At 43.3% G+C, this 131,658-nt stretch overlaps 7 protein-coding genes across 14 annotated transcripts; 5 read left to right on the plus strand and 2 right to left on the minus strand.

Annotated features, from left to right (window-relative positions):
• The first annotated feature begins 11,444 nt into the window (after positions 1–11,444).
• Mtp (microsomal triacylglycerol transfer protein) lies at positions 11,445–18,654 on the plus strand. Its single transcript, XM_071790150.1, has 6 exons — positions 11,445–11,834; positions 12,564–12,743; positions 13,365–13,388; positions 13,918–14,111; positions 15,459–16,112; positions 16,522–18,654. The coding sequence occupies exons 2-6, from the start codon at positions 12,674–12,676 to the stop codon at positions 18,265–18,267; spliced, it is 2,688 nt and encodes an 895-aa protein (XP_071646251.1). The 5' UTR covers positions 11,445–11,834; positions 12,564–12,673; the 3' UTR covers positions 18,268–18,654.
• A 19,532-nt stretch (positions 18,655–38,186) lies between these two features.
• LOC139821042 (uncharacterized) lies at positions 38,187–41,297 on the minus strand. Its single transcript, XM_071791754.1, has one exon. The coding sequence runs from the start codon at positions 39,676–39,678 to the stop codon at positions 38,620–38,622; it is 1,059 nt and encodes a 352-aa protein (XP_071647855.1). The 5' UTR covers positions 39,679–41,297; the 3' UTR covers positions 38,187–38,619.
• Positions 41,298–41,563: 266 nt separating this feature from the next.
• Positions 41,564–59,573, plus strand: LOC139821040 (long-chain-fatty-acid--CoA ligase 1). 3 transcript variants are annotated; one of them, XM_071791751.1, is made up of 10 exons: positions 41,564–41,877; positions 42,131–42,487; positions 42,583–42,720; positions 49,621–49,744; positions 51,283–51,619; positions 52,574–53,042; positions 55,814–56,104; positions 58,216–58,437; positions 58,665–58,982; positions 59,166–59,573. In XM_071791751.1, the coding sequence occupies exons 2-10, from the start codon at positions 42,482–42,484 to the stop codon at positions 59,301–59,303; spliced, it is 2,043 nt and encodes a 680-aa protein (XP_071647852.1). In that variant the 5' UTR covers positions 41,564–41,877; positions 42,131–42,481; the 3' UTR covers positions 59,304–59,573. The 3 variants fall into 3 exon arrangements, with proteins under 3 accessions (XP_071647852.1, XP_071647851.1, XP_071647853.1); XM_071791750.1 differs by lacking the exon at positions 42,131–42,487 and having other exon boundaries at positions 42,575–42,720; XM_071791752.1 differs by lacking the exons at positions 41,564–41,877; positions 42,131–42,487; positions 42,583–42,720 and adding an exon at positions 47,768–47,982.
• On the minus strand, positions 59,439–63,375 carry Vti1a (Vesicle transport through interaction with t-SNAREs 1a). The gene is made up of 4 exons (XM_071791758.1): positions 62,080–63,375; positions 61,885–61,943; positions 60,783–61,130; positions 59,439–60,694 (listed from the first exon to the last, which is right to left on the minus strand). Exons 1-4 carry the CDS (start codon positions 62,171–62,173, stop codon positions 60,542–60,544), a joined length of 654 nt encoding a protein of 217 aa, XP_071647859.1. The 5' UTR covers positions 62,174–63,375; the 3' UTR covers positions 59,439–60,541.
• Positions 63,373–67,760, plus strand: Ergic53 (protein ERGIC-53). The gene is made up of 10 exons (XM_071791753.1): positions 63,373–63,608; positions 64,514–64,570; positions 64,722–64,992; positions 65,078–65,177; positions 65,249–65,360; positions 65,555–65,726; positions 65,801–65,994; positions 66,078–66,271; positions 66,356–66,537; positions 66,613–67,760. The coding sequence occupies exons 1-10, from the start codon at positions 63,440–63,442 to the stop codon at positions 66,647–66,649; spliced, it is 1,488 nt and encodes a 495-aa protein (XP_071647854.1). The 5' UTR covers positions 63,373–63,439; the 3' UTR covers positions 66,650–67,760.
• A 232-nt stretch (positions 67,761–67,992) lies between these two features.
• On the plus strand, positions 67,993–69,816 carry Rpl6 (ribosomal protein L6). 2 transcript variants are annotated; one of them, XM_071791756.1, is made up of 4 exons: positions 67,993–68,126; positions 68,604–68,861; positions 69,042–69,315; positions 69,416–69,816. In XM_071791756.1, exons 1-4 carry the CDS (start codon positions 68,004–68,006, stop codon positions 69,760–69,762), a joined length of 1,002 nt encoding a protein of 333 aa, XP_071647857.1. In that variant the 5' UTR covers positions 67,993–68,003; the 3' UTR covers positions 69,763–69,816. The 2 variants fall into 2 exon arrangements, with proteins under 2 accessions (XP_071647857.1, XP_071647858.1); XM_071791757.1 differs by lacking the exon at positions 67,993–68,126 and adding an exon at positions 68,236–68,260.
• An 18,710-nt stretch (positions 69,817–88,526) lies between these two features.
• On the plus strand, positions 88,527–130,974 carry Rhea (Talin_middle and talin-RS domain-containing protein rhea). Of its 5 annotated transcripts, XM_071789792.1 has the most exons (15): positions 88,527–88,674; positions 97,524–97,639; positions 114,239–114,431; positions 115,303–115,704; positions 115,828–116,098; positions 116,185–116,688; positions 117,025–117,122; positions 117,666–117,754; positions 118,508–118,966; positions 119,076–119,111; positions 119,456–121,269; positions 121,462–123,364; positions 123,493–124,239; positions 126,148–126,786; positions 127,248–130,974. In XM_071789792.1, exons 3-15 carry the CDS (start codon positions 114,293–114,295, stop codon positions 128,811–128,813), a joined length of 8,667 nt encoding a protein of 2,888 aa, XP_071645893.1. In that variant the 5' UTR covers positions 88,527–88,674; positions 97,524–97,639; positions 114,239–114,292; the 3' UTR covers positions 128,814–130,974. The 5 variants fall into 5 exon arrangements, with proteins under 5 accessions (XP_071645893.1, XP_071645895.1, XP_071645891.1 ...); XM_071789794.1 differs by lacking the exons at positions 88,527–88,674; positions 97,524–97,639 and adding an exon at positions 102,263–103,836; XM_071789790.1 differs by lacking the exons at positions 88,527–88,674; positions 97,524–97,639 and adding an exon at positions 106,826–107,717.
• Positions 130,975–131,658: the final 684 nt, after the last annotated feature.

Genomic DNA, 131,658 nt, shown 5'->3' on the forward strand with positions numbered 1-131,658 from the left:
GCCGAAGGCCGCTCCAGATTCCAGGACAGCGAACCTGAACGCCGCTCCGGAATCCGTGATTCTTTTCAACCCTTTTAGTTTCTCGAGACCTACGACGTGTTATTCGATTTCGGAGACTCAGAATTAATGACGATTGACGCGAATTAACGACAAATCGAGCGCTTAGTGCAATCGTCAGCAATTTCCGAGCGCGGTTGAAATCTATTGAAACTACATTATAACTCGTATTAATTAATAATCTATTATTTATTATTGTTTGTGACATTTCGATATAGTGATTCATGATGAATAGATTATCTGTTTATTGTTTTATCTGTTTTATAGAGTTATAATGGCGTACACGGCACACGGCTCTCGTATGCAAATGAATAGGATGGATTCTACGCCGAGTATTGTATTACCCCGAGCGCAACGGATCGTCAACGGCAACCGGAAATATTTACGGGACACCCTTCGGAGCACGGACGCCGCCCTATCATTATCGGCCGCTTTGCCGGATTTATCGAAAGCGATCCGGCACGTGCCAAATGATCATTACGCCCCGGTCGTTAAGAGCCAGCACATGCTCATGTTTGTATCGCGGCGCATTTCCGCACTCGTCTCTCCCGTAAGTAACTGCGAAAGACAATTGTGTGTCTACAATCCTCAACATATCGAGTTCCAAAATTTTCTTTTTTGAAATCGCGTTCTTTGAGACTTCAAGCAACTGTACTATTATGACGTTTATCATAAAATTACAATGAGCAACATTAAATTTTTATACTACATAATAATTTCCGTTTACAAAGCTATGAAATTCCGTAGCCTAAATAAGTCGAAATTGAAAAGTAATATTCAGAAATTGTGAAAATAAAATTAATTTCTATTCTAAAGTGTGGCAGAAGTTAATACTCATTCTTAGTCATTCTTAATCTCTTTATGTGCAAATCGTCGGATCGAGCGACTCGAGTAACAGAAAGCCGTTGTAGCGCATCGTTCATTTGTAATTAGTTTAAGACGCAAACTATAGAAGATACATATATTTTATAACGTTTTAAATGTTTCGTAACAGGCAACGGTATCGATACACGTCGCCTGTTTCTCGTGATTGATTCTTACAATAAAAACGATCACCTGCAGGACTGATCATTCTCTCACAATTGGAGACTCGAGTAAGCGTATTAAAACGACAGCTATTTATTGAAGCAAGTATCTCGCGCAGTTTATCAATTCGAAGGAAAAAATGTATAGATTCTTTTTTCATCGTGATTTTTACGGACGACGACGCGATAATCATTTCTCTAAACTATTAAAAAAAAATATTAAAATGTAACAATATTAACAATAAAATATATTATATAATTCCTAAAATATAATTTTTCGGGGCTCAAAATATAGATATGAATTATTCTTCAAAATAATTATGAAATTTAATAAATCTTTTTGTAAAGAAAAAGTTAATTAATTATTCTCATTGAGTATAAATTTAAATAATTACAATTATATACATTTCCCGTTCGGTCGGCTAAGTGATTTTGATTTTAGACAGATCTGTCCGAGACTCGGCACGAGAGCAACCCAAAATTTCCTCTATCGACTGGCGCGAGTCCACGTATGCCGTGCCGACGAATGGCCTGTGCCAGCTGATGAGGCGGAAGGCACGTAAAGAGATAAAACGGCGAAACGGAGGGACGAGACACAGAGGGATGCCTGTGATGGGTGGAGGAAGGCGAGCGGGAGGATGGTAAGAAACGCGGAGTGGGAGAGGAACGGCGAGCGGGTACGGGGAGAAAGAGAGAGAGAGAGAGAGAGAGAGAGAGAGAGAGAGAGAGAGAGAGAGAAATCAACTTTTATTTGCCCGGAACGTCGTTAGGGGTAAGTGGAGGACCGAAGGGTGGCCGGACGTAATGGCGCCCCTCAACCCAACCTCGGCTCTTGCCTTCCGGTATCCGTAGCGTGTCTATCGTGCTTCTTCATCCCGCTCTCCCGGTCCACCTCGCTCCCCATCTTCCTACTTTCCCCCTTTTTATCTCTTGATCTGAGAAGCACCCGCGTGTCTCTGTCCGCCTATCTATTGGCGAGTGTTCGGCCGTTATCAAATTGGCGATGTCTCGGCCGGGAGTTTCACCGGAAGTGAAGCGTCGGACTTCGACGTGAACGAAATTGTAGAATTAAAAAAGATTTGTCGTAAATTTGGAATCTCTTGCTAAATATCTAATATCTGATATCGCGAAATATACCTCCTCCGGGTAATTCGATCTGACTAAGTCTGACATTATCCACTTGTAGCGATTAAAAGTGTTTTTATTTGGACCTGGGATCGAGTGCCTGATTTTTACATTGAAAAGTCATTGTTCTGAGGGCAGTATGTATATATAGATTTACTCAATATTTTCTGGAAAAAGTAAGGAAAAACCAAAAAGTATTTAAAAACGAAACAAGCACATTAAAATTACTGAGGTTTATTTTTTCGATACTGGGGTGTAAAAATTACCCTAGGTGCCCGTTCTCAGGTTAAATAGTAAATCATTAATTATGGTCACATATCAGCGACGTTCATTGCTACAAAGAGTATATTTTTAACGTAAGTTTCGCTGAAGAAGCGACCGGCGCGCTTGCGGTCGCAATTTAATAGACCGTGGAAGAAGCGATTAATTCTCGAATGACATAGCTCCCGACCCTGATTCCCGACCAGACGTATTACCATCACAATGGCGCACGTCGAGTGGCACGGAAAAGAAGGGTGGGCGGGACGACGAGATTGCGACGTCCGGCGTCCCGACGCCCCGAAATGCCACCACTCTCTTCCGCTTCTCTCGTCCGCGACGCCCAGTCGATTACGCGTATCCCAAATACGTTTGACTTAACCGTATCTACTGGCGAAATGGATTTTGTGCGTTTGTCTGCGTCGTATACAATTCCACGAAAACATACGGACATAGTCCGCGTGTGATCTTCTCAAATTTTAAATTATTAATAAAATTATCGCAATTTGACAATAAAAACAGAGAAATTTGTCACTATTTTAGTAGCTTCATTCAATTACCTCGGACCAATAAAAAAAAAACCAAATCAGAAACTTTTACTTCGCCAGTAAATAATTAACACAGTAAATTAAAAAAAAAATTTTACCCATATCATAGAATAAAGTTAAACGTAATATATATTTATGTATAATTTATATATGCGTTGTTTTTTTTTAGCAAAATATGACTGCGACGTTTCCTTCGCAAGCGATAATCAATTGATCGCTCTTCTCGATGTTCTCCACGATCTTACGACCCGTAAGCTTGACACGGTAAATTTGGCGCGTTAGATACACTCGGTAAAAGCTACCGGGTGACCGCTCGGCAGCGTCTTTTACCCGTCACGCGTATGGTCACGTGCCGTCTGCTTCGCGTGCGTATACACATTTAATAGCTGTCGGGACATTATGTCGAAAACCCTGCGACGCCCCGCGCCATCACGGGGGCCTTTGTGTATAAAATAAGACGTTCTCCCATCCACGGCTGAAGAGCGTGGAGGGGCACGGAGGAGGAAGGACGGAACTCGTTCAGGGGGACGAGAGAAGGATGGCTCGGCAGATATTACGACGAGTAGTTCCAACCCCAGACTTCCGTCGTGATAAATTAACAGGAGCTTACGACGCTCTTCTCTCTTTCTCCCTGCCCTTCTCTCTTCCTCTCTTGTCTCTTTGTCGAAGAGCGAGGCGTCGCAAAGACGCTCAATCGGCACTGATAACAATCAGCTATTGTTCTTCTTTCAAAGTATCGCGGATCTTCTTTAGCGAGTTCGTAGTAATTAATCGTTTATTTCCCAATAAATATTTCCCAATTAACCGGTTTTCTTTTCTTTTTTCTTCAGTTTAGCCTTAATTTACCGTATTCTATTTTATCATATCAAAAAATGCGATACTCGAGATGTGTGTAGACTGTGCGAGAAGTGCGTGAATAAATTTTGAAAGTAAGAGAAAACTTAGAGAGAAGGGTAGTAATGCCATTTTTACGTAGCTATAAAAGTACACTTGGAAAGAATGGTACAAAAATATTTTCTATAACGACTCTCTTTCTTTTTCAGCTGAAGGGATTAGTCTCTGGTCTGACCGCGCGGAAGCGGCGCAAAGTAAACGAGATTTCACCCGAGGGATGCGGGAAAAACACAGCGAGCCGAGTCCCGCAGCGAGTATAGCGTAAGTAAGCGGCGTGATAGCTTCAGTATGTAACAAGCGATTACTTATTTAACGAGGGGTAAGACGCGCGGCGCGGGGAGGCCCGTACGCGCGGCGCCCGCGTGCGATACGAAATTTCAATAAACCACACGTGAGAATTCGCGGTAATATAACCTCATCAGAAAATGTAACGGGGGCGAGCCAGCCGCGCGAATAGATAATAATAAACGAGCGTTAATAATAAACGGGGTTAGGGGAACGAGGGACCCAGCCTGAATATACGTGCTCGAGCGTACGTGCACATAGTTCCCCCCTTCCTTCCACCTTCTCATTAACAAGATTCTAATTCCGGCCACTATCAACGACGTCGAATTTCTTACAGGGAGCGTATTAGGTTTTATGGTGTCCCACGGAAACGGAAATTGTCAATAATAACATCGCGTCAGTTGGCGCCAATTAATACGTTAATATTTCAGCGCCAAATTCGTTCTTCGAGTTACATCTGAAACATTCCTCGCGACTAAAGACAATTAAATGTTCCGTTATCTTTTATACGATATCTTTTACAAAGATTAATCCCACTAACTGTAACTGAGAAAAAAATAGAAAATACGATAAAATGATTTTTCCATTGTGCAAATATTAATTCTATATAAGAGAAGAATTACTTTCCCTAAAACAAACAATATCTTCCTATATACCGCGTCTTTATTTTCCCGTATCTTAATGGTATATCTATGTTTACTCACGCATATATAATAATCCGTTTCAAAAAGCTCCTCCGCGCGGCTAAAAGAGACGAAAGGAAAAGGAAGGGGAATAAACGACTGTACTGCGCTTCTTCTGTAAGAGTATCTACCACCAGCGACCACCATCAACGATCAGCGGTGTACGGCCGCGTGTCGTGTAGAGTAACAGCATAGTAGCGCCAGCAACGAGGGTAACGAAGAGAGTGAGAGAGAGAGACGAGGAGGGGAGGCGAACTAGCGCACCCCCGGAGGTCGGGCTATCATAATATAGATTAGCTCATATGGCTCCTCCCTTGTGTTAGCTCGGATCTGGCTCATAGCCACGAGTGCTCCGGGATTCACTATTCATACACGCGACAATTAGATAGGCATTACTCCGTATACACAGCTCCCCGGCGCGCGCGTACGCGTGTATGTACATACGTGTGTGTGTATGTGTGTAGGGTGGCAACCACGAAGCCCCGAGTTGGCTGAAACCAAGGACCGCGGGGGGAGAGGGGGGTGAGGGGGTGCGCGCGGCCTGAGTCAACCCCTAAGCCAGTGTAAACACGTTTTAATAGAGATTCGCTCGAGCGGTTATAATAGCTTCGCGGATGTAGCGGCCCGGCCGCCTCTTTCGTTCTCCCTCCGTCGCCCCGTTCCCTATCCCTACAAGGTGTCCCCCGCCGGGCCCCCGTCGTCCTGGCTCTTTTCCTCAAGCGCCCAGCGTCTCTCGCCGATTGTGCTTCCTTAGCCGTGGCGTTTCTCCATTGGTTACGCGCGGTCTGCTCCCTCTTCGATTACGCACTTTCCGTTTCGAGGGAAAGAGGGATGTCAAGGTTTCCTGTCGTATCCTGAAACGGGGCAATCCCATGTTACTCTTTGGACTGGAAATTACGTGTATAATATTGCATAATTATAATAATTAAAGAAAATAACAGGTTTTATGATAACGTACGTGCGATTTTAACTTTAGCAATGGGTTTTTCGAAAAATTTGGAGTTGAATTTCTTTATCTTTCAAAATTGTTTAATATTTTTATACGTGCACGTCCGACCATGTATTATCCATCACAATTTTAAAGCTCTTTGCAAGAATTTATATAGTGATAGTGAGATAAAAACAGAAATAAAATTAAGAGTATTATTTATGTTCAAGAGACGTTATGATATTTTAAAAATATAAATTCTTATTAAGTCGATTTGAATTTGTACCAAGGATAATTGACTGCTGTGCTACAATAAAATAACTTCTTTAAATTTAAGTTAAAAAAACGCGATCTTCCCTCAAACGGTAAAACGACCCGTAAAAACGATTTCTTTCCCCCCTGTTTCCCGGTCGATCGAGGATGTCGATGTACCTTTTCATCCGGTTGTGCGCGGCGTAAGAGGCGTATGCGAAAATCTCGAAGGTGAGTTGGCGGAAGCTTTATCGACTTAGAAAGTTTCCGAGGGACGTCTCGCGGCGGTAAACGTAAAGGTAAGGGTGAGCCCATCAGCGTGTAAAGAAGCGCAATAAAAGCCGCCGCCGTCGTCCTGGGAACGACGAGCTGCTTCCGCAAGGACGTAAAAAAAAAAGAAGAAGAAGGAAGGATGAGCCGCGCGATATCACAGTGCAATTATCTCGGTGGGGAAATGAGCTTTGCGAAATAGAAGCGCCGTGAATGCGGGGGGGGGGGGGGCGTCGGGGCGTGCGCGACGCCGCCGGGCGTCGTCGCGCGAAGGAGGTCGGCCGGTAAAAGCTCGTATTTAGACGTTCCCTTCCGAGGACCAAAACGACGTCCCGGGCGTGTTCAAGCGGGTGTAATATACGCTCCACTTTTGAAAACAACTACGGAAGTAGTTAATCACGAAAGTTTAGCTGGGGCTGTAAAATTCTTAAGAAATTGGTCGACAGCGCGCTCTTCGCCGGCAGCCGTTGCTCGGAAGTGGCCCTTAAATGGGTGGTTGCCGCCGGAATTCCAGCCCCGGCCGCGTCCTGATTCGCACGATCGCGCGTCAGTTATTAATACCGTTATATTGCGAAAAGGGAACTTTGAGATTGGACGATACTGGAGTTGCGAGATACGCGAAAGCATATCGTTTTAAAATTCACTCGTGTCTCGAAAAGTGATCTCTCCCTCTCGTCAATTATAAAAAAATTATATATTTGAGAGTCTCATGAAATTACAATAAAAAGGAACTCTGAAAATGGCGGTTCACTATACGAGAAGACACGCGCATGATTTCGTTCAACGTCCATCAAGCTGTTTTAGTTGCTTAGACCGAAATATAATACCTTGGCGGCATTTATGTGATTATTAACGCTTATTAATGCACTTCACGGAGAAATTCCATCACGTTATTTTGATATCACATTTTCATTTGATTGCGTTTAATGTTTTGCCACCGAACCGCGCCGGTACAAACGTACGAAATATTCGCCATTAAAAACGATATTTGTATATACATTTCAGCGTATAACGGGTAAATTCAAATGGAATGAAGGAGAGTGAGAGCCGCGTAAAAGTTATGCATATGAATATTATGCCACCAGATCGGTAACACTACCCCGCGTTTGAGAGTTAAAAATATTCTGATAGATTTCGCGCGCGCGCGAATTCATGTATATGTTAATTGTAATTAAAGCGCTGCCTTCCATGAAAAATTCAATATTATGACAACGAGACAGGCAGAATAATTTTAAAAGAGACGCAGATTATCGATAGTGTTATAAAAATATCATTTTCGATCTTGCGATCACATTTAACGTTACAGTTTATTATCTTTATACGTTACCGCGCATTATAATTATAATTAAACGACCCCACCTGCCGGGATTATCGTATTTACATAACGATACGTGCCGTTTAGACATCGCTTAGACTCGAATTGATTTTCCCTCGGGCGCAGCGGCCGTTCTCGCTAAGTTTGTCGCTAACCGGAAGAAGAGGCGCATTAACGGTCGCGTATATGCACGTAAAGGAATGAAGGACTTGCGAGCTAGCGCGAGCGGGCCTTATGCGAGCGTCGCGGACGAGCGGCCGTCTCGGCGCGGAAGAAGGGAATCGACGTTAGGGGTAACCGGGGCAGGACGGGAGACGAGAGTCTCCAGGTTGAATAATTCAAGCTCTCATTAGGGCGACAAAAGCAGCCTGATGGATAGCTACTCGGCTACGCTGGCTGTCGCGAGTCCGCACGGACTTTCCTCTCTCTCTCTCTCCCCCCCTCTCTCTCTCTCTCTTCTCGCAGATAGCGTGTGGATGCCCTAGGATCGTGACTCATCCCCGTATCCTCTCGACCGCGCAAATATTGCGATTTAGAAACATGCGGATTATTTTTTGAACATTAGAAAGAACTCGACAGTTATTTAATATTGCAAGTTAATTCCAGAGGAAACTCATCAGGGAACTGTACACTGGAGTTTTATCTCCGCGCGAGAGATCTTCCTTCCTCCCTTTGTAATTCTTGGAATAACAAACGGCTTAGTTCACCTTTCTACAGTGAAAGAGATTTTGTAACGATTATTATTACAATTCGCGGTTGAAAGTGGAAATCTAATTTTCTATATAGGTTTTTCGATATATCGTAGATAGGAATATTAAGAATTAATTTTATGAGGTATAAACGCGACAATAAAATCTTACTTTTAAATAAATTTTACGAGTAGAATCTATGTCGGCAGAAATTCTCATTGGGATGAATTGAAATATTGAATGACAAACATTTCTCCTATTATATATATTTCAGATTTTTAACAGAATTTATGATTAAAATCTCTCTCTCTCTCTCTCTCTCTCTCTCTCTCTCTCTCTCTCTCTCTCTCGACAGTACCAAGTCACCCTGTACAAACACGCGTGTTGTCGCGGAGAGCTCTCTCCTCATTCCTCCTCCTTTCTTTTCGGTCCGTTTTCTTCCACCCTCACACTCTCCTTCTGGTCTTCTTCGCCGCTACCGACGTATCTACCCCCTCGCCTTCCCCCTTACCGTCCTCGCCCTGTTTTATTTCGAATGTTCTTTCATTTCTTAAAAGGTTCTCTCGCTGATAATTAGCACAATGCGCGGCCGCATTAATTATTACCCGTGCTAATTACCCAAGGATAAATCGCTCGGCAAGGGGTGGCCGGCGAGGCGAGAGAGCGCGCGAGACCGGGTCGGGGCGGAGGTGGAGGCGCAGGGAGGGGAGTGCGAGAGGCCGGAGGCGGGGGAGGCCCATTACCGTTATTGCTGCAACAAACCGTCCAACAACAGCGATAAATACGAGCGAGAGGCTGGCGTTACAAATGTCTCTCTGAGTTATGATTATTTAGCGCGCTCGCGCTCGCTCATTCGCCCGTTCGTTGGTTCGTTCGTTCGTTTGTTCGTTGGTTGCGGCTTCCGAACGGTTACTTCCGCAGGTTTGTACAGGATGTTTCAGGAGGAAAGCTCGCGACGCTTGCTCGAAAAATTACGGTATCGTTAATACCTCAAATTGCGAAATTACCACCGTATTATTCATGCCGCAATCGCAAAAATATACTTTCACGCATGTGTTTTTAATAGAAAAAAACGCATGTTTAATAGAAAACAAGTTTCTTATATTTATTGAATATGATTTTTACACTCTTGAGAAGATTTCATTTGATTTCAATGATCGTATAATACTGTAACTTAAGTCTGTTAATGCTATACGACAAAGTTTCGGGAATAATTTTAATTTTAATGCGATTTATATTATAGAATGAAAGAACTTGTCAAGTACAACATAATATATGTTTAAAGAAAGAAATAATTACGTTGGTACGTTTATTTAAATAATACGTTTTGCAACCAGTTTTTCAATCTTTGCAATCAGCAATTAATAAAGCCATTTCGCTTTTGGCTCTTGCTGTTTTTGACAGCTGACACACACATTTCTTACAATAAATATTTTTTAAATAATATTATTCAGCCTAAATTATCGGCCATCGCTTCTGAAGCAGCTTATATAAACGCGCAAATGTCACGCAAGATTTCACTTTTCTTCTCGCACTTGGCGTTTTCTTGCAAGAATACTTGTCGTTCGCTGATCCGAAGAAATAATGCACGAAAAGAGCCGATTATCCGACGCTATCGATATATTTCCGCTCTTTCCGCTCGTTTATGTATATTTGAGCAGCTAATTAATACATTTATTTATTCATATGCGTATTATAACATGCAATAACAAATGGAATAATGGCATACATTGGATTCGCAAAATTACTTATGACAAAATTGCAATGTATAACCGAAATGTAAAGCTTCGTATATTTCCGATGGAATCATGTAAAACGATTATTACAAATAGATGCGGCTGGAAAAGCATGATTTTATGCCACCGAATTTTAGTAAAATTTACATAATTATGTAGTTTTAAAAGTTATCAATGTGTTCCACATTAAATTTTTATGTTAGCAACAATTTCTACAAATTTTTTGTTTTAATCGGCAATTTAAATAAGACTACGCGAGTTATCTATTAATTTATAATTTTATTAAAATTCGCAATAATTGGGATGTATATATATATGTAATTATATAATTGACCAGAAAAATATTTACTAAATCGATTGTTGGCAAAGAGATTTCAAGCAATAATTGCTTCCTCTTTAAATTTTAATTAATACTAAGCATGTGACTACCTATTTAAATTCTTTTGAAAACGTAAATTAACATAAATGCAATGGTTAATTCTAGTTGCCGACAAATGTTATTTTATCGATTCGAAGAAGTGGCTCGCAGCTTTGACGCTAGTTAGCGTCTTTTTCCAGCCTGTTCTACAGTTATATTTCTCTTAAAATAATATCTTACTTTAATTAAATTTTCAAGCGGATAATTAGATTAATTTTTAGACTCGATTATAAAAAAATATTTTTAAGAAACGTTATATCTTTATCAAAATAAGATATTGCGTTTCTTCAGGAAATGGATTGCTGTGCCATCTTAAGGAATATGCTCCAAACTGGACACCCTATATATCGACATATCAAGTTCTTTAACTTTCAAATCGATCGCATGAGTTAAAGATATGCGTAGAAAATCTAACGCATGCATAAGGAAAATAAAGAAAAAAACAAGTATTAAATATCTAATTAATAAATATGCTTGAGATATATGGATTTAATATTAAAAATAAGAAATTCAAGTCGTTTTTAAATCACTCTATATCAATCTTTTTCCTGTTTTTATACCATTTGTACGAGAAATTAATAACAAATTGTTAGAGAACACGATTTCACGTTACAGCTTACAGCCTGCGATTAAACTTTACATTGAAATCTGCATTTATTAGCTCAATTTATTATACGTTGTTCGCCTCCGTCGATTCAAAGGCCATTTATTATGCATAAACGGAAGTTAATCGGCACATTAGGCGCGCGACTGTCTAACGTCGCGAACGAGTCGACGAGCGGCCGGGTATCGATGAACGACGACGTCGGTGAGGTCATCGAAATCGTCGAGTTCAAAGGCCACGGTTAATTGATAAGAACGCTATACCCAGGAACGTTCGTTACTATTCGCCTCGGACGGAACGGCGACATCTCGTTCGACGTGGTCGCTCACCGACCTTCGCAGACAGTTGCCTCGTAGATCCATGACGCGTATTATCTCGCTCTCGCGCGTTCTCCATTTCGTCCGGCGGCGGTCGCGCGTCGAGCCTCGAGTCCGCTCCGGTCGGTCCGCGTTCCGTCGTCCTCGCCGTTCCGATTGGACTGCGCCTTATCGAAATGTTATTTAGTTATTTACTCGCGCCAGTTGCACTTTGGAATCCGCTCGCTCTGCTTAGCCGCCGAGTACAGGCCACGCGAACGCTCGCTGCGAGTGTCATCGGATTGTCATTCTAATCCGCTCGCTCTGTGAGCTTGATAACGTCTCTCTACGCTCGTCGACCCGAAATAAGCTTGTTATCAAAAGGATTTTGTTTTTTTTCGTCAAACTAACCAGTCTTGGTGATAGAACGTATTAAAATATTGCTAAGAGAGTGAGTAAATTTTCCTTTTCTGTTTTTTTATTCTTTCATATCGTAGGTAAGACCATAGTGTCTAGAAAAAGAGACGGCGCCAAGCCGAGCGTTTTAATCGGTGCATCCGTGACATATCCGCGGATAGATTTAAATGGAAAGGTGGAAATAATCTGGACAAAAACTAGGATCGGAGGAAATTTTCGTCGAGAGAAAAATAAATTATAGTTTCCGGTATGTCGACCACGGGAAGCACCGAGAAGCCGGGACACTCGGTATAGCGCGCACTCGTCAGTCCGGATCGGACAAATTGGCCACGGCTTCCGCACTCGTAATGGGCTCTTTTCTCCACGCACATCTCGCGTTTTTACGCGACGGTCATTGATTCCACGATGTGTCATCAAGCGATCTCGCGATATTACACGTTCCGCGCGCGCGGCGCGTATGTGATTTACAGCCCGCAGTAGCAGGCGCTCCGGAGGAGTCCGAGGTCTGGAGTATCAGGGGGGGCACCGATATACTCGTTCTCCTCCAGCGTTCGTTACGGATGCGTGCGTACATGTGTGCGGCCCGCGTGGCGAGGAGGGGACCGCACAGGCAAAGGACCCTGTCAAGTCCCCCGGAGTGGACTCGCGGTCGGCGGCGACGGCGGCCGCGGCGGGGGGCAGGGGGGGGGCCAGGGGTTTCTGAACCGGGGGGGACCACGATAACGCAGGCCTGCCCCGTCTAATTATTCGTGTTTACCCGCAGAGGTTGCGAAGAAGCGCGGTCAGAAGCGGAGCGGAGCGGAACGGAGCGGAGCGGACGTCGCGGCACGGCACGGCGCATCAGCGCAGGACGACAGCGGGAGCGAGGATAGGATGGCCGGTTGTCTTCGGGGCACGGCCAGGATGCTCGCCGTCTGCCTGGTCTACCTTTTGACGCTCCTCGGTGAGTTACCGGCGGTTCCTAATACCGTCGTTCCCCCTGCCTTTTCTGCTTCCACTCCCACCCTGTCCGCGCGAGCCTACCCCTCCCCTCGCACCGCATTCCCGGGCCTGGTCATTCCCCACGGTGGCCCCTCGTCTCCCCCCGTCTCCCCAAAGTAGTTCATTGAAAAATGCGCCGTACGAGCCGGCCGGAACATGGCGGTCCATTGAAGTACGATGCTGTTGCTTCAGTAAATTCTAGTACAACCGGCTGACCGGCACCTTCCCTCGCGAAGAGACACGCAAGAAATATAGAATAATTTTTTATTGCTTGTATAATTTAAAAAAAGAATCTATTTGGTCTGTACGTTTTGAATCTGTTGGACAGAATTTTTAAAAAATTAAACGGACCTCGTAACATAAAAAGATATATTTATGATGAACTATGCTACCGCATCTATATTAGAGACACGATAAGTGAAACTGATAACAACCTCAGTAATCACTGCATAAACATACGTAAAAAAATGTTAAGACTGGCACGTGTCTTGATAGGCAAATGAATAGTATCATATTTTATTGAACACCCTGTCCTTCATTTCTCGATGAAAAGTACAAAAAAATTCTTTTTTTTTTTTTACAGGTTCGTACTGTCGAATGGCACCAGGTAATTATTCTCATCGTCGAAACGTAATTAAAAAAGGAAACGTTTCAAGCGATTTTGAAAAACTCGTCGAATCGTTTCACGCAACAATCTCTCAAGGCGTTAAAGAAAGAAAAGGGGGAAAAAATAAAAAAAAGATCACACGCGACGCCCATTCTCGCCCGTCGTGTAACACGGACTCCGCGCGAATTAACGGTATTCCGTTTACATACACGCATGCACGCACAGAGGCACTCGCTCACGTACACAGACACGTGCACACACACGCGTAGTGCGTATCGTGCGTCTCTTCTCAAACTGTCTCGAGAGAGAGGAGCGATCCTCGTCGCCTGCCTGGAGTGCCTGGCGTCGTCATTGTCAGTCGACGCGCGACTCGCGATCGGTGACGGTGTCGAACGTACGGTCCATATACGCATACATCCACACACGTGCACGCACACACACACACACACAACACATCTACCTCAAAGACCCACGATGATTTGTCGCGCGATAACGAGTAACTACTGGAAATTATGCGTAATACTTGCAGCCGTAGCTGGCGGCACCAGGGGCTGGGAGTTAGGAAGCGGCCACAAATACACGCTGACGAACACGCTTATCTTCAGAGAGGCCGAACCGCCGAAATCCGGGGGTGACGTCGGCTACCGACTCACCGGCGAGCTGGACATCACCGCCCTATGGCAGGATTCCAACGATCCCAATATCTTTTTACTGAAATTCGAGGTATGGCACTCTGTCCGTTATTTTCAAATCAAGCATCGCGAGCCGGAACGTCTTCGTTAAGGTTCTTTGTCACGATATCGAAAATATCGAATAATTTTAATGGTTTGAGTCATCCTTTGTTTTATTTCAGTTTTTATTTTAGAGACAGATAAAGAGAGAGAATTAGTTTCTGTTTTCTATGCAACATCTATATTAATTATATAAATAACTTTCGAAAAACAAGTAATAAATTTCTCAAAGAAATAAATGTAATAGTTAAATCGTAAAAGTGTCTTAATATATCAATGCGTCAAGTGTTTGTTGTTAAGAAGATACATACTCTAGTGAGTTTGCGTTATGCAAATTTTGCTTAACATTATTTACACACGTGCACGTCCACTTCAAACTTATGAAATAAAAAAAAATGTAAATGTTAAATGAAGAAGAAACTAGTTATCTATTTTTTATTAAAATGCAAATTTAATTATTTAAACGCATATACAAATTCACTTACAACATTATATTAATTGTAAAGATCTATTCAAACACTTGATATATCAAAATATATTTTATATCACGCTTATTTCATTGCAGCTAATGTATTGATAAATAAGACAATTTTACGTAATAAATTATTATATTTATTTCTTTCGAAAAATTACTCGTATCTTAGCACAGAAAAGAAGAATTATTAAAATAAAATTAATTATTACATACCATGAACATATTTTTGTTCCGCACGTGCTGTTATCGCGAAATGTCACAATCAGTTAATAATGGAATTCAAAACCAGATAAGTTGTTTCGACCTATGTGCATATTCATTCTCTCATGTCTGAGCCACCTTTAAAGAAATTTCATGCAAGAGACAAAAAACACCTATCATCTAACTTCCGAGAAGATTTCAATGCGATGAAAAACACGTTCGTTGATATTATTAAGAGAGGACGTGCCGGATATTGATAATCCTTTCACTGGATATTGATAACCCTCTATCCGAGAGCGATAAAATGTTTCTCGAGTTACAAAATCATAAAAAAAGCCTTGAAAATAATTTGTTGATAAGTCAGTTATTAGCAAATTTTTGACGTTATAATATTTCTATGCGTCGAAAGATTAAACTATTTAAGTCTATTTATCAATTTATCGAAAAAAATTTTAAATGTATTAGTGATTGATGCAAAACATACTTATTAGCAAAATATATTACAGTTGAAATAATATGCAAGGTAATTATTTTAATGAAATAGATTTTAATATATACAATTTGTAAGTACATACTCCAGGAAATTTGAGTTCACGATTCTCGAATATATAACAAATCTCAATATTTTTTTCTTTTAATAAATATTCTGATATTCTCTTTCAGTTACTTTCACCGCAGTTATGGATCAAGTCCCGACGAGCCCCGGAACCGGAGGGCTTCGTGGAGCACTCGTCCAAGGTAGAACAGGTCGCCGAGAAGCCCTTCTTCATTCTCTGGCGGCACGGCGACGTCGAGGCCGTGTACATGGACCCGGCCGAGAGCGCGTCGTCCGCGAACCTGAAGCGCGGTCTAGCTAGTCTCTTCCAGTACCGAACGCTCGACGAGGAGGTGCGCCAACGGGACGCCTCCGGCCTCTGCAACGTGGCCTACGTGACGTCCGGAGATAACGTTATCGAGAAACGAAAGACTGCCTGCGCGCACGGCACATTGCCGCCGCCGAGGAAACATCCGAACCCGGTGTTCGCCGTCAGACTCGAGAGCTATCGCAATTCCACGTACGTGCTGACACAGTCGCTGCTGCCGGAGCACGTGTTCGATTACGAGACGCACAAGATGACCTTGGTGGCCAAGTCCGACGTCGGGACAAGCGTCGTGTCGGAGAGAACGCTGAAACAGGCAGCTGGGATCCCGAGCGCAACTGCGGTTCAGGCGAATTCCGCGAAGCACGCGGTGATGCTCCTCAAGCCTGAATACAAAAAGACCGGCATCGAGCTCCAACCGATGCCCGCCACATGTCCTGACGCCGGATGTCCCACGGTAAATCCCTTTGCCTAGTCCAAGGTCTGTTCTATTGTTCCCGGACGATAGAAACAGATAACTCTGATGCATTATAAAAAACGTTCTGACGCATATAATTAGAAAAAACAGATAAATAGTAAAAAAATATGCATGCATTATGTCGTACGCCTCCAAGGGCATCGAGTATTATCGCTGTTGAGGAAAAAAATTACATATATAAATACGCTTTTAAAAAAAAATTATTTTAAAAATTAAACGTTCTTTTTTATCAACATTCTTTTGTAAACATCTATATGAGACATTGAATATTACATTAATGACTATTGACAAGATGCGATAAAAATCGTAATTCAGTCTTTGTAATAAGTACCTTAATATCTATATTTTGCATTGACTTATTAAGGCTTAAATATACATCTCATTGCAGATCGACCGGGCGATCGAAGAATATCACAAAACGCTCACCGCTTCCGCGCTGGGCACGGCGAAATCCGCATCGGCCTTTCTCAAGCTTCTACCTCTAGTCAGGAACGCCTCGCCCGAGGAGTTGCACAAGGTCCTAAAGACTCCGCGTAATCAAAAGATAAAGATGCAGCTGCTGGACGTGTTTGGCGCCGCGTCTACATTGCCCGCTCATCAAACTGCCATGAAAATACTTCGACAGGACGAGACCGGCGACGAGACCGAGAGGTATCTGTGGGCACTGTCCCTCTCGCCGACGCCTCACGTCGACGTTGCCAAGGATATCCTCAGACGTTCCGAGGAGACGATGCAGAGTGACAAAGTGTCCGAGACCTACGCGCTCGCGGCGGGCGCGATGGCACGGCATTACGGATCCGCCGAGGTAATAGAGAAAGCCCGAGTTAGCCTAGAACTGGGCCTAGAGACCTGCACCGGAGAGGAGTGCAAGCTCAAGTTCCTGCGAGCTCTGCGAAACTTGAGGAGCGCGGCGGCGATACCCACGTTGCTGGTGCACGCGTTAAGCGACAGCAAAGCCATCAGCGTCGCCGCCTGGCGCGCTTTGAAGGCTCTGCCGCGCGAAGCTGTGACTGATGAAGTGAAGAGCGCGGCCATCAGGGTCTTCTATCAGATTGGAGGACCGCGAAGGGACAGCAGCGCGCGGACGATCGCGCTGGACATTATCCTCGAAAGCGAACCTTCCAAAGAGACCCTGTACGACTTCGTGAGATATTTGAATAGCAACGATTCGGCCTACGAAGTCCGTAAGTACCTAAGTCAACGTTTGACGCAAATTGCCGAGAGAGATGCGCGATTTGCCGAGTACCTGAGGAGTATATACACAAGTGGCAACGTGACGCTCAACAATTATCATGTGAAAGCGCAGCGAGGCCTCAGCACTGCCTTCGACAGGAGCTTCCTGCGATCGCCCGACAGCAACGGTTCTCTGGTTACCGTCCAAGAAGTGAATTCCGGCCTCCTGAAGCGTGGCATCGTGGATGTCGTGCTGGAGAGTAACAAGGAACGGCAAGTAATGTTCTCGCTGGGACTGTTCGCCGGCGGTCTCGGCAGCTTCGTCTCGAGCCAGGATGAAGTGCAAGCCGACGACGAGGTGGCCACCGCTGGAATGGAGATCGACTTTCTCGACGTCGGGATACGGCCGTTCGTCTTCTTCTCCGGACAGGGCGAGCTGATGGGCCACGTCTGGTCCGGCACGGCGGACCAGAGGACCCCCGCCTTCCAAGCCCTCGCTTCCTTGTACAGTCATAACGAATACGTGCCATTGGGATCCGGTTTTGTCGCCGAGATCGATATTCAGGGCGCCGTGAGCTTCGAGCTGGCCGGTGAAATCCAGCTGAGCCTGTGGTCGAGGAACGCGCGCTCTCTCGTTGAGATGGATGCCGGCGTGATGGTCCACGGCGGCACCAGAGTGCACACGAGTTTTGTACAGAGCAAGACGGAATTCACGATGGCGATGGAGCCGAAGCTCCAGCTGTCCACGAACGTGGACTTTAGCGGGCCTGTGGCGTTGTGCATGAGATTGAGCCAGCCGGCCACCACGGTGAGGCATCAGGTCTACAAAATCGAGAGAATACCCGGTAGCCGGCACAAACTGAGGAAAACGCGCCGTTCGAAGATCCACTCGTCGGGCAGATCCTACAGACTCAATCAAAAGAACAACGAGATGTGCGCGAAGTTTTCGAATTTAAGTTAACGCATACCGAAGACTGCTCAGTGACTTTTTTGATAATGCATAATCGGTAAAGGACCACGAAACTATTTTTATTATTATTATTGTCATTATTGTGAGGTGGAATCAGAGTACGGCAGGGTCTGTGTTCAAATCACCTCTTCTAAGCTAGCAGGACCAAATCGGCAGAATCAAACCGGACCTATCAGAATATTTAGTACCCATTTTGTACTATTTTGTACCACTAATAACAATTTTGTATCCTGTGCCATTTCGGAGAAAATCGTGGCGGTGCTACCTTAGCATTAAGCTAGAAAGACCACAAGAAAAAAAAAGAAAATTAAATACAGAAATTTGAAGGACTGAATTTGTACTAATTTGTACCATACAAATAAACTTAATATATTCATCCCTTCTGCTTCAAACAGCTCCTAATAGAACTCAGTCCTATTAGTCTCAAGAGTAAAGTACTCGTTCTCATCAGCAGAATCAATTGCTACTTGTAGACTCGATTCAGGATAATTTGTATCACAAAAATATGAAGTTTCAGATTTTGTACCCTAGCCGTTTGATGGAAAACTACCCCCTAACAGTCTCAAGAGTGAAGTACTCTTTCTTTTTATTTTAGTGTTCAGAATTTAGTAAACAATATTTAGTCGTAAAATAATTTTATTCATTTTAAGTACAGTTCTCTCTTAAGCCAGGAAGATGGGATGGTTTTCTTGCGAAGGGGTTGTAGCTCAATAATCAAAATGCGCGTATTTTAAGAATTTATTCTTAGAGTTTATACGCTATACGAATTATATCCGCGATACGATATATTTAAATTTTTCTCAATATTTTTCTCTTGAGTTGAATCAATTAAAAAGTTGTTTCGGGGTTAAGAGGATGAGATCAAAAATCGAAACTATATCATTTTGAAAACTCATAAATAGCTCCTAATTCTGCCGTAAAAATCAATTCAATATCTATTTTTAAACGTTGACTCAGCCCCCCATAAAAAATATTAAATTCTTGTTCAGTGTGACAAGCTCAAAAATTTTAATCTGCAGGATATAAAAACTCACAAAGAACTTGTAATTTTGCGCTTTTTTTTTTAATTTCTGCAAGGTGGGGGGGGCCAGCTCAACATGGGTTTTACCAGTATTTGGGGCGAACACGAAGCAGTTCAGATTTACTGTGCTTTCATCTGAATCTGACCGATCGGAACCGATCGCTTGCAATTATTTCATTTTATTTTTCCTGTCGTTGACATAGCTCTAAAAATTCGCGAAAGGATATAATCTGACGGGTGTGTGAAGCTGGCACTCCTACTTTAAAATTCGATAGTTCTGATTAGAGAGTTTCAGCTTCTTTTCGAAGAGTATCTACACGATTTATGTTGACGAGTTCTAATGCTTTTCGCTTGACTAACGCTCAATTCCTGATATTACGAGATCGCAAGGTCACGCTATGCTACAGGTAATAAGGGAAATATACACGGAAAAAAAATGATGTATCAACAGCATCATTTTTTGCCAGCCATTCTATTAGCCATCTTATGCCGGGTACTCACTAAGACCGTGCGACGTGCAACGCAACGATTGCTGCAACTAGTGAGTACGTCTTATTTCGGAACACATTGTGAAAAAATTGTAGCAACCGTTGCGTTGCACGTTGCACGGTCCTAGTGAGTACCCGGCCTTAGGTTTTGCGGCGAAACGCAACAGGCAGAGTATACTAATGTCCAGCGGCCATAAGTCAACCGCGAATTTCTAACACACGTATTTGCGTTGAGAGTACACTAAGCTCATTTTAAATCGGAGATATAATCACGGAGGGAGTTTTTTATGCCGGATACTCACTAGAACCGTACAACGTGCAACGCAACGGTTGCTGCAACTAGTGAATACGTCTTATTCCGGAACAAACACATTGTGAAAAAATTGTAGCAACCGTTGCGTTGCACGTTGCACGGTCCTAGTGAGTACCCGGCTTTATACGAGTAATATTTATATAAATCTCACAGCATCGATATATACGCGTATTAAAGATGCAATGATAAAATTATCGTTGCATTTTTAATAAGCAACGATAAGATTATTGTTAAACAATATCAATGAGTAAAACACATAATTTAATGCATTAAGTACAAATAATCATGACAAATTAAAAAGTTAAAAATTACGTGCAACGTGCGTCGGACCTACTACCGGTAATCACGCTGGCCACGGCGGCCTCGCTCCCGTCCACATTGTTAACAGTGGCAAGGCTACTACCTTTTGTGAATCGTGGCAAAAAGGAGCGCGAAAAAAGTGGCGGATCCGTGTTAGGATCCGGCGATCCGAGTGGCTCGAAAACTGCGCTGGTGCGAGCACTGTCGTATTGTATCGACCGAGTTAGGCTGTCTTAGGCCTTTGATTCTCTGCACGAGTTCCTTTGGGCCTAGGGTTAAAGTCAATTAATCTGGTGATGCGAATATATAGCCTCTCCCAGTCAAGTCATGCGCCCACCTCCCAGTGGTCTCGCTGGAACGTTGCAATGGGGCTGTTCTGATTCAGTACGGATCGGTCGCAAGATCTGATGTCGGCTGGTCGGCGCGCTCTGCAGTAACCAAGCGACGTCAATGGCGATCTGAATGCGCCACTAAAAGCCTGTAGTGATACAGGCCCAAGTACCGCTGTCCATGGTGAGTTGTGGGGCCAAGAAAGAGCACGGTTATCTAGGGAGCTCTCGGCTGTCAATCCGTTTGCTCTCCAACACGTAGTAAATATGAAAAAGTCAAGAATGAATCTTCATGCCCGGGTTCTCGAATGGTCACGTGCAAGCGATGCGAGAGTGGTGACTCGGTTAGTACGGAGACACCCAGTGAGTGCATAGCTGGTCCCTTGAGAGTAGGAGCCAGTTATCGGGTATAGAAACGATTACGCCTCTTGATGCACGAGACTCGTGCCGTGGCCCCCAGTAGCCTTCTTCTTCTTCTTCTTTGATTTTATGGCACCTAATCCTCCTCGGGATCACATAACGGCCAAGAACAAGTCGAAGATAATAAATACAGACTCGTCCGAATATGTCCACGGTCTCCACGAGATTTTCCCCCAGTAGCCGTGTCAAATTAAAATAGAAACAAATAGTAATAAGTTATTTCGTGAATGGATATCCATGTGTGTCAAACGTAGTGCACTGGCATTGCGTTTCAAGCATACCCGGCGCCGGGGCTCGACTCACAGCGGTGGCGGGAATCGCGTCCGCTTCTCCCACGTTGCAAGGCCAGCCAACTTCGACACCCCGGTTAAAGTAAAAAATAATCGCATGCTTAAATTGGTCTGGTGACGCGAATATATAGCCTCTCCCAGTCAGGTCATGCGCCCACCTCCCAGTGGTCTTGCTGGAACGTTGCAATGGGGCTGTTCTGATTCAGTACGGCTCGATCACAAAATCTGATGTCGACTAGTCGGCGCGCTCTGCAGTAACTAAGCGACGTCAATGGCGATCTGAATGCGCCACTAAGGTCCTGTAGTGATACGGGCCCAAGTACCACTGTCCATGGTGAGTTGTGGGGCCAAGAAAGGGCACAGTTATCTAGGGAGCTCTCGGTTGTCAATCCGTTTGCTCTCCAACACGTAGTAAATATGAAAAAGTCAAGAATGAATCTTCATGCCCGGGTTCTCGGATGGTGCACGCACGATGCGAGAGTGGTGACTCGATTAGTACGGAAACACCCAGTGAGTGCATAGCTGGTCCCTCGAGAGTAGGAGCCAGTTATCGGGTATAGAAACCATTACGCCTCTTGACGCATGAGACTCGTGCCGTAGCCCCCAGTAGCCTTTTTCTTCTTCTTTAATTTTATGGCACCTAATCCTCCTCGGGATCACATAACGGCCAAGAACAAGTCAAAGATAATAAATACAGACTCGAAAGATTCAATCTAATCTCGGCGCTGATTACATTAGCAATCTTCAAAAATTATTCAGGAAAAAAACACGTCCGAATATGTCCACGGTCTCCACGAGATTTGCCCCCAGTAGCCGTGTCAAATTAAAATAGAAATAAATAGTAATAAGTTATTTCGTGAATGGATATCCATGTGTGTTAAACGTAGTGCACTGGCATTGCGTTTCAAGCATACCCGGCGCCGGGGCTCGATTCGCAGCGGTGGCGGGAATCGCGTCCGCTTCTCCCACGTTGCAAGGCCGGCCAACTTCGACACCCCGGCTAAAGTGATAGATAATCGCATGCTTCAATGAGCTTGGAACTCTTAAGAAGGGTCGTTCAGCGCCAACACGTGAGATTCGTGAAATAACTATAATATGTCTATAAACCTTTTATCCTTTCTGCCATAATTCACAAAAGGTAATAAGCGATTCACAAAGTGTAACAAATAATGTTCACATGATAATTTTAAATGCCATAATCTACTTTACACTAATCTACTTTAAAATAAATATTAACTCATTACGCGTCATTAATCCATTTATCATAACTTTCTCTTTTCCCTCATGTGTAAAATATATTATTCTTAAAATAGTTACTGTTGGTGACGTACAACAAATCTTTTGATATAACATACTGTTCTTCTCCATAAATTTCACTGATTTCTCATCCTTAGACTCAAATTCAACGGTCGAGTCTTCAAAACGTTTTACCCCTTTAAATACTACTGTGGATGATTGTAAATTCATACGTACAGTTTTATTTATTAGATCGTGAAAAATTTAAACTCAAGATTTTATAATTCTCTAATGATTCGATAATATTCCAACAACTTTCGCAGATAAAAAAATTATTTTATATACATTTTACATTAGTGATATATATTAACAATATTTAGACCTTGATAAAAATATGTACACGGAAAGAACGATTTTGCTGAAGTAGGTATCTAAAAACAAAACAAGTAACTTCCGTCGCCAGTAAATAATTCAAAACAACAGTCGTTTTGGTTCGACCCAACTGGCCAAATTATTATTATATGTAAAAATATTAATTTAGCCAGTTGGGTCGAACCAAAACGACTGTAGGTATCTAAAAATTTAGCTAGATACAGATCTAAAAATAATTTTGTTGCACCATCAAAATAATTATAGTAAGTCGCTAAAATATGATAATGCTGTAAAAAATTTTGACATTTTAGCAATCAGTTTAGGTGTTCTACATAATTATTTTGATGATCCAACAAAATTACTTTTAGATCTGTATTCAGCTAAATTTTTAGACACTTCAGCAAAACCATTCTTTCCGTGTGCTGCATATATACGGTTTTTTAAATAAAAATATGAATTATATCAATTTCTTCCTTGTTATGCAGCATCAAGAACGCAGCAGCGCAGTGCTGCTTGTTAACCCTAGGTATACACAGTGAAGTCTCCAAGACCCCAGCTCAACTTCCTTTTTTCGCGTTTCTGCACTTTTGTCCCCTATATTCTTTTCTTTTTACTCGTATATCTTGAAACTCTTAGGAGTGCGTTCGGTGAACAACAAGGATAAATTATGCATTATGCGCATCATGCGTAAAACGGAACGCATCGATTTAATTCTATCAACTTTTATACATTATGGGCCTATTCATGGATCGATTCTCAATCGATTAAAAAAATAAATAAATAAATTGAATTTTTGCTGAAGTTACGATGACAAATGTGGATGGGATCTCAGAGACCTCACAGAATTACACTCTTAAGCATGTACCGCGTAGTATCTCCAAATTCGAGGCACTAATTTCTAAATGGAAATGACATTTCGAGTTACATACTGCTAGGAGATACTTTTCCCGGTAGAGTAGCACAAGGTACGGAATACACACGAGGTACTGATAAAGGAGGAGGTACCGATTGGAGGCACCGCACTTATAAATTCACGGTACAATTTTTTAGAAGGTACAGTTTTTTAGGGGGCTTCCCGTATGTAAAGGATTCTTAGACCGTTTTATACGACTGTTATATTATTTACGCACCTAACATAAATATGAATATATTCACAAGCAGTGACATTCGCGGAGTATTTCGCGGTGCGTGCCGGGAGTCACAGTGCGAATGCATGGAATACATTCGCAAATTAGACAGTGATACAGCAGCAGCAGCAGCAGCAGCAGCAGCAGAATCGTTTATTTTGTGTATATAATGTAGTCATCCACCGACAAAACATGTATCCATATTTGATAAAAAACTGGAAGAAACAAGTAATGCAGGTATGTAAACTCTTAAGCATGTGTCGCCAAAAATTGTAGGTACGTAATGTACTTCCTGACTTCGAGGTACCATCTTCTCTTCTATTTTTGATGGTACTTATGTCCCTCGTAATTACGTAGGATTTTTAATTCAACGTGTACCTCCAATTTTTGGCGACACATGCTTAAGAGTGTATTAGAATAATTTAGATAAATGATATTATTGTAGATTTCTATTTTTTAAGGTATCATTTGAGCTTTTGAAAACCACTTTTGCCATTGGTCATAAACTTGGGTCAAATTATATTATTTCGAAAAAATAAAATGTAATGATCGCAAGCTATCAGTCAGATTTAGATGAAACCACAGAAAATCTGAACTGCTTCGTGTTCGCCAAATACTGGGAAGACGAGAAGAGAAGACTGTGCAAGAAATCAAAACCAGCGCCGTAAAACGCGACGTCGTTTTCTCTCGAGAAAATATGCGGCGTCCCGTCGAACCAACGTCGAATTTTTTCGACAAAACCGTCTCGTAAAATTTTATTTCGCGCTCGTCACGATCAGAATCATTCGATCGGAATAATCGTACTTTGCACTTGTGAAAGTATAACGTGTTTGTGAAATTTAAAAGTGCCATGTGAGATCGATGTACTGTCGTAAGTGATAACATCACGAATATGGTTAGCCGTGTGGTGTTGAAGCAGTGGCGGAACCAACCGACTGCGACGAAACAACGGCTGGTGAGTAAATTTTTTTTATTACATTATATAATTAATTGTTTGCATATTTAATATTTTGATACCATTACATCATAATAATCGGAATTGATTGGTAAACAACTACAATTATTAAATAAATAATTTTATAAAATATTTTATTTGTGTTGCATCGTGTAAATCAAGTTATAAAAATAATTAAAAATAATTAAAATAATGAAAACGCATTGTCTGAAACAAAAACCGTATGGAAATTTTGTAAAGCCAATAGGACTGGAATCGAAACCGGTACCGTTAAAAATCAGTGGTCAGAACTGTACGGAACTATCGTCAGGGGGTTCAGAACTATTGTTTAAAATTTCGAATGAGCCGAGAACTTGTCGTAGAAGCATAGCATATCACTCTAGTACGAGTGATATGCTGATAATAATTGTTAATAATTATTTAATGGTAGCCAGTGGTCAGAACTGTATGGAACTATCGTCAAGGGGTTCAGAACTATATGTCTGTGAAGTTGGCCCCCCTTTTTCAAAATTCGGAAATTTTTATTAGAGTTCTGGATTCCCCAGAAAGAGTTCTAGAGTTCTCTGTAGTTCTTAAAGAGAGTTCCGTCATTTAAAGTGGTGAAAACACCATTTTAAAAATAAGGGGGCTAACTTCACGGCGCCCCCCATTTTTGAAAAAATAAATTTTTTATGGTAGTCCCGGATGGATTTCGATGAGTTCTAGAGTTCCCTATAGATTTTAAAAAGAGTTCCGTTCAAATAAGCCCAAAAATCAATGTCAAAGTTAAACAAAAAATTTCCACTTCTTTTTTTAAATCAATTTTTTAGGGTAGATTCAGAAAGATTTCGACGAGTACTAGAGTTCCCTATAGGTTTTATAACGCTCCGACCAATATTTCAAAAGTTACAGGCCCTCAAAGTACCGCACCTCGAAAATATTCTAAGTCCCGAGAGGTAATTTTTTTTTTCGGAAATTGGCAGTTCTCGCTAGAGTTCTGGTGGCCCCCCGAGGAGTTCTATTGAAAACTATTAGGGTCCGAAGCGCTCCGACCAATATATCAAAAGTTACAGCCCTTCAAAGTACCGCGCCTAAAATTAAAAAATTATTTTACCGGAGTTCTCGCGAGAGTTCTGGTGGCCCCCCAAGGAGTTCTATCGAAAACTATAAGGGTCCAAAACGCTCCGACCAATATTTCAAAAGTTACAGCCACTCAAAGTACCGCAACTCGAAAATATTCTAAGTCCCGAGGGGTAATTTTATTTTTCGGAAATCGGCAGTTCTCGCTGGAGTTCTGGTGGCCCCCCGAAGAGTTCTATCGAAAACTATCAGGGTCCGAAACGCTCCGACAAATATTTTAAAATTTACCCTCGGGACTTAGAATATTTTTGAGTTGCGGTACTTTGAGAGGCTGTAACTTTTGAAATATTGGTCGGAACGTTTCGGACCCTTATAGTTTTCGATAGAACTCTTCGGGGGGCCACCAGAACTCCAGCGAGAACTGCCAATTTCCGAAAAAAAAAATTACCCCTCGGGACTTAGAATATTTTCGAGTTGCGGTACTTTGAGGGGCTGTAAATTTTAAAATATTGGTCGGAGCGTTTCGGACCTTTATAATTTTCGATAGAACTCCTCGGGGGGCCACCAGAACTCTCGCGAGAACTCCGGTAAAACAATTTTTTATTTTAAGCGCGGTACTTTGAAGGGCTGTAACTTTTGATATATTGGTCGGAGCGCTTCGGACCCTAATAGTTTACGATAGAACTCTTCGGGGGGCCACCAGAACTCCAGCGAAAACTGCCGATATCCGAAAAAAAAAATTACCCTTCGAGACTTAGAATATTTTCGAGTTGCGGTACTTTGAGGGGCTGTAAATTTTAAAATATTGGTCGGAGCGTTTCGGACCCTTATAGTTTTCGATAGAACTCCTCGGGGGGCCACCAGAACTCCCGCGAGAACTCCGGTAAAACAATTTTTTATTTTAAGCGCGGTACTTTGAAGGGCTGTAACTTTTGATATATTGGTCGGAGCGCTTCGGACCCTAATAGTTTTCGATAGAACTCTTCGGGGGGCCACCAGAACTCCAGCGAGAACTGCCGATTTCCGAAAAAAAAAATTACCCCTCGGGACTTAGAATATTTTCGAGTTGCGGTACTTTGAGGGGCTGTAAATTTTAAAATATTGGTCGGAGCGTTTCGGACCTTTATAATTTTCGATAGAACTCCTCGGGGGGCCACCAGAACTCCCGCGAGAACTCCGGTAAAACAATTTTTTATTTTAAGCGCGGTACTTTGAAGGGCTGTAACTTTTGATATATTGGTCGGAGCGCTTCGGACCCTAATAGTTTACGATAGAACTCCTCGGGGGGCCACCAGAACTCCAGCGAGAACTGCCGATTTCCGAAAAAAAATTACCTCTCGGGACTTAGAATATTTTCGAGGTGCGGTACTTTGAGGGCCTGTAACTTTTGAAATATTGGTCAGAGCGTTATAAAACCTATAGGGAACTCTAGTACTCGTCGAAATGTTTCTGACTCTACCATAAAAAATTGATTTTTAAAAAAAGTGGAAATTTTTTGTTTAACTTTGACATTGATTTTTGGGCTTATTTGAACGGAACTCTTTTTAAAACCTATAGGGAACTCTAGAACTCATCGAAATCTATCTGGAACTACCATAAAAAATTTATTTTTTCAAAAATAGGGGGCGCCGTAAAGTTAGCCCCCCATTTTTAAAATGGTGTTTTCACCACTTTAAATGACGGAACTCTCTTTAAAAACTACAGAGAACTCTAGAACTCTTTCTGGGGAATCCAGAACTCTAATAAAAATTTCCGAATTTTGAAAAAGGGGGGCCAACTTCACAGACATCAGAACTATAGTTTAAAATTTCGAACGAGCCGAGAACTTGTTGTAGAAGCATAGCATATTACTCTAGTACGAGTGATATGCTGATAATAATTGTTAATAATTATTTAAAGGTAGCCAGTGGTCAGAACTGTACGGAACTATCGTCAGGGGGTTCAGAACTATTGTTTAAAATTTCGAACAAGCCGAGAACTTGTCGCAGAAGCATAGCATATCACTGTAGTACGAGTGATATGCTGATATCAATTGTTAATAATTATTTAAAGATTGCCAGTGGTCAGAACTGTACGGAACTATCGTCAGAGAGTTCAGAACTATTGTTTAAAATTTCGAACGAGCCGAGAACTTGTCGTAGAAGCATAGCATATTACTCTAGTACGAGTGATATGCTGATAATAATTGTTAATAATTATTTAAAGGTAGCCAGTGGTCAGAACTGTACGGAACTATCGTCAGGGGGTTCAGAACTATTGTTTAAAATTTCGAACGAGCCGAGAACTTGTCGCAGAAGCATAGCATATCACTGTAGTACGAGTGATATGCTGATATCAATTGTTAATAATTATTTAAAGGTTGCCAGTGGTCAGAACTGTACGGAACTATCGTCAGGGGGTTCAGAACTATTGTTTAAAATCTCGAACGAGCCGAGAACTAGTCGCAGAAGCATAGCATATCACTCTAGTACGAGTGATATGCTGATAATAATTGTTAATAATTATTTAAAGGTTGCCAGTGGTCAGAACTGTACGGAACTATCGTCAGGGGGTTCAGAACTATTGTTTAAAATTTCGAACGAGCCGAGAACTTGTCGCAGAAGCATAGCATATCACTCTAGTACGAGTGACATGCTGATAACAATTGTTAATAATTATTTAAAGATAGCCGTGGTCAATGTACAGATTACGTCAGGGAGTTCAGAACTGTTGTTAAAATAACTAGTCGAAGCATTATCAAGATACGAGGAATGCCTGATATAATGTAATATTATTTAAAGGTTGCCAGTGGTCAGAACTGTAACTATCGTAGGGGGTCAGAACTATTGTTTAAATTTCGAGAACTTGCGCAGCATAGCATATCACTCTAGTACGAGTGACATCTGATAACATTGTTAATAATTATGTTGATAGCCAGTGGTCAGAACTGTAAATCGTCGTTCAGAACTGTGTTTAAAACTCGAACGAGCGAGAACTAGTCGCAGAAGCATAGCATATCACTCTAGTACGAGTGATATGCTGATAATAATTGTTAATAATTATTTAAAGGTTGCCAGTGGTCAGAACTGTACGGAACTATCGTCAGGGGGTTCAGAACTATTGTTTAAAATTTCGAACGAGCCGAGAACTTGTCGCAGAAGCATAGCATATCACTCAGTACGAGTGATATGCTGATATCAATTGTTAATAATTATTTAAAGGTTGCCAGTAGTCAGAACTGTACGGAACTATCGTCAGGGGGTTCAGAACTATTGTTTAAAGTTTCGAACGAGCCGAGAACTTGTCGCAGAAGCATAGCATATCACTCTAGTACGAGTGACATGCTGATAACAATTGTTAATAATTATTTAAAGATAGCCAGTGGTCAGAACTGTACAGAATTATCGTCAGGGAGTTCAGATCTGTTGTTTAAAATCTCGAACGAGCCAAGAACTAGTCGCAGAAGCATAGCATATCACTCTAGTACGAGTGATATGCTGATAATAATTGTTAATAATTATTTGAAGGTTGCCAGTGGTCAGAACTGTACGGAACTATCGTCAGGGGGTTCAGAACTATTGTTTAAAATTTCGAACGAGCCGAGAACTTGTCGCAGAAGCATAGCATATCACTCTAGTACGAGTGATATGCTGATAACAATTGTTAATAATTATTTAAAGGTTGCCAGTGGTCAGAACTGTACGGAACTATCGTCAGAGGGTTCAGAACTATTGTTTAAAATTTCGAACGAACCGAGAAGTTGTCGTAGAAGCATAGCATATCACTCTAGTACGAGTGATATGCTGATAATAATTGTTAATAATTATTTAGAGATAATTAATGGTCAGAACTATGTTACAGAACTATAGAACTCGTCAAGAACTATAAAATTCATTCTGAAAAAATTATATGATATGCTAACTTCGCGGGAAGTTAGCATATCATTTCTCAACTTCCGTTTATTTATATTTAATGACCAGAACTATTGTTAAAAATTATCAGGAACTATAGAACTCGGTTGTATGCAAAGAGAACTCTACTTTTTTTTTGATATGCTGACAATTGATATGCTAACTTCATACACATCATAATTACGTATTAAAAGTAAATCATTAAATAAAAAGCTGATAATATGTAAATAATTTAATTTAATACAAATTTCAAATAAAAAAATTTTAATAAACCGGAACCGAAAAAACTGTAATTTGCGCAATATCGATACTTGTGTTAGCTAGAAAACCGAAACAGAAACCGAAACCTTTATTAAGTATTTTAATGTACCGAAACCGAAATCGAACCGATATTTTCATCCGGTCCGGGTTTCTGCTTGAAAGTGTTGAGAACAATTTTATAATCGCACAACGACGCGTGTAGATGAATCACGCGCTCGTCGCGTCTCAGAAACACCTGATTAAAATAAAGCAATAAAGAGCGAGCAATCGATGCTTGCTTCGTTGTCACCATTAAGTTATAACATATAAATCCGCGACTCAGTCATTCGATCGGACGAAAATCCCTGTCGTCGATCCGGAATTTTATGCGACACCCGAGAGCTCGCTACGTGACGCTATTTTTCTCCTGCCGCGTTATACGCGGATATGATTGGGTTTTTGCGTATAAGCTTTGCGTAAGTTATTTCGTGCAGGGAGTCACAAATGTTAAATGCAATATTCCAATTTGGTATCATTAATGCTAAAAAAAAAAAACACATATAATGGAGAGCATTGCAGAGAGTCACTGCAAGTACTGAAAATCAGAACGCAGCCAGAGTAAAAGTAAGTCATGAAAGAGCCCATGCACAAAGATTGTCGTAAACGGTTATGACAATCCTTGTGCTTTAGCCCAAAGGCTATTGTACAATAAGCTGCGATAATTTCGTCAAGCTGCGATAATTTCAACTTCATAAAATGTCGAGAAATTAACACAAGTGTGTAATCAGTGTGAAAAATGTCTGCTGGACCGTCGGTCACCCGCAGTATCGGCGCGTCGAACGCTACAAGAAGCCGCACGAAATCCCAAATACGAAAACCGTCGCATGAACGGACAATCGAAAACCCCAAGCTGCGAATCAAATACAAAATCAAAGCCTCCACCCCTCTCAGAAGGCGCCAACCAAAAAGTAAGGTGGCGCCCAGAACCGCACACCAGGGCACAGAAGAAACCAAAAACTACCCGTCGCCACCTCTCACTCCCACCTCGTGCAGGGAGTCACAAATGCCAAATGCAACACTCCAATCCGGTATCACCAATGCCAAAAAGGAAAAATCATATAATGGAGAGCACTAATACAGAAACACCCTCAAAAATAAGAATTGGGGATGTCGAAATTTCGCCAGGAGAGACCTTTCTCCGGACCAGGTCAACGACCCGCCGCCAGACGAACTCACGATACGATACTCTGCGAAGTCAAAGTCACACTGAACAATGCAACATCCAAGACACCACGTCGACACGAAGCACCGGAATGTAAACCCGCTGATGTCCCTAAACGGTCCTTAAAAAATTCGAAATTTTCCGACGTGACGACCTCCGTTGATGGAAGGGAGACTCAGGCGCACAAGCGCACTCCCGCCGAACAAAACCGCGCCTTCCCGGCAATGCTCGAGACAAACATGACGGAAAAACGAACAAGCCACGTAAACATAAAAGACATGAATCACGAAACTATAGTACTATAGAACCGCGGATAAAAAAAGCTGGCAATGTTCTGTACGGAACACATTGAGTCAAAAATTCATTTAAAGAATTATTCATTCATTCAAATAAAGAAAAAAAGCTGGGGAAAGGTTTCTTCTGGAAAAGATACATCCAGACGATTTTTGAAAATGCGGTGCCAACTTTACAGTGGCACACGCAGTATGCATATGTAAATAATTTAATTTAATAAAAATTTCAAGAAAATTATAACAAAACGGAACCGGAAAAAAACTAAGTTGCGCATATATTATAATCTATTGCCTTGAAAAGAATAGGCTCGGAAATGGATAGATTCTAGAGCCTAATAGAAAATATTTTTGTAATTTATGTAAATGAAAGTGGTCAGCGACTTCCCTCCCCTCCTCATTTCTCAGGACTACTAATTGTCAAAATACAAAACATATATGTGAAAAATAGATCTATAATTTTAAATTAAAGTCCATTAATGCTTTGCACATAATTATTGATACAATTATTATCCTAATTACGTATTAAAAGTAAATCATTAAATAAAAAACTGATAATATGTAAATAATTTAATTTAATACAAATTTCAAATAAAAAAATTTTGATAAACCGGAACCGAAAAAACTAATTTGCGCAATACCGATACTTTTGTTAGCTAGAAAACCGAAACAGAGAAACCGAAACTTTTATTAAATATTTTAATGTACCGAAACCGGAACCGAACCGATATTTTACTGGCTGCATGGATTGGTAAAAATTTAAACCAAGAGCACTAAATATAAACAAAAAGGTATATTTCCGAGCGTTTACTAACAATAGCTACACATAGTTGTCCAAAAAGTTCGCGCACGAGAAGTTTAGGCGAATGTTACCGATTCAAAGCTACTGAATTTCGGCAGTTCTTATTTCACCTACAGTACTTTTTTCGGAAGTTATGAATGAAATATGTGAATGGCAACTACGTAAAATGGAATCACAGTAGTCTTTCCAATGTGTATTCCATATTACCAATTTTTAATTCTTTACCTAAAAAATTTAGACCACGTTTTTTCTAACAGTTTGATATCTCTAGGAAACTATATCTGCTTGTGCACTTAAACTGGAGCTAACGTATTACAAAAGAAATGTTAGACAGTATTTAAATATTAATTAAATATTACGTAAAAATGTTTAGAGAAATCTGTATTAGGTATTTCTTTTAAATTATATTTTTGATAAGTCTCAGCTGCAAGTTCCAAAAAAAATAACGAAAATGTCTTAAACAAGAAGAGGCACGAGAATTGCGCTTGTTTGTATATTTTTATGCGTTTAAGTTTAGGTAAAGGTAAAGGCAACCAAGCGGCCGGCCCCGACTCAAAGAATGCAAAGAATATATTAACCGCATTTTAATCGAAATCGTCGAGATTATATCTTGATCGCGAATATCTGAATTTAAATAGCATAATGTACACGAAACAACGAAATTAAAAAATCAAACGGAGGGTAAAGGGGTTGATGACGAGAAATGAAGCGCATTTGACGCGCAATGGACGCAATAGCTAAAAATCTCGGATATTTTCGGCCGCGTTCGGCCAATGTCGGACGTAAAATTTATACAAAGCTACAAACGCAACGAATATTAACCGGCGTTATGTATATTAAACCGAGAGAGCTGTCCGCGATTATTAATCCCGACTTTATTCGACGCCGCAGCGACATAATAATAAAAAAAGCTGTAATAATCGTAGCAATGGACCGGATAACTAATGTTGGGACAAATAGATATCCAGTTCGAATTCTACAAATCTAAAGACGGCGCCGACTATAAATTAATTCACGATAGCCCCGAGGTAAGACCGGCAAGACCTTGATCTTTGTCGGACCGGTAGGTATGGTCGTTGTATTTTTTGCTTTGCTATCAATTCAAAAAATAAAAAAGAAAAAAAGAGACATATATATATATATATATATGTAACCGAAATTAAAAAATCAAACGATGAATAAATCAATAAGTAAATAAATCAATGTTGGAAAAAAATTAGTACAATCCGAATCGCGAACCGCGAACCACGAACCGAACCGCGAAATAAATCGCAAACATTATTTGATCTCACCCAATCTCACCTCAGATATCAAGTGATCATTATAAAAAAAGTCACTCACCGACCGATGCGCAACGGACGGAGTTAGTCAGCCACGTTGCTCCGATGATTCTGTAACACAAAAATGAAAGATTCATATTAAATAGACGCTCAAAATAATCAATGTTTCAAAAAATAATTTTTAAACGTCACGTCTACGTCGTCTTTTAATTAGATTTACTAATATATAATTTACTTATTTCCTGAGAAAAACCTTTATGAGGAATATAAACTTTTATAAAATTTTCTCAAATTATTTCTTGCTTATCCGAGATAAATCGACGCGAATAAATAGAAAAGAACAATTAATTTTAAAAATGAGAAATAACACTTACCCCAAGGTTGCTCCGTCGGGGCCCGATGCCTTTGCCAGGCCTCCTCCTCCTCTCCACGATTCGCCAGGTCGGCCAGGTCCTTCTCCGTTGCAGCGTTAATCCGTACTCCGTTGGCCGGTTGGCGCACTCCGCACTCACTCACGAACGTTCACGAAAATCGATGATAAGATCGCGTAGCTTATGATCGCGCGATATTTTCGACACTTTGCACGACACTCCCGGCATTAATCTCGCGACGTACTTAATTACACGGCAACGGAAAAATTACGGCGGAGAAGCTACGAACGAAACTATACGATCTGCTCGACGCCGTGCCGCGATGTCCCGCAGGGAGACGACAATATGACGGAGAGAATTTCGTAAATCGCACGGTTAACTTGACTCGCGGACTCGCCAACAGCAACCGCGACTCGCGACTTTCACGAAAATCGACGATAAGATCGCGTCGCTTATGATCGCGCGATATTTTCGACACTTTGCACGACACTCCCGGCATTAATCTCGCGGCGCGTACTTGGTTGCACGGCAACGGAAAAATTACGGCGGAGCAGCTACGAACGAAACTATACGATCTGCTCGACGCCGTGCCGCGATGTCCCGCAGGGAGACGACAATATGGCGGAGAGAATTTCGTAAATCGCACGGTTCACTCGCGGACTCGCCAACAGCAACCATGGCGTCGCGTCACTACTCACTCGCGACTTTCACGAAAATCGACGATAAGATCGCGTCGCTTATGATCGCGCGATATTTTCGACACTTTGCACGACACTCCCGGCATTAATCTCGCGGCGAGTACTTGATTACACGGCGACGGAAAAATTACGGCAAAGAAGCTGTACGATCCGCTCGACGCCGCACCCGTGCCGCGAGCCGCGATCCGCGATGTCCCGCAGGTAGACGAACATGGCGGAATTTCGTAAATCGCACGGCCAACTTCACTCGCCAAAAGCAACCGTGGCGTCGCGTCCACTCACTCACGACATTCATGAAAATCGACCGATATCGTGGCTTATGATCGCGCGATCTCCGCGATATTTTCCAACACTTCGCACGACACTCCCGGCATTAATCTCGCGACGCGGCACGTACCTACTTAGTTACACGGCAACGGAAAAATTACGACTGATTATGACGAAGAAGCCGCGCTCTGCACTAATGCATGGAGCGCGGGAGTCGCGGGACGCGGGCGCCGCGCCGCGGCTAACGGCTTCTCGTCACACTATTTAGTAGGGACGAAGTGGGGGCTACAGGTAACTAGGCACGGTGCGCGCTCGGTATGCGTGACGTCAGCACGCCTCGATACCACTCCTCTACCCCCACTACTCGTGTTTACCGCGGCGCGCACGACCGCGCTTTAACGTCCCCGGCCGCCGGCCGCCTTTAAGATGCCATAAAGATTTCTGGCATCTTAAAGACATCTTTATGATGTCTTTTAGACATTAATGCTACCTGGGCGCTGTCGGCCGTGTCGACGAGACGCGACGCAAGTTGACGCGCGGTTGGGAAAAGCGAAATCAACCGTCCAAAACAACGTAATAGAAAGTCACTATTATCGAATGCGACATATACCTCGGCATCCGTATCTAATTCCGCGAAGCACATGTATTAATAAACATTCGACATATATGATATTAGGGCGCGTCGCGCTGGACGGACCAATGAACATCTTATGTAAATCAATATGGCGACTTTATGCTGGATGCTCATTGGTCTTATGCTAAGCTATGCATTTTGTATGTGATTGCCTTGATTTCGGGTTCTTTATCCGTTCCGAAAACGACGGAAATTCTATTCTGAAGCTGCGCGACACAACGCAAGACGCGAGTCAAGTTGACGGTTGAGAAAAGTGAGACCGCGTATCCGAATGAATGTATAATCGAATGCGATTTATACCTCGGATGTCGGAACGTAACCGATGGTCCAATGAGAAAAATTCGTTATCGAAAAAGAAATTCTCTCATTGGGCCATCCGACTGATTGTATTAGAACCGGCCTTAAATGAACATTCGATGTATCACATTTTTCTGTAATCTGAATAATCGGACCTGGCGATTCGTACTTATATTACTCTGCGATGTGCGATCCGCGAGCAATGACGTCAGAAATCAGGGGGTCGATTCTGTATCTTGGGACGGAGGTGAAAATTACAAAAGTGAGGAAATTCACTAGAGAATCTACAATTTCATTTGTCGAAATCTAGTAAATCTGTTCACTTTTGTAATTTTCACCTTGTTCCCCCCAAGATACAGAATCGATCCCCAGAACGGGCCGCGGGCGTCTTGGTAACATGAGCAGTGGGGATAGAGAGGGGTAGGCTTTATGCGATACGCATGTCGCATACCCGGCATACCGAACTAACCGACCGCGGCGAGGCGGCGACCGCGCACCGTGTGTATTCACCTTACCCCCACTCTATCCCCACTACTCATGTTTACCGCGACGCCTGTGACCTGTTCTGACGTCAGACGCGCCCCAGTTCCCGTTCCCATATCGCGGAGTAAATACACGAGTCGCCGGGTCCGATTGTTTAGCTTGCGAAAAACTGTGATACATATATCGAAAGTTCATTTAATTCATGTGCTTCGAGGAATTTATACGGATACCGAGGTATATCGCATTCGATTACATTTTTTCGGATAATCCGTAGTTAATCAAAGTCGCGTAATCGCGTAATCGCGTTCTCGAGACAGTTGCTCCGGGCGAGTGAAGTTGGCCGTGCGCGATTTACGAAATTCTCTCCGCCACCTTCGCTTCACTTGTCGTGTCTACCTGCGCGCGGGAATCGCGGGATGTCACGGTGCGGCGTCATGGCGTCATGGGCGTCAAACGGATCGTATAGTTTCGTTCGTAGTTTCTTCGACCGCGACGTAATTCTTCTATCGCCGTGTAACTAAGTTTCTTAGTACCGCGTCGCGAGATTAATACCGGGAGTGCCGTGTGCCTTTAGTGTCGCGCGATCATAAGAGGAGACGATATCGACGATATCGTCGATTTTCGCTCGTGAACGTCGTCGCGTTGTGAGTGAGTGCGACAATGGACCAACGGAGTAACGGAGGACGATCTAGGAGAGGAGAACGGGGCCTGGGAGGCATCGGGCGACGGCGGAGCGACCGTGGGGTGAGTAGTTGTTAATTTTCTTATATATTATATTTTGCCGTCCTGTCAGTTCTGTGGTAGACTCCGCCACTTTCGTGGTTTTTAACTACGGTGCAATTTCGGGTCGAGTCTGATCTCCGGCGTATGCGAGATATTACGTCGCGAACGTCGCGTCTCTCTCTTATTCGCACGGTCGCAGTATTATTTGCACAATTTTTCGCGGATGAATTATGCGAACTAGTTAACACGGAAATATCCAGCCGCTTATTGCGGCGCCGGCGGCCGCGATTGTTTTTTACATTTTAAAATCAGATATTTGTTAAAATAATGTTTTAAAAACGGGCAATAATTATTTACTTCGATAATTATTTACTGTCGATTATATTGGACGTAGCTTTAATATAAAAATATTTCTTTTGTTACAGATCAACGCAGAATTACAACTCCGCTGTTGCGCATCGGCCGGTGAGTTATTTTTTGAGCAGAAGGGATAAATATATGTATATTAAGTTTATTTGTATGGTACAAATTAGTACAAATTCAGTCCTTCAAATTTCTGTATTTAATTTTCTTTTTTTCTTTTTTTTTCTTGTGGTCTTTCTAGCTTAATGCTAAGGTAGCACCGCCACGATTTTCTCCGAAATGGCACGGGATACAAAATTGTTATTAGTGGTACAAATTAGTACAAAATGGGTACTAAATATTCTGATAGGTCCGGTTTGATTCTGCCGATTTGGTCCTGCTAGCTTAGAAGAGGTGTTCAAATCGATGGATAGTGAACGTTCGATATGACGTTCGAAGTCTCCTATGAATAATACATTAATTATTCAATTTTATTTTAGTTACCATATCGGGATTAATATTGTTTTTAATTTTCGACAATGAAAATGAGGTTTAAAATCTAGAAAATTTTTTCTTTATTCTCATTTCATTAATCCCAAAAATTAATCGCATTTTTAATAAGATTATTTTGTACATAACACTTCTTTTTTTCTGCATACTCTAAAACATAATTTATCTTTGATTTGTCATTGTATACTTCAATTTTAACATTACACACGACAAAGATACAATGTATTCTTCTCTTCTTCGAAAAGATCGTTCAACTTATCTGGGTTCAACTGTATTTATTTTCTGCATTTTTGTACGGTCGTTTCTACGTTAATTCTGTTAATAAAAAAGCGAAACACACATATTGTTCGTCCACTGTCCACGTGTGGTTTAATTACACTGATATCAGCGGCATCCGCACTCGACGACGACCATGTCTTCGTAGTCGTACTCGTAGGTCACGGTACGTTTGTCGTTCACGTAGAGCAGACTCATCGATTCCAGTTTGGTGGGCACGCAGCAGGGTTTGCCCAGCTTGTTGCCACTCTCGCTGATCTGGAGAGCGCCGTGCATCAACGCCTGCACGATCGCGTGATTGGTCGGACTGAGATGATCGCCCATCGGGAAGGAACACCTGCCGGAGCACTGATAGGCCTCGTAACCGTCCGGTGCGAGCACCCACTTGTCGTACGAGATCACGGAGAAGTTCACGTACATGAAACGCCGGTGACAGTTGTTTCGACGTCGTCGTCGCCCGTCCTCCCAACGATCCGGATCATCCGGCTCCTTCGCGGATCGTCGATAACGCCGGACCTTGCTGTAATTCAGCAGGAGGATCGGACCGTCGTCGTTAGGACGATACGTCAACGTGCCGTATACCCAGAGCTGGACGGTATCGTTTCTGCCGGCGACGGCGGACGTGACGTCGAAAGCCCGCCAGGCGCCGTCCTTCCTGGCCCTCCGGATCTCCTCGTTTCTGATGTTCTTCGTCGTCGACGGACCGTCGACAAATCGCACTCTGATTATCGCACCGGCTATCCCGAGCAATTCCGCGGTCTCCAGCGTCTCGTCGACGCCGACAGACGGGATCGCAAACTCCAGGATCCTGCCGGCGTCGCTGATCGGGCCGGAAGTGCGGACCGGCTTGATCGCGCGGACGACGGCGTTCGGGCGCCGGTAGTACAGCTGCAGCATGTACATGAACAGGGTGCTCTTGTTCTTCCGGCGATGCGCGACGTCGCGCGAAATTCTCATGTTGGTCCTGTTGAAGGGAGATCGGCGCGACGTCGACGGTGATGACGACGACGACGACGACGACGGGATCAACAGGTCGAGTCGGATCAACGCCTTCGCGCTCATGTTGGAGCTCCACTGACCGATCGACCCGGTCTTCCACAAACAGCAGACGAAGAAAGCACCCGCGACTAACAACAGCACCTTGGAGCAGTATTCTGGGGGTCGCATGGCAGATCCTCGATGTGTTTTAGACGAAAACGGAAAAGCCTTGGATTTTATTAGGGAAACTGTAGTACAATATGCTAAAATATTTCCAGTATTGCACCTTGAATAGTCGATCTCGGTGTCTTCTTCATCAGACTTGAATTAAAAAAATCTCTAAAACTCGCGGCTCTCATAAAGATGAGAGTCTGTTTCGATATGCTTGTTTAAAACGTTCACCTCCCACAAGTTTTGGCCTCTCATTTCTTTCATTTAGGTAAAATAAAAGGCGTACAAGTTTTTCACTTCGGTAAATTTTTTTTTAAACTTTGCGTAGTTTTTTTTAACTCCTGAAGGAGGAACGACGTCGATGCTGTTCTATCTCGGACTGCGGACGTCGTATCCCTCGAAGACGAGAGCCCCGGTTGAAGAGGATCCGTTTTCTCCAAAATAGCCGCCAATCGAGGCGTTCGAAGTTACCGCCTGGAATGCCCTTATCAACCGCAGACTACCACTCGACCGAGGGACCCTACGTATACACTTACCCCGCCAGTCGCTCCGGGCTCGTCGGTATATCTTTAGCCGAAGAATGCGACTTTAGACAATGAAAATCAATAGCATTTTTCTAAAGATTTTCCGAGGGCTTTGCGCCGCTTGTATGCGTCATAATTGTTGAAAAGAAGATCGTGATATCCCCAATGGGGAAATGTCTCAGAATTTTTCATATTATTAATCAGAATTTTTCAGATTTTTACATAAATTGGGACGTTTTTCAGAAAAACTCAGAAAAAATAATAATAAAGTATTTCAGTTAATAAAATTTCTTCCGCCAACACATTTTTGTAAAAATCTGAATAAATATGAGAAAATCTGTGCAATTTATCAGGAATTTTCTTACGTACAAATACTGAAATATTGCGAAAATCCTCATTCAATTGAGAATATGAGAAATTTTATCACTAGGGATAATGTAAATAATTTTTCACAGTTACACTCTGATTCTTTTATTATTTTTCGTATATCACAGATTGCTAATAAACGTATTAATTCATTAAGACTTGATATAATATAATAATTCAAAAAGGCTTCAATACATTCGAAAATTTAATTGGTGAAATTTTCAAAGCAGATTATATTAATAAAGTTATCTAATTCCATTATTAAAAATATAACAAGATAATAAATAACTATAGATTATATTAAAAATGTAATTAGTGAAATATTCAAGACGTGCAGATTATATTACTAAAATTGTCCAATTTAATGTTAAATGAGCCATGTGACCGTTATATGTTAACAATAGTACAATTATTACAGTTTAGTTATTTAAATTTATCTAAAAAGCATCGACCATTACTGTCATGTTTCTACTCGCATTCTTCTTCCCTTCATTTTCATCTCCCGTTACATTTTAATCGTCGCAAGTTATCACGCCTCATAGTATTCAGCATGTCCAACAAACGGCAATCTTATTTTAAGTCGCGTCGATTGACCGGTACCTGTCAGAGAAACATCATCACATACATTCCAATCTATAAACATATACGTCATACATATATTCTATTGGCAAGCTGCCCTCAATTTTCAAGGTAAAACGAACAAAGCTAACGCGCGATAATCGGACAATATGGTAATACAGAAAGAGAATCTCATAAAATTTCACCGGCCGCCGGCCGGCGCGGCGCGCGGGCAACGGGTCGCGCATGCGCCGCGCCGCGCATACAGCGGTGGATTATAATCGCCTTCGGCCTTCGGCCTTCCGTTCGGGGTGGCTGCCGTCGCGATCGGTGACGAGGAAAGGGTGGTCGTCGCAGCGCCCCGGCATCGATTCGCGCCGCGCGCCGCGGTGCGCGCGGGGGTGACGTCATGGCGCCGCGGTGTTACGGCAGTGACTGAGACCGAGCCCTGAGGGACAGTCCGCATATCCGACATATCGCGTCCGTGTGTGTGTCCGTGCGTGGCGAACGAGCGAGCGAGCGAGCGATCTGCGCGGTCGGTGGCGAAGAAAAAGGCAGTGTGTCATCAGTCATGCCGTGGCCCTGACCTAAGCCTCACTTCCGGCGATCCAAGCCGACCACCCTGGGTGCGCCGCCGTCCCTCGCTCTCGTTTCCTCGAATCCCGAACGGGACGCACGCTCGTTCCGGCGAGGTTCCCGCGCATCCACCCTCGCTCGCGCGGAGAAAGTCGCCGCGGGCCTGGTTCTGCTTCTCTCCCTCCCCACGCCAGTGAGTACGCCACGCTATATCGCTTATCGACTTTAAACCTCGAGCGAGCGGAGCAGAGCGGAGAGAGAGAGAGAGAGCACGCGGCCACGCGCGCCGGTATCTCTCGTCTCTCGTCCGCTCTTCTTTTATCTCCTCGCTCTGCGCTCTGCCAGTAGTCTCTGCCTCTCCTTTTCTTTCTCACTCGTTCTCTCTCTCTCGCTCTTTCTTACGCACTATCGTTGAAGATTATTATATTTCGTCGTTACTGCGAAAGATACTGGGAGCAACTCCGTCGCGAGTCCGCCGTGCGCCACGCGGGGCAAATTCCACCCGGGGAGCGAATTCCGAGGCCTCGTCGCAGCGCAGCCTCGCGCGATAACGCGCCCCCCCCCCTTCCCCCCGTAGATAGCGGCACACGCACGAGAGAAGAGAGGCCCGCGGATAATCAGGACGATGGAATTCGAACTCCGGTACGGATACGGTCGAGTCAATTCGTTAGGGGATCGCGCGCGCGAGCCGCTCGTGGTGGGCAATCTCGCCGAACGCTCGGAGACAAAGTCGTCGACTGGCGGCTCGCGGCAGTAGCGCATCTCGTACCTGCGTAGAGAGAGGCCACAGTCGTGAGATGCAGGTAGTATCCGTTTCGCATTTCTGCCCCGATATTACGTAAGCCCTCTTGGCAGTCCCTCCCGAACGGTTCAAACGATTTTCAACCAAGTGTTACAGTCTCATCTCGAGGACTACCTGCCGTATCTGGGTGGCGCGGCCGGCGCGCTCTTCGTCACCGGGGTGGCTTACTGGGCTTCCAGACCGACCGCCAAGAAACCGCTCTTTCCGCTCGACGCTCAGGCATTGCTGCTACCGGTAAGGAAACAGACAAGCGTCCGTCACGTGTTCAGTCTGCAGTTGCGATTTTGAATTCCCCTGATTGTGAAATCGACGATTAGAACATCGGTGGCCCACGAACGAGGACCAGATTCCTCCCCCCCTTCAGGTATCCTTGCTTTTCCCGATTTTTCTTTCTACGCGTTTCCCACCCAAGACGGACAATAGGCCCGTTCTTTTTAGCTGAACTTCTCGCACGGTTTATATTTTCTCTTTTTCTTTTCACGCTCGCGAGAGAAAAAGAGAAAAGATGAATTGTGCGAGAAGTAAACTTCTTATAGTTAAAAAGAAAAGACCTATTGTTTTGAGCGTTTTAAGCTCATAAGGACCATGACGCATAGAAAACTTGAGCAGTAAGCAAATTGATCAATCAATCAAATTGACAGTCAGGTATACTCGAAAACTCAAGAATTGGTCACTTTGCCGACTACTTGAGTTTTTCTATGTGCCATGCCATGACCCTAAAGCTTGATACGACGAAGCTGGAAAGAATAGATTTAGAGTTTCGTGTTCCCCTTCGTAATTTAAAACCGCGTTGAATGTTTACTTTCGACGGGAGCACCAGCTGGATTTTTCGAAAGTTCGATATCTAGAGATAAATTTATGCTGAAAGAATAAGAATATATTAATTCGAGCGATGGCCTTCAGAGATTTAACGCACGCAGGCATCGATTTCTATGCTATGTATTTAGCGAGGTATATCATTCACAATCAAAACAACAACAGAACAGTAACGACATCACGTGATAGATACGCATCGGTTTACTATTAAATCTGCTTTAGACGATCTGTGAGTCACATTAGATTTTCCGAGACAGAATTTTATTTAAAATTTTACATGACTATATTGTTTTCTTTATATATACTTAATACATGTAAATTCAGATTCTTAACGTGTTTTTCACATTACGCGGCGCATAAGATTATAAATAGAAGTCTGTGATAAATTCTAAAGTGAATTATAGACTGTCTGAATATGAAGTGAACTTTGACGTGGTTACAAAGTGCAATTATAAAACCTTGCACATGAAAAACGGCACTACTATGTATGCAACTTACGTAATGGAAAAATGTTGAAAAACAACTTGATGAATTTAATTCTTCGATTTTATATCACTGGTGCGTTATTGTTTTATATTGACCGCTAGCCGATGGAAAATTACGAGACACAATGAATTTGCTTTCTATTGCTGAACTAGCTGCACTAATTCAGAGTTTATCTTTTTTACTCCATATTGGAAGGAAAAAGATAAACTCTGGACTAGTGCAGCCAGTCCAGCAATAGAAAACAGACCTGACATTACATTGATAGTGTCTTTAAATCGAACAACAAGTAGATAATTTAACGATACGGACATTAAACGTCCAATTATTTTACGCATATGTAACGCACTCGACATATATTTTTATATTATATTTTTGCGTTTGCATATGGCATATACAACTCGAACTCTCATCCGACTTTTTAATACATTGACCATCTTTTCCTTCTGATTTTTCAGAAATATATAAATTAATAAATTAATAGTTCAAAAGAATTAGTAATACAAAATAGAAAGTGTGGAATGCCATTAAGTTACTAGTATAGATTCTCTTGCTTTAAATTGATAAAAGATTACGCACTTGCTTTAAGATTACGAACGAACTTGCTTTTCCTTAAAGCGTTATCATTTGATCATCTGGAAATACCGATTAACCGATTAGCTTCTCTTTCGATTGCTTTGAGTAAAGATTCTATTGTATTATTACCGATGATAACATAATAATTATAAATCACTTCGTGTCTCGTAGAGCGTAGACGTACGACTGTGACTAATAGTGAGAAATTATTTTTACTTTTTATTATTTGTTTAGCCATACATTAGACGTTCTTATCTTTTACCGTCACCGTTAAACATTAATACAAATTTATTATTGTGCGTTGTATGCGATGGTACAAAGGTTTCTGTCATTATCACACACAATAAAAGAATATTATCACAAATATTGTATGAAAACAAGCGATGAGTAACTGATATTTGCGTTATACGCGCTGCCGCTAGTTGAGGGCACTTAACTCGATACCCTCTGAACAATTCCTATCGATTAAATATTTACAACGGTTGACACTGTCTGCTACACGCATTCGACGCGACGTACTTGACGGAGATAATGAGATTAGATAAAGACCCATCGTAGACTAATTAAGATCTTAAAAATGAAAACATGTAATTTTTTCAGTATACATATCGAAAAAAGATTGGTATTGAAATCGGCTTTATTCATCTCAGCAGCATATTTTCTATTAATTTCTTATCTGTTCCGTTGATTTTTTTCTGTTTATGCAAAGATTAATTCGCCAGCATGCATTACATATTTCTCAAATATTTTACATTCGATATCACTTATTACCGTTTAGAAACTGTCACTTTTAATTTTCTTATTTGTTACGCAATATATTTTCTAGTTATCCAGAAATTACATGCAGTAATTATTTTATCTATTTCTGGAACATTTTGTGCAATAATTAAGTTGAGACCAGAAATTTATCGTATTTGAAATTGAAAACGAAATACTACAGCGCTTTGAAGTTATTTTTAATCGGGGAATATCCATTGTTGACCCACTTTCTCTTTTTGACAGAAATTTTCAGATGCCCGTTTAAAAAAAAGCCCCCCGGATTTTTATTTGAAAGCGACAAAGACCTTTTGCACCAAATTGTTCGATTGGTATAGAGAGTCACACGCGCACAGACAAGATGTAAAAATGCACACGTATCCCGAAGCCGTACAATTTGCCAGGTAAAGCGATAGCTGTCAGACGTTTCCCGTGTTTTCCTTTCGCGTTGCTCATTGAATCAGCCCACGACGTATGTCGTTCATGTGTTGCGTCCGTGATTCATTCATCGGAAGAATGGGTACACGTGCTACACCAGCACCATACGGCATAATGAGACCTCGAAAAAAATATCGGACGTTAAAAGTATCTTTGCCGAAATTATTTTCGAAGCCTGACTACGGATGTAATGGCTTTTCAGATTAACGTTACCAATCGGCTCGCAACCCTCTCGACTATCAGTTTACATAAGCTTCCCTCTAGATATTCGCTGAGGGATATCGATTCCGGTGAACTCAATACGACTTTTTTTCCAATCATGTTAATACTTATGAGCCTTTTAAACAATACAATGGACTCTTTTTCATTAGTATTACAAAATACGTGAAGTTATAAAGTTTAACGTTACTACGGTAATCGTATAGTAATTTCATTTTAATGATGGCTCTGTTATCTCTTTAGAATATAAAATTAATCCTCTTTCTAAACGATCGGTTCCCAAATGGTCGACATTTGACTTTATTTTCTATGAACTCTCGTAATTATTATCTAGCGGAATGTTTTTACAGATTTCTCAATGAAGAATAAAACATTAATGAAAAAACTCAATTAAGGAACAATATGTAATCAGAGAATTCAAAGAAAAAAAGGTCGGAAATGATTCGTTAACTCTTAAAGCAACCTGTATACCACGCTTGCTGATTTTGAAAATGCATAACTACCGATAATCATCGTTTTTCAAAAAAAATTCTAATAAGAACATATAACATGATTTCAATAATTATTCCTCATCTAAATTTATCGACAATCGAGCTGTAATCTGACCGACTTGTTTTGTTATTTTAAAAATGCTTCTCGCTTCTTAATAAACACATTATTTCCACAGTCTATGATATTGAATCAGCAATTTAATTGACAACCAAGTTGTTTTCAAATACCTGGAATTACTTTTTAACAGAAAGTATGCCGTGTAAAGTAATTTAAACTTTTCAAAGCAACGTAATATTGTGCGTGTTACCCTTATACTCCTCCAGCCAGAATTTTGTTACACGTCACGTCGACACCAATTGCAGTGACTCATAAAACAGCTGATGAGAATCTCGGGTTTTTGGGATTCGATTCGGCCTACATTTTCGTTGTTTCCTAAATCACGCCGTAATGATAGATCCCGGACTTTCTAGGAGATATCTCGATCCGTACACGATGAAAAACGATAATGTGAAGAGAGAAGGAGAGCTACAACACTACGCGACCGAGTGTTGATCCGTGGCGTCGACCGGCCATACTCGCGCTGGCGACCGTCCAAAACTTTTCGGAAACGAGAGAGCTGAGGACGACGCACGCTCGGCCGGCGCACTATATTTAAGTCGAGGATCTTCGCGCGGAGAGGATGGGCCTTGCGAAGGCCGGTTGGCCGCCGATCCCCTGCTAATGCTGTCAATATCGCAAACTAGACACCCTACATCGTGATTGAACAGTTCTGCTTTAATAACGAATCTTTTGGGTCAAAACGTTTAGGATAGAGGATTTTCCGGATTACGCTAATCAGTCCCGCTTTTCAAAATAAGTTGATATTCCTAATCTTTCTGCGAAAGAAAAGACGTGTCCCGTTAAAGCCGTATAAAATTTATAAGCAAGATTTGAATTTAGTCGTATAAAATTTATAAGCAAGATTTGAATTTAAATTTAATCAAGTACTCCGTTCGAAAATAGTTTCTTGAATGTTATTACTATTTTATTACAAGAATATAATAAAACGAAACAGTAGATTAAGAATCTTAGTATGTACATGCAAAACGTTGATATTTCAGGTCTCCTTGTAAAAAATGTGTAACGTCCATCTAAGCAATTTCCTAGTTTCTATTATAAAAGCAGTGTTAGAGAAAAAATATTTACTCAACCTACCCAGAAATGAAGAACAACTTCTTACTTTAGTTGGACTATCTGGATTCGATCTTAAGCGTCAGAAATTCCCAGTAATTACTCATTTACACCCACGTTCTCAGTAATTTCCGGTTTAATTATTGCCTCCGTCAAGATGTATCTGTTTATCCCAATTATCCGACTAGTGTGCTCAAGATGATCGATATTGACAGTGTTACAGCACGCATCTCTTCCGCGCGACGAGCAGCATCATCATCCGCGCCGCGAGCCAAAAGCTCGGGCCGAAAAGCTTGGCCGCAAGCTCGACTTGAATTCAGTGGCCGCGGGCGCGTTGGTCCAGCTGGTCCGATCTATCTCTTGCATCCCGCGCGTAAGAAGAGGTCGATCTTCGAGAGGTGCTCGCGAGAGACCCGGCGGCGTATGTGCGCCGCCCGTTAAGAGTGCGTTGTTACGTGCTGCACGTGCAGGATGACGTCGAGCTGCTTCTTTCACGAACCGATCCACCCGCCGATAGATCTCGGCGATCAGTCCGACACGTTCAAGGTGGAGTGGCCTCTTCGGGAAGAGGGTCTTTCTCGCGCAGCGCGTTCGTCCCCTTATCTGGCGCGAACCGGCGATCGTATACCCCCGTGTTTTTCAAGGATCGCGAGGTTCATCGTAAAATGGATCCTCCACGAGTTTTTCCGTTGATCCGAAGCTCTCCGCGAAGTTCGCGGAAATTGTACTTCGATATTCGGTAACAGCGTTCCTCCTCGTGAAACTCTTAAGTGGGTCGCCGAAATGCGTTGCGTGACAAGAATCGTGGAAACGACGCGACATTAGGAATGCGCTATGATCGGACGGCATTTCGACGTTATTGGCTTTCGAATAAAACGGATGATGTCGCGTTGTTATCCTGCATCGTCGACATTGACTCCGATGTATATATCCTCGTGAAAAATAATGTTTGCACTCGGAGAAAGTTATTCACAGTTAAATATAATTAATTAGACGTAATTAAACGCAGTTGTCGTGTATGCGACATTAAACATAAAAGTTAGATACAATTAAAGAAATGTAAATTATGCGTATTTTACTTTAATTTAAATATTTTGACGTATACCCTTTAAGAGATAAGTTACAATATTAAATTACACAGTATAAAACACAATATAAAACGTTACATTATACTTTATGCCGTACTTAATACTAACTGCTGTTTAAGTAACAAATGGCTGCGGCTTATCCTTCAATTACAATGATGAATTCACATGACGCTAACAGCATTAAGTCTTCTCCGAGTTATCCTATGATTACTGGACGTTGACGCAAAAATGCAAGTCATTAAAGTACCTCGTAATGAAAGTGCATGATGTAATTACGACAGTAGGTCTCAGCGTACAGACATATCTCATCACACTGCACATAACATTCATATACGTATATATATAATTTATTTCGCTTATTTTTTCGACGTTAAATATTTATACCACAAACACCAACCCGTTTTTATCGAAAAATCTTAATTTAAATTTTAAATCCTGCACTTTTGAATAACAAGCAAGATATCGTTATTCATTAAATCGAAACTGAGATGTTATTTTTTTTATCTTTCACTTGTAATTCTTTAAATATCGATTCGTCCGAAATATTTTCTCGACGACAGGTTGTTCTCTTGCAAACATTCGCATTCCTCGAGCTCGGTTTCAAGGAAGCGAATTGCCTTTCGTCGTGATCGAGGAGATGGATATGTCGACCCGAAGAAGCGGCGAATTGCCCGCGAGGATACGTGCGCTATTTCAATGACACCTCTCGCACACGTCTCGCCGACGGTATGTGCGTCGGGAATGTGGGTGGTTTCGACGTCGTCGTTGCACAAGCACGTCGATGAAGCCCGAGTGAGGCCCACGTCCGCGTGCGTCGGTCGGAGATCGATATATAGGAAAACGCCGCGGATGTGTGTATATACCTATTCGCCGCGCGCGATACGCAGGCCGTCCCTTCACCTTGCACCCTTTCGTCCCGCGCAATCAGCTGCTCCCCGAGCACACGCGTAATCCTCGTGTGCGTGCGCGCCCCGGCTAAATTTAGTGTCGCACTTGCCGCACATTCGGGATTACATAATAACGTAGCGTTGTGTGCCGGATGTGTTTTTTCAGTGAAAAAACCTTTTCACCTCAGTTTTTCGCCTCTTCTTCGCAGGGCAACGAGCACATCCGGGTGTCCAAGTTCTACAAGGAGGGCAAGGATGGCAAGTTCGTCACCTTCCTTTACGAGGACACGCGCACCCTGTACGAGGGCTTTCGCCGCGGCGCCAAGGAATCCAGTAAGTCCTTCATCTTCGGCGGCGAGGCTCCCTGATTCTCGAGGGAGGGTGGAAGTTGAACCGTTCACCAACATTAACTCAAATTGGAATTCAATCGCCTCGATTAACCGATGTGTTAACGCAATGCGTTCAGCGTCGATAAAAACAAAGTTAATATTGGACAGGGCTCAAAGAAGTATTTCGCGAGATCGGCGAATCTGCCAGTCAGATCCCGGCGGAAGCGACCTTGGCGTTTCACGCGTCCGTACACCCGCGTCCGTACGCAATTGCGTGTGTGTCGATTTAGCGGCTCGTTTGGCAGGCAACGCGACACGGTCGCGCTATAAAGCGAATAAACAAGCGCGCGCGTAGCTTCTAGCTCCCTAACGAGCGCGAGAGTCACGGGCGCTGCTTAACGACCGCGAATTATCGACGCGAATTTACAGCGGCGACGGGCGATTCGCCTCCTCGGCTCGCGTCGTCGATTCGACGACCTTTCCAACGAAGGTTGACAGTTATTTCGGTCGCGTGTATATCTCTTATTTTTGCCGCGCGCTGCGTAACACGCCCGCGCGACCGACACCTGTCGCTGCTCTATGCGCGACCTACAACGATGACGGCGATGGCGACAATGACGACAGACGTGTTCGAAGATCGATAATAGATGCTGAGGATGGTCCGCTCGTCCGGCGATCATATGAGAAAATCTCGCGAACGGCTGTCCGGCACGCGCTATTGTCAATCCTTTATCGTTCTAGGTCAAGTTAGACCTCTGAACGTTCCAGGAAAGAGCACGTGTGAGCAGAGTAGAGTTATTTGTTTTAAAAGTTTAAAGCCCCTATGCATTGTACAGACGTAATTAATTCACTAAGGGTACCAAATTACAGCTGTCTAAGTTACGGAATAGATCCTCGTGATTAATAAATGTTGACATTTTTGATCGTCGAGCGAGTACTTACATTTAATAATAATTTTTATGAATTTTATATGATGTAAATTTGTAAATATATTGTACGAGCGACAGTATAAAAGCAGAATGTGCAAAATTCACAAAAATTGTATTAAAATAGATTCTTATACTTCTACCTTTTAAGATTTCCTGCTGCATTTTTGCATAATAAATTGATAACTGAAAAACCTACACAGAAAAAAAGAAGGGCCAATAAATTAAGACTTATATACTCGCGTATGTATATATATATATATATATATATATATATATATATATATATGCAAAAATCTATAATCTTGAAATAAGATATATATTATGTTAAACGAAGAAAACTTGCTTGAATGAAGTCATTCATATAGTTCAACCAAGAAAAAAAAAGTTGAAGTAAAGAGTTGAAACTTTTATAAGAAGATTATAGATTGTGTACATATGAGTATATAAATTTTGATTTGACACTTCTTTTTTTGTGTATACTCTATTCTAACAAACACGCAGATACTTTAATTGATCGCTGTACTAACAAGAAAATAGATTGTACAAATATATTTAGCTATGTGCTGAAATAATTGCTCTTCTTGATTAACATGAGCGTTCTTTTAATCCGCAGATAATGGTCCCTGCCTCGGGTGGAGAGACGGGCCCAACAAACCATACCAATGGCTTCATTACAACGAGACGCTGCTAAGGGCGAAGAATTTTGGTTCCGGCCTAGTGTCCCTGGGGCTAGCCCCTGGTCAACAAACCTTAGTAGGTCTGTACAGTCAGAACTGTCCCGAATGGATTCTCACCGAGCAGGCATGCTACTCGTACTCGCTCGTGGTGGTACCATTGTACGACACCTTGGGTCCGGACGCCTGCGCGTACATCATAAATCAGGCTGACATTAATCTGGTGGTGTGCGAAGACGACGAAAAGTGTAATTTGCTCCTCGACAAAGCGCCGAGGTATGTAGTGACATTAATTATCTTTGAAACGCGCGCGAAGAAAATGTCTGAGTCTCAATTTCAGTAACAAATTCACGGCTTTTCGAGTAGCGATATCATTAATAATCGTTAATTTTCGGGTATTCGCTTATCTCTATGAGATAATGAGCATAATCTCTACGATTTGCTTTATCTTTAAATGAACGATTTTCTACACATCGCTTTTAATTGTTTGGCTTTGTTATCGGTTGAAGGCCCGAGCAGCACGCAAACATAATAAATTAGCCGACCATAATTGACATTGCCTAGGAAAATTCATGTTGCACGACTATATCACTCGGGAGTCTACCTACATCGACGTTATCGATTATTGACGGAGTCACGTGTTTAAGAATTAAACGCCATTTAATTTAGCATACCGATGGAAAGGGCTTATAATTCAGTCCGTAATTTAATATGCCGGAATATCGATTGCACGATATCGAATAATTAATGTGTAAACGTATTCTTAAATTAATGGGGTAACTTATCTCTTTAAGTGGTTAACAAAGAACCATTATCATCTAATATTCGTGTTTAATAATGCTCAGATAAAAGAAAACATACCGCAATGTCTATTTATCTTTAAAGAGCCACGTGTGTATCTCAAGGTATCTCCATCGGTATTAGATTGATAATTACACTTTAAACGTTCTTTAAACGAATGTAGAATCTGTCGTTATATTATTTTTAACAAATTTTGACGCGCACACCGACCGGAAATCAAATGTAGCCCGCACATTTCATGCGCCGGTTTCCTCAAAGAGAACGCTCTCAAGGCCGCCCCCGAAAACAGCTTTAAAAGCGCGGGCGATGTTGAAAGCGTCAATCTGTAACGTTGCCAAGAGCCCAGACGATACAAAACGTCGCGTTCCTGGCTGAGAAACTACGACGGCGATCCCCTCAACGATCTCAACGGATTCTCAATCTCGACAGATGTTTACGGAAGCTGGTGGTGATGAAGGAGACGCGGCCGGCGACGAATCAGCGGGCGAAGAACCGCGGCATCGAGCTGTACAAGTTCGACGACATCGAGCGGCTCGGCGCGCAGAGGAACCATCCGGAGCTGCCGCCGAAGCCGTCCGATCTCTGCACGATATGCTACACCTCCGGCACAACCGGCAACCCGAAGGGCGTGATGCTGACGCATCAGAACGTCATAGCGTCCAATTGCGCGGTGATAATGCAACTGGGCGATTACGGGCTCACGTCCAAGGACACGCTGATCAGCTTTCTCCCGTTGGCGCACATGTTGGAACGTTGCTGCGAGAACACCATGTACATGGTGGGCGGCTCGGTCGGCTTCTACAGCGGTGACATCAAGAAGCTGCCCGATGACATGAAAGCTCTCCGGCCTACCGTCATGCCGGCCGTGCCTAGGCTGCTAAATCGCATATATGATAAGGTGAGCCACAAATCGAACATCTATTCTCGTTGGCGATTCTCAGACATCCAAGAAGGGATTCTGAAGAGTCGTGAATCAAAATAACTTTCTATCTTTGAATCTAGTTCATTAATTTGCACGTGGTCATTTTTTTTAACGCATATTGCTCTCGAACAAAAAAAACGAGAGGTCCAGTTGCAAAGAAGACGCGAGGGAAACGATTTTTCTTTTTTTTTTTTTTTTTTGCAAAGATCAGGGAAAGATAAGAGAATGAAATATAAATGATGCTTTATGACCTTTTACTGGCTTTTACGGAAGAAACGCTGCGGAATATCTTCCGTCCGACGGAAATTAAATCCTGAAATCGTTCGCACGTTTGAATCGTGTGATTGCGTTCTGTTGATCACCGCGGTTTATTTCGAGTGGTTTATTGCTGTTGTTCGCGCGCGTTTTGCGTTGATCTGTAATATTTTATTTTTAGTTCGCACTTGGGTCGGCTGCTGGATCGCGTGATAAATGTGTCATGTGTACAGCCCGTCTCGCCGCCGTAATAATACCCGAAGAGTGTGGTCAATGAATCGTCGTTGTTTAGACCGCATAATAGGGTCCATCATATTGTTGTTCGCGCGGTAATATTACAATTAATCTCACGTTGGTTGTAAATGCCGTGAGTAAATGTCGTTACACGATTCTAAATCCAAAATATCGATTTTCCCCGATTAGATAATCGCGCTCACGACCGATGACTGCGTATACTCTGCCTATTTTTAAAAGCTGGGAGTTGTCGGCATAGGGTGTCACTACGTCAACACTCTTTTTTTCCTCGACCTAAAACGGTTACAATAGTTCTGCTATATATGTGTTACACGGCCGGCGAAATGTCAATAGCGTTATAGGCAGAAAACAGTGGCGCTTTTCACAAGTGAGGTCGTGGGCGTTTTCTTCTTTCAGCGTTTCACTTTGGAGTTAACATTGTGGAGTTAAACGAGTACAAGTTGCAATCCTTATACGTTTCCGCTCTCGTAATTGTCGAATTATCTGTACGCGATTCATCATTAAGCGGAAGTTGCACTTGGACACCGTTCAATATTTTTACGACGCGATAACATTCGCAGCTTCGACATCAAATCTAAACGCTCCTTTCACAACATCCGCATGCGAAACACTCAACAGCGTCAGCTGTTTATAATCCCTACGCAGGACAAAATTAAACGATATACTGTGGCGTTTCTTCGTACACTGAAAATTAAAAATATTATTCGAGATGTCGTCTCTCGTATTCATTGATTCATCTTGATCTTTCTGTGAGAAACAGACTACGTTTACACGGCCCGATTTACACCGAAGTTACAACATCGATATTATAACTACTGATTACATCGATGTAGTAACTTTGTCGTAAAAGAGCGTTTACTACGACATTTAACATCAGTAGTTATAACATCGATGTTATAACTTCGGCGTAAATCGGACCGTGTAAACGTAGTCATAGCCTTGAGCAAACGTAACGCAGAAATTTCCTCCTTGCCCTCTGCATTTAGTCTCATTTTCAATTTGCAATATTAATTTTTGTAAAAAAATAAGGGGATTTTGTATTCTTCTTTTTTCCCTCAAGATCTCAAATATTCGAGATCCTTGCCGTGAGACTGAAAGCGGAGGGATAAGTAGGTATCCAGACAGCACGTATGTCTAAAAGACGTCGTAAAGACATCTTTTAGACACACGTGTCTAAAAGACATCTTTTAGACATGCGTGCTATCTGGGTAACTCCTAACGACGTAACTCCCCAAGTAGCAGAGTGACGTCTGAAGACGTCTTAATATATCATTAAGACATCTTTAGACGTCATCCTGCTACCTAGGCCCGAGGTTCATCTGAATGGGACACGCGCTCGATCACGAGATCGCGAGTAGACGCGCGCGCGTGTCGCCGAGTTACATTTTCGCGCATCTCTCGGCGAGACGCGCCCCCGTTATATCCTAAGCTTTAAAAAGCATCCGAGATTTCGGTTGGCGAAGCCAAACCGGAGCGGTCACGCGTTCTCGGCGCGCACGTGCACGATGACGCGCGTAACAGGTGTGGCGGAGGAGCGTGAAGCATCTTGTCGCTCATGCTGAGTTCGCATATAAAGTTTTGATAGACAACGTCACGTAGCGCGGTCGCTTCGCTTCGACGGGAGACAATGGAAAAGCGGATAATTTGCCACTTGACTCTGTTTCCTCTCCCCACCGCGACTTCGAATCCGGGAATTCGCGGCGTAAATCCACTTATCGTCGTTCGCCGGTCGCCTGTTGACAGGTGACATCGAACTCGGCCGCAACTGTCCAAACAGACTTTTCTTCAGTTTGACGATAATCCGCTTATGATAACAAAAATGTTCTATAAATAGCGCGTTTAAATATATCGAAATGCAACGATGCATGGCTTGCATGGTAGTACGGAAGAGAGCATTATGTTTGCAAAAGTGGAAAAATATACGGGAAATAAAATGTAACAATATCTGGAGGAAATATTATAATCAACAGGAAATATTAATATGACTAATTAATATAGATAAAAAATTCATATTTCAATGAAGGCAACAGTATGATAGTAGCTACCAAGATAGAAGCTGTTAAATATCCAACAGAACATGATCTTTAACATATTCGAAGTTATATTAATATGTTTTGGAACATATTTGAGTATATATCACGTTGCGTTGCGTTTTACTCTTGTTATCATCTGGCGGATAGTGCGGAGCGTCGCGCGGATCATCCGATGGTGATTTTTACCCGGTTCGGCGTTTGCAGGTACAGGCCGAGCTGCAGAGCTCGTTCCTGAAGAGGATGCTCTTCAACATGGGCATGCGGGCGAAGGAGACGGAGATCAAGAAGAGCATCGTGAGGATGAACAGCATGTGGGATAAAATCGTGTTCAAGAAGATCCAGGAGTCGATGGGCGGCAAGCTGAGGCTGATGCTCGTGGGTTCCGCGCCGCTGGCGGGAAACGTCCTCACGTTCACCAGGTGCGCCCTTGGCTGCGTCGTGGTCGAGGGCTACGGCCAGACGGAGTGCACCGCGCCGATAACGCTTACCATCCAGGTTCGTATATTCAATCGCCGGAAGTGCGCTCGCGATTTTACGGGCCGGGTCGTAAATATCCCATGGTCGTTTCTACGAAGCTTTCGAGTCGATTAATTAGACAGTATGGAGTCGCGATATCGAATCTTTGTGTACTTTGGACCTCTATATATACCGCATTGCCCTTTCATCCTACACTCCTCGCGCTCTCCTCTCCGTGTTTCATTTTTATCATATAAATTATGTACGTTATTTCAGTTCCACATTTTCCGATCTATTTTTATTTATTCTGTTTCTTTTTATGTCCTTCTATGTTCTTTTTATCTGATCATCTTTTATCTTCTCTCTGAATCTGAAAGGAAACCTTTTAACAGAGATACAATTGTGAGTTTTCTCCTTTATATTCTTCAAAGAGAAAATAGAAAAGGTAGCGTTTTGATTGATGTGTGTCTATAAGACCGTTAACAGCCTACGCAGCGATGTTTAAGGATGATACGTAAATGTAGATTCGTGAAATGTAGATATGTTGTAAAGACCTTTCGATCGTACATAAGATACCGATGGTTATACAAACCGCGGTCAATAGGTGCCTCTGACGAATACATTTTTTATGAAACCGCTGTGCACGAGCGCTAAAAGCGCTACGGCTCATGCAAATCGCGTCCAAACTTCGAAATAACTTGAAGATTTCTCCGTTATATATAATGCAGCGGCCACTGTAGAGGCATTATATTTGCTTTTCTCATTTATATATTGCAAAGTACCGCTATCGCCGCTAAAATAACGCCGACCGCACAACAGGATAACGCTACATAACGCCACACGGAAAGTTTAACGCTTTACCGTGAAGAATCTTATTGATTTTACGAGTTACAAACCCGGGAACGATTCGAGTATCGCGCGAGAAAACGAGAGCCGTATACTTTATCGAACGGCGTTTGGCACTGCGACAAAATCAGCATTATGCAGAAGCGTCGGGCGCAAACATGATGTACATAGATCACCGTTAAAATTTCGCAAATTCCTCACGCGTCCTTGCCCCCCGGAACATTTATCCGTTAACCGATTTACGCAGTTATCGGATTTTTCATCAACATACACAATTAAATCGCATAAATCGGCCGTTATATCACCGCGTTGAATGTATAAATCCGATTGCGGTAGTTTGAAATCAAATAATTCTGACGATTTCCAAACGTTTTGATTTCAGAGCGCATTTCGCGGGATCTTGTATTTATCGCGCTTTCGCCAGTCGACGTTAGCTGTGAGAAGAGCTTGTCTTCACCCGATAGATAAATTTACGACACGGCTTTTTTTAAATTTTATTTTAATTACGAACTCGTGGAGGCTTGGAAAGGCGTTGGAGGCATCGCGCGGTTTGAGAAACGCTGCTCTGTAGCCACCCTAATTAGCCAAGCATAAATCTCCAAGTAATTAATATCGCTTTGCCCTTCATTATGCTCGTGAACCAAACGCGCAAGTTCTTAACAGCCTGTAAGGAATTACATAGTAAGGTATTCCGCGTACCTCCTACACAATATAATTTCGATATGCTCCACAAATCAATACTCTCTCTAAAATTAAACTATTTATTATTTTGCCTCGACATGCCTATGTTAATTAGACCTAATAGAAATATTGCCTCTCGCTCATCAATAGATGAAATTAAAAAAAAAAATACTTATTCCCAAAACAACGAAGGTGTTTACCGCTGATAAATTGAATTAAAATGTTTTTATTGAATGCTGACTAATAATCAAGTGATGCGCGTGCTCTCTCTATTCTTGGCGCGAGTATCGACATAAATATATAGACGGCAAAAGCCGCCGCAGTCGTAGATATTTCTGTCAGCTCATCGAATCAAAGCTTTGGAGCCATGTGCCAGGGGCACGTGGTGTGCCGACTCACAAGACCGTTTTAATTACTATATTCTATTAAATAATTGTATTCCATCAGTCCATTATAATTAAATCTAAATCTTTCATGCGTAACGCGTTTATTTATGTATAAGGCAATTAATAGATTCGTGTTTAGCTTGATCTATATAGTCCCCGTTGAAAATAGGAACTATAGGAACTATATCTCTCGTGTTAATTTGTTCTTCGGATTTCTAATTTCTGGCCTGAATGCAGGGCGATCACGTGCCGGACCATGTGGGACCACCGGTAGCTTGCTGTTGCGTCAAGCTCGTCGACGTTCCGGAGATGGAGTACTACGCGGTGAACAACCAGGGTGAGGTGTGCGTCAAGGGCACTAACGTTTTTATGGGATACTACAAGGATCCGGAAAAAACTGCTGAGGTCATCGACGAACGGGGATGGCATCACACAGGAGATATCGGCATGTGGCAGCCTGTAAGTACATTTTCAAAATTACATTTTCATCGCGGTTATATCTAATGACAACCATATATTATTGGCAATGTATAGATGTTTAGATCTTTGTAAATGATATATGTACATTTTACATTTACGGTAAATATGAAATCAGATAAAACTAAAATTCTTAATTTTTTTTGTTTTAATTAAATTAGATAATTAAGTTTGATATTATAGATATTTATGTACTGAATTACTTTTAGAATGGAACGTTAAAGATAATCGATCGGAAGAAGCATATCTTCAAGTTGTCACAAGGAGAGTACATCGTGCCGGAGAAGATCGAAAACATTTACATACGCAGCCAATACGTGCAACAAGTATTCGTCCATGGAGAATCATTGAAGTCTTGTATCATAGCAATAGTAGTACCAGACGTAGACGTAATCAAGTGCTGGGCGGTGGAGAATGGCATACCCGGTACACTGAGCGTTCTGTGCAACAATCCAGAAGTAAAAAAACTGATCTTGGACGATATGTTAGCGTGGGGAAAAGAAGCCGGTCTGAAATCCTTTGAACAGGTACATTATCGTTCCTTGTTTTCTTTTTTCTATCCTCTTTCGTTTTACCTGAAAAATTCAGGCATCCAAGTTCGTCGTTCCCAAGAACTCGTCTACTTCTTGGGAGAAGTGAAATAAAAAAAAATCTTAAATATGAAAGAATCTGATAACTTGAGAATTTAAACTTGATTATTTTCCTCGCAGGCGAAAGATATATATCTCCATCCAGACCCGTTCTCCGTACAAAATGGGCTCTTAACACCAACGCTGAAATCGAAACGGCCTCAACTGAAAGCGTACTTCAAACCACAGATAGAGGATCTCTATCAACAACTGGACTGACCAGACTGAGCGACTGTGCTATCGCTCGTCCGCACCAGCACTGAACGTAAAGAAAATGGTTCGATGGTAGAGATGGAAGCAAAGCGCCTTTCCTCGCCGCCGTTCTCTCACCGAAGTCACTATTGCCATCGAATATTCGTTAATTCTCGATACTTTTATTATATTATCATTTTCACAGGTACATTAGAGTCACAGACGGAAAAAAAGCACCGTTTTAGGCTAATTAAAGGTAAATGATAACATAACAAGTAATAAAAGGAGTTATTATTAGGCGCGTCTAGTTTCTCTCTTTCTCTCAATTACATGCATCCTTTGATATTTTTTCGGTGACGGATGTATTTACAGTTCGATCCTTACCCACGCATACTTCAATAATGTACACAGTGACTGTTGTTCTCGTGTAAGAGACGAATTATAGAATGCATTTTTAACCGGTAGAGTCCAGCGCAGTGAACTCACCCGATTATGGCTCAGGTCAAAATTAAAACTAATTGCAAGTAGTTGTTTACTCGAGCAGGTAATATTTCCTCGAATATTTCCTGAGGAGGTAATATATTTCGATGCGCGCCGATCATCGGCGCGCGCAACGTCAAAAACCTTGAATATTAATAAATACATTTCTTGTTGAATATATTTTGTGGTTCGAAACATCTTTAGAAGCTTGAACGCAGGGCAATGTGTTAACCGCTGGTCAAGATTCCGGGATGCCGCTCGGATAACAATATTCAAACGGTTTTACGATCCTACCCGATGTACTTGAAAATAATGCATCTGATAATCGTTCACTGCTTCAATACAGTTTTAGTTGATTAATTCTAATGCGCAAATGGAAAAGGATCGTAAAACCGTTTTCAAATTTACCTTACGAGGAATGGGTCAATATTTTTTTATACAAGACTTTACATAATAATAATAACATTAAACGGGATCCTTTTGTTCTTGTTTGATGACATTCTGCCAGTTTTACTTGCTCGCTTGAGACATGGGCTTTGTATAAGAGATCATGGTTCAGTCCAGTGGCCGATCAAGTTGATGGGAGAATGAACGTATAGCATAGATCGAAGAACGTGTCCCGAGGCAAAATGTGACAAACAAGCTCGAAAGATTGAATAGACGATATAATACAGAATTACCTCGCAATTTGATAGAAATAACATTTTGAAGTCTCTGATAATAAATACGACTTCCAAACCACATCTGGTGGATCTGGCCGAAGAAAAAAAAACAATGTCTGTTCTTTAACTCTTAAAACTATAGTATATCACAAAGCACGCGACGATTATCAGTACTAACGCTACTCCTGCCAAAATAATTCTCTGTTGAAGGCTCCGAAAGATCATTCCCGATAATAACCGAGACCCTCGTCCTAATTCCGTATCCGTTTCGCGTAACTGAAACAAAGGACGACATTGATTTCCGTCTTTCTCTGTTGTTCTCGAACGTAATTCGCGTAAATCTATGTACGATCGTATAACTTACTCTCCCTCTGCCTCGTTGTATCGTTTCTCGCTGCTCGTGGAGCTCTTTCAGCACCTGAGAACCAATCTCCTCCGTCTCCAAAGCCATACGATAACCATTCTGTAAAGTTCGCCCTGATCGTTCTATTTTTTCCGAGGCGTCCAACAGTCTTTTCCTCTGATCTTCCGTCACGTTATTCTCCCAAGGCTCCTCCACCGTGATCTCCGTAAAATCCTCCTTCGGTTTCTTCGCAGCTTGAAATTCCTGGGTCAAGCGCTTCAATTCCGCTCTGTGACTCTCTACGCGACCGCGTAGGCGATCGCGTGCCGCCCCGTTCATCCCACGAACCTCCAGCTCCATTTGCTCCAACTGCAAATTACGGACAACCTCCGATTAAAATATTTTACAAAGGAACATCCCGAACGAAGACAAACAGATGAAAATATATTTTCAGGCACGATGGCTTCCGGTTCTATCAATCTCTTGCTTCAAAATTTATAAACTTTAAATGTTATCCTACTTTCATTGCTTTAATTGAAATCAATTTGATTTTTTTCATAACTTTTTAGCACTTAACTTTGAATGTTAGGTAAAATTTAAATAAATTACAGAGATTCTCATTTAAAATTAAATAAAAAATAAAATTTGGTCCATATATTTTTTTGAAATTGGAAAAATATAATTGATCAGATTCACGTAATAAGACAATGCGAAGATCCCAGAATACTAAGTTTTTACAAACTATTAAAAAATCCTTGAATATTAAGTTTTTACAAACTATTAAAAAAATCTGTTTAAATATTCTATGCTGTGTATGCCAAGCATTTGATCTCAGGCTTAATTTATTCACAACGACTTTACACTCCTGATAAGCAAACCGGTCTCTCGACAATCAATTGGATGCAGTTACATCAGATATCGCGAGCAACGCTGCACATTCCGCAACGCGTCGCATCTCGATTTTCTTCACGCGAAGAGAACGGCCGCGCAGTTCGCAAAATGCGGAGTAATTTTTCTTAACCGTGCGCGCGTCACACGATCGACCATTCGACCGGGTTCGGCGTATCGAGATCTTATTGACCTTCAACCGGCCGCGGACTGAGAAGGAAGCGAATTCAATTACCAGCTCCTGCGCCTCCTCGATCTGCCGGTCGACATCCTGGACGAAGGCCCTTTTCTCACCTGCAAATTACGTCATTTTATATCGATTATCGCGTCTTGACGCCGACCTTACGCGGCGCGTCGCGACGCCGGTCGTCGCACGCGGGCCGCGCGACGCCTCATATGATTTTGCCATCCCGTCGACGTTTTTTCTTACCGCCGCTTTGGAGCCTTATCCGGGCGATTTTCGCGGTGATGTCAGCTGTCAGAACGGCGTACTGTTGCTCGTAGCTGTCAACGAGCGACGCCATCTTGGACACCTCGCGTGTGCCATCGACCACCGCCGCGAGCCAGATGGCGATCCCGACTGAAATCCGCGAGGGCGCGAGGAGACCGGAGAAGACAAGGCGGTATCGCAACCGAGAGGGAAAAAAAATTATTAAACGCTTTCCCCCTCCCCCACTCGACCGTTTTTCTGCGCGAGATCGTCATGAAACTCATTAACTTGCTCCGATCTGCTCTCTTTTTTTTTCCAGAGATTGCGCAAGCAGGTCGCTCGTGCAAATTGCCCTGAAAACTAACAAAAAATGAATCAGCCGGAAGTCATAGTTAGTTTATAGGTGCGGTGGTATCTCGTAATAGTTAATTCAGCAATTATTTTGTAATTATTACAAATAGCCGGCAGCTAGTATTAATTCCTCCGCCTCCCCCCAGAAAATAATTTGCAAGTCAAGCGCGCAAGACGCGGAGATTTTGTTTCTTCAAAAGTTTCTTCGCGTATATCAATCTTATAATTTTAGTTATTGTAGCTTTTTCAGAGATACGCGATGCGTGGAGCGACGTTAAAAGGAACAAACTCAGCTAGGGCTTTAAAGGTGCATCCTGAAATGCGCTGAAATCTATAGCGAATACATGATAGATTTTCAGGTGCTTGAATTCTTGAATTCATTCGTAAGATAAACGTGTGTAAATTCCATTCTTGCAAAAAAGTTGCAAATTGATTGGCTATCGCATAACTTTTATGTCTATTTCTAGCAACGCAGGTTAATTTTAATCACGGTTTAATTTACCCTTCTTCTTTCTTTATTTTAAGAGTTAGTGCCCGTCTACAATAGGTGTTTCAAGCCCTTAAGCCTTAAGAAATTGTTCAATCACAGTTGAATTTGAGGAGAATAATTGACTGTGATTGGTCAATTTCTTAGGGCTTAGGGCAACTTAGAAAAAGATCGAAAGTAAGTTAAACCAAGATTAAAGTTAATCTACATTGATAGAAACAGACATTAGTCAATCAACTAGATTTTTCATAAAAAATTTACGGAAATTTACGGATTGAATTAAAAAATCAAGACCTTGGGAACGCACAAGAGAATTTAATGCCACTCGAGAATTCCGAAATCTGGCCACGAAGGCGACACGTCACTGACCGCGGGCCAATTGCGCGGCCGAAATTACGCGCCACCGGCCAATGGCCGGTCGCCTATGACGCGCGGGCAACTTCGCGGCGTGCTGACACTGCGCTGACCGGCCTGACCGCGGCCGACGGTGCGACGGTCCGTCAGTCACTTCAGTCAGTCGAAATGAAGATGGCCGCCGAGGTGAGGTGGCTGCTCGTATTTCTCGTGTCGTGCGGCGTGTCGTCGTGCCACGGCGAGGCGCCGCATCGGAAATTCGAGTACAAGTACTCGTTCAAGCCACCGTACCTCGCGCAGAAGGACGGCAGCGTACCGTTCTGGGAATACGGCGGAAGTGAGTATACACGGGTGCAGAAGGGGGGACCGTGTATAACCTAAACCGCGACACCTGTCGCGCCGACGTCGCTCCTCCGCGGCCGCCTTCCGTATGTTACCCCGGCGACGCTGATCTGGAGAGGGCCCGCGGTTCTTGCGCGTCCCCCGGCGTGCCCCGTCTCGTTCTTCACCCCGCCGACGCGGCTACATAATTTCCCGCTGCACCGCGCTATCTCGAGAGCGATCAAAACACTGATGACGTGTGTACACGTTTCTCGCCGCACGCCGCGGAGACGCGAAGTTAACGAATGTCGATTTCCCAGGCGTGAAATTGCGACGATCCTGCAACCGATACGTTGTAATTAGACTTCCGAGAATCGCCGTTAATGCGACAGTGATTATTTTCTCAATAACAGTTCAGTTGGACTTGATAATGAAAATTGGAGAGTAAGCTATACTTAACGAAAATGGTAAAAAAGTATTATTAAAGCACGAAAAAAGATTCCTCTCTTGTATGAAGAAATATCGGATGATAATGTCCTAAAGAAATACTTAATAGCGATACTTAACATTGCTGTATTACGTTGACTTTAATTAAACATATGTTTTACTTGTCTCCTGTCAAAGTCTCAAAGCCTGCTTGTTTTAGCTGAATTTCTTGCACGGTTCATTTTTCCTCTTTTCCTTTTCATGTTGAAGAGAATGTGCAAGAAGTTCAGCTAAAACAAACAGGCCTAGTGTATACATACATTTCTCAAACTAGTGTAGCAATAGAAAACAAACCCCTTAGCTCTTGTCGCAGTCTTAATATTATTTCCCATATGGTTTCAAAAATACAATATATCTGATATAAATATTATACATATGACAAATATAATCTATTCATTTTCTTTTAAAAACCTACACTTGTGTTTTAAATTGCAGATGCCATCGCTAGTGCAGAAAATGTCAGGCTAGCGCCATCACTTAGAAGTCAAAAAGGTTTGTACATAGATATCACATATGTGTATGTATAAAAATACGTCGATATTTAAAGCTTTTTAGAAAGAAATTTGAAAGTAATTTTTACAAGAGGAGTCATGTGCATTATTATTAAGTTAATGATTTATAACAATTTTACAATATCGTTTAGGTGCAATATGGGTGAAACAGCCGGCGACTTTCGACTGGTGGGAGGTAGAATTAGTGTTTCGGATAAGCGGACGTGGAAGAATAGGGGCGGACGGTTTGGCATTCTGGTACACCAGCAGCAAGGGATCTTACAACGGCTCCGTTTTCGGTAGTTCAGATCTTTGGACGGGTCTGGGAGTCTTCTTCGACTCGTTTGATAACGACAATAAGCACAATAATCCGTACATCATGGCCATTGTCAATGACGGCACGAAGGAATTCGATCATACAAGGTAAATTACATTATTTAACAACTTGTCTGTGACTTGCACATTTGAACCAGTATGTAATTTGTTGTTTTATCTCATTCTGAAACAGTGACGGCTCTTCGCAGCAATTGGCGGGCTGTTTGCGTGATTTCCGCAATAAACCTTTTGCTACGCGAGCGCGGATAGAGTATTACATGAATTCGTTAACTGTGAGTATACCGGAGAATTATCTAATAATTTTTATCTTGACATCTCGTTTGATTGATCTTTTTTATTCAAGCTGTTATTTCACAATGGCATGACGAACAATGAGCAAGATTATGATATCTGCTTCCGAGTTGATAATGTTGTGTTACCGAAAAACGGATACTTTGGAATATCTGCTGCTACTGGTATGCATATAAAAAATATTGATGCGATATACAAACTAAAATCTCATGAATAAGTCAAGTCTACTATGTAATATAAGATGTATATAAGATTCAAAATAATTAACCTTTCCTTGCTTTTTTCCAACGTATAATTCGACATAATAATTTAATTATACAATTTGTACCGTGCGTTTTTATGTATTTCTGATTCTCAGGTGGCCTGGCTGATGACCATGACGTCTTATATTTTCTCACTACCTCTCTGTACCCTCCCGGACAGCTACCAATGGATGGGAATAAAGTTTCTGTAGAGGAACAAGCCAAACTCCATCAAGAATACTTAGACTACCAAAAGAAGCTCGATGAACAAAAAGAGGAATATCGCAGGTAGGAAAATACAATGCGATATCGCATTACTTTTTCAATATACGAGCCTCAATATCGATATGTTTTTCTGACAGGGAGCATCCAGAAAGTCAGAAGAACGAATTCGATGAAACATTCTATGAAACAGAGAGTCAAAGGGAATTACGACAGATATTCAACGGGCAGAGCCAAATGTTTGACGCTTTGCGCGAACTTCACAGGAAATTAGACGAGATCGTTGGAAGACAAGAGAGAACGTTGAGTTTAATATCCCAAGTCGGGCAAGGAGGTAAATCGCTCGTTACGTTCGAATTGTAATTTATATCGAAGCAATATTATATATCGATTAATTTGATCTGAATGCATAATCAGGTGTACAAGTTGCGGGTCAACCAGGACAACAACCTGTACTGATCGACACTATACGTCGGCAGGAAGTCGACGCTGTGTTGAATAATCAAAATGTCATATTGAACACAGCTAGGGAAATTAAAACCTTCGTGGGAGAGGTTCATTCCAAGACTGAATCTATTCTTAGCAATCAAGCGCGCGCTCCGACAGCACAGGTCTGTATTATTTCGTGTGTAATCTAAAAGCGACAGTCAGTTTCCACAAAACTTTTCTGACATCGATAAATAAAAATGTCGCAGGTGCAGCCAATGGGATACGATTATCAGTCATTTATGACGGAAATGCGGGACGGACTTAACACGTTAAAGAAGGATGTTAAAACCACGGGAAACGTAGATTGTCCTAATTGTTTAACAACTAGCATATTCTTACTGTTCGTCGCTGTACAGATGATAATACTATTGGTGTACAGTCTTTATCGGTAATTATACGTAATAGAGCAATCGTTCGCGTACAAAAAGAAAGATACGTAACGTCACTTCTTCTTATATTACAGAGACAATAAGGAGGCACAGATGAAGAAGCTCTACTAATGTACGCATCGTCCACATCAGCGAAATTTATACAATGCATTCTCGTCTGCATTACGATTCGATATTTTTATTACTCGTTATTCGTATCCGCGAGGTATGCGTGTCTCTCGTCATTTGTATAATAAATCCTTCGTCCGCTAGATGTGAAATTGTACAGCATCCGGATATCGCCCCCACGAGGACACAAGGACATCTCGGCATTGTGACTCGATCCCATTTTAAATAATCTCCTTTTAAATATCCAAATCGGCAGCCATCTCCATCACGGTGCATTGTGTGTTACGCTGTGCAATCCTATATTACAATTGTCGTATACCGACAAGACGCACGCGTGAAGTTTGGAGGAATGGAGGAATGATTTAAGTTGGTTTACTTACAGATTAGTTGACCTATTGAGAGTTATTAAAGATGTCTCACGATTATTTTCTTGTACCGTTATATATATAATATATAGTTTTTTTTACTTGTCAATCGTCGCAAGCATACTTATTGTTACGCACATATCGTTTTTGTGAATTTTTTTTCATTTACAATCGCTGTATTATCAATATCTCGTTGCAACGGTAACGCGGCTTTCCATGTAAATCTTTGTATACGATATTTTGTATCACGCATTTAGTACATGAATATACAATTACTTTATTCGTAAGAAATGTCACTCTCTTTCGTCGAGGTCGGCGTTCCACTGTGAACTGATCTATTTCTCGGGAAGAGATAATTATCACATGATGCGTCTTATAACCGTTATGTAATATAATAACGATTTTGAATGTCACTCAGCATTCCATCAGAGACTATTGTATAATCGAATAACGTACGTTTGTGTGCATTACAGTCCTATCTTGTGTAAACATGATTGTGTGCAGTGAGACTGCGTTTTTTTGAAGCCACGATAAAACATCTCCGAGCTAAAATGTATGTTACGTGTGTAAGGTGCATGAGTAGAGTTGCGATAGCGTACGGGAGCGAGATGGAAAGATTTCGAAGTTCGTTGTTTCCCGCATCATCGCATTTGTAAAAATTTATTCGGTATATTGTAGCCGTACGAAGACATATATATCTGACAAAAAAAATTAAAGAGGGAAAGAGAAACGGATTTAATTAATGTTAATGTTATGTGAATTTTTATTCTCCTATATACGTTTTCAACCTGACACCTTTCGCCATAATTAATAATTCATCAATTAAATGTTACATTGTTTGTATTAGCATTTAGGAATTTCAAACTGGTCATAATCTAATTAATTCATTTCTTTGATTTATTGTAATATTACGGTGCGTAATAATTTAATTAACTACGAAGATCATATTTTGCGGGAAACTAGGCGACACGTGGTTCTGTCGTCGATTTGAAATGCGATTTACTATTGATATATCTCGAAATACATCGATATTTATGTCGACCACAACTCACGTCTTTTCCGATAGATGTAGTGGCGAGTGTCGACGCGTGTTCTTTCGGCCGTTCGCTTTAACGGTAAGATTGCGGTATGACAAATAATTTAATGTAATCGGAGAAATCCGACTATTATAACAAAGATATATCGAATTTTACGGACGAATATTATATGATTTGTGGCTGATCTGTTCGGGCGACGCAATATTTTCACGGTATCGAGAGTTAATTTTACTTTTCCGCCGAGTGCACATACGCACCGTTCGTGTGTGATATTTTAGATTATAATTAAATAGCAATGTTACTTTTCTTGGATTTGTAGAGATCAATCGTAATTTCTACTACTTGATAAATTCTGCCCAATTTTTTTTGTAATGCACATTTTCGTTTTGCACGTGAAACGTGAAAATCATAACCTGATATAACCTCTAAGTCACAAGCGTCACTGTGTATACAAGTGTGAAATGATTGTATTTAGTGTCCGCATATATTTTAATAAATTGTATGTAGAGTTCGTTTCTTCAGTAATAAAACCTAAGGAGATCTTTGTCTTCGTAGATGGTGGACACAAAGGCTCAGACTCCAGAGAAAAAGGCTGCAGCTGCAGCTGCACCAGCTGCAGCTCCGCCAGCTGCAGCTCCACCAGCTGCAGGCAAGGAAGGTGCGAAGAGAGAAGGTGCAAAGGCCAAGGGAAAGCCTGCCAGGGGAAAACCGAGGAATTATGACTTAGGCAATGGTGTCTATAGATTCAGTCGTACTCGCATGTACCACAAAAAGGCTATCTACAAATTCCTTGAGAAGAAAACTCCCAAAAAGGTAAGCACTTATCAATTTGAAGGTATACATGAACTGTGTTAGATAATTTTTTCAAAATTGTTTAATATAGAGCACTGTAGTCAATTAATTATGAAATAATCGTGAAAAATTGATCAAGGCTATTCTATCACAAGTAGTCAAATATAAATTGGACTTGGATTGATAGATGTGTGATTGTAGGTTAAACCGAAGAAGCCATTGACCATCGAAAAGCAGATCGGCGGTGACAAGAACGGAGAGAAGCGTATCGTCCTTTTGAAGAAGAGACGCGCAAACTATCCTACCGCTGATCGCGTAACTGTGCACCATTCGAAGAAGTGTTTCCACGAACATCGTCGTTACCTGAGACCTTCTCTAAGACCGGGAACAATCTGCATCCTGTTGGCTGGTCCTCATAAGGGAAAGAGAGTAGTTCTTCTGAAACAACTGAAGAGCGGTTTGCTTTTGATTACTGGTATGTTTCTTGCTGAACTTTACGTCTTGTAATAGATACTCCATTAATGTATTAACACCAGACTTGATTATAATTTATAATTGTTAACGAATTATTGTAGGGCCATTCCTGATCAATGGATGTCCTTTGAGGCGAGTCAGTCAAAATTACGTAATCGCCACCTCCACGAAATTGAGTGTCTCTGGTATCAAATTGCCTGGACACCTCAATGATGACTACTTCAAGAGGAAACGCGATAAGCGTGCCAAGAAGGAGGAAGGTGATATCTTCAGCAAAAAGAAGGAAGAATACAAACCGAGCGATCAGAGGAAGACTGATCAGAAATTAATTGATAAAATGGTGATCGACGCTATTAAGAAGCATAAAGATAAAAAGATGCTGTTCACGTATCTGTCGGCAATGTTTGGACTACGAAGCAGTCAGTATCCACACAGAATGAAATTTTAATTCTTTGTCGTGCTTATGATTCGAAATTTTCAAACAAATAAATATAAAACTATAGATCTACCTTTATTTATTATCCTCTATTTCTTGTTTTACAATTATATCTATGGGGTGTCTGGTATTAAATATCGCACTTCTTGAAGGTAGAGCACCTTAAATTGGATAGAAAAGTACTGTTTTACAATATTTACAATAACTAATGAGGAATTAATAAATAAAGATTTGCGAGTGAATACTTTGTTAATTTTCGTAATTTCTTCGCGATTTTAAGTCCCGAATTCTCAGAATAGTTGGTTCTCGGAAATTTGAAAAATTATTGGAATTTTAGTAGTATCTCTTTGATTATATTCTAATACTTTATCGATTTTCGTGATTTTAAGTCCCAAACTCTTCAATTTTTAGAAATTTGAAAAATTGTAATTTTAGATAGTGCAACCTTCTTGCATATTATATTCTTCTGATACTTTATCGATTTTCGAGAACATAATTCTCAGAAATGCAAAAAATTCTTGGAAATTTAAGAAAATTCTTAGAATTTTAGATAGTATACCTTCCTTATCGATTATATTTTCCTAATATTTGATCAATTTTCGAAAATTTAGATTTCTTCTCGACATTTTCAAATAAATTGTGAAATTCTAGAAATTGCAATTCCTGGAATTTTTGTTTAATAAATGGGGATAAACGTGAAAGAATATTTAAAAGAAAAGTATTTTGTTTTATCAAAGTATGTTTTATTATAGTTTTGTGAATTACAAAACGCGTCACAAATTAATATAGGTACATATAATGTATAGTGATGGATAAATTCATAGATATATATTTGTCTATTAAAAATAATCGTATGCACTAGCGGATCCTTTTGGAATCAAAACTTCCCTTCAAATAAAAAATAATCAACTTTGCTGTTTCATATCTAAAAAAAAAATGCATTGAACATTAAAGCGGGATCAGATGTTTCACCACGTCCTCGTCGCTGATTCTGGTGAAAGCTAAGCTTGATATTTTAATCGTAAGAGAAATATCAAACCAAATAATTTTTCCGAAACCCTCTTCATTAGCGGTGTCCGCTAATGATTTATATAATTATCGGCTAATAAATATTGTGTTATCTTATTACACAAATTACGTATATATTAAATAATAAATATAATAATTATGCTAAATTATGATTTATAAAATAATTTTTATCTTTTTTGCGTATCATTAATTTATCGACCAAAATTACGCGTGTCCAAAAGCGATAAATACAAGCATTTAATTGAATTAGATTAAATTAAAAAAAAAATTAAATTAAAATAAAGTGATACGCTATTAATAAAGATGATATGCATTTAAGATAATATTTCTCTGGCAAATAATTCTATGTTTTACTTAACAAAAGAAACACGACACGTTTATCTCTCTTTTATTTCGCTTTTCCACTTGACCCTATTTCGCACTTTATATACTCTTACCGCTTACGCAAATGTTCCCATTTTCTGCTTCTTGCATTTCTCGACGAATAGAGACGCATTCAAAACGCGCCATTGAATAAATGTTCACGGTATCGCTTCTGCTGTCGACTTGGAGTGACTTTTTTTCGTAACCTATATATCAATTTTTAAAAAAAGTACGTGACCAGAATTTTCTCGATGTTCGGGAAAGCTCCATTGTGTGTACGTCTACAGCAATATACATTGGCAAAAAGAACGCGACACGAAGTCCGCGTCTTTATCTTTTTTCTTCGTTTGGCGCAATGTCGTCCCCGCTACTCGGAGAGCGTCCATATCTGTAAAGTTTCATCCTGATAAAACGTTACAACCCCCTCGGTCGCAACGGGACCAATGGGATCGCCGTGGCGATGGCGCAGAATCCGCGAAATCCATCCCCCGGTTACCGCGGCTAATCCCGATTGGCGAAGCCCGATCCAATCGGCTTCTATCCGTTATTGATCCCGACGGTGGAATTGTTGAATTTGTTTTTTTATTGAACCGAGTTGTAAAGTGCTTTACGACCGGCGTAAAACGGCCGACCGCGTTATACGATGGCCGTGGTGAATTATTAAAATTGCCCGGGGCGCCTCGATGCGTTTGCGAATTAATGGACGCGATTCTACGAGGCGATCGACTAAGATCCCGTGTCTTCGAATATTATTGTTATTTCTGCTGCGCAGTTGCCGCCTCAAAAATTCCATCTTCAAAGAATGCCCAAAGTGTTTTATTTCGTTCGTTCACGACGATCCAACCCTTACGGAAAAATATTGCAGAAAGACTCCTGTAGTAGAGAAAAGTACAGGAAACTATAGTAAATATTATAATAATTGCTATAGTTTTGTGTGCTTTCTTCGCAACATACATAGCTTTTTCCATAAGGAAAGTCGGATGATTAAAATTATTTTGTCTTGGTAATAAGTACTCGCGTAAAAATCGCTCTTTCGAAAAGAATTTGACTGTAAAATAGGACGTATGGATGATTCGAAAAGATAGACCATCATTTCAATTTTAATACACGCGATTTTTTAAATGTCGTTATAAAATGTATAATACTATGTTTTGATAACATCCCGAGTAAAAAATCTTTCTAAAATGGACTTTAGACAATAGTTTACGTTAAAATTCTATTTATAATTTTATGTCATACATTTTAATACGCATGTATTTTGATATATGTAAGCTTTTTATGCATGTTAAATACAATTATTATTGTATATTAAGATCACTTTCGGCGATCTAAAATTCATGTCAAAATTTTAGACAAAAGGAAAAAGTCGTTGGATCTAGTTCAGATATAGACTACATATATTAAAAAATATATTTTATAATATTAGTTCTCAAATTCTGACTCAAATTTTACATCGGCGAAAGGGAGCTAATAAATAATCAAAATAAAGTAATAGTTAGTAATTTTGTTGCATACTGAATATAATACAAGAGAAACAATGTAACTTCTTTCTGAGAGGGAAGAGTTATGTTTGCGTACGATAATGGCCACCATTGTAACGAAATGGATTTACGAGGCGAGAATAGAAGGTGCGGAGAGCGGGTTTCTCCCTTGGCATAACAGTTTATAGAAAAATTAGCGGCACTTTACTATGCAAACACACATCGAGTCCGCGGCGAGATTCCCTGCGATGTCGGGGTACAAAAAAATCTCTGCAAACAATCTCATATAGCTATTATAAAAAGAAACGATTTCTCTTTAACAGCTGCGAAACGCAGATGTACGTTCACGCGCTTGGACAAACACTTTACCCTCATTTCGAACCAAATTGTCATTTAAGAATTGTACCTTTGGATAAGAAACACTTCGGGAAAATTGTACATTTTTTTTTAATTGACCAAAAGCAGATTTCATTGCAAAGTGGAATAAAATAAAATAAAAATTCACAAATATAAAGAAAATTCACGCGTTTTGTTTCTCCTTAATGTAAGCTGTTTCTTTCATTATATTATTACATTAATATATAACACGCTCTCACACCTATATACATTTTAGCAGCAAAAATAACGTGTCTAATAAATTCTACAGCGATTCTTTCAAGCGATTGTTTACTCGATTAGATTTATGCATAACTCAGATGTTAGATTTCCCGGAGCAGTCTAACGTCCCCGACAATTCCAATCCGGAGAACACACGCGGGGTGCATAAAAGTTTCTATATTTGGGCTCTCACGTCCGTCAAGATCCACCCTTACGTGTCGCAGGCGTAACGCGTCCAATCGTCAATAGTGCGTGCTCGCATAAACGCGCGTATCGCCTACTGTGACAAATCAAAATATATCTCGTCGGGCGATGCCCGCGAAGATGTGGGGTCCGCGATTATCTTCTAATAGATTCTTTCGGATACGCGCGCGCGTATTCCGGTTACGCGGATGATTTATACAACGGGGGCGCCCACCCCCCTTTCTTTCGATGATTTAGGGCACGACGTAGCCCGGGCGTAATTCCACGAGCGATTTGCTTGATCGAATTGCCGCGTCGCGGTAAACGTATCGTGTGCGTATCGATTCGATTGATTAAAAGCCCCGGGGCCCCGATTGGAAGTCATGCACGCGCGACGGGATTCGTCGCTCTCCCCGCTCGAATTTATTATTCCACCATCCCGAAATGCGACCCCCGTCGAGAGACGAGAGTAATTTCATTCATATACGACTGGAATGATTTCGGGGGCCCGGGAAGTCATTAGGTGTAATGATATAAGTAACGGTGGGTGTGATGCATCTTTACATGTGTATTCTTATAAATTTGTCTCACTGCGAAATTAGGAAATGAGTTAAAAACCACCTTTGAATCTGATCAAGCCCCTTCTATCCATCTTCAGTCGTATTTACTTTCCAAATAAAAGTGTGAAAAAATTTCGTAATAACAATCAAGATTTGTTGAAACAATTCCAATCGTAATTTCGTGTTTTCTTCACTTTTGACGTCGTGATACAAGACACTTATAGAAGACATGGAGAACTTTTAACGTGCAAGATTAATTGCATTCTCATTGATTCTCCGTAAAACCATCCCACCATCGGATTCAAATGCAAATGCAAATGCGCGTTCGATAATGGCCCCTCTAAATAATTGATGTTCCGGATGCTGCGCTTTTCTCTTGACTTCCTTGACGTGCAAAATTTCTCCAGTTGTGCCGCGCCGGGGCTCGCGTTCTCTGAGGGGAGTTTAGACGAGGAAAAACAATGCGAAAATAATCCAGGTAGAACGTACAACTCATAACATCATATCATCACTTATTGTAAGTTGCTTCGGTCGAAATTCCGGGTACTTGGACCGTGCATTTGGCTCGCGTTCAGTTAATCAATCTCTAGCGTTGCACACATTTCTCGGTAATTACATTGACCTAGTCGACATTTGACGCTCGCTGACATTTGCTGAAGTAGTACGCTACACTTCGCTCGTTATATCGGTCGCAAAAACACCCTGTAAATTCGTCCGCGCGCATAATGCGCTGGCAATGAGCTGGCGGCGTCGATGACGCGGCGAATTTTCTCTCTCTCTCGCGGATTATCAAACATCCTTGCTCCTAATTACAAGAACAAAAAGCTCGCGGGAGAAGAAGGAAGCCGCGCAATACTCTCCCGTGTCAGGGTCCGCCGCGCGCGCGAGGAACAAAGGCGATATATATTACGCGGAAGAAAAAAATGAGCTACGCGGACGATGACATTTATAATCTTACGCGGGCGAGGGCATAGATCAACGATGTTTTTGCTCGGATGAGAAGGGGATCTCCCTCGGAGATGCTGAATTCGAATTTAATTATTATTAATTGTCTCTCGTCGATGAGACTGCAGGGGCGGTGTCCCCCTCGGCAAGAAAGCTTCTTACTTCTGCAGCCAGGCGAGTTTAACTTAGGTTACTGGAGGTTTCGTTGTTGCAGCTCGCGTATAATTTAACTGCCGAGGTCTCGAAGATCGAGGATTAAAATCGCAAGGACCATGGTTACACAAAATCAGTTTATTCACACGTTCTCGTAATCTTGAAATCTTTATGTTCTACTTGATGAGTGAAACACGACGACGATATAGCCGCGTGTTTAATTGTTAAACATTAAAATATTCAAAACCGAGCGAATTTAGATATATCTGCAACCTTAAAAAATTAAAACTCTTATATATTTCAGTCACATACGCCAATTATTAGGTACACCGTTAAATTCGTAATGTCAAACTTATACTCAATTTCATCATCATTATTAACCATTCCTATATAGGTCGCCACTGCTCCTACTCAATTCATTAATTTAACTAAACCAATAGAGTTAAAATAATACTGTTTTGTGTTAAAATAATAAATTTCGACACACATGGTAGTCAAAAATAACAAAACGTTATTTAACTCAAGATATTGGTTTAAATTTCATATTTTAATATTTAACAGCCTAGGTATTATTAGATAATATTATCACATCATGAAGAGGGTTTGTACAATGTTATCAAAGTTAATGTCCTACCCCTCCGCTGTCCAGCACAAGGGTTAAATGAGCAGTGCAGCGCGGCGTGGGGAAACACACTCACACATGAGATTAAGGCACCACTTAAGGGAAGAGTATCGAGCCACTTAAGCGGTAATCCGACGTGAACGGGTACTCCTCGGTACGGCGATATCGAAGGGGGGCAATCTGTGTACTCTAGCTGCTACCCTCAGCTGGGCGTATCCAGCGTATCGCTCGCTCCAACTCCAGGGGCCAAGCAACTTTTGTCCAGGCCGAAACGTAGAGGGTCTCAGCGGGAGGGTTGTCTGCAAAAGGACGCGAATGACGTCTCGAGCACTCACGATGGTCAGTTTATGTGGTTTCCAGATATTTATGGGGTGCGCGGCCAGCGAGCCCCTAGAGGGTGACCCCTCTCTTCGGCTATATATTGTACAAATTGGACGCGGACCTCGTGAAAATGCGAGGCAATGATGTGATAGAATTTCCGCCATTTGTATACGCGCCGACCGGACTGTCCTGCGTTTGCGGCCGATTTAACTAAGAATATTATACATTGTTCCGATGTTATCGGACATTATTTGACGGTTTAAACATCTAATTGATACTACCCTCAGTGCAGTCAAATTTTTAATCAGGCACTTCGTGGTAATTATTAAAAATTTAGCGGTAAACGATAATATCCATCCTTGATTAAATTACAAACGATGATAGAAAGTTAAACTTTTCGTTGCGCATAGACGCGTATTGTTTAGAGACGTGATTTTAATTATTTATCAATTTACTCGAACATATACATATATTTCTTTTTTTTCCATTCTGCTTTCGTTTCTATGCTACCCTTCCAGATTTAATTCGCAATCGTGTGAATTATTTGTAAATGGCGTGGCTAAATGTTTCTTATACATTTCTTCTTCACATGTTCGAATGAGTCAACGGGATCGGAAGCTCTCGCTGCAATAACGCGATGACAACGTGCCACGCACGCACAAGTGCACGCAGGCGTTTGTAATTTAATATTCGCGTCCCCCTCCGTGCGACGTGTTCATTACTTAAGTCCGCACCGGGTATATACGCGCGCACATCCCTCCGATTGTCGCGCGTATCCGTGATCGTTCTACCAGGACTAATGCACCGCGCGGCCAAATGTTCGGTGCGATTTAAATGTTAGGGGGGGAACGGTTAAGTACCCCGGTAGTTAGCGCGCACCACCGCTGTAACTTTCGCGCCGACCGTTAACTTCTCTTCTGGGACCTCGGAAGACTTGTTAACTAACGCTTTATTATCGTCATCGGTTAGCCGTCGCGCGATCGAGCGAAACGTCGGGCACTATATGCGAACGTTTGTATTTGTAATGCATAGAGATTTACATATCTGCGTCCCCACCCTCCCTACACAGAAGAAAGTGTAAACTTATGTATTAATAATTAAATATTAACGCGCCCATTGCGTTTTGTATATGCGCAACAATCTATAATTTTCTTATAAGAATTTCAACTTTTTTTTAATTAAACTTAATAAAATGACTTTATTCAAGCAAGTTTTTCTTTGCTCAACGGAGGAAGATCGGTGAAATAAACGCAGAGGCCGGTGGATGGTCGTTTCAAGATTTCCACGTTAAAACTAAAGATATTTTCAAATCAAGAATATTCTTTTTTTTATGTACAGATATGAATATAAACTTTAGTGTTAAAATATTTTCATATCACACTATATATGAGTAATTGTTTGAGAAAATGAAGAACGAATAACTTGGAAGGAATAATTATTCGATAAAAAATAGAATTATTACATAACTCGATATTCATATATCTTACAGAATTAATTACTTTCAACGGGAAATTATGCGAGATTTAATTTTAACATTTCTTTGAAATTATTATAAGATAATTTGGTTAATCATGAAAATAATTTTTAGTGTTTTTGTCACGTTTATAATTGCAACAACTATTTATCGCGGAAACAAAGAATTTCGACCTCCCCGTTTGATAACTCCGTAAACGCTTTTATCACAGCGAAGGGATTGTAAGAATTCGTATCTCGGAGTGGAGATGACACTTAATCTAAGTTCTTTATACGCGTGTTAATTCGACGGGGCAAATTATGGGCGACACGTGTGCCAAATTGAGACTGTAATTTTAATGGTGCGGGACGAGTGGCGGCGGACCGATTATCGCTGATTTAATTAACCCCGGGGGCTCCATTTCGCGCGGAGCGAATAGAACGTCATGTATATCTCGTCAACGACATAAATTACCAGCAAGTTAATTCTTCTAATTCTTCTTTACATTCGATATGTTCTTCCGTTGCAAATATTTGTAGTATCCACATCGCCGACACTGTTAAGTATTAAAGGGTGATATTTAAACCAATACCTTGAGGCAAATAACATTTTGTTGTTTTTAACTGCCATGTGTAATTCCATTGATTTAGTTAAATCAACAATGTTTTAGTTAAATTAACAACATATTGAGAGTAGGAGCAGTGGCAATCTATAGGAATGACTAAAAATGACTCAAATTGAATATAATTGGACGCTACGAATTTAATTAACAGTGTATATATAGAATATTCGCATAGATTTTTGCGCAACTCTGAAACTTTCTCGCGTCAAAGAAATTTTCCAGAAAATAAAATGTAAGAACTAAGAACTAACGTTACGAGCAAATAAAACTTTTTATGCTCCAGTCTAGATCCTTTATTGCATTCTTTTCTGCATTTATGTCTTCAAAAATACGCGGCATCCGAACGGAAATTTGCCTCGAGTATCCCAGAAGATGCGACTTCAAAATGGCGATGCGAACCCCGGATTCGCGTCACCGCTTCTGTCCAGCAAACGACGAGTTTCCGGCGAGACTTCATGCGAGCGTCACGTGCGCCTCCGCTGACAAATGACACCCCGTGATTCTCGGTTTGCCCGAGCCCCGGGCGGATGCGACGACGTATCGTTTCGTCGGCTCTCCTCGCTCTCTTTCTTTCCCTCTCTTTCCCTCACCGGCCCTGCTTCTTCCACGCACAATAACTGTTTTTCTTCCCTTTCTTCTGCCGTCGTCGCGGGGGCCAACCCCTCTTTGTGCGTGTGCCCGCCGTTTTCGCTCGACTGACTTTTCAGATTTCGTGGAATCATCGTTCGCCTATTCTATCCCTCCGCATAAAAATCGCTACCGGAACCGGATGCCGGAAGCGCCGACAGGGGTGTCGTCAGGGCCGAGAAATGGTAGGCCTCCGTCGTGCACCCTCGAACATCCGTGCCGTTCGTCTTTGGGGGTGAAATCGGATCGAGACTTAATTGATATCTTCGTTCGACACCCGGCATCACGGACGACTTTCCGCGAAACGGAATTGCGTAGAATCAGTATTAATCGAGAAAAAATTCAATTATCCCCTGGAATATATATGATGTATTTTAAAACACAAATATATCCTAATAAAGTGCGTTAAAATACTTGACATTTTAAACATTTAATGCTAAAAAATAAATTTCCTAATTATCTATTCACCTTTCTACTCTAAAAGGAGTATAATATTTAAAGATAAAAAGAATATATTATTTATTCAATGAATTTTTCTATTTTTCCCGTTTATTGAATTTCTGGATTACCCTAATGGTTTTAGTTTCTAAAAATTATCAGACGAAAGGGGAGCTGCTCTATTCTATAAAATCTTGCGATTCATATACAGGATGATTCTCTCCCGCATCGTCGGAACACAAAGATCGCGATCAGACACCACGGTTTAATTCCCTTCGAATACACGATCCATCGAGCGCATTGCAGCTACTATCCGCGCGTTAGACACGGGCGATTTTTTATGGTGATTTCGATGCTCGTGCCCGACGCTATCTCGTACCTTTCGTCGTGCAACCCCGGCGTGCAACACGATCGAGAGTTTGTCAAATCATCCTCGGCTGCGCGCATAAGGGCTCGTTCTATTGTCCCCTTTCTAGGGCTTCGCGATGTATCCGTGCCCCTCCTTCTCCGCGGGGAGACCAGTCATAAACTATATGAGGTAGAAACATCTAAACATGAGTAAAGTTAATGTTGCACGCGAGAGCGTTGGCGAATGCAGCTATATTTGCATGAAGAGCATCATGAGCCGTGCTCGTCTTACGCTCGAGTTTGATGTCGTTTTAATGTGCCTGATTTAATGAAGTAATGTCTTTCTCGTACGCGTTATTGATACAATACTAGACCGCAATGTCCAGATTAAAATACAATATCGAATAGATCGGTCCAATCGACTCTGACAAATACAATCGCGATGAAATTTTATCTCCTCAGAATTGTACGACAATTTTTGATTTAATGAAATAATATGTCTTTCTCTGCATATTAATACAATATAATAGACTGCGATGTCCAGGTAAAAATACAATATTAGATAGATTGATTTAATCGATTCTGAATGCAGTCGCGATAAAATTCCATGCCTTCAGAATTGTACAACCATTTTTGATTTAATAAAATCGTGTCTTTGTCGTACACATTATTAATACAATATTAGACTGCAACGTTCAGATTAAAATACAATATTAAGTCGGTCTAATAGACTCCGAATACAATCGTGATGAAATTTCATGTCCTCAGAATTGTACAACAATTTTTGAATTAATGAAGTAATGTCTTTCTCGTACGCACTATTAATACAGTACTAAACTGCAGTATCCAGATTAAAATACAATATTGAATAGATTGGTCTAATCGACTCCGAATACAATTGAATGAAATTTTATGCCCTCAGAATTGTACTTTCTACAGTTTCTCTCTTCGATAGGGATAGAGGAACTATTTTACGAGAAAGATACGGCAAGATTTATGGACAATAATCTCACACATCCCTACGCAGTAGTCATTTCTTGAAACAGAAATATTTGCTTCCTATGCTTACAAATAAGTTCGTTTCCCGCAGCGTTTCGAGGAGTATAGACGCCATCGGGCAGCAGCCGCAGCTACGCGAGCGATCGAAACCTCTCACAGAAATGAATTTATTTCAGCGGATTTATTTCCTCGGGTTGACGGGAGCTCGACCATAAATCATCTCGACGGAGGATGTGATTCCGTTCCGAAGCGATTCTCGCTCGCGAATTTTCGGCCATCTCTTTGGCGTAAAATTCACCATCATGAATTCTCATTGTACACCGTCGTTTTACGCTTTAATTTGCGTTTTACGAGAGAAAACGGCGTCTTATTTTATGAACAATTATTGCCTCGTACAATATATATTTATTACATGTTTATATATCTATAAAATAAGTTGAATGTTTCTCGTAATATTTATCATTATTAATAAAACAATTAGATATATATAAATATATCTATAAAAAAAACCAACGATACGAAACATATCATTTTCTATAAAATAAATAAAAATTGTTTTTGAATTAGGCGAAATTTATGAAAATAACTAACAAGACGATTTTCGTGCAAATAAAAAAGTTAACTTTATACAAATTATTTTCGCAGATATTTTTATAGTTACTATAAAAAATTACATGGGAGCTTTTTGAATCCTATAAGCAACGCCGCGACGGAGAGAGTCTAGCGCGAGAAGAAATACATATACATATACGTTCGGATTTTACTGAGTTATATTATCTCTCCAACGGTCTTATTTACACGTCGGAAAACATGACTGGGATAGTCGTTCGTCTAACGGATTAAGGATCCATTTATCCCCGTTTTCTCAAACTTCGCGGACCTTTGACAAAGCCACCGTGCTCGTTTCGCTTAACTGTGAACGACGTAATCAGCACACGAGCTATAGGACGGCGTTGGCGCGCGCCGCGCCGGTCGCCGGGAACACGCTCATCGTGCGGCGGACCAGTTTTCGGGGGCGAGTCCTCTCCCGGGGATGGGAAGTCGCCCGGAATTGACAGGAGCGCGCCCGGGAGAGGGTAGAGGGAGAGACGGGAGACAGAGAGAGAGAGAGGGCCCGGGACATTGGCTCCAGACCCCCTGGCGCCGTCGCGACGCTTCCCAGCTTTTGGCAAAACACATCCTCTATCCCGGTCGCATCCCGGTCCCGCGGGCGCCTAGCTTTCTTTTTTACGACCACCGCCGCTGGTTTCAGCACCCGGGAGTTTCAGCATCCCCCCATAAAATCTCGTCTCCTCCTCGCGCAACGTCCTCCTCCCTCCCTACACTGGCCCTCGACGTCCCTCCTTGGCCACTCCTTTACGGAGGCAACGCTATCGTCTTAATAGTGGAGACGTAACTTCCGCCGATACGGGAAAGTCGTCGAATTTTATTCCCTCGCAATACGATTTCTCATTACCCGGTCGCTATCGATTATTACGTCCGAAGGTTATTATGAGTGGACGAATGAGAATTTTTCCGCAGTGCGGAACGAGTTTCGTTTCAATAACGATTTAATAATATAGGCAAAATCTTGTTTTTCACGAGGAAGAGAGAGAGAGAGAGAAAAAAGCTCTAAAAATTTCCATATTATTTGTCAACTTTGAGAATTGGACTATTGGACATGTTAAATGTTCTTGCCAGAGCACTGTACGTGACTAATGACTTGCACTTATTTCGTAGAAAACGCTTGAATAAACTTGAGAGACACTGGTCTTCTCTCCATGCAAGAACGGCAATAAATATGAAAGCAGATAGTCTCGACGATCTCGATCTTTCTTTCTAGATGAGTCTATCGCCCCTCTCACCCTATTCGCCATTCGTATTGCGTGTGCTATCGCTACGGTATAACGAAGTGCGTCGTAGGAAACTTTCCCCATTGCCTCCCCGGGAAATTTTATCTCCTACCCAGAATAGATCCAACGCCGTCTCTCTTCGAAGAGTTATTTCTATATATCCTCTGATACTCAATAGAAAAAAAAATTTTTTTATTTAATTAAAAGATACAACGAAAATTTACTAAAAGCTTCAATTTTCGCTATCCTGCTTCGTCTATAACTCTATATTGAATTCGAATACGGATCTTGTTCTTATTATTCTTAAATTAGGTTGTATGCTAATTTCCACTTTTTTCAAATGTTTTATGTTTATTGTACCGTGTTATTAAGTAACAAAATGTGTGTACGATGTGTAAATGCATGCGATCGTACACAAGTTGCATTGTGCGTTCGGATTCGTGCATGGGTTCGCTAAACCCGAATGACTAATGACAACGCACCGGATCAGTCATCCTTGCGGGATTAATATAAGAGAGAAACAAACGCGGACTCTCAACTGGTGACTTCCAGCGTTTTATTGGTAAACCACCAAAATTCGTGAAAACATAAACTATATACAAAAACCGATCTCGAAAGTATAATTTTGAGGGAATATATAGAAGTACACGAAATATGAGGGATGTCTCTAAAGTTCTGGGCATTGCGCTTATATGATGTTCATTTCCACCAATGCAGATTAACTTTAATCTCGGTTTAACTTACTTCTTATTTTTTCTCATTTTTAGTTTTGAAAATAAAAAAATTTTCGACCAAGAAGGTCGGTTCTGTTTCTCGCACCGCCGCACAGGTAGCACCACGTGGAAATCGCTACCGCGGTGAAACTCGGTCGGTAAAGTGACGCACGTCGCGGCGACGCGATCCGCTCACGCGGCGCCGGAAGTCCTGGCCTCGTACGGTAAGAACGTAGGCGTGGACTTCCGTAAACGGATGAAAATTGGGGTGCAAAACGTGAGACTCTGGCGATCGTCCAGATTCATCTCCACCGCCGCCAGCTTTCCTGGCAGCGGCGGGATCTCCCGCGATAAAGGAAATTTATCGCGCGTCCCGCATATAGATATGTGTGTCACGCAATATCTCTTTCATATTACACGTTTTATGCGCGGGCGTTCCCTTGTCCTATTTTAGCGAGAGAGGACTCCCACTTCCGGTGTTTTGACTCTCGGAATATTGGGATGGTCTGATGCGCTTTGGAATATTCAAACCGGGCCAACTGATCTTAATCTGCTTCGATCAGTAATCAAATTATTAATAATCATTTAAAAGCGCGTTTAATAATAAGTATTATTTTTTTTTCTCGCTATTATATCTCGTTTTGTTAATTATATTTTTATTTTAGTACGGCCAGAGGGATTGATTGGTTTTGACCAATTAATAAATGATTGATACAACCAATAGAGTTTTGCTCGCAACAATACTTCCGCCCACGCAACTCAATGTCCCTACACTGTTAAATTCATAATGTCCAATTACACTCAATTTGAGTCATTTTTAATCATTCCTACATTCCTGTAGGTCGCCACTGTTCCTACTCAATATATCGTTAATTTAACTAAACCAATCAAGTGGAAATAATACTGTTTTGTAATTTTGACACACGTAATAGTTAAAAATAACAAAAATGTTATTTAATTCAAGGTAGTGGTTTAAATGATGTTATCCCTTAATATTTATAACAGTGTAATTCAATCTCTCTTTTCACGCCGAATTACTACCGCAGATATCAGACAAGTCAAATCGACATTCCAGTTGAAATTGTACGCCTGCAATAAAATAATCTCTTTCGAAAAAAATCCTAGAAAAGGAAGCGGCCGGCAAACGCAAACGCGAAACGCTCTCGTAAAACGCCTACTCGCGGCCGGTCAGGTGCACCAGGAGAATCGAACGGTGCGCCCACGCTAATTGTAAGAGGGAAACGACATATCGAAGGGGCGGCGAGGGCGAGTGTCCAGCCTTGTTTCGACGCCGACGCGGCAGGCACGCGAGGAATGCCGCGAGCGGGCGAATTACTTACGCTAAAACCGTGGGCCGGACTGGCCGCCGGCCGGAGTAGCGTAACGAGCGAGCGTCGCGTTGCATTCTTTTCGCCTTTTTTAGCGTCCGGGCTCGTCCGCGACGCTATACGGCACGGCGACGCGTCACGTACAGTTTGCCGCATCATTATCGTCGTAAACGTCTCCCGCGCGCCCGCCCTTAATTATCGCCCCGATGCGGCGCGGCGGCTTCGATCCCGCGCCCGAGATCGCTCCTTTCGCGAGACGAGAAATGCGATTCCTGATGATGGGCGAATGCAAATAAAATCGCGGCGAGCGCCCGAAGCGAGAACGTCGAGATAAACATATGTGTTCGCCTTGATTCGCCTTAATTCCCGCGAGAGAGACCAGCCGTCAATTGGAGAACTTATTAATCGATCTAGCGAGAGGCAATTAAGATACTAAATCAGAAAACAAAAAACAAACAAAAAATTTTTACTGTTCCTTATGTGAAAATCATCTCTGAGAAATTTATTAAAGTCCTTAAAAAACATGATTTTCAAACAGCATACTCTTTGTTCCCATTTATTATTAAAACAAACAAACAAACAAACAAACTAGAAAAGACAGACTTAACTCGATGTCTCACTGTGACGTAGTGTATAAAATTTCTTGTAAAAAAAGCAACAGAAGGAAATTAAAAGGCTTAGAGTCACAACTAGGTATTCGTGTCGATGTATTTAATATGAATTAAAGTTCACAAACGTTTTCGGTCTGTATTTAGACCATCTTCGGTGCAGTTCGCATAATTACAAACGAAAAGGTAATCAAAGATTGCAGAAGCATGCAAAAACGCATTATTTGCAGTCTAACGCAATCTTATAAAACGCAAAGGTTCCTTCCGCGTGGGCGCGTCAAAAATTAAAAGTGAAAGTAGTGATATAAATGTTCTTTATGACAAGACATGTTGTAAACTGTCACTATGATCTTAATAACAGTCGAGGGGCACGCGTATTATATATTTTAGAATTAAGATTCTTATAATTTTGTAAGGCGACTTAGGCAGGTATTCATAGTCGGTTCTTATATTTAAGTGTTATATTTAAATGTTTTATTAAGATGTCATGAATCAATCACAGAGTCATATTTGCATCTTAAGACATTACTTAAGACGATCTTGAAATAAGATCCGACTATGAATACCGACCTTAGTTGCTTTCCCTTTGCTCATCACACACTTGGCCGTGGCTTATTTTTCAAAGCGTCTTAGCCACGCAAGGAGAAGCTTGCATGTCGTTTCATTTATATACGAAAAATTGGAAACTGCTGTTATTACTGTCAATGGTCACGTCTCGTATTCGCGATACGCCGCGGGAATGATAAGACAACGAAGTCGAAGGTTTTCCATTCGCGAAATGAGAGAAGGAAATGCACGGCCACTTCCTCGAGATAACTCCCTGGATGATAATGCGTCAGTTTGTCCGTCATCGCTTTGCGTAACAGCGTGCTTCAAATAAAGAATAACGAAAAGTTCTTCGGTTTCCGTTTTCTCAAGGCCTTCAGTTTGTCAATCTCACGCTCCTCTGGAACGATTTAGTGAGTGGATTTCGCTTCTCTTTATCAGTTAATCCCAATTTTTATCTCTGGTTCGAATATTTTGTAGACTATGAAAATTAGCAGAATTTTTTTATAGTATTTCCTCTCGAAAATTAAATATCTTTGTACATTCAATTTTTAAATACTCATCTCCCTAACAGCACATGTAAATTATGAGAATGTTCGGGGAATATCGCAAAAGTAGAGAATATTATAGCGATGTTCTCAGCTAATTAGCCCGAATTAAGTATATATATATTCAGTACATTCATGATACCGTGTGCTGTTAGGGCTTACGCTCGTCGGAGAGCTTGAGATTATTTAATTCATCTATCACACCGCGTCTCGCTGAAGATGGCTCAAAGCAGAGCCGAAACGTACGATTTATAATTTGTATTAAATTATTAATTAAATGTTACGTTAACTCACGCACCACTAACCGCGTTTGACTCTCAAAGCCCACTTCTCCTTGTTACTCGCTAATTTAAAAAAATAATGATTGCACGGCCAATGCTTTGGTTTCAGTTTCACCGAAACAATCGGCAAAATAGGAAGAAAAGAATAAGGAAAAAGGAAAGAATAAACATGCGCCGATAAGCTTGATCATCTTTCGCCGAGCAGTTTTCTCGAGTGGAGAGAATTTTTCTCTCTGATGCCGCGCTTTCTTTCCTTTTTCTTTTCCGCATCGCGTAAACTATCCGAGGAATTTATTTTCGTCGACCTGGCGATCGATGTGCCGCGCAAAACTGCAAATCGTATAGCCGCGTACGTGCCGCATTTTCCCAGCAGCCGCGGGGGCGAACGAGCGTATAGCCGTGCGCTCCCGCGTCTCCTGCCCGCGATAAGATACGCGAGAGCGCCGCGCCGGTGTAGTAACACGATTACGTAGCGCACCACGTACGGTACTCACGAGAGAGCCTAAGGTCTCTTTCTCTCTCTCTCTCTCTCTCGCTCTCTTTCTCTGTCCCTGGAAGGAGGCCGCGGCATGACCAAATTTGGTGCGGCCTCTCGCTCTCCCGCTCCTCGGACACTTGCCTGAGAGGAAGTTCGGCGTTTTTAACCCGCCGCACACACGTGCGGGACGGAGCGCGGTCCAGATGGAGCGCATTCACTGGGACGCTGACCGCATCCAGCGTTCATTTTCCACCGATGTAGATTAACTTTAATCTACCGTTTAACTTACCTTCTATCTTTCTCCAGTTTCTAGGAATTAGAAAAGAGGATAAAGAGTGTAAATTAAACCGAGATTAAAGCTAATCTGTACACACACAGAAAAAGAAGAAGCATAATCGTATAATCTTACGCAACAATCTATAATCTTGAAAATGAGTAATGAGATTACACTGCGCCAAGAAAAAAACTTGCTTGAATGAAGTCATTTGTACCTATGTATAGTCCAACCAAGAAAATAAAAGTTAAAATGAAAAGTTGAAATTCTTATAAGAAGATTATTGTACATAATGTATTTGAGTATATAATATGTATAAGTTTTTATTTGACACTTGAATTTTTTTCTGTGCAAATAGAAATGGACAAACGACCTGACGCTTTTTTATTCGCGCGGTATGCCTGCGTTATTATTAATAACGTAGATATTATTAATAACGTTGCACCCGCACGATCAACGTTTTATTTATCGAGAGAAAGAGAGAAAGAGAGAGCGAACGAGAGATAAGACAGAGAAAGAGAGTGGGAGAGAATTTACATTTCAACTGTGAAGCGAAGGAGGAATTCCACGCTGAGAATTGCTGAGAATTCGTCGCGAGGCTACGCGCGGCTCGTCGCAAGGTTGCGAAACGCTCTCGCGGCGCGGGCGTAATCGTTATTTTTTGCGGAAGGACAAGCGCGGTCGATTGTTTAACGCCGTGCCGCGCGGCGCCGACGACGGATTCATCCGCGGCGTTCTTATATACTTAGAACAGTCCCCGCTTTTTCCCGCGGGTTATGGATTTTGGAGGAGATATTTTTAGAGTGACGCGCGGTTTGTTTGGTTCGGGTTATTTGCATCGGGACCGTAGGGCTGTGCGCGTCGCGCGCGACGCCACGTCCACCGTCCACGTGGAATCGACGAGCGCAAGTGCAATGAGCGCAAGTCGGCGTCATATAAAACGTCCCAAACGTAATCTTTTTCTTACGGAAGATAGGATTGTGTACCTAAACCGGGCCTCACGATTAGATTTTTCAAATCAACGAGTGAGAAACGTTCTCGGGAATTCAAAGCGGAAACGCACCTTTACTTTTTACTTGTCATTTTACCGCTTGGAAACGCTTGGAAACGCACGAAGCCCCGGAAAAGTGTAACCCGAAATCAGCATAGAGAAATCGTGGCTCTTTCGAGACGTCACGCGGAAAACTCGGAAAAATTGAAAAAAAAAATCGAGCATCAAGAATGCCTCAACCAGAACAATGTAGACTATCCCTTCACATGCCTATTTTATTCTTTTCACTCAGCCCGTGCTGCCCACGATTCGCACACGCATCTTTTTGCCTACTTTTGTCGGATTTCTAGCGAAGGGGCGCCGCGGCGCCCTCGCGTTCCCACGCTTCGGCCGGCCCTGGCCGCCGCCGCCGCCGTCTCCGCCGCCGAGCCGCCTTCGCCGCTGGACGACAGGAACGGCGGAACCGGGAACGGCGGAGTCGCGAGAGTGTTGTCGGACGTAGTGCCCGTGTGCCTCGAAGTGATAAATTGATTTCGTCCGACGGGAGAGACGGCACCGGCGCGCATCTATGGATATTCCTCGCGGTGAGTAGCGGCGCGACGCGCCCGGCCCCGAATTCGTCCGGCGTGCGATTAAAACGCGCGGCCACGCGGCCGCCGAATATTGATTTTCCCATTCGGCGTTTCCCGACGACGGCACGGAATGGGCGTGCTGCTGCCCGCTTACCGCTGGCCGCTCGCCCGCGCCGTCCGTCGTCCGTTCGTATACGTACGTCGAATCCGGCGGCCCCCTTCGGATTCTCCCCCCCCCCGTTCCCGCGTGTTTTATCCCGCGTCGCGGACGCCCGGTCGCGCGAGCTTCCCGTCCGCGACGGTCCCCGGCCTCGTCGCGGTCGCCCGTGTCGCGCGTCCCGCCTCGACGTGGACCCGCCGTCGTCGGCTCGGGTAAATAATCGTCGGAGCGGAGCCTTAACCTCAAAGGAGCGACACCTCGGACGTCGGTGCCGTGCGCGCACGGTACAGCGGTACTGGACGATCCAACGGGTGGCTCCCGAAATAGGGATGATTCACGAGACGGCGATTGACAGGTCGGTCCACCGCGACAACGACGACGACGACGACGACGACGATTCGTGCGTGTGACATGATCGTGCGTGCGCGCGCGCGCGGAGGACAGAGGCGGCCGCCTTCTTATTGATATCCACGCTCCGGTGGTTTTCGTTCGGTTAAACGCGCGACCGACGTGCCAAAACAATAGGTCCCCGGAAAATCAATAGGGTAGGCCGTGCGAGAGATTAAACAGGGAAACCCGACGTCGTCCACGTCGACGTTTTGCCGCTGCCGCTGCCGGAGGCGGGACGTCGTCGTCGCGACGCCGGATCTCCTCCCGGGCCCTGTTTCCCCGATCCGCCCACGTGTCGCGCGACCCCGGCTGGGGCTTTTCGGATTCCTTAACGGTCGATCCGGATGCGATCCCGATTTCACCGCGATCTCTCGCGAGACAGATATGAGGATTCGTCGTTAATGGCCCACTTTTATGGAACAGCGGATTGCGGATAAAATGGTTTCGGCCTTCCTCGAAGCTCCTCGGGATTTAATCCCGATTGGACATACTTCGATTCATTTTCTGTTTACTTATTGTTTAATGACCTGTTTCAGCTTGTACTTATATTTACGAAGCATAAAATATGTCAAATTAATGATTCCACCGTGAGAGATTCACTAAAAGAGTAGATGACCGAAAAAGACGAATCGGTGAAGTTAATCGACTTCCGGAAATGAGGAGTCATTCAATTAGTTTGAAAATTATATAGCGATGAATCACCTTATATACAGTCTTTTATAGTAAATCCTGCAGTAGAATTTTCTCCTACGAGAGAGAAGAAACCGGGACACTTTGCATACGCGGTATATTGACAAGACTTGTTCTTACGTTCTCACCAATTTCGTCAAAAACCAGTTTTCATTTCGACAGATCAATTTTGACGCGCGACGATTCCAACAGAGATCTCTCCATCGCGTTGATTAATTGTCTTCTCATTCACCGGGTGTCTCTTAATGGCGCTGTGATGGCTTTCTGATCCTCTCGCGGTAACAATAGCTGTTGATTGTCATTATCGCGTGACGTAACGCCGACGGCTTTTTCGGAGATGCGAAGGATTCTCGTACGGTGACTGACGGTAAAAGAATAATTTTGTTTACATTGCACACAACGCCCGATATACGACACAATTGGATGCGGGGCTCCGCGGAATGATGGCAGTCACAAACCCCAATTTGCGGATTCATTATGCGTGACATACGAACACCCAATTATCCAAACGCCGCGCCGCTCCGACCCGCTCGATGTGGAGCACGTTTTCGAGTCTTAATGGGAGTAAGGCTAATCAAAATTATACCTCCCGCAATCAGTGCGCTAGTCAATCTATGATCGCAGCGAGAGGATTATTACGGGCGAGCACGCGAAGATCGTTAGCAAAAATGTAAGAAAACAATATTAAGGCACTGAGGAAGTAAGTAGGTACAGGTATGCACGTGTATCAAAATGTCAATGAGAATAATTTTAATTTCGCGAAAAGGAAAAGAGAGTTAAATAACAATTGATATCGCAGTTTTTGATACGCACAACAATTGATAGCTCGCGAGACTTTCGATCAGTACAAGTAAAACATGTTTCCACGCTTAATATATCCGAATTCGAATATCTGGAAGTTTCGATGAGCGATATATACATTTAAATGAAAATATCACAACATCAAAGTTGTTGGAAAAATAATAAATAAAGATATCTGTATTTTTCCCGATTTCATGTAATATTTTCTGATACATGAATTTATATAGCTCATCAGTACGTGCGTTTGTTAAACGAATATATATAAAAATTCGTCATCACTGGCGTTTATCAAGAGACATGGTAATGCCTTGCGCCAATATGCTTTTAAAATACGTTCTTCTATGAACGAGAACGCTACAGAAGGTTTTTCTAGAAATAAACTATTGTTCTTCTTACAAATCAACGTTATCGAAAGGTGCAGATATTGAAGGAGAATACAGATTTTGCTGATTACACGAGATATTTACTGTCGGCAACTGTCAGTATTGAAAATCTATGGTATACGTGACGCAAAATATAAATTTTCAGTACTGACAGTGAATATCAGAATGCAACCAATGTAACACATGGCGCGCATAATTAACAGACACGTGCGAGTACGCGCGTGTCATTCGCCTATAGAAATAGTAGGCACACGAAACTGCGTATGATCCATCGAGATATGCTAATACGCGCGAACAGCAAGTTTTCTCATCAATTCATGCAAAATTGTGCGAAAGTTTACGTTACATAAATTGCAAGCGAAGGATTATCCCTTATAAACTTCTCGCCTTTTTTTCTCTTATTAGATATAAAATTGAAGTTACATGTGGCGGTACAGAGATCGAAATTGACTTTTTAATACGCGATTGATCGTTTACTAATAATTATTGAATGCGATGATAATAAAGAATATATAGGTATACGAGCGAAAAGATCTTGCCTCGATTTTATTTTAATTACACATCTGAGAACTTAGTTCGAAAAACTTTTCCCTCCAATTAATCACGACCGGGAAGCCGTTAAATATCTCGACGTTTTAATTCAGGAAAATTCGATTCCGCATTATTCGAGGAGCCTGCAATGAAAGTCGGGGGTCTAAAATTTTGGTAGCGGGTCTCGTACCTGTTTGAACGTTCGGTGCCAAACAATCGTTTTCACGCGCGATGTTAGTCATCGTCCTTTATTTTGTGAAAATAGTGATGGCAGATTTCCATGGGTCTACCGTCGGAGACGAGGGCGGTGGGTGGGGATGAGATAAAGCCTATCCGTCGCCCGTGAATTCACGACGGACGACGCTCGGATTACGTGTTGCCATTTACGACAAAGCCCGGTAAAAACGGAAGGTACAGTTCCGGTATATGAGCCCGCGGGTATATTAATAGCCCGGAGAGCGCCGACGTACGTCCGGTGCGTGTGTGTACGTCAGCGCGCTGGACGACTCAAAATTAGTAACAGCGGCCTCCGAACACACACACGCACACGCACACCCCGCGGCCTTTTTCCTCGAAGATCGTAATGGAGCGCGAAGAAGACGACCGACTTATGCGTGCTCGCGACGATGACGCATAAGTCGCGTGAAACTCGTGGCGTCATCGCCGCGAGAGGAAGAGAGAGAGAGAGAGAGAGAGAGAGAGAGAGAGAGAGAGAGAGAGAGAGAGAGAGAGAGAGAGAGAGAGAGAGATTGTGCATGTGCACCCCGCGGGTGCTGCGCTCCGGAGCGCGCACATTGATAATAGCCATCAGCCTGAAGGCCGCACATGTGCGCGAAACGCGTACGCGGATCCTGAATGGATGGTATTAGATCACAATTGTGTCATTGATTTAAAAGCGCGGCTCAAGTCACTCCTTGTTGGAAAAAACGAGAAAACGGCGAGATTCGTGATTCGCGTATGGAAAACCTCGCGAATTAAAAATTTACGATTACGTATGGCGACAATTTTACGGGATCTTTTTTTTGTACGGTTATTTTCTCAATAATTAAAATTGAAATTGGCGTATAGGTATTACGGAATTTTTTTGGCCGCAGCTGAGAGAGCTCTGATGCGTATTGTTTCGTAATTTTTCGCCGATCGATCGTCGGCGCGATCCTGGCCTTCTCCCGTTCGAATCCAGATGTAGCACGGATTGACGGGAGACAAAGCTGCGGCGGGCATCGACTGCCTCCGGAGTGGATTCCCTACACGGGAAAGAGTATCTGCTATTTGTCCCGCGTTAGGGTTGCACTCCTTCAGCACGTACAGCCGCTGGCAGCCACTCGACGATGTTATTGAATTTCTGGGGATGGTATACAACACGCCAGACGCGTCGCTCGTTCCAGTTTTCCAGATATGGAAAACAACGATGGTCGAGGCTATTTAATCGACAATCGATCGAGGATACTTTATCAATAGCGCGAATACGGAAACTTTTACGTAAGGAAACAGTTATACAAATGCGTATTAAATCGCGAAATATGTGTCTCGCGGGGGCTCGGGGCCTTGGCCCGTTTATCAGCCGGACTCACACGCCGGTGTTCGCGAATTCAGCATCCATGAACGAATCGGGCCGAATCTCTCTCTCTATCTCTCTCTCTCGGGTGTCACGCGCCGCGTGTCGTAAATCCGCCGACGTTACACGCGCGCTTAGTATCGTTATTACCACCTGTCCTTCGATACATCTTATTCCCCGTTTTTCCTCCGAGCGGATCGTTCATTCGAGCCAAAGCTGCCTCCCCGCCCTCCCATCCCCCCGTCCGTCCATCCGTCACATTTAATCCGAGACCACCCTTGTTTGCGTGGTTTTCGGTTACAACGCGCGTCTAATGGATTATCCTTACATTCCGCCCTAAGACACCTTCCATCTCGTGTCATCGGGCTCGAATGGACGCGCACGCGCGAAGCATATAAAAATAACAACGATTCCGATATTTACCGAACTTATTAAGAGATTTTACCGCGACCGGTCGGCGCCGGGACAAAGATCGTCGGAGGGAGAAGAATATTGTAGCGGGGTGTACATATCGACGCGGCCATTCCGCCCTTTTACGCGCGTGTCAACGTGTTTCCAGGATGAGACAGAGATTGTCGAGAATAATCCGATACTTTGATACACACTCTCCAGCGCGATATCCGAATTCGCACGAAAATGCGAATTTATAAAACTCGAAATTTGTCGCGCAATTTTCACAGAATTCGTCTCGATTTAAACGCAGCAGGCTTTTTTTTTTTTAGAATCACGATGCATTTAGCAGTCAAATCGAATTAATTTCGCTGATAAACGAGGGTTTGTCATTTATAGGATTTCTGAGGGTTAAAATTGCGCGAGTACTGTTTGAAAAGAGAACACACTGCCATTTAGTAGATTCTTTTACGTTTTGTTGCATTGTAAATTCAGATCGCGTCATCTTTCGCACGACCGAACCACTCTCGTCGCGAACGTGGCAAGTCATTAGAGCGAACGAGGATGTTTCCCGAATCGATGAGCGCGAGGACAAGACGACTCATTGGATTTACGACCGTTATGATCCTCCGCATAACCCTACGTGTGCAACAACCCCATTACAGGGATTATACGTTATGACTGGCACAATGCCGCAACTTTATTAGTTGCCTCTCGCGCTCTCATTTTTACGACGATCGAGATATTTTATTGCGCATTATTCGCGACGGTGGTGTATCGCGCCAAATCGCGTTTGTTGGGTAACGAGCGAACTGAAGGACACACCTCTCTCTCTCTCTCTCTCTCTCTCTCTCTTCTTACTCTTATATTTAAGAAAGAAATTTAAGAATGTTCTTTATTAGATGCACTTCTTTGTCGTTTACTCGAAGAGTTACGTTTTGCGCGAACTCTTTATATATTACTTCGCATTTCGAATCTACGCAATATACGCGCGGGAGTTTACGCATCGATGAAATAATCAAAATAATGTATCGCGTATTTCATTCCGCGCAATCTTGATTCCGAGATCTTGATAAATATACGGTATCATTTAATTACTTAAATGAATATTTATTTTAGCTGAAACAGCCGCGCGCTGATCCGTCTGTGACAAGATGAAAAATATCGCGTCGATGGTTAACGCCAGCTTTCGCGACATCTCCAAAACAAATTTGTCACCCCGCAGTTTTGTACACTCGAAAATTCGACCGTGGGGCCATTGAATTTTACCCACGTAGCCACGTATAGCTCGCGTTTATGCCGGCCGCGACCGGGGGTTAATGGATTAGCGAGCGGAGACACCCGCGTAACTAAGAAAGTACATTTGAGGCGAGAAGTTCCCGGCGGAGAGATTAGGAGCGATACAATAAATTCGTAACAAGCCGCAACTCAATTTCTGCTTGCCGTCCTTGTTATATCTCGTTCTCGTTTGCCGTAATGCGATACCCATTCCGCCGCCGCCGCCGACGTCGTCGTCGTCGTCGTATAGTCGTAATCGTGTGTTCGTAACGTGCCTCATAATTTAAGACGACGACTGCATAACAAGCGCCCACTTGTTTGCATATCGTTCTCCCCTGCGCGCACGGTAATTGACGCAATGGTTAATTTCAAACAACCGATCTCTCTCTCTCTCTCTCTCTCTCTCTCTCTTTCTTTCTCTCTTTCTCTCCGCCCCCCCTCTCCGTCTATTATACGCGGATGCTGGCTGCAAGAATTCCAACGCTGCGCGAATTGCATCGACGCAGCACGCGCGGAGACCGCGTCTCGAATTTAATAAAGCGCAGCGAAGAAATTTCGTCCCGATTCGGCTCGATTAATTAGAATTAGCCATTGTCGATGCCGGTTGACGGTCCGCCTCCACGTCCTGTAGGTGCGATCAACGTCGCCTAATCGCCGGTATGCGGCCGCAATCGAGCGGCATTATCGCCGCGGCGATTTCGCCGCTGCGAAATTACAGGGTAGGTACTGCCTATATGCGCGGTCGGGTCGCAGGACACGCTATGTCACGGTTATTGACAGGTCGTTGGCTGTCTCGCAGTTTCGTCCGTTACGCGAGAGACCAGCGGGGAAACGAGTCCATTCGGCACCCGCGCTCTTGCTTAGTTTACATTGAAATTAGAATCACGGCGGTGGATTTTGACGGGGGGGGGGGGGGGGGAGTGGGTGCTCTTTAACTTGGAAAAACGATTTATTTCGACGAAGGCCACACCGTTATCGAAATTAAACGGCGACTTGTTTGCGATGCGTATAGAGCAAATTTAGCGGATGAGCACATCGAGGCAATTTATTCATTAAGGAGGGACTTATCGTTAATCAATCAGTGAATCAGCGAGGAAATATTTCATATGTTTCGTTTCGGAGCTTCTCTTAACGCGCTATCGCTCTTTAAAGAGAGACGCGATTTTTTATCGATGTCACCGGAGGATTTCTATAACAAGTGTTAAAAGATCGCACGCCGATTTATCTTCATACGGGACCTTTTAATTAAAGACGCGCAACGACTGAAAGCCGTTGTTCAAGGCGCTTAAGATGTCAACAACGATCCATCTTGTCCTGCCTCTGCGGGGAGGGGGGGGGGGCGACGTGATAAACTCCCATCTCGGGCGAATATACGGCCCAGATATAGACGATTCCACGGGGCCCACTTGACGCATATGCCACACCCTCGAATCGTCGCCGGAGACGAGTGACCTCGCCTTTCCCCCCGGAGCCCCCCGAAGTCGAGAGAACGGATTCCAGTTCCGCTTCTGATGCGCACCTAAACATCCCTGCTCGCGCCCCGCGCTCTCCACCGCCGTCTACCTATTCACCCATCCCCTTCCTGCCGCACAGAATGTCCGTATACGCACGGCGGTTAGGGGTAGCGCGCCGGTGACGAGAGAGACAGGGGTGGCCCCTGTACGCGTGTGTGAAATAGAATCTCGAACTCTCATTGCGCGCGTACGTGTATTACAGTGTGTACGGGTTGGGGGAAAGGGGGGAGGGTTACGCTGAAGGAAGGGCAAGAGACGCAGGGGGGTAAGTCGGGGACGAGAGGATGCACGCGGATGTGTGCGTGGGTACATGCAGCCAGCATCAGTGGAGCGTCTCGGCGTTGAAGGCGCCAAAGCGTCGCGGCGCCACCCTCGGCGCCCGCCATAACGCCGCCAGCACTCACCCCCTTTCTGACTTTCTCTCTCTCCCTCCCCGTCCCCCTCTTTCTCTACCTCCGTGTGTTGCTCTATCTCTCCGCGTTTCCATTCGTTCTCCACCATCGGCGTCTCGCTTCCTCCGTCTTTCCGCCAACGCAGCATCCCTCTTTCTTCGTCTTTTCGCCAGCGACGCGCCCGAAATTTGCGAAAATCTTCCGAGGCGCCATCCTCTCCGTTCGCCGTCGTCTGCCGTCGTCGTCTCTTTCGGGAGAGAAAGAATCGTCGAGAATTCTTCTGCCCACACCGCGCGGCAACCGTTCCCGGAACTTTTATTCTTCTTTTTTTCTCCGCTTCGCGATGACACGTGCCGGGCATGCTCCATATTGCTGATGTCGCGTGGATAGGGTTACTGACGCTTTGTTTTGCGAGCTAGAAGTTTTTACGAAGACTCGAAGAGACGAAAGAACAGAATGTTGGTAATTGTTTGGTGGAGAACTGCGTTGTAAATCTTCCATATCTGGCTTTCATTATTTTTATTTTATGTGTTGCATGCGTGTTGAATTTTTTTAATTAAAAAAATTATAAATAGTCTAGTTCTAGTCTTATACAATTAAATTTCTTATATTATTTTAAATAAATATTTATTGACATTTCAATTGATATATTTTTTATAAATAAGAGAGATCAGATTTTTAGTTTACTGTACCGTGCGATTTATTTGCCCTTGAATTAAGGCATCCACTCGAGAGATTGTACAGAGACTTAATTTTATTACCTTGGATAATTTCCAGATACGCGTGATTGACGAGTAACGAGAACGAACGAACGTGGATTTTCGGATTGCGCGCACACGACCTGGGGAGAGCGAGACCAGCAACGGCATAAGGAACAACGACGAGGCAACGAAGTAAGTAGCGAAGTGGTCGCTTCCGGTGCGCAAATCGTATTCACGGCTCGCTTTCCCGTCCGGAGGACCTCGTAAAAGTGAGCTTCGTTCCCGCGCGCCATCCCTCTTCTTCTCGCTTCTTCGACGTGAGTCAGACGAAAGTGCCCGCTATACCCCCCGCAAGTGCCATAAACTCGCTCCTCTACCTCCGTCCGTCTCATTCGTGTAACCCACGCTCTCCTCGCAGGCCCCCTCCGAATTTATCTGTATACCAGGGCGAGGAGGCTCGTCCCCGCGCTCAATATGGAATATTTCTGGGCCATAATCCCGAAAATATAACACTTAATTGCGACAAATATGACCCGTAAAATTTGAATAGGCATTTCGAGATCGGCGAGAAAAAAGAGGGGCGGAGAGAAGGGCGAGGGCATTTTCTCTCCGTGAACAATTCGAGGACGTGCGAACACACGCGAATACGTGCGGATGCACGCTTCGATCTGATTGAAGCCGATCGCACTTTACCATAATATTCTACCAGAGCATACGCGATAAAATCTGATGCTCAATATATATAAGTTTCTACAGTTCCGTTTCCCTTTGTGGTTCAACGAAATGTCGAGTATTTTTTAAGAAAAGATGAGGGGAACACTTTTTTCATAACATTGCTGAGAACGCTGTTCTGGTTGTTAATAAGAATATGTGCAAATGGCCCGTCGCAAATGGCGTTAAAAGGTCGATGGTCTCCGTTGACCAATTCGCTCGTATCTCCCCGCATTATCTTTAATCTCCATTCTGCGGTTCATGCAATCTGCACATCTGTCCACCGGTCCGAGCTCGGCGGTTACAGTTGTCGTGTTTGTAGCCGCGCGGAACGGAGGGATCAGGCGTCGTTTATTGCCGAACCCGTCTCTCTCTCTCTCGTTCGGTTTGTCTTCGATAATTCCGCAACGCAATGCCCTTAAGCACGATGGAAGGTTTAAAGTGTGAAGGCACGCGCGTCTCCTTTCTCGTCTTGCCACAGTCCGAAATTAAAATCTACTCCAATCCACGACGAAATTGCTCTCGATTTTCTCACGCGAGAGTTCCGAGAATGCGCTCGCGCAAAATTCTTACCCGAATAATACGCGAATGAAAAATGAAATTCGAAAAGACCCCCCCGTTCCTGAGTTTCGGAGTAACGCGTGACGATCCATCTAGATGACAGCTGAAAATTCCATTACATGATTAAGCGCATTATGCGCGACGCCGAGAAATCCTTCGTCCGCGAGATTTGGAATATTCGAATTTCATGAGCGATATGTACATTTCGGAGTGGCACGAGTATCGACGGGACCGTACAATGGGAAACGTTATGGTCCAGACATTTTGGCGCCGAACTTACAGCGCTGCCCTAACACATCGAAACACACTGCAAAACAAACACCGAGTCCGACAACACTTGTTCTACTTGCGTGTAGATTTATATGACAAGTTGAACATATGACATTCGTTGCCACGTTTGATCGTAACTTTTACTATTGCAGCCATTTTATACTTTTCTCCATACGCGCGTATGGAGAATAGTGTAACCATTTTCGTAGATGCATTTTTCAGACAGCGCGCATTTCGTTCCCCCTCTATTTTATTATACAAAAAAAAAGGACGCGATAAATCGTAAACTTTCGGCGAGATCGGAAATTTTTATAAACGATTACGATATATAATCATATACATGATAATGCGAGCGAGAGTGATGTAATGAGTGATACCAGAGTACGATGTATGTTTTTTTCTTCCTACAATCGAAAATTATTTATCAAACGTAATTCACACTTATTGTCAGTGGCAAAGGTTTCTTCCAACATTCAGTGTTTTAAACAATACGCAAAGCTCTAATAGTTTACGCTTTCACTCGCTAACAATTTCACGTGAGAGGATCCTCCGTATAATTGGGAACCATAAAACTTTTCCGGCCGTAAATCGTTGTCGGACGAGCGCTGCATTTTCGGGGACTGACCGCACGCGCGCGCGCGAATCCGGGGGTAACTCGAATCGACAGGCGCATTGTCAAGCCGATTAATCGAACGATAAGTTTCACCGTGTATGGAGAGAGTGATTGACGCTACCACGATAAGGGTTGATGGCCATGGAAAGAGAGGGAGAAAGAGGGTTGGGATAGAGCGCGAGATGGCGAACAAAAAGAAAAGCAGAGGCATACTTAGAGGGTAGATCCTTAATTCATTCCGAATGGGACGAATTCGTCCCATCCTCTGCTTTCTGTCTCCCCCCCGGCCGGAGAAAGCTTGCTTTCCGTCATTTCCGCCGCTCGCAATTGCGAGGCAAGAAGACACGCGTGATATACACGTGGACATCCTGCCGGGGCTCGGCAAATGTCGCTTTTAGGGTATAAATAGGTTTTCATTAATACTTTAATAATGCGGGCGTGTATTTCTGTTTCGAGATAAGCGTCGTGTTTCCCATTTTTTTTAAATCTATCACGATATGAATTGTTTTTCCCGTTATGTCACAGCCGCAGATCGCGTTTATGTTATGCTCCCTTTTTTTCGGGATTGAATTACTTGACTTTATCACAACAACAATTTGATTCCCCGACCATGCATCTAAATAATGCGACAACACATTTATACGTATCTGAAAAAAAAAATGCCTTGTTTTTATTTTATATCATTTAAAACTCTCCAGAGAAATTATCACGGGATTGCGTCATAAAATTTTATCGAGCTCAACTCGTCAAATAATATCTACTTCCATGTCGTTTAACATAATCGCGTTTCTCGCATTATCACGTATGAGCCGCAATTGGGAGCAATGTAACGAACATCTTGATCAAGTCGTGTGAAATTGACAGCGCGAGCCGCGCAAAAATGACAGAAATATCCGCGCATCGGTCGCGTGCGGGAATATTCGATTTTTTTATCTCGTCCTTCTTTTTTCCTCGGGAAGAAAGCTCGGCGATGTTTTGCAAGCGGGTTTATGGTCAAGCGCGGCCGCTCGCCGACTTCCGGGCGGGAGTGCCGCTCGCTGCATAAATTGCCTGTACATCTCAATTCACCCCCCGGGACGGTGACCATTCCCTTACACGTCGTGCTCCTGAGTGACACTCCCCCATCCTCTCCCGCAGAAGACCTCCCGCCTGCAGACTCGCATTATCATCTCCCTCCGCTGCGTTCCGCCCGTTTCACCCACCCCTGCTCGGTCCCGCGGCCGATAAGGCCTGTTTTCGGATCTTTCGTACGGCCAACGACCTAAGCCCACATCTAAGAAAATTATCGGATCCGATCTTGCATTGCGCTTCTTTCCACGTGCGATCGAAGCTCTTTCCTTCATTGGATTATCGCATAAAATATATTTAAATGAACGCTGGTTGTATACGTGAGATTCGTGTTAAACTGCGCGCGACGCGAATAAAAGTAAACGAGAGAAATACAGCCGAACTCTGATAATGTGAAATTTAATGATTATACGCGAATCGACCGCTGGATGTAAAAGTGCCTATACAACGTTCACCGGTCGAGGTAGCAGAGGGTGCTTTTTTTGCTGATGCTCCGAACGCGGCGAAACGCTGAAGTGCCACGTTCGAAAAAGCTATAGGTTGACGTGGTAATTTTCTTCTTAGATTCGCATTATCATTTTTTGTCATTCACCGTGCACGCCACCTGAGATGATATTGCTGTTTACGCCTGGGCGTCCATATCCCTCGGTTCGCTTTTTAGCGCATAATTCATTTTCGTAATTTAAGCGATAGGGTATCTCGGGGCCGCGTGACGTAAATAAATTTGGTCTGCGCATCGATGTATGTAAACCTTTTTCTCACTGGTCGCCGTATCTGAGAAACGGAGACGCTCGCGTGGAAAGTTCACGTTACAGTTCGCGTGCGGCGTAACATTTTTACTTCATTTGTTTTTCAATAAAAAATTTCGAAGTTAAACTTTTCCACAAAATTTGGGAACAAGGAAAATGCAGCATGTATAATATACCTATTTATGAAAAAATGATCTTAGAACCTCTGCTTTTATTCCTGAGAAAGATAACTGTCTTGAAATGGCTCTTAAACTCTCGAACTTGCGGGATTAAATTTTTATGGTTCGAACTTTTAGACCCACTTGTGAAAAGTCGAATTCACCGAGATGTGAAAAGTACAATGTAATCAGTAGTAGTTGCCTCGTAAAGCAACCACTCGAATAATCACTTGGTATATGTATCTGTAGCGAGCGACGCACGTGTGAAATTGATAACGTTCGTATTTCAATTCGGTGGTACCCGAAAGATTGACCGAGGCACCAAGTCGGAGTCTTTGCAGCGAGATCATTAGTTTAATTGCAACTGCATCCCCGTAATCGCCCTATAAATTTGACCGGTGTCATCTCGATTACTGCAATTTACTGTCAAATTCGTCGCTGGAGCTTGGCGCGGTGGCGCAAAGTCTCGGCGGCCTCGGCGGAAAACACGCTCGCCCTTTCGCGCTCGCCGCGGGGGATGAAGGAGGAAGGGGGGGAGGGGGAGCGAAAAAGGGCCAGCGATGTCCTATAGCGCGATACGACACTCGAATTTCGAAGGGGTCGGCATCACGCTGCCGCTGCTGCTGCTGCACCCCGCTCGCGCGAGATCTTCCCGCGGCGAGATGGTATAGAGGGGGGCTTCGGCGAACGGACGACTCACCCCCTCGCGAATTGGCGGAGCACGAGGAAGCGGGGCAGCGTCGGACGGTCGCCGCCAATCGTCGCCGCCCTCGTCCACCGATAAACCCTCGCGTCTGCGCCCCTCGGCCGGGTGTCCCCTCGCTCGGTTCCCTACGTCGCCCTCGGTTCGGGTACCGCGCGCAAGGCCGCAGACCTATCACTTCTTTGGCGACAGCCGTCGGGGTAACATCCTCGCCCTTGCTCTCTACCCTCGCACTCTTCTCCCATCCCTTCGAGACCCTTCGCATTCACCGCCAGAAATCAACGATTCCGAAACTTCCACTCGAGCTCGCTTTCCCAGCTTTCCGAACTTCCTCCTTATAATCCTTTTCCTTCCTCTTCCTTTTTACACGTTTGATTTTAAATCGATCTCTCACGTGCTATCCTTATTTCACTTGTTTATTCTCCGTTCCTGTTTGTCCGGCTTCGCGAAAGATAGAGTCTTTAATCGGGAGGGGGCCCCGATCGTTTCCATCTCGCATCGCAGTGAAAGACGTCTCGCGATCGTTCCCTCCGGACGTGCAAGCAGTATTAATCGGTTTAACGTTTCTCGCAGGCAGGCAGGTAAAACAAACTTCCGTTTCTGTGTTTGATTCTCAGTTTCCTTCGAGCCATCGGCGGTATTACGGTTTTTACGAAAAAAAAAGTATTTCCGTTATTATTTCCACTATATTCCGACCGCGCGCAAAACCGTGCTATCGTCGAGTCCCTTTTCTGAAAACACACACGTGCGGTTTCGCTTGCAATTTTCGGAAAATACTTTCGCGGTTCCGTTTGCGGTTGTCGCTCTCTTTTTTTAAATGTTTATTATCGTCGTTCGGCCGATTGTCTTCTCGCGGTCGCGCGAAAGAAACGTATAGCCGGTCGAAAAGTGCATCGCGATGTAACGCCGCACGGCTGTCCCGCTCCGGAACTTCCTCGTGCCTTAGAATCGCCGTCCAGATCGTGACAATAAGTTCTCTCTTTGAGATTCCTTTTCCCCGAACGAAACTGTCCGACACTTTCCCGTTTTTGTCATACCCCCCGCATTTCTTTCCTCTTTCCAAACTGAATCAACTTCGTCGTCGGCATTCGACGTAGAATCCCAAACCCAACGAGCTTATTTTCCCTCCGAGTCGATTATCGATCCAACCACGAGATTGCCTTACCGAGATCCAAGTCCGTCCGGATCTTCCCGAGAGTTCTCCTCCTCCTCCTCCTCTATCTTTATTTCCCTCGATCGAGGTTGAACGAGAATCAAGCTCCGTCCCTTTTCCCTGTGCCTTGTACACTAGTCCCAATTTATCCGCTCCCGCTTTTGTGACCGGGGCGAACGATCGTGATCCCGAAGACACGAGGATCCCGCAGCGTGCAGTCGACGAGGATCATCCCCCTAACGTAGAGAGTATCCTCGTAGACGTACAGAAGTCTCGTTTTCCTTCTGTGCCGTCTCGCTTGTACCTCGCGCTGAATCGATCACGGGCGCGACGAATCCGTCCGAGAAGAGATCTCCTCCCTCCCCCGAGCGCGATCGAGTGACACCACGATGACACCGGCGCGGTGAGTAAGAAACTATTCAGCTGTGTGATGCAAGAGAGAGTTTCGGCTGCCCTTGCGAGCCGTAGCTTTAGCGATTGTTAGCGAAGTAGAATAACGTCGCTCGCTGTTCTCTCGCTGCGCGTGCTTTTGATGTGTCGCGCGCTATCACGTCGATCTAAAACGACTGGAAGTTCACGGAGAAAATCGAGGTTTTCTCCAAACGTAAATCTCTGTAGACATAGTTTCGTGAATCTCCAATTAAATAAATTAAAATGCCAGGATAACTGTTGGTAACTTTTAGTTTTGCTGACATGCTCCGAAAAAAAAACGACAAAAAATATAAACTGAGCTGCTTTAATCACTTGAAATCTGACCAAAAGCACTCGATAGCAAATAATCAGTGTAAAGAATTTGTCGATCGAGATCTACGGCTCTATCTTTTGCGTCCATGTTTATTTGTGTGAGTAGATTGTGCGTGAATATGGCTGCATGATTATTTGATAATAGTACAGTTAATAAATTTATTATTACGTAACAAAAATAATAAATGTATACATACAAGTGAAAATATATTTATTAATTTACTTATCGGTAGGAGGTTTTTTTTTGTTAACCACTATTGAACCCTGTACCAAAATTAAAAATCGCACGTTCTGATGTTTGCCGGACTTAAAAATCGAACAGACAAACGAGCTTAACAAGATCGAGGGGGTATACAATTGATTGCCACAGAACGATCGAGATAGCATACTCAATTATTAAGAGCGAGTCGTGGTAACAACCCCCTACGATCTCGAAATCAGATAGTATAATACGAGGGTCGACTTTCCGGGGTCCCGAAATTGTCCGATATCGAGGGAGGCAAGCTACGGTAATAACAATCAGGCATTCACGCACACACGTTGGATTCTTTGCCTCTAAAACCGTGCATCCCGTGAAATTGTTTTAAATGAACGAAACGAGATAGATTCGGCCTTCCGGAACCCACAAACGACGATGTTAAATTTCATTCGATAGGGATCGATACGGTCTAGGGGTTTCCATTATTACGGTATATTTGCTATTCTTTATAAAATTGTTTATATAGAATTGTACGTAAACTGGGGCAAACAAGTCAAACGATCATAAACTGATGTATGTTGGAAGAATCGAAAGAGAGCGATTTGTAAAATTTCGCGGCACAGAATCGGCGAATAGGATGAGGGGGGCCGGGAGTACCCTAAATAATTATTTGAACAAAAATAAAAGGTTCATAATGTGATACGAGCGAACGATATAGATTCTGAGTTTGACATTTTCCCGATAGAATTACGTTATTGACAGTACAGTTTTCAGCTGTACAATCTCTCGTTTACATATTCAAGTATTATTAATCATTTTCCAATAGAGGGTTTCCAATAGAGACACGGTAACCGGTCCGGGTTTATTGATGACGTGTATGTTAAAAGTATACCGAATCTCTCTAGTAGATATGATTTTATGTGGCGACACGCTTCACAGCACTTGACATTTGTAATAAAATTAAGGATATTTGAAGTCTCTCTCGTAGTGCAGATATTTAAAATGTTTCTTCAATTAAATCGCTTGAACAATTCCTAATTTTAGACTGACTCTTCGTGAAGTGTAAATAAAAGAAAATTTCAGAGGTAATTGTTCTGCCTTCTTTTCGCAACGTTGCGGGGCAAACTGTCCGTTTCTAAATCCGGCCGGAATTACGGATACGGATTACTATACGGTTCTTTATCTCCTTTTGTTTCTCATCTGGCGCGACAAAGGCGCGCGGCGGCGTATCTTTTATTTTAATCCTTTACCCGACGCGGCGGAGGAAGAATCGATGATTTCCGCATCTGTCACCGCCCGGTCACGAGCGTCCAGACGTTAAAACGACTCAACCCGACACACAGGCGTACGTTTATTTGAAATCCCGGCAGACTATATTCCTTGCGGCTCGACAATAACGCTAGTTCCCTGTTAGCGTTGGCTCCGAGTCTCGCGCGATCCCTCGAACCAGCTCTGAATCGATTCGAATAAAAATTCGAGTAAAAATCTCGCGATTTAACGAAAGCGTGAGATAAATAAATTCAGTGTGACTGAAAAAAAAAAAATACGCGTTGGAAAAGTAAGATTAGATAATCGTGAAAATCGGGAGAAGATCAAGAGACATGTATAATTATTCGCCGTGAGATAAAACGTTGATATGCTCTACGTCGCTATATCCATAAAAAAATGAATAATAAAAAGATATAAAATAAATGTAAGAATAAGTCGTTTTATTGCGACCTAACTGGCCAATTGATACAAGAATTGCACGACGTTTCGACCGAATTCCGGTCCTTATCAAGTGCTTTTATTCGAGTTACACCGATCCGTCAACGATGCAATTAATTTCGTTATGCGGATCGGTGTAACGCGAATAAAAGCACTTGATAAGGACCGGAATTCGGTCGAAACGTCGTGCAATTCTTGTATCAATTGGCCAGTTAGGTCGAAATAAAACGACTTATTTTGAATTATTTGCTGGCGACGGAAATTGTTTTGTTTAAATGTAAGATAATTCTTTTATTTTATTTTTTTAATAGAGCGATTATAGTTGGAGTTTTAGTTCTCAAACGGATCGATGAGAACGAGAGAGAAGCTTAATCGTTCGGAGAAAATCGTGAAAAACCGAGGCAACCGGCGGGGACGTGCGCGATTTGTTCGCGCTCTCGTGACGCTCGAGATTTTCCCGATTTGGTGCACGGGGGTGTGTTACTGGGGCACTAGTGCGCAGAAGCCCCGAACATGCCCGATGTAGATCCCAGAGAGAATCGTCGTAGCGATGCCCCCCTCCGGTTCCCCGTCCGCCGCCCCGTCGTTCCATCCCCCGCCTCGGAGTCCCGCATCCCCTTCGGGAGAAAGAGAACGCGCGAGCGTGCGAGCGAGCGAGCGAGCAAGCGAGTGCAAGGGGGTGGCTCCCCGATCCTCTACCCTCTCGTCTCCACATCTCGAGCCTTACAGCTCGAACCGCGGCACATTCAGTTTCTGACCGGCGATCGAAGTGACGCGTCCGTTCGTGTGCCCGTCGTCGCATCAGCACACCTCTCTCACAAGTTTCCCTCGGGATTCCATCCGCGTCCGTCGCCCCCGGAGGATCGGCGCGAGGATCCGGTCGTCCGGGCCACGTCGCGCGTCCGCGGTTTCACGGGGGGGTTGCCGCCTGCGGGATCGCGGCGCGCTACTACACACACACGCGGTCGGGGATGTCGCGCGAGACTCGCGGCGTTCGCTCGAAGCCATCGATCCTCGCAATCGAAGCGATTCAGTGACGCCTGTGTGGGGCTCGTCGTACGATAAAATCAATCGGGATAAGTGTCGAGAAATAACGCGGCCTAACATACATGATTTGATTTTGAGCATACGAATTTTGCGTATCGTGACGATTTATTCTTGAAAATATAAGAATCCTGATTCCTCGAATTTTGCTTCTCGGACTTTACCTCTGTATCTTATAATTTCCCTTTTAACATTAATTTAAAAAATCGCACGTAATTAATTAGCATTTATTCCTTTGATCCAAAGTCAATTAAAATTTTTTTCAGTGAAAAATTATTGTTATTAATATATTCCTAGTACTAATCCTATGCTTCAATCAAGCGACGTCGACGTTCTACGAATAATTTCGTTCATCGAGGATTGCCGATCGGTCGTTTAATGGAATATCGATATAAATGGCAGGATTTACGAGGCTACCGAAGCTCGTTGTCACTGTCGTCGTCGTAAATCGGTCGCGATCGTGAATAAAAATACAGTAAGAAATGGAGCTGAACCCGTGCTGCAGCTTCGTAGGGATAGTAAATTATCTTTACACGAGAAGCTTGCATCGGAAACGACGTCAGCCGGCGCCCAACGTTCCACGATCCTGGGTATTATAGGGAGTCGCCAATAGCCAAAATTAGATATATAGATGTAGTTGCTGCTAGGCACCGCTAAAGCAAGCCAATACGAATGCGTCGCCGGAGGTAAATATCATCCACTATTTTTTTCTTATGTGAGTCAGTCATCGCGCGTTGCATCGTCCATCCGTTATCGCTCGTTAGCTAGCCACGTGGCATTTGCCTGCCTTCAGCGAGAAACGTCGTGCCTCGTTTCGTAAGACTGTTTACACACGCGATTCCTCGCGATAATGGCCAAAGGATAAATCGACGCTTTGTGCCAATTTAACGAACGAAGAACACATTTCGTTTTATAATTATAAAATCTCCGATTTGAAACAGAAATTTAACATTCACTGATATGTATTTCCTAATTATAATATGCAGTTCATAAATAAAATGAGGTTCCGAACGTCTCTCGTCTCTAAATGTTTGTTCTGATGATGTTTCATAGACGAAGTGTTTAGATGAAGTGTTAGATTTAGATTTAGCACAGCTCTTGGCGTATTAAAAAACTTTCGTCCTATAAAGTTGTTCGATACGTGGACGTCACTCGCGAGGAGCTGTACGGCTTTATTTGTTCAGTTCGATGAAATATTCATTTAATTTAGATGGCTAACAGCATATACTATTTCATACCCTTACAAGTGAATTTATCAAAACTTTTGTTGCGCCGTTGGGAGTTTATTTACAAACGTTTATTCAATCGATCCGCATATGTGTCGGGTGAACGTCGATAAGTTGCATTTGTGCTTTGTTTAACGTCCGCAAATGCAGTGTGTTATATTTGCGTCTACATGTAGCTTTGTACCACACCGAGTGTGTCCCAATGCATATATTTCACGCAGCGTAACGTATAAGGTATAATAAAGTAAAGCGTCACGAGAATAAAAAGGATCCTTTTCTCATCCGCCTTTAAAGGCGGAGAGAAACTTTAACGGAGTAATTGTAACAGCGTCTCACAATATATACGAAATTAACATTGTAAAAGTAAATTCGCGTAATGTACGCCGGTGTAAGGAAGCTGAAACTTTCATTTAAGTATATCTATATACCTGTGCACTTCATCGATTCTGGGATGTATAAGATATAGACGCGATAAAGGATCAAGTTCCCCGCGATCGCGCGGACGACGTAAAGTACTTTTATTCTCGCAAGGCTGAGAAATAAGGCTGAAGAATGAGTTTTCCTCGCGAAAAATTAATAGCAGCGAGAATATCAATATTCTCGTAAGTTGTCGGATAATCGTATGGGTCAATAAATTATTCGGATAACCCGTAAGGAGTTACGCGCGCGTTTTATATGTTCCTACGCGGTTCAACTGGGGTAGTGACGTGCGGAAAAATGTGATGACATCCGCAAAGGGTGGCAACGACACTGAAAAAGAGAGAGAGGGGGGGGGACAAAGCGTTCGTGGGATAGAGGGTGTGAGAACCGACCGACTGCTACCCTTCCGCGAGGCGGCGATGAAGTTAAAAAAGCTGACGACGGCGTTATAACTTGCTCCGAGAATGGAGCATGGTAACTGCATACTGTAGCCCAAAGTAAATGGCAGTAAGTGTTTCGTATCTACACGCCGATATATAGCTTCTACTCGAGCAAATTTCATTTAGTAGATTGTACGCATTTTTTACGGTGTCTCAGTCACGATTATTCGCGACAATTCATTATTTTTATCTGAGTGAGTTTGATGATCTTAATAATAAGATTTAATATTTTCCAACATTTGTATAGAATTTATGTAGATTTATATAGAATTAATAAATCATTCGCGATTAGAACAATCGTCACTGAGATAAATTATTAATCAAAAATTACATTTGCCAATCTGCAATTAATTGATAATTATCAGATGAAATATTATATTTCGTTTTCATTATACGTATAGTGATATGTTAAATTGTGAAATTAATTATAAAGGCATAATTACTTTATAATTAATGGATCATTGGAACATGATTACTTGATGATTACACTGCAGTCATAATTAGTAATTTAGTCAGCGATTATATCGATAGTTTCGATTTTGCCTAACTTTTGGATAATTCATCAGTTAGCGAGTATCATCTAAACCAACTTTGGGAAGTTGTGGGCTTCAATGGAAGAATCGCGAAAATCGAAATACGACATTAATGTATGTACCAGATAAGACCGCGGGAAATTATGTTATCAGCATTAATCTTGCGAAGTGGTGGTGCGAAGTATATTCTAATGCATAGGAAATGTAATTTGCGCGGAATATATGCATAAGGCTTGTGTGGCGCGTGTGGCCTTGTTAGCACTCGCATTGCTATCATCCTCCAAACAAAACCGGGGCAAAAACATCGGTAACATCACGTCCGAGTTGTAAACGCCCGGTGAGTTGCATTCGTAAACGCGGCCCGAACTTGACTGAAGTTTAAATGAAAGCTCTCTTTCTGCACAGTTCTGTACCTGGAAAAATAGCCGGAGATCGGAGAATCAGTTAAGACACAAGTTAATTCGAACCGATGCTCGTGTACGAGCCTGGGGGAGCCGCGCGAGGATTTGCATAAAGATTAATTCGAGGGTGTCCAAATTATTATATCGATAATGGCAACGCGCTTTATCGGGTATATCCGCGTGGCCCGCTAATGGGAATCGCTATCTAATTCCCGGGGATGCGTCGGCGAGGGACATGGAATTTTTTCGCGAATTATCGCGAGATTTTAGCGAGCGGCAAATAACGGTCCGAAGCTATTCAATCGCGCGCGCTGCGCCGCGATGATAAATGACGAGAGAGAGAGCCCGGGACGGCGACAGATTAACACGTTTCCACTATAGATTCGCCGTTTCCGCGATAATCGACGGAGGCCCGCCCGGCTGATTGGCACGTATGCGCGGCACGATCCATTAGGGATGGGGAATACGAGGCCGGCGGGATTAGCCGATTTTGCGGAGCGCGGCCGCATAATCGCGTCTTCGTTACCCACCCCCCTTGCTCCCTTGCCCGCCGCCCGCCGCCCCGGATCGCCGCCCTCAATTAGCTCGCGTCAAGTGTCATCGCGGCGCGGATACTATATATCCGCGACGTCTAATTTTAGAAACGCTCTCGATTAACGCGAATCGCGCAACTGGCACTCTCCACACTCCACACCGCCTCTTCCTCTCTTTTTTTTCCTCTTCCTCCACTCAGTCCGCCTCTTCTCTCTCTTTTCTATCGCGCTCGTCGCGTTTGATAACAGCGCGCTTCGTATTCGGGCGATCAGCCGTTATCGAAATGGAAGATCCGTAGAGAATTTAGACGGTATGAGTAGGAGAGAATAAAATGGCCGGGAATTTGTTTTGGGATACCTCAAAGGAAGGTATTGGAGAGCTCGATCGAGATGAAAGCCCTATTTATGTTTCAGTACGTTGGAAAGAACAACGGCGCGCTGCACGCCGGAGCAAGATCGCCGGATAAAGAAGCGGTTTTATCACGTTACGTAAACAAATTTTCCTTTCCGCTCTTAATAGCGTGCTCCTTCCGCCTTCCTTTCCTATCGCGCGCTCCTTTTTCCCCGAGGTCATTGTAAAAATAATGTCTCCCATTTTCCGTAGCGACGTTAAGGAGACTTCATGAAAAAGTTATCGACCATTATTTCACTTTTAATTGGGGCTGCAATTGCGTCGCGTGACGTTCCACCTTTGCTGTCGCAAAAAAAAATTTTAACTACCCTTTACTTTCGCGTCCTTATACTGTTCGTTTAATCGAACTTGTAAATAAAGAATTGAATTTAACATGAGCCGACGAAACAAAAGAGTCCTCGCCACTTTATCGCCGGCCTTTCAACGATGAATGTGTTGCGCAACGTATGTCCCTCTCGTAAGAATATTCAATTTCCAGCAATATCAATGCCAGCATTGTCGTGAAGTGGCTCCATCCCACTGGCAATATGTATGGAGTTGATGATCCAGTTGTATGTAATGAGGTCGTTCCCTCTGAATCGAGTTCGTGCGGGTAGGAAGGTGACGTATTGCGAATTGAACGAAAGTAACTTCGTAGCCGACGGTGCGGTTTCAATTTCGCAGTAAAACGCCATCGGCTCTGCGAGCGATTGCCTGTTGCGCGATTTTTTTTCCCCCCTTTCTTTACATTTTGCCATTAGGGACGTTCACTTTGTGACCCCCCTCTTTTTTTGGAAAGAGAAAAACTCCAGCGATATCTCGGCGATATCGCTCAGAGGGAAAAGTATTGGCTCGCATCTTTATATATATATACATATATTATAGCGCATCTGAATTTATACAGCCGATCTTTAATTGCCTTTTCTATAATTACGACGATTTACCCGCGACGAAATATCTTATCGACTTTGACAATTTTCCCCTCGACAATTTCACGGCAAAATACTCGATGACCGGAGACCCGGGGCGTACATTTTTCGCAACTCTGACAAGCTCCATTGTGATCGACACGTTCGCGTTCGGTAATCATCCAATCCATGCCCCATCCAGGTCAGAAATTCGATACGCGCGATGAAATCAAAACCATACGTTAATTGGGTGAAAATTGTTGGCGAGAGAAATGGGCGAGGGAGTGAAACGGGAAGATGAGTGAAACGGGGACGAGATGGGAGAGAACGCGCGAGAAAGAGAAGAGAGAGAGAGAGAGCTCGTAAGAAAGGATAGCCAGGGGTATGGCAGGGGGTCACGCTTGGAGTTTGACACAGTCAGAGACCGGCGTTGCCTGGCAACCTTTAAGGGTGGAAATCCACATTGGCGTAGGGTGTATACCTGCGACGAATTTACGCGGGATCGCCTATTTCTCCTGGGTCCTGTCTGCCTCTCTCCCTTGCCCCTTCCCCCCCTCGGCCCCCCTGCAAAGGGCACGCGTGGAAAAACGCGTGAATGAACCCGTTGGCTGTGATCCCGAGTCGGGATGAATACAACGAAATTGGATGTTTATCCCCGCGACGTCTAACGACGCGCTTATTGTCACGGAAGAATGCTTGCGTTTCGCGCACCGCAAATTAGCGAGAAGATAGCAATCTTCCTTCTATATAAAAGGACCGGAGCCCCGAAGTTGCACTCGAGCTCCGCTCCGCCTCCGTCGGCGCGTTTTGTACCCCCTCCTCCCCGGAGCGGGGGGTAATGACACTCCGTTTGAATTCAATGTCATGATTTAATCTATTCATATCTCAGAATGTGAGCGTTTGCCCCTTGCTCTCCTCTCGCAATTACTCCCGGCGAGATATCTTCCCCGGGGTAATCTTTATTAAGGCGATCAAATGTATATAAACGGCACACTCTCCATTCGTTCTTCCCCCCCTTGAGGAGCCGCTCGTTTAAATTATATCTTGACATCGTCTCGGAGTGTTTTACACGTTTATAAATCACCGAAGCTGCGTATCACGTGAGAATTTAATTACTTCGTTCGTTGAGTATACGTTTCCTTTTATTTTTAGCTATCGGATCCGATTTAATTATCTCGAGCTCGAGAGTGAAAGGGCGTATTTTTATTTACCTACTCTGTCCACGCTTTTTTTTAACGGGAGTAATGTATTATTCCTTATAAATATAACAGAGTTATCGCAATATTTATGTAGTTCCTGCCTTAATCTAGCTATTACTTCATCCATTATGTAAGTTAGAAAACTTATTTGCACATCTCCGATATTTTTTACTTTTATCTTGCATTATCATGTCCTATCCTATGAAACGTAATAAGTTGTAGGAAAAACATGTGGAAAAAATGTTAAATGTATACATTTTGTGCGTTTCTACGCTTGTGAAAGACACGTTGCTACCCCCTGGTAAATTTTGCGTGGCAAAAATATAATACATGTTACTATATGGAAGATCGATGTACATATAGACAGGAATCTTACAGTGGCTGCCTCTCCTTTGGTCTCGCACGGATCATTTTTAATCCATTGCCGTGGTCCCTTCACCCTTCTCGTCTCCGCAAACCCGTGCGAGACGTATTCTCTTCTTCTCGGCGCTTTTTCCAGCTGGATCTCGGCACAAAGCGGAAAGCTCGCCTTCGAGCGCGGCGCGGCGCGGCGCGGCGCGGCGCGGCGCGGCGGCGCGATTATTTTTCTCAATGTCGTTAGCGCAAATAATTACAATTCTCCGGATTTAACGAATACAAATAACATAACGAAATTTTAACAACGTTACACGATTACATTAACGAGTTTTTGTCATTAGACATTTGTATATAACGCGGTAGGGGACACAATAGTCGGCCCTTGCAACTTGTTGCGTGCAATTTCGCCGTAAAGCGGAAACTGCGTGCTCCTGCATAATCCTTTAAATTGCCGTCCACGTAATACCGGGATTATTTGATAATTTCGCGAGATATAATTTCAACGCTGCGTGCGATCGGCGAGACCCCGCGACCAGGACGATTACACGCGTAAGATTCGTCGTCTTGAGAAAAAAAAAAGAATACTCGCCGATCGTCGACGAAAGCGTTACGAAACGTTAATTAATATTAGCGAACGAATCGCGTCGCTCAGTCTTGATTAACGCTCAGAATCTTGTTTTATGGCGACTGGCCACTCTTTCAGTCGAGTGACTCTGGAGGTTTTCGCGCACGCAGAAGGTCACCCCAGGCAATCGCGATGGCAACCCTATCTTTACGCATCTCCATACCGGAGAAGAACGCCACCAAGATGATGCAGTTCGATCCCAGCACGTCGGTGTACGATGCCTGTCGTATCATCAGGGAGAAACTCGCCGAGGCCAGCAACATGGGTCAACGTAAGCGCTCGATATTTTACTCGACGGGGACCTTAATTGTATTATCGAGATATTTTGTCAACGCCACGTGAAATGTCCCAAAAATAGATGTCGCGATATCTCTCGCGCAGATAGACGCATCAAATTTTTTTTGTCAAGTTTTTCTTAAATTACTGGTAATGTAATTTAATAATGTAACGTAATGCAAATTAACGGGGTAATACAGATATGAATATCCCGGAAATATCAGCGTATTTTATTTGCCAACTCGCTAAAAGGATATCTAAAGATTTTTACGTTGAGATTTAATTTATTCTGATGACGAAAGCAATGGATATTCAGCTCGTTCCTAAAACGTGCGCGTTTTTAATCATGTCTAAATAGACTAGAAATATTAAATATATAATATTATATATTGCATTAATAAGGGAACGGGCTTTGAACTATTATGGAACATAAAGAATATTAGATCAATATTTTTTTAGCTGCTTATCTCAATACTTAGAGGCTGAAACAACCTCTCGAAAATAACAATTTTTCATTTTTTGCGAATATAGGTATAAGACAAGATATTCGAAAATATAAGGTATATGAAAAAATGTTACGCAAAAGTTTTTATTTTATATACTCTTTACAATAGTGTATTCATATATTTTTCTATATTCGCTAAAAATAAAAAGTCCATTGTTTTCGAGGGATTGTTTCAGCCTCTAGATGGTTGAGATAAGCAGCATAAAAAAATAAAGGCTTTTTATGCTCCACAAATTCGAAGCCCAAATCTTATTCTCTGTAAATCATAAAAGATATAATTCCTGTAATTCTTATTTCTCATAATATAAAGAAACAATAATTAATACAAAAATAAAGATTAAATTCATTGTTCTTTGCGTAGCGAAAGATTATGGCCTATTTCTCGCTGACGAGGACGTGAAGAAGGGAGTTTGGCTCGAGCCCGGACGAAATCTCGACTACTACATCCTGAGAAATGGAGATCTGCTCGAGTATCGCCGTAAGCTCCGTACGCTGCGAGTCCGCATGCTGGACGGAACGCTGAAGACCATGTTGGTGGATGACAGCCAGCCCGTGGCCAATCTCATGGTGGTGATATGTACGAAGATAGGTATCACGAATCACGACGAGTATTCCTTGGTGCGCGAGCTAGTGGAGGACGAGAACGAGAATCAGAAACCTGGAAATTTTGGCACTCTCACATTGAAGAGAAAGAAAGAGGAGAAGGGCGAGAGGGATGCGAAGATGGAACAATTGAGGAAGAAGTTGAAAACCGACGACGAAGGTAAAATAACTTTCCCACCTCTCGTTGGTAGATATTTAATTTGAAATTCTATCAGCATGCACACATATTGAGGCAAAAGTTTGCAAAATACATTTCTGACTTTCGTATTGTTTTGGTTCACAGTGAATTGGATAGATCCAAGCAAGACCTTGCGCGAACAAGGTATAGACGAATCCGAAACCGTTCTGCTGAGGAGGAAATTCTTCTTCTCGGATCAAAACATTGACAGTCGCGATCCTGTACAATTGTCGCTGTTATACGTGCAAGCGCGAGATGCAATTCTGGATGGTACGCATCCGATTACGCAGGAAAAGGCTTGCGTGTTCGCCGGGATCCAGTGTCAAATTCAGTTTGGCGATTATAAGGAGGAGAAACACAAACCGGGTTTCCTGGAGTGAGTTACATTCAATGTGATCGATCGATCAATGTTTCTCGATTCTATATCGATTAATGTTTTACTTATGTCGCGTTCTTTTTCAGTCTTAAAGAATTTCTGCCGCAATCGTATGTGAAGGTGAAAGGAATTGAAAAGAAGGTCTTCGCGGAGCACAAAAAACACATTGGACTCTCAGAGCTGGACGCCAAGGTTCTGTACACGAAAACCGCCAGGTCGCTGAATACGTACGGCGTCACGTTCTTCTTGGTGAAAGAGAAGATGAAGGGCAAGAACAAGCTGGTGCCGCGTCTACTCGGCGTGACGAAGGATTCGGTCCTGCGACTCGACGAGAAGACGAAGGAGATTCTGAAGACGTGGCCGTTGACGACCGTGCGGCGTTGGGGCGCCTCGCCGAATACCTTTACCCTCGACTTCGGCGACTATTCTGACCAATATTACAGTGTACAGACTACCGAAGCAGAGCAGATACTCCAACTGATCGCCGGTTATATCGACATTATCCTGAAGAAGCAGAAAGCGAAGGATCACTTCGGTATCGAGGGGGACGAGGGATCCACCATGGTGGAGGATAGCGTGTCGCCGTTAAAGTGAGTATCTCTCATGCTCTCAATACATGTTAGCTTCTCCGAGCCACGTGTGGATCGAAGTAATAATAGCCATTAAGATACTGTTAGAGCAATTATCAGTTCTCGACGAGAGTCGGACTCGTCTTAAAGCGACCGACTTACGTTCAATCACGCGTCACGTCCTAACAAGATTTCGCGACAATATTTCGCGTTAATCCGATGTGATCATGGAAGAGTTTCTAAGACGCCACGCAAACAAATGTGTTAGAGCTGTTTCCGATTCTAATGGGTATAATTTGCGTTAAATAAGAGTGATGCTTGACTTCGAGATTTTACACGTGCATTTTCATTCGACAGAGCCACCATCATGCAACATGAGACCAGCAATGTTGGTAAAGGGAATGTAGAAGCCGTCTCAGTCGCGATACCAGCTGTTATGAGAGCGGGAGGAGATGGTAAGCGAAATTATAATTTATTATTTCACGTTTTATTTTCCAGATAATTTGATTAGGACTGTTTCTAAAGATATTCTTTTGTTATATCAACAGCGATTATATAATATATAATTATCAGATTTTTATTTGGGTGTATATGGTAGCTTATGAGAATATAATATTTTCATAAATTAAAAATTATGTCTGCTTTAAATTTTTAAACGTAAATCCTGATACACCGCTCTTTTACTCAATGTATACTTAGAAAGAAAAACTAATTAGCAAATTTTTGCACGATTGAATCCTCGGATCTTAGCTGTTCATATGTGTTTTTGTACATACATACACCTTTCATTTTGTAAATACACGTTTAACTAGCTTCAGGCGTTCGTGAAAGTGTTGCTTATAAGATCAAATAATTAAGCATATATATTAAACTTGCTTTTAGCTTTCAACAGAAAATTATTGTCTAAACGAATAGATTTACAGTATCGAGGACTCGATCGGGATTGTCAATAATTGTAAATATAGCCATAGAGTTAGAGTGCATGGTGTGATTTATAGGGGCTCGACCATATGGAACCGGTCACATAGGTGGTGCCCAGTACACAACCGTCAGTGGACAGGTGAACATCGCCCATGCTCCGCCTATGGTAAGCACAGTTAAAAAGCACCCAAGCTGCTCTCAAGCTCATGTCGGTGTCTTTTAGTTGCTTGTTATAAATATATATGCGTCTTGAAGTGTAAAAATTGGAGATCCTTTGGGAACTTTCGACTAGCAAATCGTGCGTCTCTCTAATGTGTAATTATTAATCGATTATGGGAATATATATGTATTTAGGACGGTATTATATTTCTTGTGAATGTCTAAAGTCGCACCGATCATTATACTGCACGTTAGAAAGCGAAATTTTAAGGGACTAATAGACGGTTAAATTTATTTTCATGCTAGGCGCCTTCTATTGCGGACACAGAGTAGGTACACCACGATACATTTTCAGTTATCTCTTATTCTTTGTTTATAGACCGTTCATTTTACTTCTCCGGTTTGATTCGTTTGCATTTCATGTTCGTCGATCGACTATCTTTTTCTCTCTCTCTCTCTCTCGGTACAGCGCTTACTGGATAGATAAAATCTCTGTAACTTGCGATTCATGCTTTCTCGACAGAATACTTGCTCGTAATCAATCAATATCAGTAAACTCTGTATCGCCGCAACTATTTGTTGCAGTTTATCGCTTCGTTATGTACGTGCATTTCGTTCGTTGATTGACCGTTATAAGCGAAATTATTTTATTCCTACTTGCATTTGTTTACGCGAGAAATATCTTTTTTATGATACCGCCAATCAATCAGGTTTACAACGGCCATACGTAAGTTTACAATGTATGAACGTTTGAAACTAGGTCCAACAAACTAAGGTGACATCCGTCCTATCTGAACCGCAACGTGCCTTATTATCGACCATCACCGCTGGTCACGAGGTGATCCACATCGCCGAGACGGAGCTCACCACGAAGGCTCAGTTACCCGAGCTCGGCACGGATCCAGCATCTCTGAGATGGATCGAACAGACGATCGACACCCACAAGCAGAACGTGGGCTCGCAGATCGCGGCGATGAACGCCGCGACCGCCCAGGTGGTCACATTGACTTCCGGGCCAGCGGACGATGTCGATCACACCGCAGTGGGAGCAGCGATTACCACGATCGCCACGAATCTACCAGAGATGACGAAGGGCGTGCGGATGATAGCTGCTCTTATGGACGATGAGTCGTCCGGCGAGCGACTGTTAGACGCTGCCAGGAAACTCTGTTCTGCGTTCTCAGATTTACTGAAGGCCACGGAACCGGAGACCAAGGAGGTGAGTTCGTCGTAGCGGAGAGAGCTGCATAAAAAAAATATAATAGAACTAATACGTGATCTCTGTCCGTGAAGTTGAATGCTATTTCAACTTTCCTCTTTCCCCACAGCCTTTCTACATAACATCTACGCTCTACGGACAATATGTAAGCACTAACATTCGTAGCGCACTAATATTAGACTTGCTTTTACAGATGCATTAGACTTTTTCTGAGCACTCGACTTTAACTCGTCTATATCCTTGAAGTGCAATTTTCGCTAATAAAGATTTTTAAATATATTTAATTAAATGGTAAGATCAATCTATATTTCCTACGATTATGTGTGACATAGACGAGTTAAAAGATGCACATGTAATTTCTTTAAAAACACTTGAAAGGCTCGTCAGACACGAATTACTATTTTAAACTTCTTTTTCTATTCCTTCTTTTCTATTTTTGATCTGGTTTTTTGGACATTATATAAATTATATTTTTTGCTTACATTTTAGCCGCGACAAAATCTATTGAATGCGGCGTCGAGAGTGGGTGAGGCGTCGCATCAAGTATTGACAACTATTGGCGAGGAGGACGACTCGAATCGCGAGTTGCAGGACATGTTACTCGCGCTCGCTAAGGCCGTGGCCAACACCACCGCTGCTCTGGTATTGAAAGCGAAGAATATAGCAGCCACGTGCGAGGACTCTGCCACACAGAATAGGGTGATATCGGCCGCGACGCAGTGCGCACTGGCTACATCTCAGCTCGTGGCTTGCGCCAAGGTCGTAGCGCCGACCTTACATTCACCTGCCTGCCAAACGCAGCTGATGAACGCCGTTCGCGAGGTGACCAAGGCTGTAGAGCGCCTGGTTCAAGTCTGCAACGAGACGTGCAGCGATGATAACTTGCTGAAGGAGCTGAGCATTGCCGCCGCCGAGGTCAGTCGCACCTTGAACGACCTTCTCAATCACATCAAGACCGCCACTAGAGGAGAGCGCGCCAAGGAATCCATCCAGGAAGGCGCGGTGGAAACCATCTTCGTTGCGACAGACAGACTGTTCGCCAGTACCGGTGACGCCGGCGAGATGGTACGACAGGCAAGAGTGGTCGGTCAAGCTACCGCGCAGCTGATTCAGAGCATCAAAGGCGAGGCGGAGAGGCAGACAGACTCGGAGCAGCAACAGCGTCTGCTGGCAGCGGCGAAGCTACTCGCCGATGCCACTGCCAAGATGGTGGAGGCGGCGCGGCAGTGCGCTAGCAGCCCGCACGACGCCAGGATGCAGGATCAACTGCGCCAGGCAGCGGAAGAGTTACGAGCTGCGACTACAGCGGCGGCAACCCCGGCGTTACGTAGAAAACTAATTACGCGTCTAGAGGCGTGCGCTAAACAGGCCGCGTCCACGGCCACGCAGTGTATCGCGGCGTCTTCTGGTGCTGGACACCACAATACTAATCCGGCCAGCCAGGAGGAGCTCAACATGGAGTGTCGCATGATGGCGCAGCAGATTCCATATCTTGTATCGGGAGTAAAGGGCACGCAGGCACAACCGGATAATCCTACCGCACAGTTGAATCTGATAAACGCTTCCGAGCAGTTTCTGCAACCGGGCACCGCTGTGGTGAAGGCGACCAGAGCCGTTCTACCGACGGTCACCGATCAGGCGTCCGCTATGCAGCTGAACAACACCTCGCAGCAGTTAGGATCGTCGTTGGCGGACCTTCGATCAGCGGTAACGCGTGCCAGGGAAGCCTGCGGCGGACTGGAGCTCGACGCCGCGGAGGAGCTGATAAACAGCCTGAAGGATGAGCTAGGAGAGTTTTATCGCGCTGTCGAGGCCGCTTCGTTGAGACCGCTACCAGAAGAGACGACGGAATCTACTGCGCTGCGACTCGGCGCCACGTCGAAGAACGTTGGATTTGCTATGGCGCAACTGTTATCCGCCGCCAAGCAAGGCAACGAGAATTATACCGGAAGTGCCGCTAGAGAAACCGCATCGGCCTTAAAGGATCTTACCTATGCCGTGCGCGGCGTAGCCGCCACGTCCAATCAGCCGGAGACGCAGAAGAAGGTGCTGATGACGGCAGACGACGTGATCCTGCGATCGCTGCGTTTAGTCAAGGAAGCGCGACGTGTACTGAAAAATCCTGACGATCCTGACAACGAGGCCAATCTAGCCGTGGTCGCCAAGGACGTCTCCTATTCGTTGAACAAGTGCGTGTCCTGCCTGCCCGGACAGAGAGACGTCGACGAAGCGATACGCAATATCGACGACATGACTCAAGTGCTCAACATGAATGAGTTCCCACAAACTAGCAAGAATTATGGGTAAGTAGTTTTACATAGTCGTGTATTTTTTTTCACGTTTACCCTGAACTGGTTTTTAAAATATAGTCGTGTATTTTTTTCGCGTTTGACTTGAACTAATTTTTAAAATTATCTCTTATCTCTATACTCTATAGAATAACAGATACATACTATTACAACTAATTATGTACGCTTCGCATTTTTATGTCGTAGGCAATTGCAGAGCGATCTCAATAACGCTGCCGCCAATTTGAACGATGCGTCGTCGAACGTGGTGTCATCCGTGCGTTCACCCGTGCAGCTTGCAAATTCGTCGAAACAATTTACCAATGCTTTCGGAGATCTGCTGAGCGTGGGGATGGAAATGGCAAGTCAGACGACAGTTGAAACCCGTACTCAGGTGGTGGTGTCGTTGAAGAACGTCAGCATGACGTCCAGCAAGCTTCTCATGACCGCTAAATCAATCGCGGCCGATCCCACTGCGCCGAACGCGAAGAATCAACTCTCGGCGGCGGCTCGCGCGGTTACCGACTCCATAAACTACCTGGTGGACGTGTGCACTTCGGCGGCACCCGGGCAGAACGAGTGCGACAATGCTATCAGAAACATCCAGTCCATGCGATCTCTGTTGGACAATCCGAGCGAGCCCATCTCCGACGCCTCGTACTTCGAATGCTTGGAGACCGTCATGGAGAAGAGTAAGAGTCTCGGTGACGGTATGACCGGTATCGCGAATCACGCGAAGAAGTCGGAACACGAGCAGTTTTCCGTCGCGGTCCGTGGAGTCTCCTCCTCGATTTGCGGCTTGATCGAAGCAGCCGCTCAAGCGGCCTATCTAGCGGGCGTGAGCGATCCTACGTCCGTAGCGGGTAAACCGGGTCTGGTGGATCAGGCACAATTCCTGCGAGCGGCGCAGGCCATTCACAGCGGTTGCCAGAGCCTCGGCAATCCGACCAGCACGCAACCGCAAGTGCTCTCGGCCGCTACCATGATCGCCAAGCACACCAGCGCGCTTTGCAACGCCTGTAGACTTGCGTCCAGCAAGACCAGCAACCCGGTGGCTAAGCGACACTTCGTTCAGTCCGCCAAGGACGTCGCCAATTCGACGGCGTGTCTCGTTAAGGAGATCAAGGCGCTCGATCAGAATTATTCCGATGCCAACCGCGAGAAATGCGCGGAAGCCACGAAACCGCTACTCGAGGCGGTCGATAATCTCTGCACGTTCGCGGGTTCTCCCGAATTCGCGAGCCAGCCGGCCAAGATATCCATCGCGGCTAGAGCCGCCCAGGAACCGATCACAAGCGCCGGTAAATCCATTATCGACGGCTCGTGCGCTATGGTGCTGGCGGCCAAGAGTCTCGCGGTCAGCCCGAAGGACCCGCCGACCTGGCAGTTACTGGCCAATCACAGCAAGAGCGTTAGCGACTCGATCAAATCGCTGGTGGCGTCGATCCGCGACAAGGCGCCCGGTCAGAAGGAGTGCGACGCCGCGATCGAGAAACTGTCGGCGCGAATACGCGAGCTCGACGCCGCTTCGCTGAGCGCGGTCTCGCAGGCGCTGATGCCGCGCCGCGAGAACACCGTGCAGGGATTCACGGATCAGATGGAGAGCAGCGCGAGCGAGCTGCGCGAGAAACTGGAACCGTTGCGTACCGCTGCCAAGTACGAGGCGGAGAACGTCGGCCACGCCGTCAATCAGATCGCCCTTTACTCGGAACCGCTCGTCTCGGGCGCGATCGGCGCCGCGTCCAATATGGTCCATTCGAAGCAGCAGATGATACTGTTGGATCAAACGAAGACCGTAGCCGAGTCCGCGCTGCAGCTGATCTACGTGACGAAAGAGTCCGGCGGCAACCCGAAGGCTGTCGCGTTGCACACCGAGGTGGACGAAACCGTCGAGTCTACCAAAGACGCGCTTCAGGAGCTGCAGAACACCTTGGAAACTATATCGACATCTGCGGGTATCGTCACCGGTCTGATCGACACGATTTCTCGCGCGATGGTGAGATTGGAGGATCATCGTATGTCCACTATCGACACCGTGGATTCTTACGTGGATTATCAGACGAGGATGGTCGAAGCTGCCAAAGAGATCGCTCGGTTGGCACAAGAGATGGTGAATAGCCTCTGACATTACACCCTATATAATATCTAATCAATCTGAAGAATCAATTTAATCATATAAAAATTACTAATCATAAAAAATTAACAATCAGTAAATTATCTCTTTCTTATTTATTTCAGTCGACCAAGTCGAGCACCGACGTAGCCAGATTGGGACCCCTAGCGGTCGACATATCGCACAAGTACACTCAACTAGCTCGCGATACCTCCGGAGCGTCCGCGGCTGCCTCCAACGCCGACGTGTCCGCCAGACTTCGCACCGGGGTCCAGGAACTCGGCCGGGCTTGCGCGGATATCGTGCGCGCCGCCGGCACGTGCCAAATGGCACCCGGTGACGCGTACGCTCAGCGAGAGGTTGCGGAGTACAGCAAGATCGTGACCGAGAAGGTGTCACAGGTATTGGCTGCATTGCAGGCAGGCTCGCGCGGCACTCAGGCGTGCATCAATGCCGCTAGCACGGTTTCTGGAATTATCGGCGACCTCGACACCACCATCATGTTCGCCACCGCCGGTACGCTGCACGCCGAGAACGAGGGTGACACGTTCGCCGATCATCGCGAAAATATACTTCAGACCGCGAAGGCCCTGGTGGAGGACACGAAGACATTGGTAGCTGGAGCGGCGTCCTCGCAGGAACAACTGGCTGTCGCGGCGCAGAACGCGGTGTCGACGATCGTTCAGCTCGCAGAGGTCGTCAAGTACGGCGCGGCCAGTCTGGGCAGTCAGAATCCGGAGGCCCAAGTGATGCTGATCAATGCCGTGAAGGACGTCGCATCCGCACTTGGCGATCTCATACACGCCACCAAGGCCGCCAGTGGCAAGCCCATCAATGATCCCAGCATGGCGCATCTAAAAGATTCCGCCAAGGTAATTCACCTGTCTGAAGTCCTTTTCGCTTTCCTTTCTGTGGGTATCTACCTGTGACGTTCTAACAACGACAATGGAACTGGAAACTTATCACGCGCTTGTTGCCTATCATCTGATTGAATACGCTTATTTGGAAAGAAGCCTGTTGTTTATAACGAAATGATGAGGAGGTAAATAATTAATCTCCGCAAATACGGAGTAACCCGTCTAAACGATTAATAATATACTAATTTGGCAACGAAACGTCTCCTTCGCAGACTAAAAACGTACGATAAATATTCTAATGAAATTCTAACTCTAGAGAATTTCCATAATTAATTTGCCAAATTCTAATGATACCGTTTCGAACATAAATAGAACTTACAATGTAACTTGAATATCTTTCACGGAGAGATTTACGTAAGGTGAAGTTACAAACCCCCTACGAGATCTCTCTCAGTGATGTTGGCCTAATCTATTAATCCGCCGAGTTTTAATAACGCTGTTTCAAAACGTAACCATGGAGAATGTTTATCCTTAGAGACATTTTTTGGGGTGGACTTTAATTGACTTTTAATTCTGATGAAACGTCCTCGTATTTGCCTCTAACTGATTTCGTTCTCGCACTACTAAAATCTCGCGTAGCGTCCATGCAGAATTGATAGCGTAATTCATCGTCGTCGCTCTCGAATTGTGCAAGGTCGTTGGACACAGGGCGACGATACCCAGACCAAAGCACGACCGGCGCTATTAAAGTCCACCTTGAATCCCCACGCGTTTAGCTTCGTATCTATCTACCATATGTGTGACATACCTGAGCGAACAGGTGTTGTTTTTACATCTGGCGGACGGCATTCAGTATAGAAAATTATGTTGTTTGTTTAACGATACTCTCCGCCTGTTGTACAACGCTTCCTCTCTCACCTTCCTCGATGCGATATCGAGTCCCGCGATAATAGCAGCAGCAGTAGTGCAAATTTGTTTTGTATATCTTGAATGTTTCGACGATGCGAATGGTGGACTTTAATGTGTGCTAGTCTCATTGACGATTTTGGTCTGGCCCGGTGCGGGATAGGTCTTAGAACGGCAGCTGCAGCAGCAGTTCGTCCATCTGAGCGACATCGGCGGCTCGGAATCGGAATGGTTCGTGTCCGATCAAGAGGAGGAACTAATCCGTCTGCTATCCACTTCCGAGAGCTCTCAGCCGGCTCAACGGACCTCCGACTTACTGTTGTTCATGTAGCCGGATTTTCGTTCCCTCCTCGTCGTCGCATTTTCTAACGCAACCCTATATAAGATAATCTAATAATCGATATGTAGCCATGTTATGTACACGATACTTCTACGTAGAACACGATGTAGTTGCTAAATTGTGCAAGATATCGGCGAGACATCGTCGCTCCTTGCATTCTAATAATTGATTAAAGAAGTATGTAATATCATCTCTTTGTATTTTCTGAAAAAATGGCATGTAACATAATTTTGCCGAAATGTATCACTTTCTTCGCGTTAGCGAGTTATTTATTTCGAGGTCTTCCAATCTTATCTTAATTGAGTTTACATCCGAAATGCTTTGTCAGGCGAATCATCGTTAGGTACGTACATTCCATTCACAGCGTTCCGTTTGAACTGTTGACAGGCTTCTTAACGCTTCCACATAATTCTGCTTATCATTTCGTTATTAGAAAATCGTTTGATAGGTTCATGTAACCATAACATGCGCTAATTACTCTCGCGTATGTTAACACATTGCAATAGTACTATTACTTGCATTTAAGCGTATTTACTCATCAGTTTAAGATCACCACTAAAACTTTAACTTATACTCACTAACTATATATTCCATCTCTCTCTTTCTCTCGCAGATATTAATGTTACAAGCGTAGCTAGCGATTTGCCCTTGAAATTACATTCAATCTTCGTCCACAGGTGATGGTGACCAACGTGACGTCGCTGCTGAAGACGGTGAAGGCCGTGGAGGACGAGCACACGCGCGGCACCAGGGCGTTGGAGTCCACGATCGAGGCCATAGCCCAGGAGATCCGCGCGCTCAGCAGCTCGGAGACGCTGAGGAGCAACGTGACGCCGGAAGATCTCGTGCGGTGCACGAAGAGCATCACCATATCGACGGCGAAGGCGGTCGCGGCCGGGAACAGCTGCAAGCAGGATGATATAATCGCCGCCGCCAACATGGGCAGGAAGGCCATCAGCGACATGCTGTCCATCTGCAAGGGCGCGGCCCACAATTGCGCCGAGACCACCGAGCTGTGCGAGCGTACCCTTCAGGCGGGGCACGATGTCGCCATTAATTATCGAGAGCTGCTTCAGGCGATCCTGCAGATAGCGTCGAGGTCGGGCGACGCCAAGCACACCTTGCCGGTGATCTCGCGCAAGATCGCGCAGAGCGTGACGGAGCTGGTGGCGGTGGCGGAGCTGTTGAAGGGCAACGACTGGGTCGACCCTGACGATCCCACGGTGATCGCGGAGAACGAGTTACTCGGGGCGGCCGCCAGTATCGACGCGGCTGCCAAGAAGCTAGCTAGTCTGAGACCGAGGAGAAGCATCCAGGTGAGTTGTATCCACGTGGTAACTCCGTGGTAATTTTGCGAAGCAACAGGTGCGGTACGGCACACACGTGGATGGCACGAGTCGTTCCAGTCCCCGCGAGATATGTTTGATTTTCTTGGTCGTTGTGAATGATCGACCGAGAATCGAACATATTATTACGGCGATTGGAAAAGTCAACGTTCGCAATGGAGTATTAATTAAGGAGATAGGAGACACGTATAATAATATATTGATATGAAAGATTCATCGTGTTTTCTATTAACTTCTGTTTCACGAATAGAATTATCTATCAGAATTTCTTTCTTAAAGATACTGCAAGACCTCTTTTCTCTTGTATAGAGAAAAAAAAGTCAAAGGCGGATTATCTTAATTTGTAAAAATTATTTTCTAAGGCCGCGTAATTTCAATTTCAATTGTTAGTATAAATTATATTTTGTAATACATATTCTCTCGCTCGACAGGAGGCTAACGAGGACATGAATTTTGACGAGATGATTCTGGAAGCCGCTAAATCCATCGCCGCCGCCACTTCGGCGTTGATAAAGGCCGCCAGTGCCGCGCAACGAGAACTCATCGCGACCGGCAAAGTGGCACGCACGCCGCTGACCAGTTCCGATGACGGCCAATGGTCCGAGGGTCTGATCTCGGCCGCTCGAATGGTGGCGGCCGCCACCCACAGCCTCGTGGAATCCGCGAACGCTCTCGTTCAAGGAGTAAGCTCCGAAGAAAAGTTGATTTCCAGCGCTAAGCAGGTTGCCAGCAGCACGGCGCAACTGTTGGTCGCTTGCAAGGTCAAAGCCGACCCTGACAGCGAGAGCACGAAACGTCTGCAGGCGGCCGGTAACGCCGTGAAACGTGCTACCGATAATCTCGTACGTGCTGCGCAACAGGCTATCCAGCAGGAGGAGGACAGATCGTTGGTCCTGAACCGCCGCATGGTGGGCGGTATCGCGCAGGAAATCGACGCACGCTCGGAGGTCTTGCGAATTGAGCGCGAGCTAGAGGAGGCCCGAGGCAGGCTGACCGCCATTCGTCTGGCCAAATATAAAAATCGGCCGGATCTGGCCGACGGAGACGGCGACGTGGCGGGTGGCGATCAGAGCGGCTACCAGAGTTACACCACCCGGTACGAGACGAGGGCGTACGAGCCGCAGACCACGACCTCGCCTATTCAGACGATGAATCACACCCTGGATCAGTTGCAGTCCACCACGCAGCACATCAGTCATCAGTTTGCCGATCAGCAGACCTTGGTAAGCCCGGAAAAGGTACATTCGACGCAGAGCACGCTCGAAAGAAAGATGAAGGACAGTCAGTACCGGTCTACCGTGGATCAATACGGATCTCTGGACAGAAAGTACACTATCGATGGTTTTCAAGACAGGAGTCCGTACATCGTCACCGAGAGAAAGATCATAACGGACAACTCACCCGGCCAGTACAGCTCAATCGAGCGAAGGATTAATCAGGAGAGTTACGGAGTCACGGAGAGAAAACACGCGGACGGATTCGCCTCGTATCCGCCGCCCCAGCACATCTCGTATTCCATTTCGAAGTCCCCGACCCCCAAGATCGTCCAGGAGCAAGTTACCGAGGACCGAAAGTCTCCGCAGGATCAGCCCAAGTATCTGACTGATCGGTTCTCGGGCGTCAGTCCGATGAGCACGTTCCGTTCCGAGAAGCAGGTGGACACTCAGCGATTCAGCAGCGGTATCCCGCAGCATCAAACGTTCAAGAATGTTGAGAGCAAGGTCATCCCCGGCGGCAGAATCGAGACCGTCACGACGAAGGTCTACTCGTCCACGCCGGGCAAGAGTACCAGCAGCTCCAATTACGAGACCACCGAGGAGACCAAGCAGTACACGTCCGGCAACGAATTGTCGACGTTCAAGGGCAACGACAGCGTCGAGGAACGCACGATGAAGCAGTCGATGCACAAAGTCACGGAAAAGAAGACCGTCACTATGACGACGTCGAGTCGGCAGGAGTCCAACACGAAGACCTTTCGTTACGAGGACAAGCAGTGAGAAGCGAGAATAACGAAGTCCGCTGTATGCAATCGAAGCGATAATTTCGTCCGGAAACAAAGCAAAAAAAGTGACCTAAATCTAAATTCAAGCCTAAAAATGCGATATAAAGTACAGATAAAATTATTTTAGTACAATTAACAATTTTCTCAATCGAGATCAACGACGTATCGAGCTTTTGAAATTGAAATGAGATTGATGCGAGGATAGTTCTTGAACGGATAGCAACGAAGTGATTTCCGTTACGCGTTAAGAGCCTGCGACGCTTTGAAACAAGGAGGAACGATAACGCGGCAGGATTATTTATTAGCGAAACGATAGGAAGTGCCCTTAGGTAGATGTAACACTCGTGCTTTCGATCAGCAGCCTTACGAACGTATTTAATCGTGGATGTTTTCGCAGCCGCGAGCCATGGATCGTTTTTCTCGATAGCCATACAATTTTACGAGACGCGAGTTGACGTAACAATTACGTCGAATGTAAGAGAACGCTGACTGTTTCACTTTTGCATTCGCACAGTAGGTTCTTCGTTTCTTTTTTTTTCCTTCGCTTGTACAACTCGAGTACGATAGAGATAATTATGCGCTTGGTTTAATGTAGAGTTAATTTTACGTTTACTCATTTACGGTTAAGAAACCACCGGATTAACAAGAGAAGCAACATATCATTTAATTTTATTAATTTTCCTGATGTCGCGCGGTGCCGAGGACAGGCCCGGCGACGCGCCACCGCTCTATTAACACTTTCTGTTTTCTTAATTAACCCTCACCCTCCCTCTGGCGTCTCTATTTATTCTGAGAATCCTCCACCCTGTCGCAAATTGTCTCTTTACCCCTTACGTTTGTTTCTACGCAACGATTCTACTTCTAACAGCGCATGTAGATTCTGAGGATGTTCGAAGGCTAAAAGTATAAAAGTATAGGACATTATAGGGATGTTTTCTCCCTATATTAGGTATATTTTTAATTACATTTTACTGAACGATATGTGCTGTTAGGGACGTACCGTTAATCTGCAGGCGGTAGCTCGTTTTCGAATTGAATTTACTAATTGTAAGCTGACCTTTTCGAGGCCCAGCTAGGCTTCCAACGAGTGATCGTTCAGTGCAATTGTTATTCGCCTTCGCAACTAGATAGGCCTACGCAAGTATCCCTTAGTATATACGAAATTCGGGGTGATCCCCGCGTCGCGTCGACGACGGAATCGCGATCGTCTAGCGAGATAAGTGCCTACCGAGCTGCCGCTTCCCTCACATTTAATGCGCTCGTAGTACGACCTTAAGGAATTTCTAATATTACCAAAAATCGAATGCTTTACTAATGTGTTTAATGGAATGCGTGTGTGGACGAGTGTGTCGGCCAACCGAACGGCTAAAACGTCGAGCTCTTCCAAAGCGATGCGCGCTGTGCTGTGTTTTACCGTCGTGTACCTTTAAAAGGGATCGCCCATCGCGAGCCTGGATGTCTTCCTTCAAGATCTTAATAATAACGAGACGAGTCAGGATGGTCGATCTCTTTTATTTTTGATAGATTTCGCTAGCCGATTTTGGTTCCGTGTGTCGCGATTACGCTGTGAATTATAAAACGACGGAGAAGCATGCAGTGTTATTTTGCGAATAATTTTCTTGGATTTATACGCGAAAATTTGACTGGATTTGAACAGATTGATCTTGATCGTAAACAGCGCGCATCGCAAACGGTTTGTGTGGATCTTTATATCTCTAAACGAATGTGCCATGATATATAACAAATGCATCGCAAAATGACGAATTATACATAATAAATAGAGAGAGATGTATACATAGATATGTGTATTACATATATATACAAGAAACGCAGCGATCTTTGTGAATGTAATAACGTTTCGCATATTGTTTTAACGATTTATATTATATAGAAGGTATTTTTTTAATAGTTGTTCTGTAATTGTCTCTTGTACGCATACATAGAAATATTTTTTAGATCTATTTTTCACGGAATGTTACGACGTTATATCAGCACATTATATACAATGTTCTTTTTACTTATTATTATTATTAATCTTGATTACACGACGGAAGATATTATTACGGTTAACTATTATGGTTTGTATTATTAATCTCTTTTGCCATGATTAAAATCCAGATATTTATACAGACGTAACTAATAAAGAGTTTCTAACACTCGCTGCCTTTTATTTTCCCAACCAGATTTAATGATATTATCCTTGTAGGTACTTTGATGAAATTAAATCTCACTTAAATTCTAAAAATTATTCAAATTAAAGTTATTCAAAATTGAAAATTCTCTGCGTGATTATTAATTCGTTGCAGACATAATTAAAATGAAATTTATATCGCGCTTTGACTTTTAATATTTTTCGTTTAACTGTAATTTGCAATTAATTTAAAAATTGAAAAAGCGGAGTAGCATCGTCAAATCGAGCTCTCACAATGCAGCGCAAATTATACTTTTTATAATTTTTAATAGATATATATTTGAACTGAATTAAATTACATATTTTAAAGTGTTAAATATTTCATGTAGAAATTTTCAACATATAAAATAAAAAACATTGTCAAATTGTGCCCATAGAGTGAAGCGTAAATTGCATGCGCAATTTTTAATTAGAAAAAGACAAAATGCATTCAATTTCAAATTATTTGAAATATATTTTTATTTCGACCGTGGAAATTAAAAATTTTTTGTATGGCCAGAGAGAAACCTGAGAGAGGCCATCCCGGCCTTTTTCGTGTGTTGCTGTGTTGCATTTTCCGACGCGCCGCCTGAGAAAGTGCAACTCAACTACGTCGTATCGCTCGGTAACCGCACATGGTTTGCGTCCGTGCTAATGGTTCGTGTCCGAA

Source organism: Temnothorax longispinosus, chromosome 10 (assembly GCF_030848805.1).
Source record: "Temnothorax longispinosus isolate EJ_2023e chromosome 10, Tlon_JGU_v1, whole genome shotgun sequence".
NCBI classification, from domain to species: Eukaryota; Metazoa; Arthropoda; class Insecta; order Hymenoptera; family Formicidae; genus Temnothorax; species Temnothorax longispinosus.

What these genes read in the sequence shown, in the direction of transcription:
- Mtp (XM_071790150.1), top strand. Translation starts at nt 12,674, where the DNA reads ATGGCCGGTTGTCTTCGGGGCACGGCCAGGATGCTCGCCGTCTGCCTG. An exon ending in CTACCTTTTGACGCTCCTCG is followed by an intron (nt 12,744 to 13,364) that starts GTGAGTTACCGG and finishes TTTTTTTTACAG; the next exon opens with GTTCGTACTGTCGAATGGCA. An exon ending in GTACTGTCGAATGGCACCAG is followed by an intron (nt 13,389 to 13,917) that starts GTAATTATTCTC and finishes TAATACTTGCAG; the next exon opens with CCGTAGCTGGCGGCACCAGG.
- LOC139821042 (XM_071791754.1), bottom strand. Translation starts at nt 39,678, where the DNA reads ATGCGACCCCCAGAATACTGCTCCAAGGTGCTGTTGTTAGTCGCGGGT.
- LOC139821040 (XM_071791750.1), top strand. An exon ending in CTCCTCGACAAAGCGCCGAG is followed by an intron (nt 51,620 to 52,573) that starts GTATGTAGTGAC and finishes CAATCTCGACAG; the next exon opens with ATGTTTACGGAAGCTGGTGG. An exon ending in GTCTGAAATCCTTTGAACAG is followed by an intron (nt 58,983 to 59,165) that starts GTACATTATCGT and finishes TTTTCCTCGCAG; the next exon opens with GCGAAAGATATATATCTCCA.
- Vti1a (XM_071791758.1), bottom strand. Translation starts at nt 62,173, where the DNA reads ATGGCGTCGCTCGTTGACAGCTACGAGCAACAGTACGCCGTTCTGACA. An exon ending in GATAAGGCTCCAAAGCGGCG is followed by an intron (nt 61,944 to 62,079) that starts GTAAGAAAAAAC and finishes CGTAATTTGCAG; the next exon opens with GTGAGAAAAGGGCCTTCGTC. An exon ending in TCGAGGAGGCGCAGGAGCTG is followed by an intron (nt 61,131 to 61,884) that starts GTAATTGAATTC and finishes CGTAATTTGCAG; the next exon opens with TTGGAGCAAATGGAGCTGGA.
- Ergic53 (XM_071791753.1), top strand. Translation starts at nt 63,440, where the DNA reads ATGAAGATGGCCGCCGAGGTGAGGTGGCTGCTCGTATTTCTCGTGTCG. An exon ending in TGGAATATCTGCTGCTACTG is followed by an intron (nt 65,361 to 65,554) that starts GTATGCATATAA and finishes TCTGATTCTCAG; the next exon opens with GTGGCCTGGCTGATGACCAT. An exon ending in ATCCCAAGTCGGGCAAGGAG is followed by an intron (nt 65,995 to 66,077) that starts GTAAATCGCTCG and finishes ATGCATAATCAG; the next exon opens with GTGTACAAGTTGCGGGTCAA.
- Rpl6 (XM_071791756.1), top strand. Translation starts at nt 68,004, where the DNA reads ATGCGATTTACTATTGATATATCTCGAAATACATCGATATTTATGTCG. An exon ending in TTCGGCCGTTCGCTTTAACG is followed by an intron (nt 68,127 to 68,603) that starts GTAAGATTGCGG and finishes TTGTCTTCGTAG; the next exon opens with ATGGTGGACACAAAGGCTCA. An exon ending in CGGTTTGCTTTTGATTACTG is followed by an intron (nt 69,316 to 69,415) that starts GTATGTTTCTTG and finishes GAATTATTGTAG; the next exon opens with GGCCATTCCTGATCAATGGA.
- Rhea (XM_071789790.1), top strand. Translation starts at nt 107,610, where the DNA reads ATGGAGCTGAACCCGTGCTGCAGCTTCGTAGGGATAGTAAATTATCTT. An exon ending in CTACGCTCTACGGACAATAT is followed by an intron (nt 119,112 to 119,455) that starts GTAAGCACTAAC and finishes CTTACATTTTAG; the next exon opens with CCGCGACAAAATCTATTGAA. An exon ending in GACCGAGGAGAAGCATCCAG is followed by an intron (nt 126,787 to 127,247) that starts GTGAGTTGTATC and finishes CTCGCTCGACAG; the next exon opens with GAGGCTAACGAGGACATGAA.